General features: G+C 39.0%; 1 protein-coding gene across 9 annotated transcripts; it reads right to left on the bottom strand.

The window, feature by feature from the left end:
* Positions 1-36,232: 36,232 nt before the first annotated feature.
* On the bottom strand, positions 36,233-99,750 carry LOC139327210 (sodium channel protein type 2 subunit alpha). Of its 9 annotated transcripts, none has more exons than XM_070956941.1 (27): positions 99,481-99,750; positions 95,521-95,639; positions 88,318-88,407; positions 87,072-87,200; positions 86,361-86,452; positions 85,142-85,414; positions 82,737-82,800; positions 81,873-82,014; positions 79,384-79,590; positions 77,484-77,777; positions 76,564-76,759; positions 74,800-74,804; positions 73,916-74,048; positions 72,323-72,561; positions 70,515-70,688; positions 69,696-70,052; positions 68,244-68,723; positions 52,043-52,163; positions 51,321-51,475; positions 48,965-49,138; positions 46,106-46,228; positions 43,474-43,755; positions 42,425-42,478; positions 40,127-40,264; positions 38,956-39,060; positions 37,684-37,954; positions 36,233-37,497 (listed from the first exon to the last, which is right to left on the bottom strand). In XM_070956941.1, exons 1-27 carry the CDS (start codon positions 99,748-99,750, stop codon positions 36,302-36,304), a joined length of 5,883 nt encoding a protein of 1,960 aa, XP_070813042.1. In that variant the 3' UTR covers positions 36,233-36,301. The 9 variants fall into 9 exon arrangements, with proteins under 9 accessions (XP_070813042.1, XP_070813046.1, XP_070813043.1 ...); XM_070956945.1 differs by lacking the exon at positions 74,800-74,804 and having other exon boundaries at positions 36,233-36,489; positions 36,532-37,497; positions 76,412-76,759; XM_070956942.1 differs by lacking the exon at positions 86,361-86,452 and adding an exon at positions 86,552-86,643.
* Positions 99,751-144,179: the final 44,429 nt, after the last annotated feature.

Below are 144,179 nucleotides of genomic sequence, written 5' to 3' on the forward strand. Positions count from 1 at the left end.
GATATTATTTCTCTGGAGTTTATAAATTGGGATTAAAAAAAATCATAAAATCATTTGCATATTCCTATGATGTTTAGATGTTTAGATTGTTTCTGAAGAAAACAATAGCCAAGCAACGTACTGACTTATTCCAATAACTTATAACTAAACAGAAACATGGCTACTGCCCACAAAGAAATCTTCATTCCACCAAATAATTCTAGAAATCTCCTTTCTTTTCAAGGAGATCCCTTGCCATTCATCATTCGATTATTCATAGACTATTTTTTTTAACCTTTATTGCTCAGGAAAGGTGAACAAATGTTAAGCCATGCATCGCTGTAGAGATAACCACAGATATATCCTCATACAAAGTCTACTATTGAAGCACAACATCTAGTATTCATATGCTTCCCCACCCCACCCCCGTTTCCCCAGGATACATTAGGATGAGTTTGAATGTCATTTCTCCACATCCCTCTCTCCCTTGTGGAGCTGATTTTCTCAGTGGTGCTGGGGAAGGTAATTTCCAATCCATCTCTTACGTTTTCTGAGGCACCTTTGAAATCTGCTGTGGAAGGTTAGAGGACTTTCTAGGGCAGATGGGAACAGCTGATTGTGGTGGGCTGAAAACTCTGTCTCTCGATTTCTCTAACACGGAGTGAATCACAGCGTGAGATTTCAGCACGTCCTCAGATGCACCTACGAGTGTATGTCATCCAAATAAAATCTTCAGAAACAGAATGTCGTTGATTTGGAACATCATAGAATCATAGGGCTGGAAAGGAACTTGGAGGTCTTCTAGTCCAACCTAGGAGCACAATCCCAGCCAAATGGTTGTCCGGTCTATTTTTGAAAACCTCCAGTGATGGAGAATTCACAATCCCAGAAAGCAAGCTATTCCATTGATAAATTTCTCTCACTGTCAGAAAATGTCTCTATTTTCAAAATTCAAGATTTCAATGAGCGCTCTTCTAAAAATTTCAGTTTTTAAAATCAAAATTTCTATGAACTCTCTTAATAAATGCCTCATACATAATATTATAATACCATAATAAATATGTATAAAAAGTTAAAATTTCAATGGGCAATAGTCCAAAACCTAACCTTAATGTTGGAAGAATGAGCAAGGTTTTTCTATCAAGCACTATCTTAGCTTCTGAATCTCACCAGGTTAAGGATCATTTTTTGTTAAATGGATTGCTAAAACATGGGATGAAGTGGATTTCTGTCGCTTTGAAACTTTTAAGACATTTATTATGTTTTCAGCCTTAAGAAACAGGACTTGAGGGTTCCCCTCCCCCCAACCACGTATGATTATTTTTCCAATGAACATCAACCACTGCTATTGGCATCCACTGCTTTTGTTCATGCGTGGGGTTCAGTCACTCTGAATCAGTGTCTCGGCTTGCTCACCAAACTGGAATACTCAGACGAGAATAACAATTCCAAAACAGGGTTAAAATCCAAACCAGGTATATTCTTTGAGTCCAGTCGGGTATAGTCAAGTTCGAGTGTTTGTAATGAACATGAAGTCGGCATTGGGAGCTGCCACCTCCCAACGCCCTTTAAAGGACCCGCGACACCCTTGTAGGCAATCAGCCTTAGTCCCGGGTTTCTAGATCAGTTCGCTGCAGCGTCATCCGCCTCTTTCCTTGCCATTCCCGCCGAGGCAAAGGGATTCCGACCACGAACACCTATCCCGACTGCAGGGTGACCGACCGCCTAGACTAACACTGCACCCCCACCACCAACGTGTAGCCCTCAAGCCCCCCTTCTCCAGCCAGCAGCGGTTTCCCTGCGACATTTCCATGGCTGTCATCTCCAACGTCCCAGCGATTTCCTGTCCTCACATGTGTCGAATTGACATGAGTCTCGACACATTGGGGGTTCCTCCCAGTTCCGCCAAGCTGGTAGCGGTGACGATATGACATCACCAAACTGGTTCTGCCCCCCACCCCCGCGTTATTCTTACCTTTTATTTGGCCCCACCCCCAATCTATTGCTGCCTCCTGAGTCCCAGCTGATGGCTAGAGGGAAAAAAACTGTTTAAACTCTTGCCGCAAGGCTTCAAAGGGCTGCCCTACAGCTGATCAGTGTTAAAAGAAAACAAATGAGTAGACCGGTGCCTGCAAAAATACATGAGTAGATCAGTGCCTGCAAAAATAAATGGGTACACCAGTGCCTGCAAAAATAAATGGGTAGATCGGTACAGCTCTGCAAGCAGTTAAAAGCCTGGTAGACCAGTACCTCTGCTAAATCCTAAATAATTGTCACATGACCATCAAGCCATGCCCACAAAATAAGCCACACCCACAGAACCGGTAGTAAAAAAATTTAGAACCCACCCCTGCTCTGAATAGTTGAAGTCTCTTAATCGCACACAATCAGCAAAACAATAACATATTTAAATGGTGCTACAAATAACATGATGTGACTGTAAATGCAAGCATTCATGTAAAGCAAGGATTACAACAAAGAGATCTCCAAGTAGCATTTCCCCCAGAAACCGTGACTGTGTTCAGGATAAATGGATGTCGACTTTGGTTTCTTGCTCTTTTTGATATTTATGAATATGTCACATTTGCTTTGTTGAACTTGAGAAGAGTTTTGCCAGACTAAAATTCGTATTATGTTGTACATTGGCCACGCAAGTACCTTCTGAAAAACCCTTGACTAATGAATACAGTGTCACAAATATTGTTTTTTCTAACATAATGCACTTTCTTCCTTATTTTCATGAATGTACATATGGAGCTTTCCATAATATGCACAGTTATGGCCAATGCCAAATCAGTTGGTTGATCTGAAAAAGGTAGGTGGACCTATTGTACTTTTTTTTTTTAAATCTCCAAATTGTATTGCAAAATTTTGGAAAACAATATAATTTAATGAGTTGATACTAAATTTGAATTTAAGTGTTGTTTCAAAATTTTATACTAATTAAGTTTGTATTCAAATGCAAATTACACTAATTTCCTCCACCCCCACCCCCAGTAATATACAGATCAGGGTTGGGTTTTTTTAATTCCATATAATGTAGTTGGCATATTGCCAAATGATTCCATGTATTGTAATTAATGGTGCAGCGAGATAATCTTAGATTCTGGATTCAGAGATTTTATGCTGAAGGAAAAGCTTTTGGGCAGCCACAGATTTTACTTGAAAATAAAAGCACCATTTTGTGGCAGGAAAATCTAATTTTTTTTTCTAAAGTAAAAAGCACATAATGAGTTTCAGTGATGAGAGGAATACTAAGCTAGCGACTGGATATGATTTCAAAACTAAGAACACAAGGATGCAGTGTAAACACTAGTAGTGCTGCTGGGCCTTACAAGCCTATGTCAACTCAAATATTGTTGGCCCAACTGAGGGTTCCATTATCACTTCATGTTCACTTGTGGCTATAGGTCTTCAAATATGTCTTTGACATCCAATCCTAGCAACACTGCGGATTTCAACAATGAATGCAAATCTGGAACACATGCATATCACAAACCTTATAGTACTGTACAAAACTACATGTATTCTGGATAAGAAGTGGATATATGTGCCACATCCTGACATTTGGAGAAATTTTTAGGATCAGGGAGAGAGAAAAAAAATCACAGGGATTTTCCACATTAAAGAACCAGGAAACTCCAAGCTGTGCTGTGACTCACAAATGAAGACAAATATACGTGTCCCAGGATAATGTTACAGGATCCAATGTTGGTCAGTCACCAGTACCAAAGGTTTAGTCTTCTGAACTTTTGGACTCATGCTGGAGCCAGAGGTGGGTTTCAGCGGGTTCTGACCAGTTCTGGAGAACCAGTAATGGAAATTTTGGGTAGTTCAGAGAACTGGTAGTAAAAATTCTGACTGGCCTCACCCCCATCTATTCTCTGCCTCCCAAGTCCCAGCTGATCGGGAGGAATTGGGGATTTTGCAGTAACTTTCCCCTGCCACACCCACCAAGCCATGCCACGCCCACCAAGCCACACCCACAGAACCAGTAGCAAAAATTTTTGAAACCCACCACTGGCTGGAGTCCATCCTCAGGGAACTTCTCACACTGCTAGAGAGAAGTTCCCTGAGGATGGAGTCCAGTACGAATCCGAAAGCTCGGAAGACGAAACCTCAACCAATCCAAATTGGATCCTATACAGTGACTGGTTTTTTTTTTTTTTAGTTTGCTGAAATATGCTGCACCAAATAATCTGTTGGCTTTTCTACTCTGTAATGTACCATTTTATTTATGGATTGAATTCCTAGACAAATGTAACCAGAAAATAATAAAATAAGTTATATATACCAAAATATTTACTTACCTGATAATATAAAAGCAATGAAGTTCCTCAAACTGCTAGACAAGGGAGCATTCAATATCGATAGTAATTGCAATACATTTGGCAATTCTTCTGGAAATATCTAGAGACCTGTCAGCTAAAAGTATGAGAGTTTTCTCTTCTTTGGAGATGGTACGAGAATGAGGTGGGAAAAGTGTCCTTCGATCAATTCACCACATTGTGTGACAGCTGTTTCTATTTCTTCCAATAAGAAAAGGCAGAGTCATTTCTGTGCAGGGCAGGGATATTTTAAAAATCAGTCCTGTAACGATGAGGGCAGCACAATGTGACAACAATGAGGAAAAATACTCTTCCATGAAATAGGTAGAAAACATGTGTTAAATATTTAGGGGGGCAGAAAAGTTTTCTAAGCGGGTTTGTTAATCTATAAATGGTACTCTACTGAGATCCTTCTGGATATCAATATTGAGGATCCTTTCTTTCAATGCAGAGTAGGGACTCTCAGGGCCAAGTGGAGTTCAATGGTGGGCTGGTACTGGTAGCTTATAGTTCTGTAGATCAGGGATCCCCAACCCCCGAGCCATGGACCGGTACTGACCCGTGGCTTGTTAGGAACTGGCCACACAGCTAGAGGTGAATGGTGGGTGAGCGAGCAAAACCAAAATCATCTCCTCCGCGGTCCATGGAAAAATTATGTTCCACGGAATTGGTCCCTGGTGTTAAAAAGGTTGGAGACCACTGGGGTAGATCTATGAAGGTATAAAATTATCCTGCAAGATCAGGGAAGCTACTGCATTACCAGAAATATCCATATAAGTTAATATTTCAGGTAGCAAATCAGATCATGGTTATCAGAGAAATTAAATCAGATTAGGGCCTCCACAAGGAATTGGATACATGGTGAGCCTTCACAGCAGAGCTCTCAGCAACTTAGATTGATCTGTCTCGATTGGAGTTAAGTCTCCATAGTAGCAAATCTGTGTGTAATAAACCAAATGGCTGATTATCTTGGCTCTGAAAATATTTGCAGCAGCAGGGAAGTAGTTGTTGCCATTACAATTGGCAGGACACAAAATTGTTTTTGTGAGTTTCAGGATCCTAGCTGTGACTTCCCATTGCTGATTGCTTCAGGTTGCCAGATCTTTGAAATGAATGCCCTAGTATCTCATGACCTAAATTTGATCAGTGCTAGAACCATTAATTCTCCAGGAGTTGAGCAGAAACGACATTAGTTTTATTATAGCTAATAACTAGATGCTCCTCATTGCAAAATTGGGCAAAAGCATGAAAACCCTGTATCAGGCCACTTGAGAACTGCTGTGTCAGCAACATATAGAGAGATGAAGACAGATCTGTTCCTTAATATAGATGAGGTGGAATGTGAGATTTGTCAGAGCTTGAACCTAGGGATTCAAGTCTATATCATCTAAAGCACTTGTAGCTATGGCAGACTTTCTCCCACATTCCTGGATCCTCTGTTGCTTTGTCTTTGGCATGAATGATGGTACGCTGTTGCTCGGTGGGCCTTCAGGTGTTCTCCATGGGTTTTCAATGTTTTTTAAGTCTCATCTGGAGTTGCTTCTGGTTGAACTGGAGATCTTTTGCAGACAACTAAGCTACAGGTCTTCCCCTAAGATTAGTGGGCATATAAATAAGCTGTCTAAAACCTGGCAGAAAAGATCTCAAGAAGAGCTTGTTGGATCAAGCCAAACTCCATCTTAGTTCAGTGTTTGTTTCTCACAGTGGCTAATTGATTGCATCTCAGATGCTCTCTAGCAAAAGTTGGGGATATATTCCTCTCCCATTATTGTTCCATTGCAGCTAACATTTACATTTGCTGCTGCGACTGAAGACAAGAAACAATGGATGGAAACTAATCAAGGAGAGAAGCAAACTGGAATTAAGGAGAAACTTCCCAACAGTGAGAATAATTAACCAGTGGAACAGCTTGTCTTTAGAAGTTGTGGGTGCTTCATCACTGGAGGTTTTTAACAAAATACTGGACAACTATCTATCTGAAATGGTATAGGGTTTCCTACTTGAGCAGGGGATTGGACTAGCTAGAAGACTTACAAGGTCGCTTCCAGCTCTATTCTGATTGATAGAATCTCCTTCCTATATTTATCCAATTCCCTTTTAAGTTCATCCCAGTTAGGGATCATTACTACACCTTGTGGCAATTAAACAGTGTTGCCAGTTCTGAATATCAACAGTTGCTTTAGTATCGACAACCCAAAAAAAATCATCACAAATTACAGAGCAAGCACACAATTAAGCCTAGTCCATAAAACAATCCCCTCCATATTACTGAAGGACTCAAAACAGGGCACTATTTAAGATGTCACCAATGGCCTACCAAGATGGAGCAAATGTGTTGCCATGCAAACTGTGATGCAAGAGCTTGCATTGTGATGTGATAATGCCCATCCCTTCATTATAACTAAGAACTGGCACCTGTCAATGTCATGCAAATCCTTTGGACTTTAAACAGTTCCTGTTTAAATGCAGGCTCTTTATATTTATTGGTTTGTGAATTGGATTGGGGAAAAAAAAGACTTATTTTTAATTGCCTTCATATTACTTCTGTTGCTATGCAATTTTTATTTTGAAGGAAGGTCTACTCTATTTGCTTATAAATCTTTTTTTTATAAACTAGCATATTGATTTTTACAATGCACCATATTTACTGCAAAGGATGATAGCTATAAAATAATCCTGATTTTAAAAAAAGAGGTGGGAGACATCAAATAATAAAACTTATTTATCTGTCTCTATGACTATGTTCTCATTAAATCCAAAGTGAGTTGCCTATTTCTTAGGATAAATTAGTTGGGAATAATTAGTTTTCTTTTCAAATATATAAAGTATTGTTCTTCTTTGATACAAAGTATTATGGTTGTTTAAAAAAGATACACAGATTATTTCAATTAATCAAAACTATAGTATGAAATCTTCCCTTAAAAATATAGAAGAAATCAAAATGTTGCTTTCATTAAATAAAGTAGCTATTAATAAAGGATCCCTTGCAAATAATCTGTGGCCAATAATTAACTGCAGAGGCAGAATTGAAAATCTCATCAAAATTTTGTACGCAAGACAAAAAACCTAGAATCTCTATAGAAAAATACACGGATGGCAGCGAGATTTTTATTTATATCCTGAATTCTATGCTATCCTCTTTAATCAAGAAAAAAAAAATCAGAGTGTCTTTCACTTACAGGAATAGGAATAGGAAGCAGCAGTATCTTTCCAGAAAGTTCAATGGGGGGGGGGGAAGAGCCCACATAACTGTAATTAATCTCTAGTCTTGCTAATATAAAGACTGTCATTTTTCTCTTCATTTTCTACTCCCTATCCAGAAATGCAGTATGTGTGCTTTGCTCAAGAGGCAGATCTCAAATACAACCATTTTTATGTTCCTGGAATTCAGCCATTACTTCTTTCTCCAAAAAGATAGCTCTAATTTCTCTCTCTCTCTCTCTCTCTCTCTCTCTCTCTCTCTCTCTCTCTCTCTCTCTCTCTCTCTCTCTCTCTCTCTCTCTCTCTCTCTCCATCTATCTGCCTATCCATCTGTCTGTCTATCATCTAATTTTTCTTTCTCTATTTCTTTCTCTTTCCTTCTTTCTATCTCTTCTCCTCCTCCTCCTCCTCCTCCTCCTCCTCCTCCTCCTCCTCCTTCCCCTTCCCCTTCTTCATCACCACCATCAAATTTTAGTCACTGATCAACAAATTTTCATTCAAGACTAAAGTTAAAGCCATCCTATTGTGCCAATAATTTTTTTAAAAAATAATTTTTATTATTTTTGCTCTTTAAAAAGAAGAACAGAAACAAACACAAAACATAAATTTCCATTTTACAACAGTTTCATATCAGTCTTCTTTTAAAATTCACATTTTTCCCCTCCCCGTCTTTACATATTTGTGGTTCCCTTGTTCCTTATTTATGTACATATTTCTTTATCTGTTATACATATTATTGTATCTATATATATATATATTACTTTACATATATTGTCTGTTTAATTTACCGGTATAATCCAATATGCACAGAACCTACCACCAGTTCAATCGAAGTTACTTATGTCACAGTCACAGCATGACACCTAATTTTGAGGTTTTAACCTTCTTTCTCCATTCCAAATTATAACTGCTAATGAAGGGTTCTGGTCTTGGAGAAGATGACAGTTTGCAATGCAGTTATGGATTTCGGATAATTATTTGAAGTTGCTAATCAAAAACATCTCCATAAAACCAAACTATTGTCTTTGTTGGAGACACCATCCCTGTCTTCCAAACTGTTTCTTCCATGATGCTGATTAGAACAGGGCTGCCAAACTCCCGGCCCACAGGCTGGATGCGTCACATGCTGGCCACGCCCATGCCCAGTTTAGCAAAGAGGAAAAAAGTCCCGATACATCACACGATGCCACTGTAACGACGTGAGTTTGACACCCCTGGATTAGAAGAAGGATCCCTTGGTGTCCTCTGTTCTGCTAATTTATTTATTTATTTATTAGTTCAATTTATATGCCACCCTCCTCGAAGACTCAGGGCGGCTTACAATGCACTTATAGCAATAGCCTTCATTCTTTTGTATATGCCTGCTTATTATGGCTTTTGGCCCCCCATAAGCGGTGTTTCTACAAAGGCAGCTTATTGCCCCCACAATCCGGGTCCTCAATTTACCTACCTCAGAAGGATGGAAGGCTGAGTCAACCTTGAGCCTGGTGAGATTTGAACTCTCACTAATTGCAGGCAGCCGGCAGCTAAGTGCTACATAACAGCACTTAGTCTGCTGCACCACCAAGGCTCTTAATTATGTATATAAGGATTAAAACTGGAACAACCAAAGGCTACTCCTTGTGGGGCTGTCCTTGCTAATTGTATTGTTTATGGTAGAGTATTGTACCATAACAATACTGTACCATAAACAATAGTATTGTTTATTGGAAAATATTGTGTGAGTTTGATTTATAGATAGTATAAATTCTTACCTATTCATTTGTCTCTTTCTCTCTACTATATATAATTTTGATCTGAGTGGCATGCATGCTCATAGGGATTGACTGAGAGTGTGCTTGGAGCAAATTAAATTGGAAATCGGCCACAATAGTTTCCAAACATTTTCATTAAAGTCTTTATTAAAAAAAAATAAATTGAGTGATATACAGAAATGTAAACATCTGCCCAATAGCAAATCAAACTGATATAAAAATTAGAAAACTTGTGCATATTGATCACTAACATACAGTCCATCATGCCAAAGAAATTAATTCCCTCTATGCAAAAACACCTACGATTTTTTTAAAAAAAGATCTTCCACCTAGTATGCATTTGAAAGTTATATCAGTCATTCTGAAATTAGCATCAATTGTTATCTATCTGAATCGGTACTGCGTTTTCAGTCTTCAATCTTTTGGGGTGGTGGTTCAAGATTCAATAGATTTTTCACAAGGGAAGACCATTGCTAGATCTTCTTTAATGGTGGAAGACTCAGTCAAACCAAGGGGGCTTCCAGAGTTTCCACTATTATTTCTACTCATTGATCCTTCAAATGTAGATTGAAGCAATAATCCTCTCTGTCCCTGACCTGAAAACATGCAATGCTTCTTCCAGCAAAGAAGATGTGATCTATTCACCAACTAACATTTTGCTTCATCTTGCATGCATTTGTTGGGCGATCTGCAAAAGGACCAGAATAGTTGCTCAGAGGGAGAACTGCACAGCTGTCAAGGCTTGTTTGTCTGCGTCATTTAAAAGACCTACAAGATGATCTTATGAAAACTGGATTTCTACAAAAAGGAAGAAAGGCTGCTTTTTGAACCGAGTAAGCCAGGAGTTCCTGCCAATGCACAAATATCTTGCTCACAAGCTCAATAGATCTTCAGTGTTTCAAACAGGAAGATCATCTTGGTGTGATTTCAAGCACACGGCTGCCAAACAAATGAGTTCAGCTGCCAAACACAGCTGACAACACAAAAATCACACAGGTCTAGAGGTAATCCCAAACCAGAACAAAGACTCCACTCAAGTATAAATTTCTTAAAACAGCAAACCCAAACCACTACTAGATAAGATGAAATATTTGCTAAGAAAGCTTTCCAACTGAGAATAAGCAGAGCCCTATGTAGCAAATTGCAGCCAAAGATGACTTCCTACCTCTGCATTGGACTAGCTGAATTCTGAATGGAAAGGGAAGCTGCCAGATATGCTGAAGTTAAAGAAATATTTTCTTGACCGCTCCCTTGCTTTCTATTGCTGTATAGTTGTAAAGCTGTAGTACTCTAATTCAGGATTGGAGCTTTAGGGCCAGGGCAATCCAGATCCAGACTGAATATGGCTCTTCCATCGTCAAAGTTCCCCAAAGAACTGTCCGAATACCCTTCTTCATTCCCTGATCCCAGAATCATCCATACATAATGCTCTCCCCAAGGACTGACCTGTTCATTTTTCTTTTTCGTTCTTCCTAGCCGTATTAGAACAATCCAAGTAGCAGCTGGCAACCTGAAACCATTAAAACACAGCACAATGTTCCTTCCTCCTGTACTGCTGCTTGAGATTTTGGTCATGAAAACTTGATTTAAACCTCATTAGTGTATCTTTTCTCTCTCTCCCTCTCCTCGTCTCCAGCAAGCTTTCTGTAGCTGCTATTTTGTACCTTTTGAGCTATTAGAGCTGGGTTGCAAAACCTGGATGCCTATTAGGTGACATCAAGGGTTGGGTTTCTGGCATCTCTTCAGTAGTGCACTAATGCAAAGTTTTGATCATCTGGATGAAGCACGGTGAGATGCTTTTCATTTCCCTTAATTTTCAAGGACATTCAACAGGCTTCTGTGAGAAGTGAGTCCTTGACTTCTTAAAATACTTCTAAACTGAGAATACATTGTTTTTATAGCTCTTGTGGAATCGGACAGCTTTGAAAGGTGCTTATGTGAGAGATTTTGAATTCCCTGCACTGCTTTGAACTTGCCCCTAATCCCTGTCCTTGTGCCTCCATCTATATCTCTTGGCCCTCTGAACATGGCTTGTATTAGCCGTGGTGGCACAGTGGTTAGACTGCCATACTGCAGGCTACTTCTGTTGGTTGCCAACAATTTGGCAGTTCGATTCTCACCGGCTCAAGATTGACTCAGCTTTCCATCCTTTCATTCCTTCCATCCAAGGTGGATGAGGACAAATAAGGATACAGATTGTTGGAGGCAATAGGCTGACTCTGTAAACTGCTTAAAGAGCACTGTAAAGCACTGTGAAACGGTATGTAAGTCTAAGTGTTATTGCTATTGTTATTGTGGCACTCTATACTAGAAATAGGCATTAACCTGCTTCAAGTCTCTGTATGTGTCCAATATACATACAAGCAACCAAGCATCCTTTATTATAAAAAACAGTCCTTTATTCAGATAGCTGCCCTTTAGATTTATTAAAAAATTTTTTTTTTGCTTTTGCTCTTGAATTTTCCTTTGTAAAGCGAAGTTCTAAACCTAACAAAATATTTTTAAAAATTGTTACCAACTTCTTTCAGATTTTTCCGGCTCACCCCCCTCCCCCGCAAGAAAATAAAGTCACTGTTAAACATGTTGATGCACGGTAGGGAGTTTGTACAAAATGGTGCTTTTCCTGTCAGGTTCAATTGGATCAGCCAATTTCCTGTGGGATTGCCTCTTTCCAAAAGGTTCTTCCCCTCAGTCCTCAAAGGCAACCAGATCCCCCATTGGTCCTCAGCCACTTTTCTTTCTCCTCTAATGAATGAGTGAAGAACCACACAATTGATCTCCCCAGAGGCAGAGATGCCTTGTTGAACGGAAAATGCTCAACTATTTATCTACTTGATATAGTCAGAGGGACTGTGGAGAAAAGAAACCTGACCTACAGCTTGGTGATTGGCAGCCTTGCATGCCCTGGCTTTTGTCAAGGTCTGCCAATCACAGACCTTGGGCTCAGGCAGATCAATTCAGGCTGTACCATTAGGACACATTTGGGGGGGTCACTTGATTTCAGGCCTCGTGGTTTCCTGCTGGCACTAATCTGGGATGAAAGCACGGCTATGTGAATGTATAGCTATAGTGTGTATCTGTACTGAAAATGCAAGAGCTGCTTTCAGAGCACCCACCTAAGGCCAGAATTTTGTTCATGCGGCAAGGAAGAGCCCACTTTATTTTGGGGGGGGAGGGGTAAGAGGGGGAAACCATTGCATTCTACAAAATGCTGCAATGTATTTTTTTGTTTCTCCCATCACCATCAGCTCTTGGAGCTATTAGTACCTTTTTATCTCTTGTCTTCTCACATAAATAGTTAATACATAAATACATAAAGACTGATGAAAGCTCTCCAAAAGCACTGAAAGTTAATGGTGGATAAGAAACTCCAGGTCTGCTATTCACACAGGCGACCTTTGTTCCTATAGTAGGAGGGAGGGAGGGAGAGGGAGAGGGAGGGGGGGCAAGGCTTCTTCCAACTGCCTTCTCCATTTCTCCATTCTTTGTTATTCTAAGAGGGGCCAGTTAGATATTTTTAGCCACAGAGAGGCAAACCCATCTGCAGCACGGGGTTTCCAAGGAAACAGAATAATTGAAATATGTGTTGAACTAAGATCTGTTCCTACCAATTTCTCTTGATTAGTGGAGCTGCCAGGCACAGTCTACCTTGGACTGCACCCACACTGCGCTTATTAATTGCGACTGGGCTTGCCGGGGAACTGAGTTTGATAGTTGATTGGAGACGAGGAGAGAGGCAGACGAAATGTTCATCCTGCAGTAGCTAGATGCTAGAGAGGCTGTGTATCTCTAAAGCCATTCTAGCGGTAAGGAACCAGTCTCAGCATGCGAGATAGAGGAGAGAATAGTGCTAAAACCCTCTCCTGAATCACGAGAGCCTGCTGGGCGAGCTAAGATCGATACCAAGTAGCGACAATGTTGTTGCTATATATACACAGTCATCTGTAGGGGGGGGCAAAATCTGCCAGGTGTATCCCTCTGGCATACAATAGAAGCCCTGCCCTTTGGGTACATGGGAGTAATATAGAGGTGGGTTTCAGCAGGTTCTGACCAGTTCTGGAGAACCGGTAGTGGACATTTTGAGTAGTTTGGAGAACCGGTAGTAAAAATTCTGACTGGCCCCGCCCCCATCTATTCTCTGCCTCCCAAGTCCCAGCTGATTGGGAGGAAATGGGGATTTTGCAGTATCCTTTCCCTGGAGTGGGGAGGGAATGGAGATTTTACAGTATCCTTCCCTTGCCATTTTTTTTTTTTAATTTGATTTATATGCCGCCCTTCTCCGGAGACTCAGGGCGGCTTACAGTGCGTTAAGCAATAGCCTTCATCCTTTTGTATATTTATACAAAGTCAGCTTATTGCCCCCACAAACTGGGTCCTCATTTCACCTACCTTAGAAAGGATGGAAGGCTGAGTCAACCTTGAGCCTGGTGGGATTCGATCTTACTTTAATTGCAGACAGCTGGTGTTAAATTACAGAGCTCTGTCTGTTGAGCCATGCCCAAGCCATGCCCACCAAGCCACACCCACAGAACCGGTCGTAAAAATTTTTGAAACCCACCACTGGTACAGTGTCAATGCACATATTGAGATACATCAGAACAGGATTAAGGAAAATAATGGCAAAGCCGGAGATAACAAGGAGATGGACTCCCCTGTGATTTTATTTCAAAGTTGTTTTTCTAAAGTTACTGATAACACTGATGTGCCCTGCTTTCCCCTGAAAAGTTTTGCCAATGTGATATTTATACAGGAGAATATTTGTAGCTCAGGGTTGAAATGAAGGGTTGGTCCTTGGTGCTCTCTGAGCTTGATTGTTTTCTTGGAGATGTTTCATTACCCAAAATAATGATGATTTCACCTAGTTTGGGTAATGAAATGAAACGTCTTCCAGACAATTTCTTCAAGAAACGACCAAGTTCAGAGAGCACCAAGGACCGCCTCCCCCCAAACGTCTTATCTGCTGCCTGCCTTTCTGTGGAGCTATGTAAGTATGACTTGGGTTGGGGGGGGACGGGAAATCCAGATTTGGCACAGATGTATCCTATTGATAGCTTATTTATTCAGGCTTGGAAATCTGTGCTTGTTCCAAAAGCTTAGAAAAGGTGTTTGCCTGAATGAAAATTAGGATTACTGAATTTGAGACCTGTTATCATTCAGAATGCATTCACTAATCCATATACACTGAGATATTTGCAGCCTAAAGAGTACAGTACTATAAGGCAATATATTTAATTTATTTTTATTATAAGCTACATCAGATGCACAGCAATTTAAAATACAGTAGCAACATTCCTGAGAAATAGGAAAAGCTGGTGCCACTAAATGGAAACTTTACAAAATTCTTGCCTGGTGCCAGCAACCCAGATGTGTTGTGACTACAATGACCTGAATCCCCAGCCAGAAGGGGACTTTTATGTTCAATATATCAGGCAGTTGGAAAGAAGTTGGTTTTCTCTTTTGTTAAATGAAAGCATGGAAAAACAATCTGAGAACATACAGATGTGGTTACTAGAGGAAAGACACACAGCAGACTGTTGAATGTTATCCATCTTTTGCAGCCCAGAATTGGTCACTCTGATTCTGTTCTCCTTATAATAAATATTCATGACAAACAATCAAAAATGGTAAAATGAAGACCATATCATTTTGTATTGGCCTTTCTCAAATTCCTGTCTTTCCTGGGCTTTTTTTTTTTTTTTTTGCTGTAAATTTTATTTGGAGTTCCTTAGACTTATTTAAGAGTCACAAAATTTAGAATGCTCTTCAGTTGTTGGGACAGTGGGGTGTGTGTGTCATCTTATCGAAAATGAACCTTCATATCTTGTGAAGCTATGTGTAATATTTTACACTGTGAGAGGTGGGAAGGCTGTGGACCAGAAAGCAGAACTTTTCTATGACTGCTCCAACATTTAAAATAGATAGATAGATACACAACAGATAGATAGATAGATAGATAGATAGATAGATAGATAGATAGATGATAGATAGATAGATAGATAGATGATGGATGGATGGATGGATTTTTGGATTCTGGAAGGCACTGAAGATCTTTTAAAGAGGGCTTTTGAGCCTTGATTATGATAATGACTAGTGGTCATCTTTGATTCTGTGCCCATGTTCTTTTTATGTTAGATGTGATGATGGGTTGGCTTTATAAGAAGGGCTTTTGATCTTTAAGAGATAGATGTTTTATAGCTTCATGTTCATTAGACTGTACACACCCAGACTTGTTCGGAGAAGATAGTATGAAATGTTTGTAAAATAAATACTTACTGTATTTTTTGGAGTATAAGACACACCTTTCCCCCTCCTAAAAGAGGCTGAAAATTTGGGTGCGTTTTATACTCCGAATGTAGCTTTTTTGAAGCTTTTTTTCAGCCCTAACGAGGCGCTAATGAGGTGCTAGCGAGTGAAGCGATCTTTCCAGCTTTGCCTGCTCCCTCAATTCTCCACTGTGCTTTAATGAGGCGCTAGCGAGTGAAGTGATCTACATGCTTTGCTCCGACTCTCAGCTGTTCTTTAGAAGCTTTTTTTCAGCCCTAACTAGGCGCTAGCCGAGTGAAGCGATCTCCCTCCCCCCCCCGTGCTTTGCCTGCTTTTCTCATTGCTGCTTCCTCTCAGCTGTGCCTTAGAAGCTGTTTTTTACCCCCAAGCAGGGGATAAAAAAACAGCAAACTAATGTGCTGAACCTGACCAGACTAAGGACGCTAGCCAGATGAATACCTGGTAGGCAGATTTTTTTCCCTATTTTCCTCCCCAAAAACTAAGCTGCGTCTTATTCTCCGGTGCGTCTTATACTCCGAAAAATATGGTAAAATAAAATTGGCTGACACAAAATGCTAGGATAAGATTGCTCTTAGGCTGAGCCTATTTGGATAAGTGTAGCTTGTTCCAAAGAAGGGATTTGCTCATCTCCCTAAACCAACTTTCCCTTCCCCACAGCCACATTATACTTAGGTGTTATTGTGGGAATCAGCCAGTGGTGGGTTGCCCCCGTTTCGCACCGGTTCTAAAACCGGCGGGAGGCTTCGCCCACCAACCCTGACATCATCAGAATGCTTCTGCACATGCACAGAAGCTTCTGCGCATGCGTGTGGCCCCGTTGCGAACCAGTAGTAAAGTTAAGTAGAATCATCCATCGATCTTATCTGTAGTAGAGAAAAACCACACTGACCATTATCAAAAATATTTAAACTTAATCCAAGATGACATTTCAGATCTTGTAGCTGAATGTTACCTCACATAAACAACCAACAGGGTTAATCATTTTGAAAAATATTGAAAAAACTAATGAAATTAGTTTTTATTGAGGACAAAGGAATTGTAACAGTATGTGAGAATAACCTTGAGAGGCAAGAGGAAGACTCACAGACTGTACAACTGGCATCTCAGTCCACAGGAGAAGAGGTGTGAGAAGTGTTTCAAAAGGGACCCTATCTATCTATCTATCTATCTATCTATCTATCTATCTATCTATCTATCTATCTATTTATTGGTTCGATTTATATGTCGCCCTTTTCCGGAGACTCAGGGCGGCTTACAATGCATTAAGCAATAGCCTTCATACTTTTGTATATACCTGCTTAGTAGGGCTTTCGGACCCCCCTAAGTGGTGTTCTTTTTTATACAAAGTCAGTTTATTGCCCCCACAATCCGGGTCCTCATTTTACCTACCTCGGAAGGATGGAAGGCTGAGTCAACCTTGAGCCTGGTGAGATTTGAACTTGCAGTAATTGCAGGCAGCTGGTGTTATTTAACAGTGCTTTAGTCTGCTGTGCCACCAAGGCTCTTTAACTGTAAATCATTATTTGCATTTCCTGAGTGAAATGTCTCGATTCAATCTCATCCTACTATTTTCACCCATTTGTGTACCTGAACAAGGTCAATTTGAATTTTATTTCTGTTTTCTAGAGTATGACACTGCTCTAGTGAATCTTAATTCATCTGCAAATTTGTTAATCCTTCTCCCTACCTCATTATGATGTTGAAGAACAGAGGTCCTGAGATTGATCCTCTTGGCACACCACTTGATACCTCTGTCCAGTTTAATGAACGATTGATTAATAAGTAAGTAAAGCAATTTATTGTAACTGAAAATCATAACATATAGTATACCCTAAACAGGGGTGGGATTCTACCGGTTCAGACTGGTTCGGGAGAACCAGTAACTTCAACGATCAGCTGGGAGCGAACCTGTTCACTCCGACAATTTAGGTCGGCCTGCCCACCCACCCCTGTGCTTTACTTACCTTTATCTTCTCAGCTGATTGGCATGGTAGAGCGGATTGCCGCGCCACAGCTGTGTTACTCCCAAGTGGTAACACAGAAGTTTAGTATTTGTAAAACTGCACACATGCGCACAGCAGTGATGGGTTTCAAATTTTTTTTACTATCAGTTCTGTGGGTGTGGCTTGGTGGGTGTGGCATGGCTTGGTGGGCGTGGCTTGGTGGGTGTGGCAGGGGAAGGATACTGTAAAATTGCCATTCCCTCCCCACTCCAGGGGAAGGTTACTATAAAATCTCCATTCCCTCCCCACTCCAGGGGAAGATTACTGCAAAATCTCCATTTCTTCCTGATCAGTTGGGACTTGGGAGGCAGAGAATAGATGGGGGCGGGGCCAGTCAGAATTTTTACTACTGGTTCTGCGAACTACTCAAAATTTCCACTACCGGTTCTCAAGAACTGGTCAGAACCTGCTGAAACTCACCTCTGGCGCACAGCTTTACAAAGCGCGCAATCACCGAACCGGTTGTTAAACCAGAAGTATCCCACCACTGACCCTAAAATACCATAAATATTAATAAATAACAGAAGAATCATTAGATTATAAAATGAAATAATAGACATAAGAATATTAGATATAAGAAAGTCAAAACAAGATAAAGCCAGAGCTACAACTAACAACTCCGCAGCCATTTAAACTTATTTCTTAGACTTAAATAATTTTAAATGACAGCAGAGCAAAAGTAGCAACTTGACTGCTAAGAGTTGGGCAAACATCTGCAAGAAGATAAATTGAGCGGTTTGAAGTCTAAGCTTTCATGTTCACCTCCCATAATTTGGCCCTAATCCAGTGGTAGGTTTCAAAATTTTTTACTACTGTGGGTGTAGCTTGGTGGGCATGGCAGGGGAAGTATACTGTAAAATCTCCATTTCCACCCCACTCCAGGGGAAGGTTACTGCAAAATCCCCATTTCCTCCCGATCAGCTGGGACTTGGGATGCAGAGAATAGATGTGGGCGGGGCCAGTCAGAATTTTTACTACCAGTTCTCCGAACTACTCAAAATGTCTACTACCGGTTCTCCAGAACTACTCAAAATGTCTGCTACCGGTTCTCCAGAACTACTCAAAATGTCTGCCATCGGTTCTCCAGAACTGGTCAGAACCTGCTGAAACCCACTTCCGCCCTAATCTCATTGTAAAAGGGGCAGCAGATGATATAATGAATCATGTCCTCCACTTGACCAACAACACAAGGAGAGAGATATTGTTCATCAGATTGTGAAGGGAATTTTCCTACATTCTTCTATACATAAGCCACAAGTTCCTTTTGTACAGACAGTATTTTATAAACGTAGCATAATAACGTATCAAAATAAAATTCCATATGGATGAGTCATTTGGCATTCTGATTCTCCTAGAAATAATATCAATATCAATTTAAAAAAACATGTAGAATTTTTTTAGATTATTCAAATGAAATAGAGGGCATCTTTTTAGGCAGTCCTGTTGGGCTGTAATTTGAAACATGCTAAGACTGCTTCCCTCTCTTATGTGGTACCTTCTACATGTACCGGACTAAACTGCCATTATACCAAATCAGCAGAAACCCTGATTATCCTGGTTGGATATGATGGGAAATAACCACCGTTTTGCGGTGGTTCTCCTCCTACCTCTCCGACCGGTCGCAATCTGTGTTGACAGGGGGGCAGCGGTCGACCCCGAGGCACCTTGCTTGTGGGGTGCCACAAGGGTCGGTACTCTCGCCCCTTCTGTTCAACATTTATGTAAAGCCGCTGGGTGAGATCATCCGTGGCTTCGGGGTGGAGTTCCATCAATACGCTGATGACACCCAGCTGTATATCTCCACCCCAGGCCACCCCAATGATGCCCTTGAAGTGTTGTCCCAGTGCCTGGAGGCCGTGCGGGCCTGGATGGGGAGAAACAGGCTCCAACTCAACCCCTCCAAGACCGAGTGGCTGTGGCTTCCGGCGTCCCGATATAGCCAGCTGACGCCATCGCTGACTATTGGGAGTGAATCACTCGCCCCCACGGAGAGGGCTCGCAACTTGGGCGTCCTCCTGGACGCACGGCTGTCCTTGGAAGATCATTTGACGGCCGTGGCCAGGGGGGCTTTTTATCAGGTTCGCCTGATACGCCAGTTGCGTCCCTTTCTAGATCGGGACTCCCTACGCACAGTCACTCAGGCCCTCGTCACCTCCCGCCTGGACTACTGCAACGCTCTCTACATGGGGCTCCCCCTGGGGTGCACCCGGAGGCTCCAGCTGGTCCAGAACGCGGCCGCGCGGGGGATCATGGGGGCGACGAGGCGCTCCCACGTGACACCTCTCCTGCGCGAGCTGCACTGGCTCCCGGTGGTCTTCCGGGTGCGCTTCAAGGTGTTGGTGACCACCTTTAAAGCGCTCCATGGCTTAGGGCCGGGGTACTTACGAGACCGCCTTCTGCCACCAATAGCCTCCCACCGGCCAGTACGCTCACACAGAGTGGGCCTCCTCAGGGTGCCGTCCGCCAGGCAATGTCGGCTGGCGACCCCCAGGGGGAGAGCCTTCTCTGTGGTGGCGCCTACCCTCTGGAACACCCTCCCCCCAGAATTACGCATAATAACAGACCTCCGGATTTTTCGTCGGGCCCTAAAAACCTATTTATTCCAACAAGCTGGGCTGGCTTGACCAAATTTTTTAATTTTTAAATTGATTTTAAATTGGAAATGGTTTTAATTCGGCCAAAACATTTAATTATTTTAAATAGTTTTTTAGATTCACCATGTTTGTATATATGTCTTGTTTTTACCTTGGCTGTGCACCGCCCTGAGTCCTATTTTGGAGAAGGGCGGTATAAAAATTTAATTAAATAAATAAATAAATGTTTAATTATTCTGTAGAAGGCAAGACTAAGGAGCAAGAACCACTGAATAGAGAGAGAGACTTCCTTTTGAGTAAATGAATGTGATTGCATTCCATTTTGCCACAAATACAAATGTCCATGTCCAAAATGGTTGCTAAGGTTTAACCGATGTTTAGCACTCTCATATGATATATGATATTTGCATATATCAAACTAAAGGTTTCCTCCATATAAGTGCAATAGTAGACATGTGTAATAATTCTTCACAGACCACTGTGGAATAATGCGTACCTTTATGCACAGATTTAAATGCAGGATGTCACATGGAAAGCCACTTGAACTCCAAATTAAAGGAACTACAAAGGCCACTATATTTAACAAAGTGTTGGCATGCATAAGAGAAACAGGAGACACAAAAACTCTTATAAATAGCCAATAGTGTGAGATGCAATTAAATGTCATCCAATTCCGCATTCTACAGAAAGGAAAACAAGGAGCTAGATCAAATATGTCTTCAGAAAGAAGCATTTTTTGTTCAGGATTTATTTTATTTTATATTTAATTTCACTGGCAAGTTTATGACTGTGATTTACTTGATTTGCATGAATGATTTATCACAGTCAAATAAAGAGGATACATTTGAGCTGATAGATCTGACTTGTTAAGAGTATCTGTTACTGACAATACTCATTTTCACGCAGATGTTTTTAAAATGGATGTTTTTTTCAATCTTGGCTGGAAAACGATCACTACTTGCTGACATCTAGTGGTTACCCTGGTTTTTGTAACCCAGATTGGAAGCCCTAATTATCCCACTGAAAAAGTCAATTCTTTTTCAATCAAGTCAACAAAAAGTCTTGACTAAACTAAATATTTCTCTGCATCTCATTTTTCCTTGTGAATCTCCTATCAGTCAGAGGTGAAATTCAGCCGGTTCGCACTGGTTTGGGTGAACTGGTTGTTAACTTTTTGCGCAGTTCAGAGAACTGGCTGATTGCACCACTGGCTGGCCCTGCCTTCCCCTCCCAACCACTCCTTATATCGCCCCGCTTGCCTAGAGTCAAGCCCGTGGCCCAGCTGCTCTCTGGCTGCTCTCTGGTTCCTTGCCCCCTCTCGGTCCTCACCCACTTGCCTGCCGTTGCTGCTTGCCCAGACCACGTGGTCCAGGCCCAGCTTTTCCCACTCCTTGCCTACTTGCCTGCCATCACCGCTTGCTCAGACCCAGCTGCTTCCAGTCCTCACCTGCTTACCTGTCATCGCCCACCTAATTTTTGGTAAGTTGCTCTGAGTACAGGGATTGTGTGACCCCGCCTTGCTTGCCTGCTGTTGCCGCTTGCCCAAACCACGAATCCCAGGCCCAGTGGCTCCCACAGTGAGAGCGCCATGCTGGGGCTGAGTCCTCTGTGGTGCAGCAAGGTGTGAGCATGCAGCCCCGGGACATCTGTCTGCCTGCAAGCCAGTGAGTGAGTGAGTGAGAGAGAGAGAGATCTGATCCAATCTGAGAGAGTTATATCAGAGCTGGTGGCAGTGTGTGCTCTCTCTCTCTCTCACACACACACACACACATAGAGGTTGGATCTTTCTTTCTTTCCTCCCGCCCCCCTCCCGCCCCATCTACCGGAGACCCCTGGATTCCCTCCTCAACCCCACCTGGCCCATACAGGCACCACCCATGCAAGTGATGTAGAATTGGCCATGCCCACTCATTCACATGACCCTCCCAACCATGCTCACCCAGCCAGTCATTAGGAAGAACCAGTTGTTAAATTATTTGAATCCCACTACTGCTATCAGAGTACTTTCAAGTTAACTCCTCTACTTTCATTGGTAGATGTAAGCATGTGTCGTAATGTCTCTCAATGAGATTTAATTTTGGCTGTGAAGTTTTTGAATTTCTATATTTTTGTCTTTATTTTTACACCCAATATCAGCACTCAGTACTCAGTTGAAATAAAATCAGAGTCTGCATCAATGCCAAAGAACAACCAAAATGAATGCATAAATTCAATAATGCACTCTCAAATTTTCAAGTTCTCCAGAACTCTTCCTTAGTTTTATTATGATCCAAACATCCAAGATGGAGGAAAAAATATTAAAAGTCCTGAAGTAAATATTGTATTGCACAATATTTTAAATATTGTAGCTATAAATTGTATAATTTAAACTAAGTTTGAAAATAGAAATTACAGGTGGGATAAATTGATACATATTATTGATACATACCATGACTATCAGATTTTAAGTATCTTTGTAATCTAACCACCTGGGAATATGAAATTGTCTTTATTATTTGTTTTATAGGTTTATAATCCACATTTCCTCTAGAAGCTCAAGACAGTTTACATGAAGTCTCCTTTAATATTATGCCCATAGCAATAACCCTGTGAGATAGATTGAATTGTAATAGAGTTTATATATTAGCCCAACTCATCTAGTGTGTTTCCTTGATTATACAGTAGTGGCCAAAATTGTGGCTACTACTATATTTGGGAAAAATGTATTTTCTAAAACTAGCTAATAACACCGCTTTTTTTTGGAGTAGTACCATAAATTATATGTCAATGGAAAGATAATTTAATCAAGAATGTAATCCAATAATTTTTATGAAGGATTGGCTATTAGAATAGCAGTTACAGTATAAAGAAGAAAAGTGAAACATGTAGAAAAAACAAGATATACAAAAATTATCACCATGTCAGTTAATACTTAATTGGGTAACCTTTAGTATGAATTACGGCCTTATTACATCTTCCCATGGAGTGAACCAAGTCTTTTAGTTCTTCAGCTGTTATAATGTGAAACCAAGATTGAATGATTACTTCTATTAACTGGGTTTTATTGCTGGGTCACTTCTGACCAACAAGTTTCTTTAGTTGGCTTCATAGATTTTCAATTGGGTTAAGGGCTGGGTTATTCCCAGGCCATTCCAGCAGTGGAATATGATTAGCTTGAAACTCCAAAAAAAAAAAAAAAGTGGTGTTATTAGCCATCAAACCTCAAAAAAGGTTTCCACAATTTTGGCCACTATTGTAACTGGACTTGTATCTGTGTCTCATCAGTCCAGCGCTGTCCAAAGACGTCTCCGTGGTCATGTGGCCGGCATGACTAAATGCCAAAGATACACAGAACGCTGTTACCTTCCCACCAAAGGTGGTCCCTATTTTTCTACTCACATGTTTTACATGCTTTTGAACTGCTAGGTTGGCAGAAGCTGGGACAAGCCCCCGTTATGTGGCACTAGGGATTCGAACCTCTGAACTGCCGACCTTTCAATCGACAAGCTCAGCTTCTTAGCCACTGAACCACCACATCCCTCAAACATACATACATACATACATAGTATTTCCAGTGTTGGGCAAATTATATGGATGAACACCATCATCTGTAAAATGCTCCATACGCCTAGAAGATCAACATGAAAAATAATTACACTGGTTAAAATATTTCCTGCGTTGAAACATCAAGTTTCAACTATTGCCGCCTTTACAATTGTTCTGTTAGGCTATTTGTCAGAGTACTTCCTGAACAAATCTTTGATTGAAATTTTGTAAAACAAATAAATGAGTAAGTACAGTAGATAAATAAAAGATCCAGGTGTAGAAAATATGTTTTTAAAATCTTCAAATTGCAGGCTTATACATATATGTATCATCTGACACGGTGGCAGAAGGACATCTAGTGGTCAGTTTAAGCAGGATTAAATAGAATAGTTGTAAATCGCTGGAAAACAATACAGGTAACCCTCAACTTACGATCACAATTAAGCCCAAATTTTTTGTTGCTAACTGAAACATTTATTAAGTGAACTTTGCCCCATTTTATGACCTTTCTTGCCCCCGTTTTTAAGTGGATCACTGCAGTTGTTAAATTAGTAACATGGTTGTTAAGCGAATCCAGCTTCCCCTTTGACTTTATTTATTTATTTATTAGTCCAATTTATATGCCGCCCTTCTCCATAGACTCAGGGCGGCTTACAATGCATTATAGCAATAGCATGCATACTTTTTTGTATATACCTGCTTATTAGGGCTTTCGCCCCCCCCAAGCGGTGTTGTTCTATACAAAGCTGGCTTATTGCCCCCACAATCTGGGTCCTCAATTTACCTACCTCGAAAGGATGGAAGGCTGAGTCAACCTTGAGCCTGGTGAGATTCGAACTTGCATTAATTGCAGGCAGCTGGCAGCTAAGTGCTAGCACTTAACAGCACTTTACTCCGCTGCACCACCGAGGCTTTACTTGTAGGAAAGTCACAAAAGGTGATCACATGACCCTGGGACATTGCAACAGTCATAAATATGAGTCAGTTGCCAAGCATCCAAATTTTGATCATGTGACTGTGGGGATACTGCAACGGTCGTGAAGTGTGAAAAATAGTCATAATAGTCATAAGTCACTTTTTTCAGTGCTGTTGTAACTTTGAACAGTAACTAAATGAACTGTTGTAAGTTGAGGAGTACCTATAGTTTGAAAAACAGTAGAAAACCAAAGTGAGGAATCTGCTAAATGTCTAGAAATTGACACAAGCTGTCTGACTTTATTGGAATTGTCCTGAATTCAAAAGGTCCCATTTCAATCTGAGAACTTCTGGGATGGAAACAGAACATCAGGATACTGTTGAAACGGAAATGGCATACTTCAGATTCAAGACAGTCACTAATAAAGAAGAATATTTGTAGCTCAAGGTTGAAATGAGGAGTCCTTGGTGCTTTCTGAGCTTGGTTTTCTTCTTGCAAACATTTCATTACCCAAACTAGGTAACATCATCAGTGCTAGTCTGAGTATGTTACCCAGTTTGGGTAATGAAACATCTGCAGAAAAACAACCAAGCTCAGAGAGGACCAAGGACCCCTCAAGGCAGTCAATCTCAGCTGAATGATTTTTGCATACCTCCAGAGAAACTATTTAGCGTGTTCTATTTTTTTCCCCTCCACAAGTTAAAATATATCAAAAACAAAACAAATCAATGAAAATCTGAGTTGGTTACAGGGACTAAAGGTTTTTGTCTTCTGAGCTTTCGGATTCATGCTGGAGCCCATCTTCAGGGAACTTCTCTCTAGATAGCTAGAAGAGAGAAGGCTAGAGAGAAGTTCCCTGAAGATGGGCTCCAGCAAAAGCTCGGAAGACTAAATCTCTGGTCCTGGTGACCGACCCAGATTGGATCCTGTAACATTATCCTGGGACCCGTATTTTCGCCTTCATTTGAAAAAGTTTTTGATTCCTAAAGAGGAAGTTTGGAGTATGATTCATATTTTAATACAAAAAACCTTGGAAATGGAGATAAAAACAAAACCAGAACTTTTCCTTTTGGGTTTAATGGAAAAAGAACTAGAGAAAAAATTTGGAACTTTGTTATTATATATGTTGACAGAAGCAAGACTATTGTATGCACAAAAATGGAAGGACGCTTCGATTCCTACTACGGACAAATGGTTGCAGAAGTTGATGGAGTTGGCTGAAATGGCAAAACTGACCACTTTGATTAAAGAAAAAAACGTAAATACCTTTGTTTTCACATGGAGACCGCTTCTGAACTTCGTGCTTGATGTGGAGAAGAATGAAACTCTGACTTTGGGTTTTACCGATTAGACTGATAGATCTTTATAAAAATGGCTTGTTCATATTATTATGAAAAAACAAAAAGCTGTGATTTGATGTTAATGCCTTATTTTACTGTAAGCGAGAGTCGGAAATCAATGCTTCTTTTTCTTACCTTTCCTCACCTCCCCTTCCCCCCTTTTCCACCCCACTGCTTTCCTATTTACTTTGTATTTTGTATCTTACATTACTTTATTATTCAGTAAAAATGTTAGTGGAAAAGGTTTTTGATTCCATCTGTGGTGTGAATATCAAAATTCATCTCTATGTACAGTGTGTGTGTGTGTGTGTGTGTGTGTGTGTGTGTGTGTGTGTGTGTGTTTGGGGTAGGATTTACCTTTGCAAAGAAGGACAGTTTTGTTCTGTTGCCGATTTGCTCTAAGGGTAAAGCGATAGCCAGGGGTGGGGGGGGTGAGTCACAAACCTGATGGTGTTCCCTAAAAGGGAATGATAACGTGGCAACTCCCGGGATCGCTTTTGATTATGAATGCCACAGCCCAGAGTTGCTATGTGAGAGAGATGGCTGGTTTCTAAAATTGATATGTAAATAAAGTGGGTCGCTGGGTGGAAACCAAAGCTTCAATTTACAGAAGCAAAGGTTTTTTTTTTTTCCCCCCCTCTCCAATCTGAAAGGCAGAGTTGCGGAGAGTGGTGATGGGGTGGGGAGAGAGAACATTTTGTGCACGCATATTAAAAGCGATGCCTTTCCCCTCTCCCACGCATGAAGAGGGTTTGTATTTTATATCCCCCCCCCGAGAGTCCATGATTTGCATACGTTGCGAGAGGAAGAATAATGCCACAAAACATCTGGCTGCAGATGTAGGTCCAACGGGATTTTTCAGAATTTAGACGGAAAAAGAATTGCTTTTCAAAACAATGTAATGTTCCGTCTCCTGCCTGCCTGCCTGCTTACCTGCATATAGTTTTGAATGTATGCTATGTGTGTGTTTACCTCCTGACCCTTTATTGAATTTATGATAGGTTAACCACGTGAAGAGGGCTGGATCCAAAACTGTTCTAAGGAGGTAAATTCCTTTCATTAACATTGTTACCTGTCCTGCATCTCCTCCAAACATGGCAAGATCTTCTTTGGTGCTCGCCCATGTTCCCTGCCCCATGAAAACATCCTGCAAAGCCAAGAGCCAGTTTGTTGTTCTATCTTAAAAGGTAGTTCTCAACTTACAATAGTTTACATTTAGTTCGACGTTGTTGTGGTCCACCAGCAGCCTGCAGAGCTAGCAGTGGAGTCGGACAGTGAGGAGGCTGGGGAGGAACATGGGCCAGTCCTGGAGTCTGGGGAAGGCCCAGACAAGGACTCTGCGTTGGAGGCAGAGATGGGACCAGGGCCATCTGGAAGTGATGTGCGGACTTGGGAGCCTCCAGAGTTGGACAGCAGAGAAGCAGAGGAACAGGAGGAGCCTGTTCCTAGTGCACATACGTGCAGAGCTGCCAGAATCTCTCCAAGGCTCAAGGTTGACTCAGCCTTCCATCCTTTCTAAGGTAGGTGAAATGAGGACCCAGTTTGTGGGGGCAATAAGCTGACTTTGTATAAAATATACAAAAGAATGAAGGCTATTGCTTAAAGCATTGTAAGCCGCCCTGAGTCTCCGGAGAAGGGCGGCATATAAATCAAATTAAAAAAAAAAAAAAAGGCAAGAGCAGCTAAAGCAAAAAGGACGACTTGGGAGTAAGGCCAGGAGATGATTGGCCCCTCCCATAAGGTTTAAAAGAGCAGCAATGGCTCTTGGGCTCTTTGTAGGAAAGTAATGTTGCTAAACCTGTTTCCCAGTCTGAGTCTCTTGTTTCTGGATTTTGTGGGGCTCTGCCAAGAAATGCATTTGGTAGGATGCCAAAGAAGATAAAGGTTTGTGATAAGCCCGGCTTTTTGAGGGCTTTAAAGGTTATTAAAGGCTACTAGCCATGGTAGTTATATCTTGCGTATCTGACAAGCTTCCCCACAGTAAATGCGAAGTGTTATTTTAGTTTTTTTTTTTAAATTTGATTTATATGCCGCCCTTCTCCGGAGACTCAGGGCGGCTTACAATGCGTTAAGCAATAGCCTTCATACTTTTGTATATTTATACAAAGTCAGCTTATTGCCCCCACAAACTGAGTCCTCAATTTACCTACCTTAGAAAGGATGGAAGGCTGAGTCAACCTTGAGCCTGGCAAGATTCAAACTTACTAATTGCAGACAGCTGGAGTTAAATTACAATGCATTAGTCTGCTGAGCTATCCAGGCTCCTTGCAGTAGATGGTGAGCTACCTTGAAACATTTGAATGCCTGTATGAGAAGAGAAGTCATGATGGAATGGAGTTTTAGCCTAATCCAATAAAGCTCTTCCAGTAGTCTTCTGTCTTGGAAATTTTCTGGAAATTGTTGTTTGAGACTGAAATTAAGATCCTTAAAAATAAGTTAGACCAAGATTGATTTCATAGTCAGGCTCTTGTCCAAATGTATTTTAGGCTTGTCTGTAAATGTTTATTTATACCTTAGCGTATTATTGTAATGTGGGTGCTAAAATAATTAATGGCTCAAATGGATATAAAAGTAAATTGCTGTGTGCCAACATTTATTAGAGTGGCTGACAATAGGCAATCCTATTAGTAAAATACTTTTATTTAATTTTTTTTAAAAAAAGAGAAAGAAAATTAACACAGTTTTAAGTAATATCAATATCAATGTTGTTGTTGTTAGTTGTGAAGTCGTGTCTGACCCATTGTGACCCCATGGATAATGTACATCTAGGCCTTCCTGTCCTCTACTATCCCCCAGAGTCCATTTAAGCTCACGCCGACTGCTTCAGTGACTCCATCCAGCCACCTCATTCTCTATTGTCCCCTTTTTCTTTTACCCTCAATCTTTCCCAGCATTAGGCTCTTCTCCAGTGAGTCCTTCCTTCTCATTAGATGACCAAAGTATTTCAGTTTCAAGTAATATCAATGCAGCAGTACAAATAAAACTGATAAAACCTATGTTTCCTAAAGACTAATCTCTGTCTAAAATGGAAGCTCTCTGCCAAAACATGAAATGTTGTCTTGAAGCAAAGAAGCCACAATTTAGATTTGATCACCAAGAAGACCTCTCTCTTATTTTCATCAACTGGGCCATCACAACTGGGTCATAGGGAAAAGCTCTTCAATAGCTCATAGAATTTGTACAGGATTTTTGTGGGACAAGGACGTTCCTCATATCTGCTATCATCATTATCACCACTCTGACCCAGGAAACAAACTGAAAGGGAGGGAGCAGCATAAGTGCCAGTTATGGCCTGTATAAGCATGACTGGCTGGAGATGGAGTAGTCCAAAGCTTTGATGTCATTGGACATTACACAACCGAAGAATTGATCTGAGTCATAAACCATAATAGAGCAATAAAAGCCAGCAAGCAGAGCTGATCAGGGAAGATCTGAAAGTAATTGGTCAATGATCACTTGAAAAGTAACACAGACAGGCATGATAATGTAATAGACACAGTCATATCCGATGCGTCACTTGCTAGTCTTTCAAGTGATGACTTGAGCCAAAACTGATATTAAAGATGACTTCATCAGACCTTCACTCATCTTCATAGTGCCACAATACTCTTATTTCATTTTAGCTTCAACACAAATGAGTACATCAGTGGTGGGTTCCTCCCGGTTCGGCCCGTTTCCACCGAGCCGGTAGTGGTGATGATATGACATTACCGAATTGGTTCTGCCCTCCCTCCCCCCGCCTCCCTGCATTATTCTTACCTTTTATTTGGCCCCACCCCCAATCTATTACTGCCTCCTGAGTCCCAGCTGATCAGCTAGAGGGAAAAAAACTGTTTAAACTCTTGCCACAGGCTTCAAAGGGCCACCCTACAGCTGATCAGTGTTAAAAGAAAACAAATGAGTAAAAATAAATGGGTAGATCAGTGCCTGCAAAAATAAATGGGTAGACCAGTGCCTCCAAAGACAAATGAGTAGACCGGTACCTCTGCTAAATCCTAAAGAATTGTCACATGACCATCAAGCCACACCCACAAAATAAGCCACGCCCACAGAACCGGTAGTAAAAAAAATTGGAACCCACCCCTGGAGTACATGTATCCTTTTAGTAGTATTTGACCTGAATTTTTGAATTGCACTAAAAATACAGAGGAAAAATTTGGGAATAGTTAAGCTTCAGCTGTATTGAAGTTGAATTTGAATTTGGATATATCATCATCACATTATTTCTGAACTGTTTGAAGGTTTGAGTAACGAACTGAAACCCTTATTTGAAATATTCTGTGGTACTCGTGTACCTGTTTGGAAAAAGAAACATAGCTCAATATTTAAATTGCTGTAATTAATAATAAAAAGAAAATTGCAGTCTCTTTCCTAATTTTCCTATCAACCAACACTTTTTTTGCTCGTTGCAAAGAAAAGAATATTACATGTGACCTTATTCGTGGTTGATCAGAAATTATGGTTACCATAGGAACTGCAAAAAGTCAGTAATCATATCCCAATGTTACAATGCAATGGGTTTGCTATTAATGTTGCCTATATTTCTCAGAACAGAAATGCTTGGCTAATTTTTGTAAAGCAGTTTCTCAGGGAGGAAACTCAGTAGAGAATGCGTTTAGGTTAATTTCTACATGAGAAATGCAACATTTCTCTCAGGGTTTTATTAGTGGTGGAAAAAACCAACATGTAACTTCTAATGGTATGGCTGAAAAATCAAATTCTATCACTGATAAAAGCCTGAAAAAAAAGTCTTTATTGCTCATTGCTTTAACAACACGTACAGATAGGAAGCAGTTAATGCATTCCAGCTAAATATGGAATAAACCATATACATTTTTAAAAGAGTCAGAGGTGGCCTGTCAAAAAACCCTATCATTTGGAAGCTAACTCAGAAAAATGATAGACTAACATTTGAGTATGCTATTTTTACACCACCGGTCAGATATTTTAGTCCTCACATTGTGGGTAATGTAGCCAGATGATGGTTTACTTCAAACAGCAGCACCTGACCAACCATGTTTGGGAAGCTAAGCAAGGTGATTAGTACTTGACTGGGATTTTAAGCTATTGATTAGAACTGTGAATTTGAGGGGAAAATCCCAGAATATATTGTAGCAGGGAAAACTATATGGACTTATCCATGAAGTAATGAGAAGTTTACCTTAAGGGAACTGTTAACATTTTTATGAATCTCTATGGAGATTCTCAGTCATCCAGTTGATGGTTTTCCCTAAGGTGTTTTTTTCAAAAGGCAACTGGACTTTGTTTTTCCTTGAAGGTGTTTCGTTTCTCATCCAAGAAGCTTCTTCAGTTCTCTTCTTCTGAGAAGCAAAACATCTTGAAGGAAAAACAAAGAAAGTCCGGTTGCCTTTTGAAAAAGCACCTTTGGGTTTTTATGGGTGTTTAGATAATATAGGAAACCTTGCTACCTGACAGTATGGTTAAGGGGATGTGCAATGTCAAGTGTTTTTATTTAAATTATGGTATTTGAAACCTATACATATTAAATATAAGTTGCAAACTTGATGCCATTTTGCATTAAGCGTTCTTCTACAATGCACATTTATTTTAGTTTACTAAATAAAACCCTTTGGAATAGTCTTCATTACATTTCATTACTATTTTTCTAACCTTTCAAGATGTTTGTTTCTGTTCATCCCATCCACTTTTGCACCAATTGCAGACTTGCTAAACATTCCCTCTATTTCTTTATCCAAATAATTAATGATGCCCACAGCCGGGAGTTCGGTCCTGACCGGCTCAAAGTTGACTCAATCTTCTATCCTTCCAAGGTTGGTAAAATGAGGACCCGGATTGTTGGGGGCAATATGCTGACATTTGTAAACCGCTCAGTGAGTGCTGTAAAGCAGGGGTCACCAACCTTTCGTACCCCAGGGACCACTAAATATATAATTTTAAATCCAGCGGACCACTAATATGATCTGCCTAATGAATGGCTGGGTGGCAGTGGCAAGGTGGTCATGTGACTGGGTGGGCGTGGCCAACTCGATGTCACTCACATTGAGGGGCGCCTTGCCAGCCTCTACTCACTACTCCTCGCCTGCCCACCTGAGCTCCTTAGGGCCCCAATAGGAAGCAGTTGCTGGAGCATGAGAAAGAGTTGGCAAAACAGTTGGCTCAGTTCAAGTTGGATCTGATTGAGAAGGAGGCTCAGCAGAAGCACCTCACTGAGGACTATGAGCATAGGCTTTCCAAGCAGAGGAAAGACCTACAGGAGTGAAAGGCCAGATGCCAGCGCCTGGAGGCTCAGTGGGCTGGGATGGTCAGCCAGTTCCAGACTATGATGCAGTCCCACTGGAACAAGGCCCTCCGTCTCTTTGCCACCAGCGGCACTTCCCTCCAGCCTTTGCCAAAGTTCCACACCAGGATGAAGCAGACTCCAAGTCGGAATTTCTGCCCCACTCTGACCCACACAAAAAGACCCAGAAGGGGGAGACTCTCTGCAGAACACAAACATTCATTGCACGTATACGGCCCAGGGCCCGTAGTTTTGAGGACCCAATTTAGTGCAATATAAAAAATGCAAATAATTTTTCTGCGGACCACCAAAATTTTCTCGCGGACCACCAGTGGTCTATGGACCACCAGTTGATGACCGCTGCTGTAAAGCACTAAGGAGTGGTATCTGTGCTATTGCTATTAATGATGGGTAGAGGACCCACGACTGATATTTGTTGGACCATGTCTTGAAATCCTTTTCATCTTGAATGCTGATGACCATCCAAGTACGACTTTCAAGGAATTAACCTCTTAATTGTCATGTCATCCCACCTATATTAACTAGATTGCTAATCAGTATGCTCTGAGGTAGCTGTGAAATGCTTTGCTGAAGTCAGAATAGATCATATCTATTATGATCTATAGCAATTTCAGAATCTACTAAGGAAGATACCCAATCAAAAAATCAATCTTGCAAAACTTGTTTTAACTAATTAATGTTAAATTAATCAAGATACTAGCTGGAATAAGAAAATATGAATATGGTCTCTATACATAAAAAATAATTACTGTCATGTGAAAGATTTTTTGCCCACTATTATTTCACATAGAATAATAGTAAAAGTATTTAAGAGTATAAATGCTTGTGCGCATACACATAACACATATTTTTGCATTTCTGGATTCCTTTTCATATGCATGTTATCAGTTTGTCATTGCAAGTTGAAGTTCTTTTTTTTTCCCCCAGTTTGACCGTCATGCCTCAAACATTTCCCAGCCAAATTTACAGTTGTCAGCAGGGCTATTCTATTGGTTGTATTGTAGAGGAAGACCACCAAAACAATTTTGATCGTCTTTCTGAAATATTTTTCACTTATTGCTGATCCTTATGAATATTGTAATTTTTAAGAATTGCAGTGTGATATATGTTGTTCTTCCTTCCTGACCTTTTTTCCCCCGCTTTAGTTGACTGCTGGCAGGAATTTTGTTCTTCTTTATTCAGTTTATGGTTTGGTCAAGCTGAAGTGATCAATAATGTTATAACATACAGATAAATCAACAAATTATGTGGCTAGGACTTTCATACTACTGCAGACACAGTCCATCCCAATGAAATCAATTCATGAATCGCTGCCAAAGTCATCAAGCCAAGTGATGAAACATTAGAATGTGGATCTATGTGTATGATCCAACTTGGAGAGAAACATGAGGATCTGATCTTTCAAAAGTGAAACTAACCTATTCTCAAAGGTACTACTTCTTTGGAGTTGATGGCAATATAGTTATTCTATGCTTTAGGATTGAGAAATGGATTCATGTTTAGGATCAATCCAGTGACAAATATGCTACAAGCCCCCGGAAATGTATTTACGATGGAAACATCAATTTGTTTTTATTTTTATTAAGTTTATGAGCACATATTTAAGGCCAGAAAGCACATAAAAAATGACAGAATCATGAAATAAAATAAAATAAAAAAAGAAGTCTTTATTCTTTTGGCTCAACTGTAGTGCGGCTTACCGTTCTTTATGCTAATAGCATTTTCCCTGCATGCAGTTCACCAAGACACAAAGTCAACAGTTTCAGTAAAAGGAGGAATTAACATTTAATTTTTCTTTGTGGATGGAATACAAAAAAATGTCCTGATGGGATCAAATATACAAGTTAGCTACTTAATTTTGTGTGTGTTGGGGGGGGGGAATAATAATTGTTGAAATCGCGTATAATATTTAAAAGACTTCTAGTGCAGCATGAATCAATAAGAAGAAGAATAGTCTATGTAAACAAACACTGGAAAAGATTAAGGATGTTGAATAATAAGACTAACTGCTGATGCAGGCAGTGCTAGAATTTCAAACAAATCTTTCCCACCACATTTCAATTACTAGTTATAGCTATTTGGAAGCAAGTGCATTTTGGACTCAGTCTGGAAAAAATCACATTAAGATGTGTGCAAAAATACAGTACTAATTAAAAAAAAAAAAGCAACCCAGAAACCTAACGTTCTCCCCATACCCTTCTTTCGATATTTTTCCACTTTGTGAAATTCTTCAATTAAAAAGTGCTATGAATAAAAGGACCTTCTGTGACATCGACCTGAAAATCAGTTTTGTCGTTTATGTACAAAATGCCAAAAAATAAAACTGAATGAAATTTGTACACTATTTATATTTTTTCCTTAGAAAATGTTTAACCAGTTATTCTGAACAGATTATGCTGTTTGCAATATGAAGTGTACAGCTGGCTACGCACTGTATAACACTCACATAAAATTCCAGAGAAGAATAAAAGAAGTCAGGGCAGAGCAAGAAGCTTCCCTCCCTCCCTCCCTCCCTCCCTCCCTCCCTCCCAACCCCCACCCCCACTAGCTGCAAACTATTGCTTGATGAAATGAGGAATGATGTCTGATTGAACAATTTTGTTTCACTTTTACCATCAACATATGGCTTCCCATATTAGATTTCTGAACAAATCCAAGAAAAATACAGTAGCGAAGGCAAGATAAACAACATGCATCAGTGAGAGCCTCCAAACTACTTATAATGGTACAGAATACATCATATTTTCCTGTTCAAGGTTTGCGAACTACACTTATTGTGGTACATATTTGATGCAATAAATATTGTGCACAGGTCATTATTCCTTTGCTCAAACATGCACCACAGGGTTAAAGTAACTATTTACATAGACAGCTTTATCTCATTGACACATACAATGTCAACCTTGCTGAGAGCAGAAGATGGCTAAACAATACTGCAGGAAAAAGTAAAAACTAACTTACAAATGTCCGACTTCCCCCGTCCCCTTTTTGGATAGTACAGTGCTCCAGGGATGCTCCAGGATTCTTAAGAAGATACTTCCCATATCTCCACTCAATTTTACAATTAAGAGTACAATTTATATATGCTCTTCCTCTAAAGTATGGCCCCTTAACTCAGTGGGAATGATGATCAAGTATCTATGTATGGATGTACACGATAGTCAATGTTCACGTCACCTTCATAATGGAATCATTTGGAGGAGGAGGTGAGGGGAAGGAGTGGGGAGGAAAAACATCTGAGCTGAACAACTGTTGATTTTATGAGACCTACAGGCACATAAGAATTATCAGGATGAGACATAAAAATCTATATTATTTTTAAGCACCTTGGAATCTGGAGCCATCCTGAAACACAGAAGTCTTTGAAACTCTTGTGCAAAGAAGTCCTATTTGTTTCCATGCATGGTCTACAAGTGCAGCATGCCTTCATGCAAATCACTTCTGCCTATACATTACAACAGAATCAGACAGGACAGCTGGGTCCTCCTATCCCCCCCTTGACCTTGGAATCCCCCTCCCCACCCCCCACAACATAAAACCCATTTACAAAAATAGTCACATATAATAGTAAACAACCTGTGGATTAAAAAAACGACAACTTCACCAACATGGGTTTTTGTAAAAATATGGCAAATGTGTGGCAGTTGGAATGCAAACAGCGGATACAATTATTGTTTCTGAGTGTTTTATGATCAACACAGGTCAATTCTAGGTTTGCACCTCTTTTACTGATCCCTACAGTCTGGATAGCCATTTTTCTTTCCTCTTCAGCAGTGTCAGCTGGGAATGCCAACAGGAGACGCCTGTCAAAAGTGCCATCCTGTTTTACAGAGCAGCATTTGAATTGACAAGGGGTCACTATCTTGTTAATAGGCACTGACCTTAAGTATATAGCTAACATTTGTATGTATATATATATACATATATATACATACATACATATATATATTTATAGATATTTTTATGTGTGTGTATGTCTGTTTAAGTGTGCAAAAACAGTCAGTTTGGCATAAACCTCCTACAGGAGTCCTTTTGAAATAATACTTTACTTTCTCAAGCTGTAAACAATTTATCATACAGGAATAATTCATTTTGCTCATTTTTTATAGTCCCTGACATCTTTACCTCTATCTTCTTTTTCTGATTTGTCTTTCTCGTATTTATCTTTGTCGGGCTTTGTAACGCTATCGTAGGAAGGTGGAGAGGTGGTGGAGGGGGTCATATCGTTTTTTTCAGGGGTAGAATTCTCATTTAGCTTATCAATGATCATATCTTCTTTGATAACTGTGTCATTGCCTTCTTTAATTCTATCTTTATTAAACATGCAGGAAACTTTCTTAACTTTTAGCCTTAAGAGGAAGCGCCTAACGGCTCGCTGAATAATAACAGCGGATACTTCCTCTTGTTTTCGTTTCAATGTGGTGGTGATTGGTTCATAAGAGGCTTTTGAAGGGTTGGCAGCCATAAACCGGTCTTCCATTTGAATACGGAGGGCGTCCATTTCATCACTTTCACCCAAGACACGTTTGGTGAAAGCAAATAAGATGTCAAGGCAGTGAATTCTATCACCACTCACCATGGGCAGGTCCATCGCAATAAGCTGAACTTTGTTTGGTTTTGGTATTAGAAGAGGAGGATCCAAAGAGGCTGCAAAAGCAGAGAGTTTGGCAAACTCTATGAATTGGGTTGCATCTGGATCAAACTTTTCCCAGACTTCATAGAACATCTCAAAATCATCCTCACTCAGAGGTTCAGCACTTTCTTCGGTAGCGACGCTGAAGTTCTCCAAAATGACAGCAATGTACATGTTTACTACAACTAAAAATGAGATGATTATGTAGCTGACAAAGAAGAAAATCCCAACCGAAGGGTTGCCACAGTCTCCCTTGACTGAGCTACCTGGATGGTCTATCTCAGGGTCACAATCTGGAGGCCCGCTGTTCAGGATGGGGGCTAGCAAGCCATCCCAGCCAGCAGAGGTGGTAATTTGGAAAAGGCAGATCATGCTGTTGCCAAAAGTTTCAAAGTTGAACATGTCATCAATGCCAACTTCTCTCTTCACGTAGGCAAAATTGGACATTCCAAATATGGCGTAGATGAACATGACCAGGAAAAGCAGGAGACCGATGTTGAACAAGGCAGGGAGAGACATCATCAAGGCAAAAAGCAGAGTGCGGATCCCCTTTGCTCCCTTGATTAGACGCAGGATTCGACCTATCCGGGCAAGTCGGATTACTCGGAACAAGGTGGGGGACACAAAATATTTCTCAATAATCTCTGCCAGGAACATACCTATGAACAAACATTAAATGCCTATTAATATGGAATGCAGATTTAAAACTTTAATCAGAATGTAATTACAATTTTGTATGAAAACGTAAAGAATCAAACCTATTTTAAATATTAAAATCATCTGTTAATTTCTCAGTTTTCATTTATAATATGTTGCATCTTTTACTACAATGAAAATTTTCTTACCTACAATAGATAAGATGACAACCACAAAATCAAAAATATTCCAGCCAATTGTAAAATAATAATAGCGGAGTGAAATCAGTTTCAAGACACATTCTCCAGTGAAAAGGACGATGAAGATAAAATTAATTCGATACAAAATAGTTTCCATTGCATCAGTTTGGTCATCAGTTTCTACCATCATGGTAACCATGTTAAGGCAGATAAGAATCATGATGCTGATGTCGAAGGCTTGTTTTGTTACAAAATCAAAGACCATGCCTTGAAATTTGTTCTGTAGTTAAAAAAAATAAGGATTATTCATGTATCTCAGGATCAGTTATAGACGATTATAATCTATATAATTATCATTTATGATCTGAAACTTCTATAAACTCATTCTACAGTATACTTGTCAAACTGCATAGACAGAAGGTGCAACGAGAAAAGAATGCCACTATGTTCCCGGAAAGTTAGTTAACACTCCATAAGTGTGAAGTTATGAAATATGAAGCATTATGAAGCATATCCATTAATAGCTTTCCTGTGGAATTTCACAGTCTCATTGAATACCTGAATTAGATAGGAATACCATAACAATTACTGCTGTAACCCTGTTTAGATTTGTTAATGCTAGATTGGTTTGGTCAGCCCCAAACTCATTTAAATATCCTTCAGAGCTTTCAGAGCCCCTGAATACATAGTCGTCAGAATTTTGGTGGCATAATAATTGAAAATCTGTAACATGTTTTTTCCAATGTGTCTAAGCTAGAAACCATTGAAAACTATAGAGTAATCCAGGGGTCTCCAACCCCCAAACCGCAGCCTGCTACTGGGTCATGGCCTGTTGGGACCAGGGCCGCACAAGCATGTGAAGCTTCATTTGTGCATGTGTGGGATTAGGTTGAGCACACAAACCTGTCCCTTCCCCTCTGCTGCTGCCGCCGTGCACCACCATTGCTGGTTCATGCAGCCAAAAAAGTTTGGGGGCCGCTGGCATAATCCCTAAATAGGTTTAACATAGTTTAAGAAAAGAAGAAGCAACTCTCCAAAATGGAAAATAACCATATGATGTCATCCGTTGTCCATCTCAGTTACTTAACTAAAGGCTTTGTTCATAAAAACATTAATTTTTTAAAGATATGCTATTTTTTTCTGAGCCCACCCCTTCCTCAGTTACTAGTTTAAAAAGATTTCGGGGGACTATAAGGTGTAAATTGTTTTCCAACTCTAGCACGCATTTTCAAAAACAGTGAGAATAATGAAAAAAAACAAAACCCCACACATAACACTTACTGCTGGCCTGGGTATAGGTTTCTGTGGTTTCTTGGAGCCCAGTTTTTTCATTGCATTATAGTATTTTTTCTGTTCTTCTGTCATAAAGATGTCTTGACCTCCAAAGTAAAAAGGAGAAACGAAAACTAGTTACAACCAGGTATTTCCATTCTCTTTTTCTTTTTGTTTCTCTATATATTGACTTTGATTTGATGGGCAATCTCTTTCCTTGGGCTGCCTATTAATAAAGCAAAAGCCATGCAAGTGGGGGAGGGGCAAATGGTGGGAGCAACCCCAAATACAAGCTCTGCTCCTTTGTACAAGTGTTGATGTTATATGCATGGATGTACAAGTGTGCAGAGTTTCAATCTGGAAGCACACCACTCTTTTGCCCTTCCCTTCATTAGGGGTGGCTCCCTAATGGCTAGAAAACAGTGTATCCTTCTTCCATAGTTCAGCTAGGGTCAGGAATTTAAACTCAGCAAAGTTACAGCAGATTGAAAAATGATGCCACCATCATTTCTGTCACCGTCATGTATTAAATTTTTGTCTAAATTCCCTGTATCTTACATCAAGATAAAATACCGTAAAATAAAAACATCCATAGTTGGATAAAATCTCAAAGATAGTAAAACATCCAGGTTAAGAAATAAATAAATGAACAATTGAAAAAAAATATTTTTCAGCTCTCATGATACAAGTACCTTCAACAGCTAAAAAATCAAACCAAACCAAAACAAAACCCAAAGCCCATATTGAAAAATGAAAAGCATGATATAAAAGATAATTATGGAAAAGGATCATATCACAAATGACTTCCAGAAGTGTTCATCTTTTGTTAGTTTCCAGAAAGTCATTACCAAGGGTAATTATTTATTATTTAGATTTATGAGATCTTTATTCATATTTATAAGAAGTAGTGCATTATCTTACAATGTAATTGTTTATATCTCCTGTCTTTAAAACTAACTCGTGGTGGAAATCTTTCATTTCATGTATTGTTAAAACCAATACACACCATATGCTCCCTTTTTACAGTGGCAAGTTTAGAATTAATATTTACAACTTATTTTAGGTTGTACACATTGGAATAATAATTGATACTTGAAAGAAAGAAAAATCAGAAGAATTACACAAAGCACAATGTTTTTGTTAAATAAAGCCTTTGAAATCACCATGATAGAATACTTATCTTCTTTTTTTGCTGATTGAAATTATCTATGATGACACCAATAAATAAATTCAAAGTGAAGAAGGATCCAAAGATAATAAAGATGACAAAATAAAGATACATATAAAGGTTATCCTCATAATGTGGCTGTTGTTCCACCTGCAAGGGAAACAAATTTAGAAATAGAAAACTGTGTGGAAAAATATATTCAATTCTATAAAATGTATGGGTATTATTTTTATAAAGTATGAATCCTGGGTCAAGCCTTACCATATTTAGTCTTTATACGATACCGTTATTAAGAACAGCCATAGAGAAGGGTTTGACCAATTTTTATTTTAACTTTACATAGTGTATCTATGTACCATTATTCAACTAAAGCATTTATCTTCTCAGTTATTACTCACTTTTCTCTATTTGCTCTCCTCTCTAAAATCCACTGATGTAGATTTCATGCTAGAGTATATGGCTTTTGCTAATAGACAATTGAGGTGTTTATATTCAAAGAAATAGCTAAAGAGAAAGACACATTCTGAGCTTAGGAGAAAGTGAGAAGAAACCGAATGGAGATCAATGAACAGACTTTCTTGATGACACAGAAGGCTGCTTATTGTTGTTGTTGTTGTTAGTTGCGAAGTCGTGTCTGACCCATCGCAACCTCAGGGACAACATTCCTCCAGGCTTTCCTGTCCTCTATCATCCTCTGGAGTCCATTTAAGCTCACACCGACTGTTTCAGTGACTCCATCCAGCCACCTTGTTCTCTGTCATCCCCTTCTTTTGCCCTCCATCTTTCCCAGCATCAGGCTCTTCTCCAGTGAGTCCTTCCTTCTCATTAGGTGGCCAAAGTACTTGAATTTCATCTTCAAGACCTGGCCTTCTAAAGAGCAGTCAGGGTTGATATAGTCAAGGCTGCCTATACAGTCTGCTAATTATGATGCTCAAAATGTGCTGATGCATTTAAAAATGTTAGCTTTAAGCATGTAGCTTCAGTTTTTCATTGGGACCAATCATTAGGAAAGAGTTTTACTGTTTTCTTGGAAAAGAGTCATTTCAACAAAAGGAGACCTCCTATTAGGTTATGTAATTTGTAGCTATGGAACTGTACCTGCACTTACACATATACACAAAAGTATAATGAAACAAAAAGTATATGTTGATGTGTGTATGTGTCTGTATGTTTTTGACTTCTGATTCCTTTTTTTTTTTTGCTTCTCAGAAATAGGAGAGTAAATTATTATAGAAAATCTTATCAAATAAAGGGTATCTGAAATCGATTCTTTTTACTGACCTTAATAATGCGCAAAGCAAATGTTTTAGATTTTATTTCTTAATTTCTATCGTATCTATATCATGTTGTATTTTAAGTATTCTTGACCTGTATTATTATTACAGATGAATACCATAAATATGCATTCATCTAGATCCTATTCTGGGAATGTTTTGCATCAGTTACTCATTTACTGCAATTAAAAAAATAGAGTCTTCATTCTAATGAAAAAAACTGAGAATTATGTATGGCTAAAATAATCTGATTTTTTAAATAGCAGAGTATGACTGGATTGAGTGATTTCTTTTTTACTTGCACTGGTTGACCATCAAACTGGACTAAAAGATACACTGCTATTTTTATAACTAGCATAGGGCAATATGTTCTCATTACTTCCAGTCATTATCCTTTGATAGGAAAGGATTCCTGTATTTCCTCCAGTGGAATTAGGCACACTGGAGTATTTGAGATCCATTTTTTAAATCTTTGCTTATATTGAAGGAGTGGACCAAGGGTTGGAAGATTTAATAGCAAAAATGGGTGCCTTAAGCCTTTATGGCATCCATTTTACCTCTTAAAAATTTCCACTCCTGTTTTTCCTGTTTCGGGGGAGAGGTTATGACTCCATTCTTACCTTTTAAATTCTCCCCTAAGGTAAAATACACTGGGAAACAAACAACCAAACAGAAGTATCTTACAGCCATAACTTGCTCACTCCTATCTCTCATCCCAGCATCCTACCTGCCTTGCCTCTTTGAAAAAGAAAAGAAAGCAGACAAACACTATGATCAATGGCAAATTTGCTTTAATCCTACTTTACTAGCCTTAATTTGAAAAAAGAATTGGAAACACTTCTAGGGAAACACTTGCTGATCTGATGAGTAGCTATGGATGCAAGTATCCATGTAGTAAACCCACCGCATTTGGGCTACCAGGCAATTACAAGATAGTGCCAAAAAAGCAAATGTTATGTCTCTCTTCTCTGCAGTCTTGTAGTCAATCATATTTTTGCAGTCCAATACTGGTTTCCCTACCCAATAGCATACTTACGTTTCGTGAATCTACAGCTGCATACATGATGTCCATCCAGCCTTTGAAGGTGGCCTGCAAGCAGAAGTCAGGCAATTATATTTTAAGCAAGGGACTAAAAGTGTACAGTAAATAATAATAATAATAATAATAATAATAATAATAATAATAATAATAATAATAATAATAATAATAATAATAATAATAATTTTATTTCTATACCGCCCTTCTCCCGAAGGACTCAGGGCGGTGTACAGCCAATTTAAAAACACAAGACACAACAATGATTAAAAATTAAAATAATTAAATAGATTTGGCCGATTTAAAACCCCAAAAATTTAAAATACCCCAATTTAAAATTATTATGTTGATAGCCCGTAGCACATTTAATTCCTAAATGTTCATGTTGTGTAAATTGTAATGTCTTTTAGAAGACTCCATGCCCCCCTGCCAGTTACATTTAGTGAATTTACAGCTGCATACATGATGTCCATCCAGCTTTTCAACCCACATATATTATATTCGGAAGAATTCTTGAGGAGTTGGTACCAGATTGTATTACAAGAAGTAAAAAAGACAGGTAATTTCCCATCAGGCTGTGTTGAATTTCACCCAGAGTTGCATTCTGTTTAGCCTCCATTGCTAGCCTAGTACAGCTCTCAAAAATGGCCATTCTCTATATCCACTTCTCTTCTCTGGTTATAGATAATTTCCTTTATTAAATAGGGGTGAGAGAGATTGCTTGATGTGTAGTGAAATAAATAAACAACCTATCACAGGTGCATCTGCATTTTACTAATGATCATTTTAGTTCATGTATAAGATATAATTTATATGGCACACAAAAAGTTTACTAACAGGTGTATTTTAGAGAAGAGCTTAGAAGAAAAAGATTAAGGGGTGCCACCTATGATGCAAATCAATCCATTTCAAAACCTGGCAGCTGAATCATTTGTAAAGTGACTGACAGTTCAGATTGATGGAATTTTCTAATAAAAGAAAAACCTGCTAAAGCGAGGAAATGAAATGGTTGTTGTTCAAATTTTAACATAGAAAGAATAACTACTTACTACTTGAAGCAGAGAGAGGTAGCCAAGTCCCACATTATCGAAGTTGACTTTTACATTTTTCCATCTGGCTGTTTCATTTCTTTCAATGAGATTCTCACACTCGGTCTGATTATCAACTTCGTCAGTGCTGAACATTTCCCCAGTTGTGGTGTTAACACAGTGGTAGAACTTGCCAGCAAACAGATTCACTCCCATAATGCTAAAGATTAGCCAGAATATAAGACATACAAGAAGCACGTTCATGATAGATGGAATTGCTCCCAAGAGAGCATTCACTACTACCTGTAATACAAAGAAATAAACACATGAAGCCAAAGAAGTGAAAACATATTTGCTAAAGTGAGACATGAAAAGGGGAATTTCTAATTCACAGTTTTGCTTCTTGGCCATTTTGTGCTACAATTTAATCTCAGCTGAAGGCAGTAATGGTAATAATAGATTATGAAAAAAAAAAAAGATCAGAACTCAGGTATAAATATTGGTTTGAACAAAGAAATTACAAATTTAGGGAAAAATTTAAGGAAGAAAGATTTCCCAAAATTTAGCATCACAAAATTGAAGAGCAAGGAACATAACATGTCGTAGAATATGTACTGAAGCTCCAGTGCAATATCCTATCAGTACTCTAACCCTAAAAATACTCTTTTCTTACACATTTGGAGAACCAAGTTGCAAGTCAGAGGAAAATGAATTCTAAGGAATATTAGCATTTAAATATCAAATAACCCTTAATGTTATCATCATTACACTGCTTAATCATCTCCTCCTTACAGTCTCTGTAGCCAAGTGGGAAGGACAGTCCAGGTGCCATAATGAAGCAACAGAGGCTTATGATAAATAATTTTCCAGCCGGTTGATATGTTACCTTGACAACACATCAAGAAAACAAGTAGCTGCAGTTCAGAGTTAGCCTGGAAACATATGCATATGAGACCCCCAAATATTTCAGTTATTTTCTTTACTAGTAGCAAAAAGGGCTAGATACTGTATTTTTCGGAGTATAAGACGTACTGGAGTATAAGACGCAATTACCTTTTTTGGTGAGGAAAAGAAGAAAAAGAAATCTCCCTTTGCCTCTGCCTCTGAGCAATTTTGCCTCATTGAAGCAAACAGCAAACAGCCTGTTTTACTTCCATTTTCGTTTTCAGCATAGCTTGATTAGCACAAGGAAAAAAAAACTGCTCCAGGAATTTACCTCTTTGCAGCAAGCAGCAGAGTCCTGCACAAAACAGCTGAGAGCAAATCAGCTGAGAGTCGGGAGGCCGATCCAATCAATTTTTGCTAATTAGGCTATGCTGAAGTTGAAAGGAGCTGTTTTTCCTTGCTGTTTGCTTGCAAGGAGGTAACTGTTGCGAGGCAGAGGCCAAAGGGTGGGTGCCAGTGGGTGGGCGGGACTACATTCGATGTATAAGACGCACCTAAATTTTCACCCCCTTTTAGGGGGGGAAAAAGGTGCGTCTTATACTCCGAAAAATATGGTAGATCTCTGGAACTAATCTGGAAATAATTGGGTTGTGGTTATTTCTCGCTAATATATATCCTGGCTGGGTTATGAACATCAAGGATTTGGTGTTTTTTTAATCAGGGCAACCTGGTCTACCCAAATATGGGATGGAGTATACTGCTTCCGCTTTCACCTTTCAGCCCCAATCCAGGAGCCTTTGCAGGCAGTCGCTTTTGCGACAAACTATTTGGTGTTAAATTTAAATTTACCGACAAAGAAATAAAGGGAGACCAGTATAGATCTATTTCAAGCTATTTACCTCTCGTCACCTAGCCATACCCTTCTGGGATTCGAACCCAGGCTACTTACATATTAGGTAGATGTATTAACCTCTAAGCCATGGGCTCTCCTTGCTTATACTAGTCTCCCTTTATTTCTTTGTCGGTAAATATAAATTTAACACAAAAATAGTTTGTCTCAAAAGTGACTGCCTCAAAGGCTCCTGGATTGGGGCTGAAAGGCAAAAGTGGAAGCAGTATGCTCCATCTCATATTTGGGGAGACCAGGTTGCCCTGATTAAAAAACACTTAATCTCTCCCCTGGTGTAGCTGACAGAGTGAGGTGAACCCGTGGCTTAGAGGTTAATACATCTACCTAATATGTAAGTAGCCCGGGTTAGAATCCCAGAAGGGTATGGCTAGCTGACAAGAGGTAAATAGCTTGAAATAGATCTATACTAGTCTCCCTTTATTTCTTTGTCAGTAAATATAAATTTAATCCAAGGATTTGGGTTGGCCATCAATTTTTCGAATCAAGGAGTTTCTTTAAATGATGTATTTTTAAAAAATTTGGGGCAAGGATACAACAGACAGGATTAAATGTAGCACAATTTTAGCTAGCCTTTTTTTGACTGCTTTTTTTTAGTCTGGGATACCCACCATTTCAGAGCTGTGATTTAAATGAAAATAAATAATCTGACAATGGGGTAAATAACTGCCTTTAGACACTGCCTAGATATACTGGAATTATTTCTCTCATGTTGCCTAGAGGCTAAGGGAATAGAACTAGCATGTTGCCCAGGGCCACTCTAAATGAAATTTAAACTACTGGCTTTGAGATACACATTTGTAGGTATATCTTTAAGAAAATAATTTGCTTCAAGCATATGTTATTTCATATTTTTCTTACCCTCATTCCTTCGAACCGTGACAAGGCTCTTAGAGGTCTTAAAGCTCTTAAAGTCCTAAGAGATTTAATTGCACCAAGTTCAGAGTAGCCCAAGGCATTTGCTGTTAAACTAACGATAGAGACCTACACAGGAATAAAAAAAGAAAAGAAAGTAATTTACTGTGTGAATAATAGTCAAGAAATCTGTGGTAACACCACTTCTCGCCAGTCTGTCACAGCTGAAGATTATTTTACAAAATCAAACTAGTTCAGAGGAGTATAATGAGTGATATCAAAGAAAGAGAAGGCAAGAAAACGAACTGAAGAATCTTGCTCCTACTCTGAAGTTTATAATTTTTATTTTTATTTATTTGTAGTCTGCCTTTAATATTTTTACAAATAATATTTTGTCAGATCTGAATCAATTACAGGAAAATACAGCAATAAATATTTTTTACCAGATTTAATAATTTTCTGCTTTCAACCTTGTGCTAGTTTATGTCTTCTATTGTCCTAAATGAGCAATTTGACCAATATCCCAAAATAAAAACAATATTCCTCCTGGTCAAATTACCACAACTGAAGTTCAAATGGATTTGTGCAGGAAACAGTTACAATGGACGGGTAGAAATTATTTTTTTGTTCATCTCGCACTATTCTCTTACGGAACCATAAGACCATCTTATGTTGTTTATTTGTTTATAAAATTTACTGGCCACCCATCTTACTAGTAGTGGATTGCTACTGGTTCACCGCAGATTGGGCAAACCAGGAACGGCAGTGGCGGAAGGCTCCGCCCGGACGTCTCTGCACATGTGCAGAAATGTCATGCGTGCACACGAGCGTGAGCACGCCCACGAGCCAACCGGTAGCAATGGGGTTTGAAACTCACTATTGCATCTTACTCACTACCTTAACCTTACCATAGGTTAAATCTGAGCAGCTTACAGTTACATAAAAGCTAAAACATAAAAAGTTAAAAACAAATATTAAAACCAAAGATACATGGGGAGGGCGGGGGCAGAGTGGGGGGAGGTGGGGTTCTGTTATTACTCAATAAACCACCTCTTATGGAATGATGGAGGAGTCACCAACCCCTAAGTATTTCTGGCTCAATCCTTTCAGTTTTTGACATGTTCCTGACTCCTGCTTGCAAGAACCAGAACTATAATATCCTCCTCACCAGGACATTTGAAATGGCAAGTGCTCAGTCCCTGAGGAGGTTATTTCTCTCTTCCAAATCCTTTGTTTTTTGTACTGCCTGGTCTGCCTATCTGCTTTAGTCCAGCAGCTTTGTCCCTTTGCTTCACCCAAGTGTGTGGGATAGATAGGAATCCCATAGTCCGTATTGGTAAATCACAGAAATGAGAATGATTAAGGTGAGCTAAAATCTATAGTGCTGTCTTCTGTAACTAATATGAGCTTGAGACATGCGCTAGAGGAAAAGCCACCTGGGAGTCGAAACAATAAATCAAATGTTAATTATAAGTTAAACTTACTGGCAATCATAATAATTTATACTGGTAACCGTTTATCCCTCTCAACATTTTGCAAGTCTCTCAAGACCTGGCTATGTTATTAGGCCTGGAGGTCCCAAGGGCTGAAGGAGATTTTGCAATGGCTTTTTTGATAGCTCCTTATGCAGTTAATATTACTCCTTCCTGTTTTATGTGTCTTTTTTGTTATTTTAATTGTGAAGTTTTTATGTGATTGTTTTTATTAATTAAGTGCTGTAGGTGGCCCAGAGTCACTTTCATGTGAGACGGGCAGCTATATAAATATGATAAATATTCTTAAAAATATAAAAAAACCTTTTACTTTCAGATTAATTAGCCTCCTGTGAAATGAGAGGCTGCCGGGGAAAATATTCCTAAAACATGGTTGAAGTCACAGACATGATGTTAAAAATATTCTTCCTAAAAATAGTACAAAAGAAAAATAAGATTGTATGGTCTGCTCTTGCTTGGAAGCATCTTGGGTAATTCAAAGATGCATGAAAAAAAGAGAATTATATAAATCAGAATCTGCACATATGAAACTAGAGACAAAGTTACTTTGACTTTCCTTTAACTCAGGGGTGTCAAACTCGCGGCTCGCAGGTCGGATGCGTCACATGCTGGCCCTGCCTCCACCCAGTTTAGCGAAGGGGAAAAAAAGTCCCGATACGTCACATGATGCCGCCGTGACGACACGAGTTTGACACCCCTGCTTTAGCTGTTCTAGAATGTGCAGTCTTACTTTTTGCGATTCATGATTAAGGTCCACTTCTTTTAGATTTTCCTCCAACACCATCTTGTTCTTGTCATGCCTCTCTCCCTCTTTCTTTCTCTTTCCAAAGATAGAAATTTTGAACCTTTAGATCTCTTGAGCTTTGTGTCTTTTTTCCTTTCCAAAGAGGATGGAGTAAAGTATTCCTTGGTCCTACTTGCACAAGAGTGGACTTTTTTCCCTTGCCTGCCCACCTGTTCCTATCCACTGCTCACGTGCTTAGATGAAAAGGAATCAGATATCACTCCTGAGATGGCTGAAGTGAGCAAAGGTAATGAAGTGGGGAGAAATGTTTGGCCATTCTTTACTTCCTTCCACGAATATCATCAGGGAAATAAGAAAATGTTTAATTTTTGTGGATCTACAGATGTCCTCCTCACATCTCATTTCAAGCTTCCTGCTGATAGGAGCACCATACTGTAGATTTCTGGTTCCAGAAGTTCTGCTTCACCAAGGGAACTCTGCTCAGCGACAATTCTACTGAACACCTTTCACCCAGCTGAAAGCAGAAGTTTTCCTTTTCTGAAAGTAGTGAGTTTATTGTATATCTAATTATTCTTATAAACATTCACGCTACAATGTATTGATTGGTTAGAGAAAAAAAATACCTACATCAACAATGAGGAAATCCAGCCAGCACCAGGCATTTGTAAAATAGACTTGAAAGCCATAAGCCACCCATTTCAGAAGCATTTCTAAAATAAAGATGTAGGTGAAGACCTTGTCTGCGTATTCCAGTACGGTCTTGATAGTCTTGCGCTGCTCAATGTATATGTCTTCGAAAGCCTGGGGACAGAAGTTCCCCCCCACCCCTGGTTTTAGTATGGCTTATTATTTATTGTTTGCTTTCCAGTTCTAGAACTAAAAACCAGACCTCCCCTCTTTCTACTGAAAGGCTCAAATGCTTCACTTTAATCAATATATTTATTAAATCAGAATATGATAAAAATATCAAAAGCATTTGTTTTGATATTTATAGAGTCTACTTTATAGAGTTTACTAGTAGAAGCCATACCTTGGTGGCTGATGACATGTTTTATATGTAGTGCATTGCAGGTTCAATCATTGGCATCTTTAATGAAATTAAGGTATCTCCTTGGGATTCTACTCCCAAATTTCACAAACTAAGCTAAATAAAGCTGTTTAATCATATGTAGCCCCTTATGTTTCTTCTGTTCCATTCCATAGAAAAATAAAGTTACAAACAACTTTTTTTAAAGAGGGGCAAAGCCAAATGTCATGCTAATTCTGACTTTAGACCCCAAAGTCCTAAGCCTAAAAAAATTGAACTGATCATTTCCCTCTCTAATCCCTCACAGAGAAGTAACAGTGGAGTTTAAAACATTGTTCCAGTATGAATCCAATATATAAGTATGAATTGCTATCCCATTTGGAACAATTTAGCAATCTAATATTATTGTGACTATATTGCTTAACTGGGATTAACAGATCTCATTTTTAGAAGAAAAATCTTTACAATAAAAGCATGCATCTGCTCTGTAAAGCTATTTGGGATTAAAACAGCATCAAAACCCTCTTCTGTAGGAATATTATATGGAACAATTTAAATGGAAAATATGTATTGAAAACCACTTTGGTACAGAAAGTCAGGTATTTATATCTCCACCCCAGACCATCCCAACAATGCCTTGGAAGTGATGTCTCAGTGCCTGGAGGCCGTGCGGGTCTGGATGGGGAGAAACAGGCTTCGACTCAACCCTTCCAAGACCGAGTGGCTGTGGCTGCTGGCGTCCCAGTATAGCCAGCTGGCGCCATCGCTGGTTATTGGGGGCGAATCATTGGCCCCCACGGAAAGGGCCCGCAACTTGGGTGTCCTCCTGGACGCATGGCTGTGTTTAGAAGAGCATATGACAGCCGTGGCCAGGAGGGCTTTTTATCAGGTTCGCCTGATATGCCATTTGCTTCCCTTTCTGGATCGGGACTCCCTACACACGGTCACTCAAGCACTCATCACTTCTCGTCTAGACTATTGTAACACTCTCTACATGGGGCTCCCCTTGGGGTGTAGCCGGAGGCTCCAACTGGTGCAGAATGCGGCCGCGCGGGGGATTATGGGAGCGACGGGGCGCTCCCATATGACTCCTCTCCTGCGCGAGCTGCATTGGCTTCCGGTGGACTTCCGGGTGCGCTTCAAGGTGTTGGTGATCACCTTTAAAGCGCTCCATGGCTTAGGACCGGGATACTTACGGGACCGCCTTCTGCCACCAATTGCCTCCCACCGGTCAGTTCGCTCCCACAGAGAGGGCCTCCTCAGGGTGCTGTCGGCCAGACAATGTCGGCTGGCGACCCCCAGGGGGAGAGTCTTCTCTGTGGTGGCACCTACTCTCTGGAACAATCTACCCCCAGAGGTACGAGTGATTCCCGACCTCCGGACTTTTCGCTGGGCCCTAAAAACCTATTTTTTTCAGTTAGCCGGGCTGTCCTGATTTTATGGTTGGTTTTAGAATTTGATATGGATTTTAAATTGAAATGTTTTAAATTATGGGCCAAATTTATTTAATTATTTTAAATCTATTTTAACTTTTGTGTATGTTTTATCTTGGCTGTTCACCGCCCTGAGTCCGAAAGGAGAAGGGCGGTATAGAAATCTGAAAAATAAATAAATAATAAATAAATAAATAAATTTAATTGGCACTGGGAAAACCCAGCTTCAAGTCTACCCTGAACTGCATACGTTCACTGTGACTATGACTAATTGCTCTGTCACTCAAATGTAATTGTAGAGGTGTAATTGTGAAGAAAAAATGGTAAGACAGAATGCTGACTGAAAGGTGGATATAACTCTAACAACTAAGTAATAAAATCATACTACTTTAGGGATAGCTCTGACTCATAGAAAAGATAATCCCTACTAAAAATTCAGAGGTTTTCAGATAATTATGTGTCTGGGTTATTTCCTACGCTAAATCTCTATGATAATGAATGGTTTTCAAGTTCTAAAAATTACCAGAGCACCACTGCTAAGGAGAATCATGAAGACAATAAAAGTCTCAAACCAATTATGTTCTACGATTTTGTAACAAGTCTTCCGAAGATTCCACCACAGTTTTCCTTTCCCATCTTCTACACTGACTTGGCAGCACTTGAATTTCCGGATGCAGCCTGGCAAAATATGCAAAATGATATGGGAAATGAAAACAGAATAATAGTTATAGTACTACATGTCTTGAGCAGAATATACTCTTAAACCAGCAGATGGTTTGGAGCCCTTTCTAATTCTAAAATTAATTGGTCTACATTTGAAATGACGCTTTGGAAATCTACTATATTGTCAAAATCAGTTTTCATAGGACAGTTTCAGTGATGCCCAAAGGAAATTACTTATCACAACTGAGACTTTGTATACATGTATTTCAGTTGATTCAAGATTCTATCCCAGTGGCTGGAGGTTTGGATGGGGAGGAACTGTCTCTGACTTAATCCAATGAAGATGATATGGCTATGGGTATTTGAAATGTCCAGATATGGAAATATTCCATCTTAAATGGAGTTCCACCTCTCCCTTCAAGGGTGGTACACAATATGGGTGTCTTCCTGGATTCACAGCTCTTGCTTGAAGAGTCAGCTGTAACTAGGAAGGCCTTTGCACAACTCCTTTTGTATGCCAGTTGTGTCCTTTGCTAGATCCAGGGCCCTTAAGACAGATTTACAATATTTTATATTATTTACCTTCTGTAAAACAGGCTTCTGGTTCAAGAGATTCTTCAGGTTCAGCTTCAGGTTGTTCTCCAACTTGGGGAACTCCAACATCAACTGTACTACCTTCAGATGAACTAGATGCATTTAGTTTCTGCAAATGAATAAAAAACTGTTAATGACAGTTTTGTTTGTTATGGCCTTGGATGTGCTTAGTACATTCCAGAATGCTCTCTTTTTATTTAAGAACTTTGAAATAAAAATTAAATTAGCCTACGCATATATTAATACCAATTTATTTTCTGAACATGAAGGCGTAAGAAATTATATTCACATGGATTTCTCCATGATGCATTGTTATATTCATACTAGGAATCACAATTTGGAACCAAATTTGTTAACACCATAAGCCAAATACAGAATTAAAAATTCAGAAATGCTTTATTAGCATGAACGATAGCTAGCTGATTATTCAAATAATAAAATAGATAATAAAATTCAAATATTAAAATAGAGAGCAGTATGAATTGTAAAACGTCCCCAAAATTATGACCAAACCAACCAAAAACTGAAAGCAGCATTTTCATGTCTGATGCAGATAGAATATGCATAAGCAGCAAACCATATTTAACCGGTTACTTCCCACTGACATGAAAACACAAATTATCAGTGTGTAAGTACTTCTAAGTTTCTGTAATTCAGAAAGGAAAGCAGCATATTAATTTCAGAGCAAGAGCCATTATTTTGCATTCTCTTTTGGCAATGCACTTGCACAAATGACTGTGCATTTTAAAACTACTTTTTATTCTTGCATGGTACACATATATGTCCTTTGAGTACATAGTGAAACGTACATGTGTATTATTTGGCATAGCATTTAAAATGCAAAGTTGACCTGTTTTGGAAGAAAGGCTTTACCCTCATGATGAGAAATGCTTTTGACTAAGCTTTCAACTGGTTTCCTGATCCTATTCAGAGAAATGAATGTTGTGCCCCATGAAGATAATATGAGTACCATTGTGAATAAAAGTAGTGATCATGTCATTTTTAGCCTTGTACAATGTTATTAACGTGTATAACATTAACAAAATGGCTGCACTGGTAAGTAACTAACTTTATGTGGGAATGATGTAAGCAGATGGTGAATTGTCACATACTTGTATCAGTCTTTTTTTAAAAATAGGGTTAAAGCTATAGGCATTTATTCATAGGCATCAAGCTGGTTTTGTGAATTCTAACCAGCTTAAATATTAGTTTGATGAAGAAAGTACTTTACCATCTTTGTTCTGCTCCATCTTGAGATGTTAATTTTACAAACAGCAGAAAGATTTAGTTACCTTTTAAAACTTACTAAAAGTACTTTGGATGATCCAAGCAGTTTTTGCCAATAAAAGCAGGTGTTTGTAGAGTCTCTTCCCATTTGTACTTAACCACAGCACAAACATCAGGCAATCTCTTTTTTTACACAGTGTCCCCAGGATGATGCTTGCACCTTAACCCCAGCCCACTGAAAGAGAGAGCTTAAGCCTTCCTTTGCTGTACCAGTGGTAAAGCAATATCCCCCCCCCTTTATTCTGACACCATTCAAGGGAGTCTCAAGGTGTGTAAAATCTATTCCTCTGTGGCTCTTGTGTCTTTTTAAGGTGGTCAAATGATTTTAAAGACAAGCAATAGATGCAGGACAGAATCATGATGAGGACGGAACATTTGTCGGTCTAATTTTTTGCCACCTCAAGGATAATGGTTAGCATATCTATTCTGTTATGGAGCAAAATACCTGGCTTATTTCAGCCAATTTGTGATTAAACATCTGTTTCTGAAAAATATTTAGAATTTTATGTTGGTTACTGCAATCTATTTCTAGAAGGCTTCAAACAATTACACCCCGCAATAAACAACAGTTTATTTTTACTCGAATTTTGAAATGTTACAGTAGGGAACAAACCAGAATTAGTCTGAAGGCACTTTTCAAGCTTGATTCTCCTAGTTGTTATGTAAACCAATATTAGGGGATTAATTTTGTATTACAAAGAAAATCAACTTCTAAAATATTTCACTATCAGTAAATAAAGTAGACATTATTGCTTAGAGAACATGCTACTGTATTCATAATATGTATGAATTATAGATAACTTAAAAAAAGAACTTTATTAATGTTATGTATAGAGATGTAATGGAAATACAAACAATGCATATTCATTCATGATTATATATTTTTGAGAGTACAAATAATTATTCTATACTGACCATATTAAAAATAATCAAAATAAAATTTACAATTGTTGATACTTTTGAGTTTTTAGGTATGAAAATCTAGAATTATGCTTTAAATACCAGTAATAGTCTAACTAAAATTAACTAGAATATAATTTCTTGATCACATGATCCAAGCAGGCTTCACACTGGCATATTATCAAAACCAGTCAAAATAATAACATTTAAAAAAATCATATTACTCTGAGAGTCAGTTTCATTATACATTTGTATTTTTGATATTTTATTGTACATCACCATTTGTGAAGTACATGGTTATAACAATTCTGTTTCTTTTCTTTCCAATTACATCCAAGAATAGGTTTTGCATAAGAATCATTTCCACATATTATACTCATGATGGCACATAATCAATTAATGCTAATCATAAATAACATATTCTACCATGTTTAGAAATTGGTCCTGAGTGAAATTTCTATAATATAAAGTTATACTGTATTATATTGAAATCAGTGTCTGGCTTCTATGTAAAGCTGTACAATTAGGCGTATGCATATCTCAAGCAACTCAAAAACATTCCAGTGGACAGTGCACAACTTATGAAATAAGTATATACAGGAATATATAGCATTCACTACCTCATTCATTCTACTAGAAAAGTCCAATCTACTTGCATAGTAAATGCCAGATGCAATCTCTTATATAAAAACTGCAATAAATGGAGATTATTCAGATGCACAAAATTTCTCTATTTAAATGAAAACTCTTATGCCCATGACCATTGTAGGACTGAAGCATAAATTCCAATCTGGTTTTATAATATTAGTTATGTGTATTTTATATTTAAACATCGAATAATTCTGTATTTAAAAATTTAGAACTATGTAGCAGTTTGCTTGCATCATTTCATCCCTGTTTTATAGCACTATTGTTACAGCAATAGGAGCACAAAAGCCAAAATCAAAGTAAACAACAGGCATCTTTTTGCTTTCCAGAAAAAAAAAGATGGTATATTTCACATATTCATTTCAATAATGAGGTAAAATACTTTCTGTGCATTGTTTCATAAGGAATGAGGTAAAAGAAACCACTGATCCAAATTTGACCATCCTTTTCTTTTTTTAATATCCTTCATCTGCAAGTCATTCATTATATTAGTATGTTGGGTATTTCATGTGCAAGCAAAAAGATCAGGGAAAAATTAGAGAAACTGATATCATGCAAGTACTCTTACATCTAGCCTAGGAATTTACAATTAATGAATTGCAAATTTAGGCTTGTAAAAATTATTCTCAGTTGAAAAGATGGTGTTTTTATAATAACCACAACATCTGAATTAGATGCTGCATAGAACCCAAACCATTACGAAAATGAAAGACCCCAAGCATTTGGGCTCTGCTCATGCTACTGACCGATAGAGATGATTAAATTGGAGGTGTGCCTCCATAGCCCTGCTGTAATCTCAGAAAGAGTACAGAGGAGAAGGGTGATCAACTACCCATCTTCAAACACTTCAGCTGGAGCTATGGACCAGGACAGCTATTAAGAAAATAAGATAACCAAGTCATAGCACAGGTGAATACAGTGCCGTATATTCATACATACGTATCACATTTTTCCTTGCAGAATGCAGAAAGGGGTTAAGAAAGAGTAAGCCAAATGAATTAAAAACATGAAGCAAGAAAAAAGAAATATACACTATTCATTCTACCTTTCCATACTTTCTAATATTTGCAAGAGATCTTTGTACATCCATAGACTGATTTAAACATAGACTTTTGCTTGTGAAACTTGTCGTCTCTTTCTTTTTGAAAACCAATCCAACCACAACTTTCTGTTTTCACTTTGGTCTTGACTCATTCTTTCTTTCTTTATATATTGCAATAATTAGAGCCTCATTTGTTCTGTTTATATGACCAAACCACCTCATCATGCTTCTTTCAGACTAATATTCAACTTTCTATTCATTCTACATTCATTCACCACTGGTTCATTCTTGACGCTATCTTTTCTTTTCTTTTTTTACAACACACACTTGTTTGCACTGCATTCAGTTTACCGTGATATTTCTCCTGACTTCTCCTACTCTCATTTAATCCAACACTGACTCTTTTGCTTCTTCTTACCAATATTCATTATTCGCAACAAGCCATAAACAATCCACTATCTGCAGCCAGCATTTGCACATCTTAAAACATCTCCACTCATTTTTCTAACTTTGGTCAATATTTTACCAACAGTACATAAATTTAACAATTTGCTTTAGGTTTTGTTACAATATATAGCTTGCAACCATTCTCTTAAGTTTTTCCCTCTTCAATATGACTACCTTGGTATTTGAGTAATTGACTGGCAGATTCATATTACTTGATGCATTGTATAATCTCTTTCACTGCAAATCATTGGGGTTCTCTGCCAACAACATGCTATCATCTGCATACAAAGGTACATTCGCATTTATGTTGCTAGGCAATACATCCTTGTTTTCACTATAAGCGTTCCTTATAATTCATCCATACATGTATTAAATAACCAAAGAGATATTAGACTTCCTTGCCTTTTCCCTTGTTCAACTTTTGAACAATTCACCAAGCATTTCATTATTTTCTCATACATGTTTACTTTCCTTATTGTCAAATGTCTCTCTAGATCAGTGGTGGGATTCAATTTTTTTAACAACAGGTTCTGTGGGCGTGGCTTAGTTGGGGTGTGTGGCTTGGCAATCATGTGACTGGGTGGGCGTGGCTAGCTGGTCATGTGACTGTGTAGGCGTGGCTAGCTCATCATGTGACCGGGTGGGCGTGGCTATGTGCATAGGGACTACTCAGAGGGCTGAAAAAAGTCATTTCTGACTGGGCCTCGCACTTTTGACCGGTCCTCACACTTATGACCATCCTAACATTTATGCCCGTGCAGCATTCTTAACAACCATGTCACTCATTTCACAACTGCTTCTCTTCACCATGGTGACAAGATAGGGCAAAAACGTAAAATGTGAGGACAGTCGTAAGTTCGAGGACTGGTCAAAAGGGCGAGGACCAGTCAAAAATAACTTTTTCAGCCCTCTGAGTAGTCCATATGCACAAAAGGACTACCCAGAGGGCTGAAAAAAGTCATTTCTGACAGGTCCTCGCACTTTTGACCGGTCTTCGCACTTATGACTGGTCATCTTTTATGCCCATTGTAGCATTCTTAACAACCATGTCACTCATTTCACAACTGCTTCTCTTCACCATGGTGACAAGATAGGGCAAAAACGTAAAATGTGAGGACAGTCGTAAGTTCGAGGACTGGTCAAAAGTGCGAGGACTAGTCAGAAATAACTTTTTCAGCCCTCTGAGTAGTCCATATGCATAAAAGGATACAGCAATAGAGAGGGATGAAGGAAGGGAAGGGAAATTAGAGTAGGAGGGAGGGTAAGAGAGGGAGGAAGAGAGGAGGAGAAGGAGAAAGGAAGAGGAAGTAGGGAGGAGAAGAAGAGGAGGAGGAAGAGAAAGTAAGAAGGAAAGAAAAGAGAGAGGTGGTAGGTTTGAGGAGAAAGATTGCTGTACAATAAAAAAGATGAAAGGGAAGAAAGCCAACCCCAAACAAATATAAAGATATTAAGATAAAGAATGAATTGTTAAACTTTAAAGAATAAAAGAGAACAAATATGAATAAATAACAATAATTAGAAACACACATACAAACATACAATGTATTTTCTTTGAACAGAGTATTTGGCCGGTTCACAAATTTAAACAGTGTTTAGTCATTTCAATTAAATTTACAATTTCTATATTTCCTTTTTGCCATATTTATTCCTCATCTATTTTTGTAAAAAACCAAGATTACCCTTCATCCTCATCTCTAATCTTAATCAAATTCAATTTTTCCCTTCTATTCTATATTATACCCCTTCCCATTGTCATCTATTTTTATATCCATCCTCACATTGGTTAATTATGTAATATTAGTTGTTTAATATAAATTCAACATTTTAATATAAATCAATTAGTTATACAACTACCTTTTTTGTATATTAATCAATATGAACATGAATATTCCAATTATTTCCATGCAATCCAATTTCTTAAAATCAATTAATTATATTTACCAATAATAATAAACCAAATAATTTCTCCCATATATTCCTCCAAACCACAACTTAACCATTTCTGCTTTCAGAAATATACAATTAATAGTATCTCAATTATTACAATTCCCTAGTTAAATAGAGCTTTTTTTCTTTTGTTTTTTAAAATCTTGAACTCTCCTCTTTTTCCCTAAATTTCCCATTGTTTGCACCTACCTTTTTTGGTGAGGAAAAAGAAAAGAATTCTGCCTGCCTAATTTTCCAACGTTGCAGCAACAGCAAAGCAGTTTCAGTTTCGTGTTTCAGCAGAACTAAGGGAAAAAAAATCTGCTCCAGGACTCTCTGCAAGGCAGCAAAGAGCAAAACAGCTGAGCAAAACAGCTGAGACAAATCAGCTGAGAGTCGGGAGGCCAATAGAATCAAGGGGCTAATTAGCCTATGCTGAAGCTCCGTGGGCCAATAAAATTACAAAAAAACATTGGCAATAAATAGTGGTGTGGAGGGGCGGGGCAAGCCAGCAATTTAACAAACGGTTCGGCTTCACCACTGGCTATAGGGCGGCCCTTTGAAGCCCCGCGGCAAGATTTTGAAGTTTTTTTTCCTCTAGCCATTAGCTGGGACTCCGGAGGCAGCAATAGATTGGGAGTGGGCGGGGTAAGCGAACGGCCGGCAATCCAACAGAGCAGAGAGTGAGGGTGAGTGAAGGCGTGGAAGCTGCTTTCTCCATCCTGCTCTCTTGCGTCCAGAGCCAGTGGGGAACCACGTGGCAACCCACGTGGATCCCAGGCAGCGGAACTCAGGCTAGGGAAGGAGTGGGCAATTGTGGCTCTTTTACAACCTGTGGCCTTCAACTCCCAGAATTCCTGAGACAGCCAAGCTGTCTCAGGAATTCTGGAAGTTGAAGTCCACAGGTTGAAAAAGAGCCACAATTGCCTACCCCTGGCTAGGGTAGGCTGGCGCTGCGCGGATGGGAGGCGGGGCGGGGCGAGCGAGCCAGCAATTTAACAAACGGTTCGGTGTGCTGCGGGGCCAATAAATTACAAAAAAACACCGAACCGTTTGTTAAATTGCTGGCTCGCTCGCCCCATTTATTGGAATAAATAGTAGTGCGGAGAGGCGGGGCAAGGGGCGGGGCGAGCCAGCAATTTAACAAAGGGTTCAGCCGAACCCCCTAGAACCGGCAGAATCCCACCACTGCTCTAGATTGGAAACAATCCAAGTAAAAGCAAGTGCTGATTGGTAATACTTATTAGAAGGAAAATTAAAGTTACAAAATAAGAATTTTAATAAATGTTCTACTTTCAAATGAGAACGCTATATAGGCAGACTTAAGAGGCAAAACTCTGGCTAGTTTGCTTGCATGTTTTCAGTGCAAAGTGAAGGAGGTTTCTCTCCTTTGTGATGGTGGGGCAATCTGCATCTTTTGATTGCATTGATTCTTATTGATTCTTGTGAGAAATTGCTCTCACAACTGCATGCATTCAGTCTCCAATTTTCAATTTCACATTCACACAATCATTCTATGATTCAAGCCTATTCATTTTATCATATACTTTCTCCAAATCAACACACATTTTCTCACATTTGTACATTTCGGTAATCTAATGAACAGCAAAAAAAATCTGTTCTAGATACTCCCTTGCCCAGCAAAAGGACACAATAACCCCCAAATTTTACCCATTGTCATCTCCTTACCTTCCCAATCAAAATTCTACCTATACCTTTGTAGACAGACAGAGCAAACTAATCCCCCCTGTAGCTTTTATATTCATCAGTACTTTTTGCTACTATCCCCTTTAAAGAATAAGAATAAAGGCACTCTCTCAATTATCAGGCATGGACATATGTCTATGTCTTACATTACATATGTTGCAAGTCACCCCTTAAGCAAATCAAATAATACTTTAACATTTGTCTACAAATGCCATCTACATTTTAATCTTTTTTCAACATTTTTATGACTTCCTTTTCATCATTTTTTTCTTGAACATTAACATTTGCACTAGTAAGAAAATAAATAGGAGATCCCAGTATAAACTGCCTTCAGTTTATTTCTTTATTAAATTTATATGCTATCTAACTTGAAGTAACTGGAAAAAATTGTTAAAAACAAAACAAAGAAATAATCATTTTCATTCTATTCCCAGCAGCCTCTACTTGCTCTTATCATACATCCAGATTCTATTTATTTTGTTGGGAAAATATTATATTAAGTAATCTGTTTCATAGATAGGCTCTCTTCTTGCAATCCTACTTCCACTGAAGGTAATTTTTTTCCATTTCCATTTATTAAAGATCCAACTTGACACTACCTAATAATGGTTTATCCAACAATGACTCTAGAAAACTATTATACCAAAGTCATCAAAACCATAGTGACATGTGTGCTATTCATGCAAATGCCACACATTATTTAATGTGCCCTGTCTCTGAATGGTCCAATTATGCAATACTACTGTAGATTCACACTTGCCCGTTTTATCATATATTAGGCTGATGTGCCACTTTACACAAAGCCATCAAAGCCTACTGAGGATATACAGTTGACCTAGTTATACAGTTGGCAGTTTAATCTAGAAACTTCTAAAAAACAGATTGCAAAGTCCAGACAGGATTGAAATTGTTGATGTCACCCTTTCAGGTAAACTAGGGATCCAATATTATGTAGAGTTGTAGGACTACTTTTATTGTAATGCTATATAACAAAACCTTGCAAATCTTAATTTGCTTCCCCCCGCTTCCTTATCTTCATGAAAACTAGGTAATGTCTCATACAGTATGAGACATTTACTCAGGTTACATTCCTGCCATAGTTCTTTTTTAGCTCATAGTTGTTTTAGTAGTAGCTCTTCATCCTGTCCTTCAAGACCATTTCTTCTGCTCTCTACTGCTAAGACTGTTTACTTCGGTATCCACATTCATCAGCAAATTTAATTACCCCCAATAGTTAGAATTGCAAAAATAATATACAATAGCTGTAAATAATTTAAAATTATATTTATGTTTTAGTCAAAGACTATGTGTTGGTTCAGGTGTTCGACTATGAATGGGGAGACCCAAATTCTAGTCCTTTCTCATGGAAACTCATGCTCTCTCAGACCAACCCACCTGACAGAATTGATGGGAGGAATTATTTTTCTTTTGTGAGGAACACTCTCATTTATATGAAGACCCCAAAATACCAAGATGAAATAAATTCAGCTTCATTACTTCATACTTCAGTTCATGGGACTTCATTAAGAATAAAAACATAGGATTGCATTTTTAACATTCCAAAGACTGTCCTCCCCACCCTCTAATTTTAAAATAATTGTTAAAATAGAATGTCAATCTCCACCATCCCTTATGAAACATGCCATGACTGACATCTTTCTTACCCAAACAATTTACTATGGAAAATAGGCCACATTAAAGATGTTATTAAAGTTCAGAGGCTATATAAATATTACTGACATCTTTCTTACCCAAACAATTTACTATGGAAAATAGGCCACATTAAAGATGTTATTAAAGTTCAGAGGCTATATAAATATTACCATATTCTTTCGCTCTACATAATAAATGCATCAGATTATACATTGCTAATTGTGTAATGAGTATATTCTGATATATTTTTATTGTTGCTTTAATTTTCAAAAATCTGTCATATACCAATAAAAGATACACAGATACAATTAGGAAATATTCTTGTTCAAATACGCATCAAATTTGTTATCATGCTTTCATTCATTCAGCAATATGACTTTGCAAAAGGAAACCGCTTTTCAGTTTAGAAAAGTGAAGCTAATATCAGAGTTAAGCATGATTGCCAGCGAATACTTTTAGAAAAGCAGCAAACCAACCTAATTAGTTTCAGAAAGCAGCAAACCAGCCTAATTAAAGCGTTCTGAAAGTGCCCTTTTTATATAAAAAAAATAAAATCAACTACTGCTATGATTCCCATAGTTGTATTCATATTCATCACTTTGAAAGATTTTTTTTTAAAAATAAGATTTTATGCAAAATGTTAAAAAGAATTCTTCATGTTATATTCTTTAATTAAAATTAGAAATGAGAGAAAAGGGATTAATGGGAGAAAAGGCTAAATGGCGACTATAACAGAATGATGGGAGTTAGAAGACAGCATGTAGAAACTGATTGTTTATATTTATCATATATCTGGCGCAGAGGTGGGCGGCACATGAATTAACAACTGGTTTGCCCAGCACCAAAAATGTGAGCACTTCGCTAGCTTGTTCACCTTCCACGCATGCACATGGCTTAAAAACGCAGCTAAATAGGACGGCATAGCGCCAGGGCGGGTGGGCAGGCCCACCCGCAGGTTGCAACTACCAGTTCACTTGAACCGGTCTGAACCAGCAGCAGCCCACCACTGATCTGGGGAGAAGAATCTTAACTTAAAGGAAATCATTCTTTCTTAACCTGGCTTGGGGGCAACACGTAGCCAACTTAGAAATCTGAGCAGGATCAACTCTGGATAGGAGTTGAGATAGGAATCTTCTAAGAACACCCAGACTAGGAAGTTGGCAAAACATGAAGGCAATGTCCAGTACTTGTATTTCACACCAAGAAAAGTCAGGACTGTCCATGTTGTGACTAGTTTTTGTTGCAGTCCCAAAAAATAAACATTATGTAAACTAGTGAAGATTTTTTTCCTCAGCATGAAGGGGAAGGAAGGAGAAATCTTCATTTGCTTTGGAGTAATTGATTGTTTATACAGTGTATATCGTGCTTGTTAATATTTGAATTATGAATTGTCAACACGGACAAGCAATATAGTCAATAGTTTTAAAATGGTTCTATTTATAAAATAATTTAATAGCCCCCCTTTTTTTCTTTTTAAATTATAGTGATTATACCTTTGGTGTATATAGGAAGACTTTACTTGCATAAATGCTTGCTTTTTGTGCATGCTTTTTAGTTGCAGTATATGCTTGTTATATTTCCACACATGCAAAAGAGGAATGCATTCCAGTACTAAGGATTATGTCTCTGGAAGAGTATGCGTTACTTCATATGGACTGTGTGGAACTAGATTTTCAGTGAATCTCTCTAAATGTGTTCACAATTGCCCATTAATTTTGTCTAGAACTGACAGTTTTTGGAGTGATTTACAAGTCTCAGGGCCAAATTTTATCTTGTTAAATGTGACTTTTTTGCAGATATGTGCAGAGAAAAAAAGTGAAATGTGGGACACAGGGATGAGTCTTGGGTTCATGTCAAATTTACTATTCCTATGAACAAGGAGGTGAATGTTTTCATTTGTGAATAAGTTTAAAGCTTTAAAAATCTCTCAGAGAACCTGATGAAGGCCATCATGAGACAATATCATTAGTGCTACAGTTAATTAAAATTTCTCTGGCCCAAAAAAACTGCCGTTTTATCACTTCCAAAGTCAGTGAGAGGAACTGTCATGATTGTGGGCTTGGTTGGCAGTGTTACCACCTTGTCAACATACTTTCATTGAAAAAAATTAGCATTACTGAGGTGATTTCTCTTTTTTTTAAATTATGTAACTGAATGTCAGAAAATTGGTAATATGTGGCATTCAACTTTATTAAAATGATGATCCTCATTAAAAAGAAAAAGCATGAAGATAATCCAACAATGTATAATTGTAAGTAGAATAAAGTTCACTCCAGTTTGATTAAATAGGGAATACTTTAGTTTGTCCAGAATTAAGTTAAACCAATGCTTTCAAAGTTGAATACATTACATGCAGCTTGTTCGCATTGCTAAAATTGTATGATAAAGAAACACAGGTGAATTGGAGTCTGAAATCCTACAAATGTTCTAGTTGTCAGTACTGCCTGACCATGCTGTGGTGTGAGTCATGTGACTCGGCGGGGAGTAGCGGTAAGGTTTCTATAATACTGCAATGAATGGGGAAGGGAGATGGCAGAGTAGCATGCAGGCCAGTCAGTATCCATTTAAAAAATATCATACAGAGGTAGAACTTGCTTAAGTAACCTGTGTAATATTGGTGCTGTTCGTTGCTGTCTGACAAGAAAGCACCAGAGTTGCAGCTCTGATCCAGCTTGATTTTAATCCTGTGAGAAGTAAGAATGGTAGGAAATAAATTTGCATACAGTATCTTGGTGTTTAATTCCGGGTAGGTGGTATGATTTGACTTACCAATATGACTATTTTTCTTAAAAATATATATAAAAACTAGAAAATAACTGCTTATTTTTATATGACGAATGGCCAGATTGGCCTTGAAGCATGCGCTGCTCAGTCTTCTTAGAATTCATCATAAGGAACCAAGACGAAATGGAAGTGACATTTTAAGACAGAAACTATATTGACTTGTTGAATAGGAAAGTTTACTTGTAGACTTGCAATTTGTTTGAAAATCATGCACAAAGTAGGAATATTCATATATACTTTAAAGATCTGGCCTTACTTTTAGTATTCAACATAAAACATGAGCTAGAGTTTCACAATCAAACTCAATAAACAAATGTTTTCTATCCATCTTATATCACCCAAAATCTGAACTGGATCCAGATTTAGATGTGTGCACTGGGGTTAATGCAAGTGGACTTCACTCTCTCCTTGCTTGCCAAAATAACTTATCCTGTGAGATGGGGGGGGGAGGGGAGACTTTATAAATCATTTAAATAAACATTTTAAAAAATTAAGATCAAGAAATCAAGACAAGAGTTGACTTACGTAATGACAAATTCATTATGGAAAATTTTGCATAACTGAGCTTTCTAACAGCAGGCCACACATTTTATTGCCAGGGCTACTTGCCAAGGCAATTATTTGTTATTATTAACATGGGCTATGCAAATTAGCCATAGATGAATAGCTTACAAAAGCACAGAGTCAGACATGAGTCTGAAAAGTCAATTTTGATCATTTTTTTTTACTTGCATGAAAAAAAAGCTTCAGAACTAAATCTAATTAATATATGTATGAAGGGAAAGCTACATGTTTTCTCATGTAATATCTCTGTAAAATTTAAGCACAAGCTTAAGGGCTCATTGTATTTTCTGTGGATGAGGAACATGAAAGATCTTATTGTGCTTTCTCAGAGGATATTAAGATCCCACTAGGATTTTCTTTTGATAAGAAGCCTGTCATCACACAGGGTGCAATGCCAGTCAGGAGTAAAAGGAAACACAATCCTTGATGAAACTCTGCAACATCTCAATAAGAGGAGTAATATTGAGTTGAGTGGTAGCTCCTTCTTTCCCAAATCTTTCCTTGTTCATAGAGAATTCCTGTAAAGAAAGTGTGGTCTAAATCTCTCCTTTGGAAATCAAGGACAGATTTACAATTTTCAGAATGGGTAATTAGATTTTGTTTTTGAGAGACTCTGGATGGAGAGACCCAGTGGTAGTAAATAGTAGTAGTAATTAGAAGAGAATTCACAGTTATTCTCATTTTCTCAGTTATAGAGATTCTCTTAAAAAAATAATGGGAGAAATAGTGAGAAAAGATGGGAGGATTAAAATGATGAATGTAAACTTTCTAATTTCTCAAAAAGTATTGATTGAAAGTATTGGTGTGGAAACTTTATTTTCTTTTTTTCTCTGTCTCTTTCAGCCTCCCAAGTACAAAGGAAAAAAAAACTGCTCCAGAAAGTTAAGTGGAAAGAGAGGCTGGGGACTCAGGATAAAATAATCTTGAGTTGTGAGAAGTTGGGTGGTATAAAATTACTGTATTGGAATGGATGAATGAATGAATAAATAAATAAATATTGCCTTTTTTCTCACCTCTGGAGATGGCAGCAATTTCAAAAGTTTATCTAACAAATGTCCAGTATTTAGATGTTCAATATTTAGCAGTATTAAAATTTAATCCTTCAGGAATTGCATTTATGAAATGATGGACAATTTATTTCCAAAGTAACTTAAAACAACATCAAAATTTTAAAGTAATGCAATTATACCATATAACTATATGTTAATAAACATTAATGGAAGATGATTGACGGTGATAAAGAACTCAAGAAATTCAAACTTAAGGAATAGTAAATGGCTTTTTAAATATCATAGTATAGTTAGTGAAATATTTATGGATTCTGTTGAGTCATGCATAAAAATCCCTGAATAAATCAAATAAGCCATGTTTAGAATCAATTAAATCTTTCATTGCATAGATGTATGAAAACAAATCTGATTAAATCTTTAGAAGAGCCTTGGTGGTACAGAGGTTTAAGGCACCCTGTTATTAAGCTTATTAAGACCAGCTGCCTGCAATTACTGCAGGGTTCGAATCTCGCCAAGGCTCAAGGTTGACTCAGCCTTCCATCCTTTCTAAGGTAGGTAAATTGAGGACCCAGTTGTGGGGGCAATAAGCTGACTTTGTATAAATATACAAAAGGATGAAGGCTATTGCTGAGCACATTGTAAGCCGCCCTGAGTCTTCGGAGAAGGGTGGCATATAAATCAAATTAAAAAAAAAAAAAAATTATGGTCAGACCAGCATAAGGAAACTTGATATGGTCCTTAAAAAAGTATAAAGTGTAAAATAAGTATAAACATAATGACTAAAAATAAAAATTTATATCTAAAAGAGAGATTTAAGCAACTATTCAATTCTTCCCTGGAAATAAATGAGATTGGAAATTTAAATTTCTCTGGATTACAAACTAAAATATTAAAAGTTGAAAATATTAGAAGTTGTTTGATAGAAAAAATATCACAATTTTATATTGCCTGAAATATAATATTAGATTAAAGAAAAGGAATATGAGTCTTTTTGGCTTCGAGGACTTAGCTTTTCATCTGTAAGGTTTCTAAAACTGTTCAAACTATTATTTTGTTGATTTTTTTCATCTCAATTATTTTATTTTAATTACAATGTTCCATGGTTTTATACATTGCTCTGGAAAAATCTTTGCCAAGAAAAGTAGAATACAAGTTATATAAAATAGCGAATTAATTATCAAATTCTATGTCATTTGGTATTTCTAAAAACTAGGGTAGCTAATCTGGCCCCTTATAAACCAATCATTAAATTATAAGTGGCTTCTGTGAGTACAAATGGCTCAGTTTTTTCCTAGCCGAAGGAGTATTTTATTTCAGTTACATCCCTCTGGAATGAAAGAGATCTCTATCCATTACCTAAACAATTAAAAAGATTTCATAAATAACCAGATTCTAATAATAACCAGGTTCTAAATCTGGCTTTAATGAAACAGATTGAAATTTCTCCTCAAAGTAATACCGTAAATGCAATTGAAACCACAATGGCAATGGCAGACATACTTCACCAAGAAAAATTGGGAAAAAGGAAAATGGCTTTATAGCTGGTTTGGCATGATTTAAGACTGTGCAATGCTTTGATCCTTCATTAAAAAACTTCAATCTCAAATTATTTACAAAATAATACATAGAAAACAAACCAAGTGAAATAAGTGCACCCACTTTTTGTGTGAATGCTAGTTAGTATGAGTGTGCAGAATACTGCAATTTTCATCAAATTTTCATAATAAGTCCTCATTAGCTCATTTAGAAAGTATAAAATTAACACTGAGAACATGATTGATTTACATTTAATGCTGCAAGTTAGTTTCCATCCCATTTGAGCCAATTTCTAAATGCCAAAGAACAGAATGGCGCTTGAGTCATCTCTGAATGGACAGTTATAATATAAGCTAAAGAGCTGTGGAGCATCTTCTAGTATTTCCTGAAATTCTGCTATGAATAACAAACATTTAATTGCAATCCTGTATTTTTTCTGTAAATTAGAAAAATAAAAACGTTAATGACGTTGATGTTAATCTTCTGAGAAAGGCCAACATATGTAGAATGATCTTAATGGATGATTATAATATGTTGGCATTCAATACGTACTATATTAAGTAAGATATGTGGATTTATTTGAAAAGGTGTGAAAACAGTAACCTGTCAGTTTAACTTTTTAATAAGTGCAAATCATGTTTCGAAAAGAACACCACAATATATGTGTTCTTATTACAGGACTTACCTCTTTGCTTTCTTCCAGATCTGACTCACTGCTAAACTCCTCTGTATTTAAATTTTCAAAATCTGATTCTCCAACAGCAATGGGTACTGTCACAGTTACACTTGGGTTATTTATGAATGACATATAATCACTTTCATCAATGATGTATTTTTCCACGCTGCTTCCTATGCCGCTGGTAGTCCCATTGCCATCTTTGAGATAGTTAAAATCTTTGCCAATATCTACTATCACATGATTAGAAATGCAACTGTCTTTCTTGTTGTTTAGATCTTCAAGGGGCTTGATTTCATCCAAAGCCTTTTGTTTTCTCACAAACGCCTTTTGTACAAATTCATGAGCTTTTCTTTTTATAAAATCTATTCCTTTCTGAATCCTAGCCACTGCAATTTGGAGGTTGTTCATTTCATTATCATCATCTGTAGCAGCAAGATTGTCTGAACTGAAGGAGCTCAGGAGCAAGGCCAGAAAAAGATTCAAAACCTATTAGAAGAAAAACAGGGTCACTCAGTTTATCATGTTATTGGCCACAATGTTTGAATATTTTGATGCAAATGTTGCGTCTTCTTGATTACTCTTATATCAGACTATTTTAATGCCTATGTTCTGCTTCCTAATCTGATATCTTTTTTGAACATAAGGAACCAACACTGAAATAGATCAGCATTCTTATTAACCCACTTCTTTGTTAGGTTATATTATCTAGCAGAAGATGTATTAATTTGATTGTTTAAGATTCTCTAACACTGTTACTGACTAAACATAATAATTCAGATTTCCTAATCATGATTTGCACTTGTATCTAATATTAACATCCTTCAGAGTCAAAAAGATGTTCTCTACATGTAGCATAGACATCATAGAGTTAATTAGATCAGTGATCAGACTTCATATAAAGTAAGGTCCCTGTGTTTCCCTGATAAAAATGGATAATAAGTCCATGACAATTATAACAGAAGTACCCTTAAAAAGTACTCTCCTGCCCACTTAACAGTTTAAAATCATGCAAAGGTGAGTAGATTAATAGGTACCACTTCGGTGGGAATGTAACAGTGTTTCATGTCCCTTTGGCGTATAGTCATGCTGACCACATGACCACAGAAAATGTCTTTGGACAATATTGACATCCTCGGCCATGAAACAGAGATGAGTACCACAACCTCAAGTAGGACATAACTGGACAGAAAATCTTTACCTTTTACTCTTAGAAAAAACAACAACACTCTACTATTTTTGAAGGTTGAAATGGAAAGATTTTTTTACATGTACAGAAAGGCAGGGATATTTTATATGTATTTTGTATTTGCACAACCTTCTGACTAGAATAGAAAAGTTAAAAAAAAATACCAAAACTGTTTTAAATTTTAAATTTATGCCAATTGTTCAATGTCAATATTTAAAGAATCCAGCTGTAATGCTCTACTTGCCTTAAGTGGACATTTGTTTGATACGTACCACTAAATTACCAATCACCATGACCATCATGAAGACAGTAAGGCACATGGGTTGTCCAGCAACCTCCATACAATCCCACATAGTCTCTATCCATTCTCCACAAAGAACTCGAAAGACAATCAAGAAAGAATGAAAAAAATCATTCATGTGCCAGCGTGGGAGTTCACAGTCATTGGAAATCTTGCAGACACATTCCTTGTAGTTTTTGCCAAACAATTGCATTCCAACTACAGCAAAAATGAAGACAATGATAGCCAAAACCAAAGTCAAATTTCCCAAGGCACCGACTGAATTGCCAATAATCTTTATCAACATGTTTAATGTTGGCCAAGATTTTGCCAGTTTGAAAACTCGAAGCTGAAAAAATAAAAGCACACAGGCATCAGTATCAGTGTTAATTACTTTTGATTTTAATTACTTTTAATTCATAATAAAAAAGAGTTATCTGGTGCAGAAATTCTGCTCCTGAAAATGGACACTGGATTTAGAAATCCATGTGAGAGTTCGCCTGAATATGTAAAGTCAATATATACAGTATTGGTAGCTTTAAGTAATTGTGTTTGAGACTCAAGATGCGTACAAACCTATTTTGGAAAATATCTTATTGGTCTTAATAAATTTAATACCTAAGAAAATATTGATCAATATTTTATATTCTGCTGTTATATTCTTCATGCTATTAGCATGACTTAAAATATGACTTATTTTATTTTATTTTTGCATAACAGTCAGGTATCAGAATATGTATATTCACAATTTGATTACTCTGAATACATAATATGATCAAAATGTTACTTGAAACCTCCTATGGATATTTACCAATCTGAAGGATCTTAGAACTGATAATCCTTCCACATTTGCAAGACCCAACTCCATCAAACTCAGGCTGACTATGATGCCATCAAAAATATTCCAGCCTTCTTGGAAATAATAATAAGGATCCTTGGCAATTATTTTGAGAAACATTTCTGCTGTGAAGATGCCAGTAAACACCTACATACAAAAAAATATCATTTGTTGTCAGTCCTAAATAACAGTGAACAGTCTATTCATAAAAATGTTGTTGAGAAAGATAAAGGAAAATGTAAAAAAGTATCTCCAATTGAACAGTTTGCTATTTTGAGAAATGGAAACATGTATTTTGATATGAGCATACCACTATTTTTGTATATCCTTACCACTAGGCATAAGATTGTCTCACCCACTCCCTATTCATAAGGAAGCTATCCCACAAGTTTTTTTCCAGTGTTCTTCATCTAGTAGAAGACAGATCAGGATCTAGAGGTAAATCTCTATAATAAATTAGCTAAGATTTCTGATTGACTTTCCCTTCACTAGCAATAGCAACTAATAGAAAGGTCTATTGAAAAGTGGAAAATAATTGGGAATGAATATTTGTGCAAAGAGAACTTTTCAATTTAGTTCTGATATTCATCACAAATTCCTGGGTTAAATATATATAAAGTACTCAGATTTATTATGTACTTTATTCTTTTAACTATTTGCCTATGCCCCCGGAAATACGTAAGATCTCCGACCTCCGGGTGTTTCGCTGCGCACTGAAGATCCTGTTGTTCCGCCAGGCAGGGCTATCAACATAATAATTTTAAATTGGGGTATTTTAAATTTTTGGGGTTTTAAATTGGCCAAATCTATTTAATTATTTTAATTTTTAATTACTGTTGTGTCCTGTGTTTAAATTGGCTGTACACCGCCCTGAGTCCTTCGGGAGAAGGGCGGTATAGAAATAAAATAATAATAATAATAATAATAATAATAATAATAATAATAATAATAATAATAATAATTTTGCTTCTGAATTCTTTGCTGGAACTTCTAGATTCTGATCTCTGCCCTCCCACCAAAGACACCAATCATAAAGTATGTCCATTTCTTGTCTATTTTATATGGTTGTGCATCTCTAGAATTACTCACTACTTTTTCTTTTAAACGGGTTCCCTGCATTGAATATAGGCATGCAAAGCAAGGTCTTTACAATCAAGCTTCTTATGAAGAGGTGATTGTGAGCATTTATATTTCTAAAGAAGTTACAGTTTTATAACCCCAACTCACCACAATGTATTCAGTAATAAAAGAGTTAAAATCAAATTATGGGTTCACCTCCTTTACATTTTACCAACTGTAAAACTGGCAATAGAAAAACAATGTCTGTTTGTTTCTGTCTGTCTGGATGATTTACAATTAAAAAAATATGTTGCTTCATTAGTAGGGTTTCTTTCAGCATTTTGCCTCAAGACAGGCTTTCTGATAGGCAGCTAAATGCCCATAGGTTCTAGTATCTCTTATTCTGCAGTGTTCATCATTTGTCCTCCTGACTCCCCTGTAGCTGCTGGGAACAGCAGTGAAGAAAACATTTGACACCAATCCCTCTAGAAATTGCCAGATTTTGTAAGCAGCAGATCTCATGCCCTCCTTGCACTTCAGCTTCATATGTAGAATTCAAAATATTTCTAGTATTAAAATCAGTTGGATTTCAGTCATGGCATATTGATTTGAATGGAACCCTGAAGAATGATTTAAGCTAGATCTAAGCAGAGTCCAAAAATTCAGCAATCTCTCCAATAAATACAATTCTTTGCTCTCTTATGGGACTGCGGAAGACTTACCAAGTTTCCAACGGACAGTACATTATTAAACTGTTGAGTCATTGGGTAATGTTCCATTGCCATAAACAAGGTATTTAAAACAATGCAGATGGTAATAGCAAGGTCAACAAATGGATCCATCACAATCAAATTTACAATATGCTTTATTTTCAGCCAAGGAGTCCAGCAATCCCAGATTAAGCACATGTTAGCAAATTTGTACCAGCAGGGAGGGCACTTCTGCCTGGATTCCTCAAGTTCTAGAAAGAGTGAAAAGAAAGCATATAGAAAGAGAACATTCAAAAAGCTACCCAATTTATCCATTCAACACATACGTTAAGAACAGTGGTGAAATCCAAATTTTTTTACTATTGGTTTGGTGGCTGTGGCTTGGTGGCTGTGACAGGAGAAGGATACTGCAGAATCCCCATTCCCACCCCACTCCTGGGGGAAGGATATTGCAAAATCTCCATTCCCACCCCACTCTGGGGCCAGCCAGAGGTGGTATTTGCCAGTTCTCCGAACTGCTCAAAATGTCCGCTACCGGTTTTCCAGAACCTGTCAGAACCTGCTGGATTTCACCCCTGGTTAAGAAACCAGCACAACGGGGATTCTAGGAATAACTTCCCTCTGAAACAAAGGCTCATCTTATTTTGTTACAAATGGACAGAAAAATGCAAACAACTATTCTTTTCTAAACACTGATTGAAAGAAGAGGCATATTGGCAATATTTTTCTTTTGTGTGCAGTGGAGACAAAGGATCTTCCTCTGTCTTCCTCTCTGGTAGCCACATATCAATGACTTGCTTGACTATAATTTAGGGCTGGGCAAGTCTCCATAGAGATGCCCTGTTTTGACAAAATTCTGAGAAGAGAATCCATCCAAAGTTGCTTCATGAAACAGCTCCACATTATTTGTATTAGTGCATCAAAATGGCTGTGTTACTTCTATAAATTCCACAAGACAATTTTTCTACAGTTTCCTCCAGGACTCCTGCAACCTTCTCTGGCACTTTCAGAATATGAAAGAGGATTCTGTACATGGAAGTGTCAGAGAAGCTTCTGCATATCTGTGCTATATATATATCCTGACCCCTCTTCTAGTTTTTGCAAGTGCAGGATGAGGCAAAGAGGAGGAAGAGGTAAAAGATTACACTGAAGTGATGAGGCAACAGAAACCCCTCTTATCAAGGTAAATTGCATGCATCTTTGTTGAGACAAGACACATCATTTCTGGCAAAAGGCCAGAGTTTCAATTGGCATTTAGGAAACAGGACTACACACCGATCTGGAAATTCAGGTTTTTCCCTCTGAATTTTTTTTTTTTTTTTAATTTGATTTATATGCCGCCCTTCTCCAGAGACTCAGGGTGGCTTACAATGCGTTAAGCAATAGCCTTCATCCTTTTGTATATTTATACAAAGTCAGCTTATTGCCCCCACAAACTGGGTCCTCAATTTACCTATCTTAGAAAGGATGGAAGGCTGAGTCAACCTTGAGCCTTGGAGAGATTCGAACCAGCAGTAATTGCAGGCAGCTGTGTTAATAACAGGGTGCTTAGACCACTGTGCTATCAAGGCTCTTTTAGAAGCATTGTTTACATGGGATGCTTACCTTCCATTGTATTGGTAAGTATACTAGCTATACTCATTGCTCTTTGCCTTGCAGTAGGATCAGAGAGAAAATCCATTGACATGTGGTAGGAACTGGAGCGTCTTTTTCTTAGTTCTGTTTCTGTAGTGGTACCCTGAAAGTATAGGATTTATGAATTGGGAGAGTATGGTTATTTTTTGACTTGTAGAAATAGACTACGCATGAACAGAATACTAAAGGTGGCAATATTAAATTCTTTGATATATTTTCCGCATATAAAAAGTGAGTCAGAGAGATAATTTGGTTTGAACAATCATTTCTATTTTCAAGCTTAGTGCATCTTGGCTCAATCCTTGTTTGCAAAAGTTTCCCCAGAAGTAGTTACTGAAAATATTAACTCTCTGTAGCCATCTGTCATCTGGATTTCTGCAGCTCAAATATTCCTAATTAAGGAAGCAATCAATTTAAAGATGCCTTAAGGATTAATCCAAGGACTTTAAGGGTTTAGTTAATTATATTTGCATACAAATAAAGTTACATCAACTTCAATTTATAATGCTCAAATTTATTGTGAGCTAGGCTTATAATTTCCCCGTTTTCATTTCTCCATCCTATATGAAAATGAGGAAAGCCTTTTTAAGAACCGAGAAACAAGAGTCTGGTATGAAGCTCATTGGGCAGCATCATTATCCCTTCTAGCAACTGTCGCTAATGACTAAAGCTACTATGGGGTAGATCTACTTTGTATAAATCTGCACAATCTGGACATGGCAGCAAAGGGTTCCTTTTCTGTATTTTTGCTGCCATTTAGTGGCCATTTGAATTTGTACAGTCTGGATTTTCACTTTTTTTTTAATCAGAAACTGTTGGAATCATATTATATGAGGAAGCAGCATTGCTCTGACACTGCCTTGAGTTAAATACAGTATTGTCAGCCTAATTTTCTGTCTTTAGCAACATTTTTTTAAAAAATGAGAACATTCCCATCAGAACAGTGCATCATCATCAACAGTGTTGTTCTTCTGGACTAAAAAGAAAGATGGCTACTGACTGGTATCCTTTAGGGAGAAATACTGAATCTCTTAATCTCACTTCAAGAGAGTTCTAGTTCTCCATTGCCCTTTAATGTTAATGTTTCTTTGATTTAGTTACATGACAAACTGCTGAAGCACTGCTCATGTTAACACAGTGTTCCAAGTTGTGCTTACAGCCATTGAAAAATTAAACAGGAACACAATGAAACAAAATTCCTTTATTTAAACTACATTTTTTCAATCTCCTAAGTTTATATGCCCAGTCAGATGGCCACATTAAGGAATTAACCACTGGCCTCTGAGTTGCCAGAAAAGTTATGCCTGCATAAAATTTGCTGTCTCAATTGTCAAGCTCTATTTTGCCAAAGTAATATGACTGGGTGATAAATGTTGCTCTTACTGTTCTGATGAAAGGTAGATTTAGGAAAGCAATTGGTCAATTTCCCTAGCTTCATTTCCCATCCTACCAAACACTGCTTTCCAGTACGGAAGCTATCAGCAACCATTCCCCCTAAAGTGGAGCAGGGCAGGATCAAGCAGGGGCCTGGAATAGGACACTGAGCCACCAATCAAATTGCCTAATAGTTTGCACCTGCTCTGCATTTGGCTTTGTCAATTGGGCTATTTCTGAATGTGAATCCAGCAGTCTTCTGAAAGAGCATTAAATCCTGAGTGTAGGATGAACTTGGAAGCAGAGATTGATAACAATTTCCAGGTCAACTAGAGCTGCAAGAAAATAGCAGTAATGACAAGTTAAGTCCTGTCCTAAGAGATGGCAACACCTAGAATGAAAGAGATGGAATGAAATAGGCAAATGGTATTCCTTTCCCCCAAAATAATAGAAACAGTGGAAGTAGTATGTCCAGACAAAACCTCATTGGCAGAAGCAGAAAACCTATAACCACCCAGTGATGACAGGACACAGCTGGAACAACCTGGGATGATATGACTCTTTTTCCAAAAGCTGAAAGGAAATACTCTTAATTCGCCCTATGATCAAGGATATTTCTTATCCCTTAATAAGGATATTTCTTATTATAGGAAAGCTCTGAAATTTAGCTTAACAGGATATGCTCCTGCATTCTTCTGAAAGCCTACTTTGAGGTGCTTTTTTAAAATTTATTCTAATTTACAAGCTACTATAGTAGCCAAGTGCATTTCTAGTTTAAACTGCTATGATGCCAAAGTGCACGTAGATCTGAATTTAAGTTTCAAATCAATGCTGTTTTGTCCATTGCAGAAATCTACCACCAACCCTTTTGGGATTTCTGACCCCTTGTTTTACTGTTTTGTGGGCTTGGGGGAATTTAACAGACCAAATGAATGCTTAAGCATTGTAGGTGCGTAAAGAACCCATTCCATCTCTTAAAATTCCCGAAAGCAATTCCCTGTCAAAATTGGTCTCCCAACTTTCTTCACATGTTAGGCAAAGTTTGGTACAGTCCCTGAGCCAATGATAGTTGCTATTCTGATATCTCATTACCTCAGGAAGAAGCTGCCCAGTGGGTGACATAAGAGGAGGAGGCCCGCCAACTAAGGAAACCACCCCATTGCAGTCCACAGTGCTGTGCATCTTCCCATTTGCTGGAAGGATAGACATCACCCTAGATGATCGGCTGGCCTGACTGATGGTACTGTTGCGACGCTCACTGTGCCGGTGAGGAACAAAGAGGGAATCTCTCCTACTCTCGTTGTCTTCAAAAGTGCTGTGCTCATCATCAGCAAAATCATTCTCTGATCCAAGATCCTTTGCTCGGCCTCTGAAGCTGAAGAGACTCGTTTTGCTGCTACGCCTGGGAGAAAACAGCGATCCGCGGATGCTCAGCAAAGACTGTAACGGAATGCAAGATCAGAAACATCCATAAACAGATTGAAAGGTGATGGGAAAATCAAAGATCCTTCTTAAGTATAAGGAAACAAATGAACACAGACGTTTTTGGATCTCTCAAGAGTACAGGAACAACCTCCATTATTATTATTATTTAAAATATTAAATAAATATTTATTAAATAATTTCTAAATTAGTGCCACTATTGCTTTTGGCTTTACATTCTATATGTAATAAATCATAAAGGGTCCTTCTTTGAGGGAGATGGGCAGTTCAGAAATGTGAAAAATAAATTAGTAAAACATGACTTATCCCTCCTTGCACCATCTTGGCATTTGTTTTATTGTGCAAACCAAAGGTTGGTATTTTGTGGGAACAGCCAAGCCCCCCACCCCCTTTTAAGAGGCCACTGGTCATTCCTGGAGCTCTCTAGCATTCATTGTTCCTTCTCTTTGCAGCTGCTGACTTGCTATTCTCTTCTTCGAACCAAGCAGGAAAGAAGACTAGAGGAACATGAACAACAATGGCAAAAATTGCCAAGAGATTGAGGCCTATTCTTCTCATTTAAGGTGTACCTCAAATAATTGCTTTACAATTTACTCAGTAAGTTTTTCCTTGAGGCTTACACAGAAATTGATATAAAACATAGAAATGAATTCTAATTCTGCACAATTACATACCAAAAAGTAACCAACTAAGACGACTCATGAGAGTTGTTGGTCCATACCTGGTGTGGGGAAGAAAATCTTTTTTCATAGGTTAATCTGTTCCCTTCAATAGAGAATCGAAAGCCTTTTCTGCGGATGCTGTCCTCTGATTCTGATTTGTGAAATTCATCCTCATCTTTTTCATCTCCTTCAGACTGTTCTCTCTGTTTTCTCTTTTTCCGCCTGTTCTTCCTCTCCTTAGCACTCTTGGAACTCAACTTTGATGTTGCTGAAGAACTCTCTGAGAATCCACCTACACCACCAACTTCACTAAATTCTCTTGATTCACCTGCTGCTGCGGCTAAAGCTGCTGCCTGAAAGTTAAGTACATTTAAGATACATCATACCAATATGTTAATTGATAGGGGGCTTTTTATATAAAACAGGTGACTTTGATGCTCATTATAGTAAGCTCACATTTCAAGGAAAAAGGAACTTGCCAAATAACACGGCAAGTTTAAATGAATATGAAGCATACCTTGATCTCATTAAATTTACCTCAGTATGTCAGGCTCAATCTTTTTCCAGCAAGCGCACTGCTCTGAACCTCATGAGATCTATAATTTAGAAAGCCTTATGGCAATCTTGAAATGGCAGTCTTTGCTTTCATCCACTACCTCTCAATTGTGTAAAAAGAGAGGTAGTTATTCAGTTTACTGTATAGCCTTTGCTATAGTGAGAAGTACAGTACTGAGCACAAAGATCAAGCAACAAAAAGGGTTAAAGAATTGGGAAATCACTAAAAATGCAGCCTTCCTGGGCAAAGAGGTCAATAAAAAGCATGGGTAAATAATTTTTGGCTGAGGGGATGCATGCAATTGTCTTGCTCCAAGATTTCTGTGTATTCCAGCTTCCTCCCTAGTTGTAGCTAAATTTCATTAACTATGTTAAATTTAAACAACATGGTTTAAAGACTAGTAAGAGGCAGAGGATAAAGGCCTGTATGTAAGGATGGGGGGAGGGGGGGATAGGATGCAATTACTCTGGGCATGACTATTAATTGTTTGGATTATTGCCACCTCTCTTGCCCCACTAATATGCTATCCTCAATTAAAAAAAATAACTCACGGACAGGACATTTTCCTTTTATTGATGGTCAAAGCAGCCTTATTAAAAACATAAGTTTCAGCCATAAAAGGGAAGGAAAGGAATACTGGGAGGGAGGAAGATGGACATCTCCTTGACTCTTTCATAAGGTAGCATCAAAAAGAAAGTATCTTGTCCACTTCTTTATAGCAAATAGGACTCACTGATTCCTTTTTAGTAGACAGGTCAAAATGAAACAAAATCTTATTAGGTTTTTTAATGGTATATGGAAGATATATATTTAATATCTAAATACCTTAACTATATTTTATTTCTGATGGAGAGATATTTAATTCATTCTGAAACTGTAGGAAGAACAGAATTTTATTTAGCACTATTAGTTGAAATTTTGCCTCAAGACAGAAATGCCTTTTTTTTTTAAAAAAAAATAATGGATTGAACAGTGGCAAAAAATGACAAAAGGAGTAGGCAGCAGTGATATTTAGGATCCAATGCTTCCTTTTTTTGTTTTTTTAGGAGAACAATTTTTGAGGACAAGGAGTTTTAATTTTTTATAGGTACATTTCTATTGGAGACTTAATGCACCAAGTTTTTAGTTTCCTGTCCTCAAATGGTTCAATATTGCGGGACACAAAAGAAGGAAGACATGTGGTAATTTTCTTCCTACTCCAATGGTCATCAGTATGTATGTTTGAATATATATATACTCATGCCCACTAGATGTTGCCAACTTGAAATGTTCTAGTACCCCATGACCCTGGAGTCAACCAGCTGGAAGTCACAAAATTTGATATAGTAAACCCATGACTTTACATATCATCTTTTGTAAACACAGGGCAAAACATAAAAGTTGTGTTCCACTCATTAAGTAACCTGAGCCTCTTCTTGCTGTTTTTTCAGCTGTTCCAGCATCTGCTGGAACTCTGCCTCTTTCTGCTCAGCTTCTTCCATGGTAGCTTGATTCTGCTCTTCATAAGCCATGGCAACAACAGCCAGGATCAAGTTGATCAGGTAGAAAGAACCCAAGAAAATCACCAGGACAAAAAAGATCATGTATGTTTTGCCAGCAGCACGTAGAGTCTATAAAAGAAAATAAAGAATAAATAATTTTAAAACAGTTCTCCAAAATATATTAGCCTCCTTTTTTCTTATAGTCTAGGGATTGAACATAAGACAAACACTGTTCTAATCTTATGACATGGTGTGACTTTACTGAGTACGTGTGTAAGTTTATGTCCAAGGTTGCATGTTAATCTACAAATAAACCTACAGTTGCTGTAACTATCATAGATAAGACACATTTGGGCTACTGAGCTAGTACAGATGGGACTCACCTCCCTTCATCACTGAGACAGTGGTACTTCCGCTATCTTAAACATAAAGAAGAGATTAAGGAAAACTGGGACATTCCACTTCAGGCTTTTCCAATTCTGTCAACACGCACAATAAGACAGCAGGGAAGAATGTATGGCCCTATAGGCATTACTTAATTCCAACTCTTACCATCAGTAGCTAGGGTGACCAATGATGGGAACAATAAAAATTGAAGTTCAGTAATATCTGGAATGGAAGTATAGATTACCAACCTTTGCTTCACTTAGCTGCGTTTCAAGCTAACATCAAAAATTACTGGCTAGGGACCAAATTAGGAAAGGTGTGTTAAGGTTAACTTGCTTAAACTTATAACCAAGTTGCTAAGCCACAATGAAGATTAACACTAACCAAATTTAGCATGTCACTCAAGCAAATGCATTTGCTACCTGATCCTGCCAAGGATGTTGCATATATACAGCCCATCTGTTATTTCTGTACTTGTGCAATATTATGGTTGCTTCTAATGTACCCATTTGGCATTTTACTGACTACACTGAACAGTATGGTGAGTTGGAGCATAGGCAATACACTGAAAAGTACCAGCAAATCTTTGTTTTGTAGAGAGCAATGGGATGCTGGTCAATGTTCTCTATTTCACTTCCTCTTACTCACTTAAGAGCTTTTCTTCCCATTTCATTTAAAAAAGCTATCCATAAGATGCTGTCTGAAGATTATGGAGTTCATCTGGAAGATGTTTAACTGGGCCAAGAATACTATCTTACCCCTTCACTTTTATTTGATTTGTGAAATGAATTCTTTATAGGGCCAATGTAGGAATAGATGACATGGTGTCCTGCAGATAGTCAAGTTACCTTGCTCTTATGAGAGCTATAAGAATTATGAAAACTATTAGAACTTATGAGAACATTTGAAGTTTTCAAGTTGCTGACCCTGAAAGTAATGTTTATCTTTTGTCTATTTACCAACAGTAAATATAACAATGCATTATAACATGATCCACTGAGCATATGCAAAACACTGTGTCTGGGCGTTTTATATCTTCAGGGCTATAGGGAAGGCTCCCACAATCCAGTAATAGCTCCTGGTATCAGGGAAGGGATTGCAACACTCTATGACATTTCCTTGGTATCTCCTGGTAAGGAGAATCCCTATCTCAGCAATCTTTATGGCTATAAGGGTTAATAACATGAAGGAGTCTAATACAGTTCCATGAGCCATGGTGGCGCAGGGTTAGAGTGCAATACTGCAGGCTATTTCTGCTGACTGCCGGTTGCCTGAGTCAACTCTCACCAGGCTCAAGGTTGACTCAGCCTTCCATCCTTCCGAGGTGGGTAAAATGAGAACCCATTGGGGGCAATATACTGACTCTGTAAACCGCTTAGAGAGGGCTGTAAAGCATTGTGAAGCGGTATATAAGTCTAAGTGCTATTGCTATTCCTTTGAGAAAGGAAGTTGGAATGGTTCTCTGTTGCCCAAGAGCTCCAATGTTCATGCCAAAATGGTTACCAAAATTGGATACCAGTGATGCAAAAAGTGCTGGCTGCATGTAGCCTATCATTATTCCTTTTCTGACCAGCAACTCACTCACAGAGGATAGGGTACTTGTTTACATTGTGGAGAATTTGGACATCAAAAGGGAAAAATGCCTCAAGATTACAGACCTCTATTTGTCTCCCATACTCTGCAACCTCTCAAAATGATAACCTATTTTGTCCCACCTAATAGGTAGAGTCCCACCTATTTTGGAACGCAGGCCTCAGTATGCCAAGTATAGCCTAGACTGGCTCTCATGTGATGAAAATTAAGACCTTGTTGTATACATTTAACTTTCAATGAAATAAGGAGACTCTGAAGTTCTTTATTTGAGCATTTGAGTATACAACTGTTATGCTTCAGATACAGTTCATCATGGCATAACAGTTGTAAACTTTTCTTTGCAATTCATTCAGATGCTCATATTAAAATGCTGCTTTACACAGTCAGCCTCGATGCTACTACTGGTACTTCCTGCTTACAAAGACCCTCACCAGTTGGTAAAGATTTTCCCAGTAGTCCTGAGTCATCAGCCGAAAGAGTGACAAGAAGGCCCAGCTGAAGGTATCAAAACTTGTATAGCCATAGTTGGGGTTTCTACCAGCTTTTACACACATATATCCTTCTGGACATTGACTAGAAAAAGGAAAAAATTGCCATTTTTAAAGATTATCCTAATCAATGTATGCTTTACTACAGACTGAGGCTTGATCAAGCAGCCTGTCAATTTTCAATAGAATGAAAATTATACTCACTTGTAAATATATTATGAAATCATCCAAGAATACCAATTACCACACAAAGACTGACCACAATTTGATGCCCCTCCAAAATGATGGCTTTTAATTTGGCAATGTGGGATGAAGGATTAAACCAGTTAAAATGCAAAACATTGGAAGGCACCAAGTTGAGAAAGGCTGGCCTGTTTTTATTATTAACTAGGGAAAATTATTGATTGGATAAGCTACATCCTTAAGGCAGTATCATAAGATGCAGCCCTACCAGATCAATATATCTTTAAATAACAGTTCAAGACCAGAAACAAAGAAAGAGGCTTATTTTGACTTTAGAAATGTTTCCAACTTCAAAATAAATAAAGTTAGACTGATAAAGAGAAGTGGAGAAATGTTCCTAGCTCCTTCCATCTCCAATATTTACGGTTTAAAGTTAGCTGCAAATATTTAAGCAGCAAACATCTGCCCCACCCCCATATTATCAAATTTGAAACATTTCAGATAGTAAAAAAAAAAGTTAAACTGTTTACCCTTAACTATTGCAGCAGCATTTCAGCAGCAATTTCCAAATAAATAATTTATTATATAAATAACAAATATATATATAATAGATTATCCTCTTACCCTGCATCTGAACCATTGCCACACAGCAAAGCATCATTTTGTCCTTCCAAGAAGTAAAAATGACCTATTTGGAAAGAGAATTGGCTATATTTACTTACACTAAAAGTCACTGTTAGCACAAATAAGCTACTGGTAAACAGACTTGTGGAATCCTAAAGACTAACGAATATATTACAACAATGTTATAGGAGAAATACTGTGCAAGTTTATGGTAGTTAAAAAACAGAGTCTGGCAGCACTATTTCAAGCTAACACATTTTATTAAAAGGCACAAGCTTTTCTGAGCTACAACTCTCTTCTTCGTGAGATGTGTAGGGTGATTAAACTGATGTAAGATTGGAATAAGCATGAAGTAAGGAAGAGGAAAAGAGTGGTTATACAGATGCAATATATGAAACAGATTACAGTTAAGAATTGTAATGTGTTAAACACTCATTTGTTTGTAAAGATTTTGTGCAACAGCCTGACATACGGGGAGTTCAGCAGCCTCTCATTTTATGAAGAATCATTTCTTTGCTCCAAAATAGCAACCTTGAGATCGGTAATCAATATCCTGGAAGTTTAAAATGCTCTGATATTACTTTCTCCTTGTTTTGAGTCCTGTTGTCAAACCTGTGTCCATTAATTTTTTGGTGCATAAAGTCTGATCTGTTTGTTCAATGTAGCACCCAGAGGGACATTGCTCTCCCACTAATACGGTAGATGCTACAACTGTTAGCAATGTCTAAAATGGTCACACCGGAGACCTTTTGATTTTTGCATCTGCTGGACTTGGTGTCCATCTACATGTCAGAACAAATCTGTAAATCTTTAGATATTTTTCAATTGCATCTAATTATGGCAATTTTTTTTCCCTGGCAACCTTCCTCCCTTCCCCCGTATATGATGTTGCCTTCAAGACATTACTATCCAATGAGTGCTTGCAATATATCATCTTTAGCTGTATAAATGTTTTCCTGTATTCTGATGTCATCTAAGGATAACCTTAAAATGTACAAAAACCATTAGGCTTTGCCACCATTAATTTCCAGGGAAATGAACAGACTGGAAGTGGCCTCCCACATGCCCTCCTCATCCTCATATCAAAGTGGCCTACTCATTATTTGTTGAGGAGAAAGCAAGCTCAGTGCTAGACTGTCACAGAGGCCAGCTAAAGACAGATCAAATTTGTTTTCATCATTGGAAAAATGGAATAAGCCCTCATCTGAAGAAACATCCTGGGTCCTAAGGGAGGCCGGTGACCTTCAATTGGCTCATTGAAGGATGTCTTCCTCACCCCGCATCTCCAATCTCAACATTTCGCTTTTGGCTGGATGTCAGAGTGAGTAGAATTTTTCTAGCAATTAGGTTTTTCCCCTTGGAGACAGTGGTTTCCCAACTCACATGCTTTCTTCCCATTTTGGGAGGAAGATCCAAGTGACTGGGAGCAGAAGCAAGAGAAGCACAATAGCCATGGTGGCAGGAATATCATGCTGGCATTATTTTTTGCTGATTGAACAATGGCTAGATAGTATTTCAGCAAAATCAGCAAAAAGGAAAAGCCTTTTAAAGGCTCCCAAGTCACACAGTTTTGGTGTACTAAACTGATATGGCAATCTTTCTGGAACGTGTCACTATTTTTTTAAAAAAAATGTCACCCACAATATAAGATGGTACAAAATGCAATTTGTCACAATTTAAGCCACAATTTAACATATTTTCTTAATGTTTATACTAGTACAAGTAGTCCTCAACTTAGAACAGGTCATTTAGTGACTGCTTGAAGTTACAACGGCACTGAAAAAAGTGACTTGTGACCGTTTTCACACGTATGACGGTTGCAGCATCTCCATGGTGACATGATCAAAATTCAGACGCTTGGCAACTGACTCATATTTATGATGGTTGCAGTGTTATAGGGTCATATGATTACCTTTTGCAGCTTTCTGAGAAGCCATGGAGCCAAGCAATGGAGACAAGACAAGCAATGGAGAAGCCAGATTTACTTAACTATTTACTAACTTAACAATTGCAGTGATTCACCTAACAAGTATGCCAAGAAAGGTCATAAAATGGGACAGAATTCATTTAACAAATGTCTCGCTTAGCAACAGAAATTTTGAGCTCAATTGTGGTCATAAGTCAAGGACTACTTGTAGTAGAAAAGAGCAAAACCAATATTCCTTGGGTTGGAAACAGAATGAACTAGCAAACCAACTATAGCATTTGCTTACAATGCACCATTTCTGCTAAAGAAAACTTTTGGAAGAAAGGTTAAAACATAAAGAATATGTAAGTTTGAAGGTTTGGTTTTAACATTCTATGTTTTAACTAAGATGTAACTCTAAGCTGCCCAGCATTACCCTATGGTAAGATGGGCGGCCAATAAATTTTATAAATAAATAAAATAAATCACTAGTTCTTACTGTCATCACTGACATAATCTTCCCAGTTAAAAGTGGTCACTGTCGTATTTACAAAGGTACCATTTTCTCCCATTGTGCTATTGAAATAGGAAGTGATGTTTATTTCAAAAGTAGAATTGTCCGGTGGCCAAATCAGGCATTTATGCCTCAAGTTCCCCATGAAAAGTTGGAGCCCTATTAGTGCAAATACACTCAGACAAAACACGGTCAAGATCATGACATCTGAGAGCTTCTTCACAGATTGAATGAGGGCCCCTACAATTGTCTTCAGGCCTGCAAGCCAAGAAAAAAAAAAAGAAAGCAGTTTTGATATAGTGTTCAAGACTTCTTAATGTATTGATTCAAATAATTTTTCATGCAGTATGGCAATGAAATGAATTGTCTTTGTGACAGTTTCATGAAAAGCCTGATTGCCTATGAACATGAATGAGAAGCTGTTAAATATATGCTGATCTCAAATTTTATATACAAGTAAAATAGATCTATATTTATAGATAAATATACATTGTACATAATCAGAGGAACACTTGGCCTAAGCAAAAAATATGATTTTGCTATCCATGCTATATCTCTGTGGAAAGCACATTATTTTCACTTGCTGTGTCTCTTGCCCAAACCATTATTGTGAGATCACTTTGTAAAGTATTCAACAATGTGCCTCAGTTTATGTTTATTAATAAGTGTATATGATTTAAGCTATTTGAATGATACTGGATTAGATCTTATGGTATAAAACAGGGGATGGTTTGGAAAAGACAGACAACTTCTAGGAAATCCCCATGCATGGCCCATGCTATATTTCGTGTTCTGCATATTTAACACATTGCATTTTTTAAAAAGCATATAAACAACAGATTGCAAATTTGTCTGAAGTGCCTGCAAAAAATGATAAAATTTGCATCAACATGAAAGCCTCACTATATTGGCCTTTAATTTAAAAGTGGAAAGCTTGATGTCATAAGATGCAAATTGTATAGCCACCTACTGCAAATGTCTCATGCAAGAATGTGTTAAACACAAAGGCTGGACCGGAAACAAAACTTAAGCTGTAATATTTAAAAAGCAAAGAATCACATTAGACTGAAAGCAATGTTTTCGATTCTTGCTTTTTATTTTTGCTTCTACTGTGCAGTGAGCAACATGGCTTATGCTTAAAAAGGTGATTTCATCTTCCATGGATTTCTAAAAAGTCAGCCTCTGGGTTTAACCTAGCTCTCACCTGGAATGACTGATATTGTTTTCAATGCCCGGAGAACTCTGAATGTTCTCAACGCTGAGACATTGCCCAGGTCCACAAACTCTGTCACATATCTGTAATAGGGGAGTTCACACACAAACACAATGACAGCACACAAAAAACAGCTGGAAATACCAGGGTCCTGGCACTTCATCAAGCCACTCACTTCTTACCTGGGATTACAGAAATAGTTTTCAAAGCTCTCAATACTCTGAAAGTTCGAAGAGCTGAAACATTGCCTAGGTTTACAAATTCTGTTACATACCTGTAGAATTAAACCACAGTTATTCAGAATTGAGGCAGAGCTTAGGCTACTTGCTGGGGGGGTCTTTAATTAACACCTTGTCTCTCTTTGCTGCAATTGCCTTGTATTTACTAATATGCTTTCCTGACCTTCAAATTAAATAAGTCAATGAACAAATCACATTGTTTTTTATTAGTGAAAATTAATTTGGGAATTTGAGAAGAGTATTAATTTATTGTAAACAAGTGGCCAAACACACTACTTTGCCTCTATAGCCCAGACTATTTCTGACATGCTAAAAAAATAAATAACATGAATAAGCAAGATTAGATTTATTGTTATAGAAACCTTTCAAAATACTTTTCTTTCTTGAATAAACTTTTCTCCTGAGACCATTCCCTATTAAATTCTTCAAAAGATAAATAATCAGAACACAATGAAACACTTACGCGAATGTTATAACTGTGAAATCCAACCAATTCCAGGGATCCCGGAGGAACGTGAAATCTTCTAAACAGAAGCCCCTTGCAAGAATTTTTATTAGTGATTCAAAGGTATAAATTCCAGTGAACGTGTATCTGAGGAAAATTTCATCACAAGAATTAAAGGAAACAATTGTTAATTATAGCAATTATATATACAATACTTTCAAAGGTACCAATAAAAAATTAAAATGGAGAAAATGCCAGAAATTTAAAATAGCAAATGATTCTGTTCCGGGGAATAAAAAAATGACCTGGTGATAATTCAAAAGGACAAAAAGCAGATGGGAGCAACACTTCCATTTTATGTTACATTTCACAGGTGAAGTTTTTGGAGGTACACTGAACCAGAAGGAAGCTGTGAGGAATTAAAATCCAATATGCAAGGATATATATAAAAGCTATAGGCAAGTAAATATAAGCTTGCAGATTATAGAAAATACATATATCTCCACTGGTGAGAATCATGCCAATGGAAGTACTTGAAATGAAGGTAGTGCATTGTAACTCACTGTATAGAACAGGGGTGTCAAATTGGCGGGCCATGGGTCGGATGCATCGCGCATAGGTCACACCCACCCCAGCTCCGTGAAGGGAAAAAACATCACAAAACGTCACATGACGCTACATGACATGGCGAGTTTGACACCCATAGTATAGAACAGGGGTGTCAAACTCAAGGCCCGGGGACCGGATCCGGCCCACAGGGTACTTAGATCTGGCCCATGAGCCACCCTGGAAACAACGAACGACCGGCCTGCAATGCTCTGCCAGTGAAAACGGAGCTCAGGAGGGCCGCATGTGGCCCTCCCCAGCTCTGTTTTCGATGGCAGGAGGCCGTAGCAGCTGAAAATGGAGCTCAGAAGCTCATCAAGTGATGTCGAGCTGGCCACACCTACCCTGGCCACTCCCATTCTAGCCCCCAAGGTCAAACACAACCCTGATGCAGCCCTCAATGAAATCGAGTTTGACACCCCTGGTATAGAACATTGGTTTTGGTTTCAGGCCCAGTTTACATCACATTTTCCATGCACAACCTTAATGGGCACTAAATACTGTAATCCAGGACAGTTTGCATAATTTGTAAAAAACAATGTTATGAAACTCATTATTGAAGTTTGCTTGCCATTAGAATAAGTCACTTGATTACTGCATATAAAAACATCGTTTCTGGCTTTGTTAAAATGTTGCATGGAAATAAAGTTTGACTTACTCTACATTCTTCGTCCATTCTGGAGGATTACTCATGGTCATAAATACACAGTTGGTTAAAATAGTGCACATAATAAGCATGCTGAATAATGTATTAATAGTTAAGGAAAACATAGTGGAAAACACTTCTTGAAAATTATCACATCAACAATGTATTTTGGCTTATTTCCAGAATCAGTAACCTTTTCTATATTTAGATAATACGCAAAGAGAATTTCCAAAGTTTTCTACACTGCTTCAGTTTTTTTTTAAAGTAAACATTTAAATATACTGAAATAAAAAACAATAATAATAGTAATATGGATTTTTACAGAAGTGAAAGATGGAAACAAGTTCTTACCTCTTTATTAAAAGTAAAATCAGGTAGTTGCAGCAAGAAGTTGGTGGCCAGTATAACACCAGAATGCAAATAAGTTGACCAAGCCACAAACAAAAAGGACAGGCAACCAGGGAAGAACATTTTGACATAGAGGAAAAATAGTATTCAGCTCACTGGATTTTTATAGAGCTAACCTATGCTCATTGATTAGTGAGCACTAATAATTCTGAACCACTAATGTTTCAAGGCTCAAATATAGTCTGATATTTTATACTTTCCAAAGCCCCACCCCTTTAAGGTAGTTGTTAAGTCCTCGCACTTACGACACGAGGCTCTGATTGGCTAAGACGCATGGACTTGCCAGCGGGAGAATCCTGTCCTCCTATTGGTCATATAGTTTGACAGCTGCGGTATAAACAGCTGTCAAACCCTTAGTTGTTTGCACCCTAGAGCGGCTTGTCGTTTTAAAAATACCATCTGCCATAGATGCGGAAAGAAGGGGCGCTTAGCACGCGTTTGCCAGGCAAACCTACAACCCACTCAGTCAAACACCTCAGGAAGACCATTCCAAAAGACCATGAAGCTGAGCGGTGATTGTTTCACAATTTTGAGAGGTAACAACCTCCCTGCACTGTCTGCCCGCTGAGCCAAAACCGGCTCCGACAGTAAACTCTACATGACGGTGACTATGACTAAGGGGCCCCCTGCAGAATGGAGGTCGATACGGGATCATCAAAATCCCCGATCTCTTGGGACACTCTGAAGAAGATGGCACCACAAATGACAAAAAGAATGCTTCAGGTGTGCCAGGTGCACCTTAGAGACTACCAGGGAAATGACATCCCCTGGGTGACATCCAGGGAAATGACATCCCCTGGGTCGCACCAAGCTCCTGGTTGAGCACAAAAACTTCACCGGCAATCTACCACTGATAATCGTGAAAGACCCTCTGCCCAGCCTGCTGGGGCTTGACTGGTTTGGCGCCCTGGGCCTTGGCATAACTGGCATACACTCAACCACTCACGACAATTTCGAAGACGTCATGGCTGAATTTGCTGACGTATTCAACGACGAATTGGGTAAATATAAGGGGTCACCCATCTCCTTCAATTTAGATCCTCAGATAGCCCCATTAGGCTGAAACCGAGAAGGGTGCCTTTTGCACTCAGGCCACTAGTTGAAAAAGAACTAGACAAGCTCATAGCGCAGGGCATACTAGAGGCTACTGATCACGCCCCCTGGGAGACCCCCATAGTCATACCCATCAAGCCAGATGGGTCAATCCACATCTGCGCGGATTATAAGTGTACCGTAAATAGGGCGCTCCAGGCCAATCCATACCCAGTGCCTGTGGTGCAACATCTGTTGCACTCTATTGGCAAGGGCTCCATTTTTGCCAAACTGGATATGGCGCAAGTTTACCAGCAGCTCCCGGTAGATGATGCCACCGCGACAGCCCAGACCATCGTGACCCACCGGGGAGCGTTTAAATGTCGCCGCCTCCAGTTTGGCATAAGTGTTGCCCTGGGCATCTTCCAAGGGCTTATGGAACGACTACTGCAAGGACTGCAGGGAGTCGTTCCATATTTTGATGATGTCCTCATATCAGCCTCTAGCCATGCTGATTTAAAAACCAAATTATGGGCAGTCCTGCATCGATTCCAATCGGCTGGACTCAAACTCAAAAAAACTAAGTGCAGAATATGGGTGCCTAGGGTAGAATTCTTGGGCTACTTGATCGATGCCACAGGTATACACCCCACACCGTCCAAGGTTGCAGCCATTAAGAGGGCTCCTCCACCAACCAATAAGACAGACCTACAAACCTTCCTCAGCCTTTTAAGTTTTTACAGCGTTTTTTTGCCCCACAAGAGCCCCTTCACCACCTATTAGACAAAAAGACTCCCTGGCATTGGGCCCCCCGGGAAGCCGCCTCTTTTGCTGCCGTCCAATCCCTTTTGTCTTCTGAGGCTGTCTTGGTTCAATACACTGACAGCCTTCCCTTAGTTTTGGTCGCTGATGTGTCCCCTTTTGGAATAGGAGCCGTCTTAAGCCATGCCCTCCCAGATGGCACCGAGGCCCCCATTGCGTTTTATTAATGAACCCTCTCATCCACAGAACGCAACTATGGCCAGATCGACAAGGAGGCACTGGCTGCTGTGGCAGCCATTAAGCGTTTCCATGATTACTTATATGGCTGCCCCTTCACCTTGATCACAGACCACAAACCCCTTTTAGGTCTCCTGGCTGGCAACATCCAAACGCCCCAGGTTCTCTCCCCCCACATGTCACGCTGGGTCGAATTCTTCACCGCCTACTCTTACACCCTTATCTATCACCCTGGCAAACATCTGGCCCACACTGACGCCCTCAGCCGCTGCCCCCTGCCCATCTCCGTTTTTGACCCCTCTCCGGCATCCCATGTTCTCCTTATCGATGCCCTAAACCTGCCTATTACCGCCATTGATGTGGCTGCCCACTCTGCCAAGGACCCCACCATTCACAGGGTTTTAGACTGGGTGCGAAGGGGTTGGCCTCCGGGGCAAGTAGGGCGTGATTTCAAACCGTACCAGGTCAGACAGCACGAGCTGTCTGTGCAGCGAGGGTGTCTGCTATGGGGAAACAGAGTAGTGGTGCCACCCAAACTTCAGCAGCCGGTGCTAGAGGCCCTCCACGAGGGTCACCCGGGCATCGTCCAAATGAAAACATTAGGGCGAAGTTATGTCTGGTGGCCAAGTTTTGACCGAGTGGCCGCCCAGTGGGTTGCAGGGTGCCAGTCTTGCTAGCAGTCACACCCAGTGGCCCCAGCAGCCCCCGTCAAGGAATCAGAAATGCCTAAGTCCACATGGTCAAGAATCCACGTGGATTTTGCTGGGCCCTTCCATGGGCAGACCTTCTTGGTAGTGGTTGATGCCTACTCAAAGTGGGTAGAGATAGTCGCCATGGCATCCACCACATCTGCTGCCCTCATCAGGGCGCTCCAGAGACTATTCGCCCCACACAGTCTACCTTATGTAGTGGTCTCTGACAATGGCCCACAATTATCCTCTGCTGCCTTCCAAGTCTACCTGGCCAGCCATGGAATCCGCCATGCCAAGGTGGCATCATTTTGCCCTGCTAGCAATGGCCTGGCTGAACGGGCCATGAGGTCAGCTAAAGATCACGATTTAACGGTGGGGACTGGCCATAGAAAGTGGCTCGCTACCTGTTGGCACAGCACGTAACACCCTGCCCTTCTACCTACAGGAGCCCCGCAGAACTGTTAATGGGCCGGCGGCTACACACCGACCTCGACTTTTGCACCCATCCTACTCCCCCGAAAAACCTCCAGACTCCACAGGCCGCTTTAACATGGGCGATCTCGTTTATGCACAAAACTTCAGGGGTGAACCAAAGTGGCTTCCCGGAACTGTTGAACAAATCACCAGGCCCTACTCCTACCAAGTCAGACTGCCCGATGGCTGGCTGTGGCACCACCATATAAACCAGGTCAGAGCCCGTATTACATCCAGGCCTGTAAACACAGCTGACCAGGATGACAATGCAGCAGTTCCAGTCCCTACCTACACACCAGAGGTCCCTACCTCAAGCACGCCGCCAGAGCCCAACTTACTTGGTGAACTGGGCCTGTTTCCCGATGACGGGTCTGACGCCAGAGTCCCAGTGGAGTTGCAGGGAGTTCCGCTGGCACCACAAGCACCACCTACTCCTCCAGCGGCCGCCCCTGAACTGCGAAGGTCCTCGCGGATGCGCAGGCGTCCAACTTACTTAGCCGACTACGCCTGCTCCGTCCAAGGGGGAAGGGGTGTTAAGTCCTCGCACTTACGACGCGAGGCTCTGATTGGCTAAGATGCATGGACTTGCCGGCGGGAGAATCCTGTCCTTCTATTGGTCACATAGTTTGACAGCTGCGGTATAAATAGCTGTCAAACCCTTAGTTGTCGTTCTGTTTCTCTCAAGCCGTTCGTGTTACTGTTAGCTAATAAACCATTCTTGTTTGAACCCAGCCTAGTCTCACCTCAGTTAATGGACCCCGGGTCGCCCTACAGAGCAGTAGTCCTGGTAGAATAATCAGATCACACACATATATATATATTGTTCTTTTAGGGAGAATGCAACAAACATTTGACTGGCTTCAAAACAGCTGTATGCCTATATGCTTATTAATGGAAGGGCTTAAGAAAGTGGTGCTACGGCAATAAAGGCTACCTGCCTGAAAGACTTGCTCAAAGGGAAGGTAAGAAGAACAGCAATTCCAGGAGTGTCTGCAAAGGATCAAAAAAAGTAAAAAAAAAAAAAAAGATGGCCATAGACAGATAATTAAAGCACTACCTTTTTTTTTTTATTGTGCGTTATGACACATGTAAAAAAAAAAGGTTAGGACACTGATGGCGTGGCCGTCATCTTGACTTTTTTTGCTTTCTTTCCTGAGGTAATGGCTGAGTCATGCAAAGAATAATTCAAGGTTTGTGTTAGAATTCTTCCCTGTCACCATCTTACTAGAAATGTTTTCTTGTCTATGAGGCATTAAATGGCCACATGATGGCAGCATAAAATAAAACATGTTGAGAGCTGCTTTATTTGAAGGGTTGGGTATTACATGTGCATTTCACCTTCCTAGTGGGTGCTCAGAACGGTATACAAGAGATTATTGGGGTGAACTGCCGAATTAGCATGCACAATTTCTACTCAGATTTTGGTAAAGATTTTCAGCGTGATGATTTTTAGGATGAAAGGAGGCTTCTGCCAAGTACTGGTTCAAGAACCAGAGGCCTTTCCTGACAATTCATGGGGATGTAAAGAGTGGAACCGGGGCCCTCCTTCTAATAAAAGAGAATCTTAACATTTAGTTTTTTATAGGATGGTTCCCTTTTAAGTCTGCTTCATTCCCCACACAGATACAGCCAAGTTGTTCATTAAGAATTTTCTAGAATGTAGCCATTGAGGACCAGAATGTGGCTGTAAGACTCAAAAGAATATTTGTGAGAAAGAGCTCTCAAAACCATACAAATATGAATTCATCTGGAATTGTATACACATTTTTTATACACTGAGAATACGTAACATGGAATACATGAGACATTTTAAAATAGGTATGCATTTGATTGTGCTGAAACAATGGAATCTACTCACTCTCTGGAGCTGATCCAGTATATTACACTTTCAAATAGTTAAAAAAAATGGCATACATAAATGTATTAAAACAAACCAATACAACTTATTAATTGTCTATATGGATCTGATATGCATAGGATTCCACTAAAAGGTACTGAGGTTAGTATAGAAACTGCAAAAACTGAAGGCCATGCTGCTTGACATGAGCATTTGCTGTTCATTAATATTTTGTGTGCCCTGAAATTGGAGAGAAACTGCCTTGCACAACATCTTGAAAACTTCACAGATGAATAGAGTAGTATAATTTTATTCTCCACATCACATTTGCTCTAATTTATCTAAGAACCAGTATTCAGAATTCTCTCACGATTTTCAAGATCAATCAAAATATAGTTTCAGAGTAATTATACCATTTTTTATTTTTTTTTGCTTTAATTTATATGCCGCCCTTCTCCGGAGACTCAGGGCGGCTTACAATGCGTTAAGCAATAGCCTTCATACTTTTGTATATTTTATAAAAAGTCAGTTTATTGCCCCCACAATCTGGGTTCTCATTTCACCTACCTTTGAAAGGATGGAAGGCTGAGTCAACCTTGAGCCTGGTGAGATTTGAACTTGCAGTAATTGCAAGCAGCAGATGTTAATAAAAGTGTGCTTTAGTCCACTGTACTACAGGCTCATATTAAAATTACATGAAAACATACCAGTGCTTTCTACCTGAAAAAGAATATTGTTAATTTTGTATAAAAAGGAAAACATAAAGACTTACTATTTGGACTCAAGTTTGTACTGAATGCTTGTACAACTTTTGTGCACATATATATAAAGCAAACTTCAACTATATTTTTTTTCATAGAAAAAGTCAAGCTGTACTTGAAAGCCTTGAGTCACAATGCAGTGCTTTAAGGGCTATTAGAATATACAGAACAAAACACAAGGAGCATCTTAGAACATCTATTGAACGTTCGTCATTTATGCAGTGGATAACAAGGAGACATCCTCCTGTATTCTGAATGAATACAGAACGCAGCATCTTACAAGTAATACATGAGTTTCAACAGGCATAACTCCTAGACTGCTCCAAATTTATATTTTTAACTGTCTGAAAATAACTGTGAAATATCTAATAAATCAATTTATATATAGCATGGATCCCAAGAATTTAGCAGAAAATGCAGGGATATTTTTCAAGAGGCACACTCACGTGGAAATTTGATTTGCCTTGATATGCCTAATTAGAGCCCCAGGAATTGGAAATGGCTCTTCCAATATAAGACAAATCTCCCATTTATCTCACTGCAGGGAAAGAACGATTGGCAGATGAATTCATTTTAAGAAAAGGTGCATATCCTTATTCATTTTATTGAGGAGCTCCTGATAACCATCTAAAAATCATAGGGTCAAGAGTCCAAATCACTGGTGTTTGGTCTAATAAAGCAAAATTCAAAAGTAGGATAAGAGAAATAAAGGCTGCAGAGAAGAAACCATGGGGAAAAACAGAAGAAAAAAAGGAAGGCTTTTTAACATCTATTTTTTAAAGCTCTGTACTTCATGAATGGGTAGAGGGCAACATTGGCAGAAATGGGTAAATAAATAAAATAAAAAATAAAGAAATGGGTAAGAGGCAAAAAGAGAAGATGAAAAGGGCAAAGCAGGAAGTAAACAAACAAACAAACAAACAAATAAACCCCATGGTTTAAATAGTCAATTTACTGAAAACAGAAATAGCATTATTTCAATCATTGTGAGCTAAGAACTTGAAAAGGATATGAATGTACCAAAATCTTGATAGCTATTTTTCTAAGAGGGTTGAAAGGAGTTAACAGGTACACAGCAGATGTGGCACTGAATCGGAATATTGCCTTCCCTCTATTCAATACTATAAATGTCTAGAAAAAAAGCAACAGAATTAATGGAGAAAATTGGATTCAGAACCTGTAAAATGGGTTCTGCATTGGTCTATCTATCATATATACAAAAGACTTTATTAAAGTAGCAGTTACAAATATAGAAGGTAATCTCTCTGTCCCCCTATCTAATTTTGTTCAATCATATCTATTTATGATTCAAAGAGGGCTCATCAACTAAACAGATACTTTAACATGGAACCAGACTTATGCAATTAGATAAAAATCTAAATATTGTACACTAAATTCAGGAGCAAAACCTAGATTTTGACAGCCTGAGAAAAGCTCTTTTCTTCTATGGCTTTAATTGTAGACTAGTTTCTCACCAGCTTCAGCATCAGTAACTCAGCGGTTTCCTTCCCCACTCCCAACATCTTAATCTATTGAAATCAATGGATTAGACAAGTCCAGTAATGCTGCAGAGTTTTTCACTGCCAAATAAGGAAAGCTCATTAAAACTTTTTTTTTTAAATCAGGACATGAGTCTCAACAACTAAAAGGTATTATATGTGTTCTTGTGAAGCTGCACTTGGTCACTTTGTATATCTGAAAAAACTTCTTAAAGAATAGATGATATATATGGTGCACCATGCTTATACTTCACTTTCTAAGTGTGGTTATACTTTTAAAAAATTGTTATGCTTCCTAAAAATATCTGTAAAAATGTACCCATGCAATATGTGGAGTGTTCTGCAAATCCAATAAATGCAGATAGGCGCTCTAATTTTACTAGAGTTTGGGAAAAATTGTAGTGAACATATTCTGCTTTCCATTTCAGGTTCCCACCAAATTCCAGCAATTTCAGGACATACTCTGTATTTTGTTAGCATATGATAGGGGAACTGTGCTTGTGTTCCCCATTGAAAGAAGTGAAGAAAAACTGTATATAACCTATGCAGAGATGTTTTATTTCTTGTGTAGAATTGATAAATTGGGGCATATAGCAGATACAGCGTTTTCTTAATCTTCAGGAAGTCTCCAGGTAGCTCTCATCCATGAACTAGAACCCATCGGTATGACTTTAAAGTTACCGTTATTCTACTAAAATGTAGATAGATGGTAAATTCAGTATCATCTGCATATTGATAATATCTCACTCCCAATGAATCAATCACAGTCTCCTGTATATAATGAACAGCAGCAGAGGAAGGCTATCCACAAGTGACTACCTGATGGGCTGATTTCTATTCCCCATCCATCACAGATTGGACCTGCTCCCTCAGAAAATAAAAGGCAGCACATTTAACTCCCAGTCCTCTAGACAGTCTAGCAGGATAACCTGGCTAATAGTATTAAATACCCCTGAGAGATATAAAAATACCAGAATGGATGCATTCCCTCAGTGTTGAAGGTCATCCACCAGAATAAAATGCATTTTCATTCCATAACTGAATCCAAATATGAGCACCCGAGTCACTTCATCAGAGCTCACAGATCAAAAGGAGTCCTAGATAATATTGCTGGTGGTGCTTCAGGCACACACTTCTGATTGAATAATCAAGATTACAGAGAACGTGAGCAATGTTAATAGCAAAATCTTGTACTAATAAGTCACAAGACTTTCTCCAGCTCCTATTTCTCTATTAGGAAGCAGTCAAATTTAAACAAGTTCCTCCCCACACTTAAAGTCACAGGCGGTGGGCTTGACTATACAGGTATTCCTTGACTTACGATCATTCATTTAATAACAATTCAAAGTTATGACAGTACTTAAAAAATGTAAACACTGATTCTTGCATTTATGACTGCCACAGCATCCATCTGGTCATGTGATCAGAATTGGCAACTGACATGCATTTAGAATGGTTACAATGTCTAGAATCATGTGATCACCATTTGTGACCTACCCAAGGGGCTTCCAACAAGTAAAGGTAATGAGGGAAGCAGATTTGTTTGACAACTGTGGTGATTCATTTAACAACCATGGCAAAACGATAATAAAATTGGGCATGACTCACTTAATAACCACATCACTTAGGGACAGAGGTTTTGGGTTCAGTTATGGTGAGAACTACCTTTAGTTCATATTCAAGCTCAGTCGGATTACATTTTAGTTTACTTTCCTTTCACTGACACTTCAACTGTTGCATGTCTTGTTCCATAAGTCCTAGTAAAACAAAGAACACCCCCAACTCAGAGGTGGGTTTCAGCAGGTTCTGACCAGTTCTGGAGAACAGGTAGCAGAAATTTTAAGTAGTTCGGAGAACCAGTAGTAAAAATTCTGACTGCCCCCCCTCCATCTGTTCTCTGCCTCCCTAGTCCCAGCTGATTGGGAGGAAATGGGGATTTTGTAGTAACCTTCCCCTGGATTGGGGAGGGAATAGAGATTTTGCAGTATCCTTCCTCTGCCACTCCCACCAAGCCATGCCAACCAAGCCACACCCACAGAACTGGTAATAAAAAATTTTGAAATCCACCACTGCCTCAACTCCAATCCCAGTATCAACCAATATAGAAAGAGGCTACTTGGGAAGAATCATACCAAACATCCCAATTACCACCTCATGCCAGAAGTCCACCAGGCACTCAGTGGAACAGCTTAACAGATGATATGAAACTTACCAGGAACCTTCCAGAATCAATCAAGATTCATTAGATCTTCAGGAAGACCTTCTTCATGGGCCCATATACCCTGTAGCAGGTATGAGCAGTGAAAATGTCATCTGGACCAGGAAATGATTTGACCATGTTAAAGGACTCAGTCTAATGTCATCCATATCCAGATCAGATACTAATTATTCTAAGTTAAAGATGGGGTCAAAAATATGTCTGCTGGGGTGATTATGTGCCTGGTTACATGCTTAAAAACTCCTTCTACTTGTTCTATTCAGTGGAGTTAAAAAGATTAACTCCAATCTTCTGGAGTTAAAAAAACATCCTACTAACTGAGTTGTATAAACAGGAAGCTTATTTAACTTTTACTTTTTGTTTAGCCATTAGCAAAAGGGCTCTACTCAGAATAAAGAAGCGGAATGAAGTTTTGGAAACTACTCATTGAGCAAGTTTTGATACACATCTTCTGAGGGTATAAAAACATGTACCAGTATCTTGCTGTTCTTATATATTTTCTTATAGAAGAAATTACAAAAAAAAAATAATGTTCTGCTCTTAAGGCTTACAGTGGCCTTTTCCAAATGCTGTGTTAACATACAAAATTCCCAAAAAGCTTGACCTTCTCCTTTCTGGCTATGAATTCTGGAAGATGAGCATGTGAAGGATACAAGCTGGAGATGACCAGGCCAAAGAATTATTTTAATTTTAGTTAAATTGAAAGCAAGATTTTCTGCCTGCAAAAATATATTTTCTTTTCCTTTCTTTTTTACAGCAGAGTCAGAGTCAGGTGGTTCTAAGGCTACAGATCTAACAGCAACCCAGATAGCTGTAGGATAGTACAGAAACCAAGTCAAACATTTACATCCTTACTGCTATGAAAAGAAGAACTAGGCCAGCGGGCAATTGCTAAACAGATTCAATCATTTAAAAACACTGACTCTGTAAAGTTAAGATTTGTTGCAAATGTCATGTAATTTTTGTTAAATATTTTTTTTCCAATCGTTTTCCTCCAGATGTGCGAATACGAAAGATATAATAAAACTGCTTCACAATAATGGGGCGGGGGTGTGAAATAACATATTTACAGTATTGTAATATTTTCCCCAAGTGATGCTTTAGTTGTGAGCATAAATGAACGGAAGTAGTAATCCATATTTAGGAGATAATAATCTGAAGTATAGAAGTTGTCCTCCAATCCACTGATTAAAGAGGACTCTGCAGAATTTCCCTCCTCCCAAATTCTGTGTTAAAATCCCAGCAGAGGACTCACTTTTTTGTTAATGTAATATGGGTCCAGGTCCTCCAATGGCTCAGACACCATCCCCGGAGGTATGTCTCCATATATAAAGGGCAGGGATTTGCCAGCTTCCAAATCGCTATTTGGTTTTGGTCCATTTTCATCATCATCGACATCTTTGCGCTCTTGCTTGGACTTCTTCGCCTTTTCCTCGGCAATGCGTTGTTCAATAGCTGCCAGTGATTCTTTCGTAAAATAGTGGAAGCTGTCAGGTCCTGGTGGTACCAGCACTGACTGTGCCATCTTTTCATCCTGCAGCTCTTAATTACAGTTGTGCCCCATGCATAAAAAAATGCTAAAATACAGAAAAACATATAAAAAAATTAGTGTCATGCTCTCAGGATCAACACAGAAATGCTTGCTTATTATTTTCTTCAGGGATGGCTAGGGTACAAATGGGAGAATAGGGCTTTCTTGTCAATTTATTTATTGATTTTCTTAGCAATCAGTTTTCCTCCTCTTTCTTATATCTTTTAAACAAATCCAATCCATTCTCAGGAAAATCAGCTTTCTTATGAACAGCAATGCATTGACAATGATGTAAGGAACATTCTGCACCGAACACATTATTTTCCTATTTTTTAAAATAATAATATACAGCAGCTTTGTTTGCAATCCGCAGCAGAAGTGAGCAACCATATTTTAGTTTACAATGTTGTGTAAATACAGCCAGAGTACTTTATTAGGACACTTCTAAATGCCAGCATTTCTGTCTGTATGAATTCAATATAAAATACTGATATATTTGATGATTAGAACATGACAAGCACAGGCATATTTATATATCTGTAACTGCCAGAGTACAGCCAGCCAATAACTGATCACAATAATTCTAGGATATTAAATGAGTACCTCACTTTATGTCTTCTAGCCTAAGTCGAAACATATTTTCTGTACCCTTATAATAAATTGCTGGTATTCCTTGGTTTATACAGCCCTCTTCCCATGGCAAACCTCTGTTGTCTTTAATATTTCTAATGCTGACATACCAGCAATTCTGCATATTCCTTTGCTAACAACTATGCTACTATGACCAGATCCTAGACGGTGGGAAATGGGGTGGATAAATATCTCTCCAATTAGAACTCAGATAATTGTTATAGAAGTAAAGCAGTAATACCATGGAATTTTTCAATAGATGTAATTTTTCCATGGTTAGAACTCCATTATCACTGGAGTTGCTCAACAATTTTGGTACCAAATCATAAGATCAATCTTGCATGGGAATTGTGCCCTTATCTAGATCTAAGCTAATGACAGGGCACTATCCTGGAAAACTTACTGCCTAATTTCAGTCAGTGAAAGTTAAGAGTAAAAGGCAATATGTGGTGGAAAAGTGATAAAATATATGATTAATTTGATATATCGGGATACCATAAATAGAAAACATTTAAGTTGGATCTAGTAGATCCACTGATTCCAACTGATCTCCTCTGCAAATGTTTAAGTTAGATTCAATATTCTGTTTATTCCATTTTCTCCTTTGTATAACATATCACTCTATATACATATCTTGTTATGATAAAAATATGATTTATTCAGGTTTAACTAACTGAGTTACAAACTGCTAAAATTCAAATACAGAACTCTACATTCACTCAATGTGCTTAACTGGTTACTAAATGGATTCATATATTGGTCTGAATAGTACACTGAACAATAACCCAACCAAATTAGCTAGATTTGCATAACATAAGCAATGAAAAGACTAAATATATTTATCATGGCAAGCGAATGTAGCTGTTAGCTCTTCTCTAACCTAGTTGTGTGTGTTCTGATATCACAATTACAGTCAGTAATCTTTCTGAATTACTGGGCAGTTGGTGAAAGGAGAACATTTTTTGTGCATAAGCAGATAAACCAATATTCAACTTTTATCCCTCTCACTTTAAAACAAAGTCTCAAAATTTTAAGACAGTAATATTACACCCCAAATACATCAGTTAATATGTCCACAGATCACACCCAATTAAACTTTTCTGTTTGTAGCATGAGCACTGATCTTAGTTGTTACTTAGGGCATCTGGCCAGGTTTTAACTAGTATTAAAAGCTTCCTGACATAAATTGGCAGATGCTGAATGCATAGTGTCAGATCATGAAAAAAATATAACTGACATAGGAAGAATACATCCCAGGAAATTGGGAATACCTAGCTAACATCTTACCAAGCAAATTGGTGTAGTGGACTAGAGGGTGGAGACCATGACTTCTAGCCCTGCTTGAGGCACAAAACCAGCTGGGTGACCTTGGATCAGTCACTCTCTCTTAGCCCTGAGAAGAAGGCAAGGGCAAACTACTTCTGAAATCTTGCTAAGAAAATTACAGGGACTAGACCAGACAGTCTCCAGGAGTCAAAACTGACTTGAAGGCACAAATACACATACCTATTTCACCAGTTGGCTGAATCAATCAATTAATTGTTTTAAAAGAAACATTTACATTTTGGAGTCCAAAACTAAGGGAATTCACCTCAGAGCTACTTTAGCACTGCAACCACAGCCACCGAAGGCATCTGAAAAGTCTCATTAATTTAGTGAGCTGGAGGCTGTTACTGTCACCAACAAACCCAGTTGTGTGCTCTTCCCCAAGGAGCTGCAATAATATATAGTAACTGGAAATCTGGGCTGGATCCTTAAGATTCACTGCTTTAATACACGACATCATTTTTAAAAAATAATCCTTTATGAAATTAGGAGGTTGTCTGGAGGGTGGATAACCAAACCCTTTCTTATGACTAATGCTTTTTTGCTTACAAATGTATACATTTTATTTTTCCAGATTGGAAAAGAGAATTTTTTCATGCTTCTTCATGCCCTTGCTGATTTTTTTTTAATCTAATCCAAATGATGTGTTAATCTTTGCCATGTTGCTTGTTTAGAAATTAGAATAAGCAAAATAATTGTAAGAAATGAAACAGTTGCAAGGACAATGACAAAAATGAAAAGAAAACAAGTTCTAGGACATTAGTTGAAGGGACTAAAAGTTAAGATTGATAAAAGTGAAAAGAAGAATATAAAGTTAGTTTATTTAACCAAGATTAAAATAGATATGTTGCTGTCTCTAGTAACCCTTAACAGATTTTTGCTGACCAGGACTGAACTTTAAGGATTTGTTTTTAGATAAGAGATGGGATAAGGAAAGAAAAGATCATTTGTTATAGTTTAAGAGAAACTTGATTAAGTTACTAAAATTGTTTATATTTGTTATGGGGAAAGAGAAAGACATTTCTTTATAAATTTATTTCTTTTTATTTACTATATTTTATCTTTTCTTCCTTTTCTATTTTTCTTTCTTTTTTTTTCTTTTCTGGATTTTCTATTTTTTCTTTTATTAGCATGTATTAGTTTTTATCCTTTAATTGTAATATTTAATAAAATTAACATAAAAAATAATCTTATCTGAGCATGGTGTGTGGTCACCAGTTCTTGCTAACACACCACCACTGTGTGATGTGAAGTATACTGGGGGGGGGGGAAGCCACCCTCATGAACCAGCCCCTTCTGTTCTGAGGTAACCACATTTATGGATGATCAATGAGTGGAAAATGTGATCTCCTTGATGCCATTCCCACTCCCCACCATTATAAATTGATTTCTCCCATCACACTAGCATTCTGGGGGAACCCAGAGAGGATGGAAGGGAAATCTTCACCCCACACAAGTTTGGCTAATTACAGAAAGGATTTACAGAAAGGAAACCAAATAAAAAAGTCAGGTCATTAGTTCAGCCCAGCTGAGATGGGCAATAGACGGGGCAACTGGCCAATTGAAACAAAAATCAACTTTATGAAATGCACCAAAAGAAACTTCTTCAGCTGAAGAAGCTTCTTGGATGAGAAGCGAAGCATCTTCAAAGAAAAACCAGATAGTCCAGTTGCCTCTTGAAAAAGCACCCTTGGGACAACCATGACCTGGATGACTAAGAATCTCCATAGACACCAAAATAAAGTTTCCACTCATGTAATAGTTTAAATACAAAACAACAACAACAATCCTAACATGCTTCTAATTAAGCTAACTTTCCACTTGGCTGGACATCACCTCTTTCTCACTACATACAAAACTCTTCCTGCACCAAACTTGACAGAACCCCCTTCTTTTCTTCTAGTAGCTCTCTGGGCATACCAGATTGGCTTGTTCTTCAAAGGATCAGCCGTACCCCACCACAGGGAAGAATGAAACTGCTGTGCAGCATCTCTTTAGCATGTCCCTGCAACTACATCTCTGGGGGCTTGATAGTGCAGAGCAGTCAGAGAATGTGGGACAGAACCAATCCTGAAAACTTTCCTTAGCAAAGTCTTCTTGCTACACCAGACAGGATAGTTGTGGGTCTAAATAACACCAACATATATTAACTGTGTAGGAACAGGAGCAGAGGTGGGTTTCAGCAGGTTCTGACCAGTTCTAGAGAACCGGTAGCGGAAATTTTGAGTAGTTCAGAGAACCGTTAGTAAAAATTCTGACTGGCCCTGCCCCCATCTATTCTCTGTCTCCCAAGTCCCAGCTGACTGGGAGGAAATGGGGATTTTGCAGTAACCTTCCCCTAGATTGGGGAGAGAATGGTGATTTTACAGTATCCTTCCCCTGCCACGCCCACTAAGCCACTCCCACCAAGCCACACCCACAGAACCAGTAGTAAAAATTTTTGAAACCCACCACTGAACAGGAGCCAAGATTGCCACACACTCACAGCTACTGAAATAAGCTCCCAGCTTTCAACAGGCCTTATCACTTCTGGCTTAACCTGATGCCCCCCAAATGGCACCTGGAGACAAGAAAGGAACATGGATCAGCCCTAACAATGTTACTGGGAACCATAAGTCTAATACAACAGAAAAGCAGATGAGGATTGACTCTTATCTCCTCATTGCATTTAGAATATTTAGGACATAAAGGAGTCAGCAAAGAAAGCAAAAGGGTGGGTATTAAAATAATAAGTATTTCTATTATTCATCTAACAATGGTTCACTAGTAAATATGGGAGTATGAAAAGCTTCCTGCTTGTTTCATAATATTAAAACCTAGGGTTATCCAATAAAGTTCAAGTAGTCAAATGGTCAAAATTGCGTTCCAAGCTTATCACGATAGTGAACAACTTTGATAGCTTTGTAACTCAAATGAACAGGAGTTAAAACTTAACTAGCTCAATTCAGAGTGATCCCTGTTACCTCCATTTCATGGTGCACTTACAAACAAACTTTCAATCCAAGATCCAGCCCAAGACCTCTCTAAGTGATCACTTGAAGCTAGTTGGTGATGGAGTGCATAGGCCCAATTTTAGCACTTATTAACATTGATAAATTATTTTTAAAAAGAGCCAAAAGATAACTGGTCAGCTGGGAGCATGATGATAGAAGCTCCATTTATTATTTCAGATCAGAAATATATTAACTTTTCTACAATAAAATTGTGTTTTATTGTAGGATCATGTTACAATGCAAGCAACTCAGTTTTACTTCTTATAGCCGTACAGATACTAGGAACACAGAAGTGTGCAAACTTACAACCTTTTTTCTCATTGGAGTTGGAAAACATTTGTTTTTATTTTGCTGTAAAATCAAGATTGTAGACTCAATTGTAAAGGGGGAAGAGATAAATTTTAGTGCTTCCTAATGAAAGCACTTTGCATGGCCCTCTAAAAGATGTCTCCCGAAGATCATTAAGATTATAACATGAATAGTTAGCCATACTATTTTTTCGAAGATCACAGATGATATGCCTCCAAATACCAGAGGATGAGAAACATGAGGATACTTTGGGGGTTTTCTAGAGGAATGAGAATGATGTTTTGGAATAATCCAGCAATGCTGTTATGTTCCTTTGTTTATTTCTTGTTGTATATATGCTATTTTCTTGATATTGGTGTTTTTTTCCCACATCTACATGGGAATTAAGTAGGATTTTGGACCAGTAAGTTATTATGAAGCAGTTCATAATATGGTATGTCTCCAGACTGGAGAAATGTATGTTACCAAACTGGATGCAGCCTGTTTTGTACTTATAAATAGCTTTTTAAAAAAGTAAATGGCAAGTTCAGAAGGATTTACAGACCTTGGGAGAGGAAGACTTAAATACTTTGCATCCTGCTAGATTTCTGATCAAGATTGAAGGCACTACACCCTGCTATTGCAATTGAGGGCAGAGAGCATGTGTATTCTTTTCTGAATACAAATAATAGATCTAGCCAAAAAGACTGATCTGTAATAGATCACAACAAGGGATAAATACCACCATGTCAAGGTGGCAGACTAGATTGGTCCCCTTTGCTTGTAATTTATACATTAAAGAAACACTCACACATTTAGGATTGATACAAATGGCATACTTCCTAGTTCAGGGGTTCCAGAATTTTAAAAAAGTGCAGAAACAAAACATTGATAGCTGAACAAGTAGTTTTGTAGAATGTTCCCCATTCAATCCTTAGCATCTTCACTTGGAGAAAGAATGCTAGATAGATCACCTTAAATTAAATAGATCAGGGACTAGACTCAGTTATAAGGCAAAAATCCTACAGAAGTGCAATACCTGCAAGATTTAAAATCAGCATGGAGCCTGAAGTTCATTTTGAAATCATCACTGTTAGATCCAGGAAGTAGATGTGATGCCACAACATGCCTTTGGAGTATATCAGTGAACAAAACAGCTTATTGATTTTTATCTGCACTTCCTTCAGCTTCTGGTTGGTTAGGGAACAAACTAGCATGCTTGTGTGCCTCTGTATAGCTCTGTTTCCTGTTGCTTTGACAACAAAGCACGGCAAGGGCAGAAGAAGGATAAGGATAAAGTGAGGCGACAAATGATGGCTTCCATAGCAGATCAGAAATGGAATTTTATAGATCACAGTCAAAGGGGATAGGACACCACACCACCCTTGAAAAGAGGCTTCAATATTCTGCCTAAGCCCTTCTCAGAGCTATCCAATTAGCATTCCAGGCTACGGAGCTGTTTTTCTCCATGGTAATCAATTTTCAAGAATTACATAGAACGGCCAAGTAATTATTAATGTATGGACTGATGTTTCTATGGGAGTTGTGGTTGAGTCTTTTCATATATGCTTTTTTCTGCATGGATAATTTTAAAAGTGTTGGACAACAATGTATTTGCACATCAGCATACTCCCTCCTAGCAAGAGAGAAAAATTGCCTGGATTTTTGTATGAGCAAACACATGTCCTGTTTTTTGATCAGTGGTCAAAGAAAGTAGAAGCCCAGCAGTAGTAAAGATGCTTTGGAAAATGAAAAACAATGAGGACTGGAGATGTTGCTGAACTTGCAGGCGGTCTAGTCATTATGGCCACAAATGAGGGTGTTTTCTAATTATCCAGCATTAGCTGGAAAGTCACCGGTTCCCCAATCTGGATAAAGGATGCTAATTTAAATTTATGCTGGTTCCATCATTTGGCTGTAAGTTTTCATGGATCATATTCTGGAACAATAAAATACAGGTTATGGCCTTCAGGATAATAATATTTCAGTTACTTGAAAAATGCTATTATCCTCCCCATCTTCACATAGTCATTTTTAACAGTTTATAAATATCTAGCTCCCTTAATCTTTTATTGCAGGACATTGCTTCCAGTTCCCAGGTCATTTTTCTTGCCCCTCTCTGGACCTATGCGAGTCTGAATATTTTTCAACTGTGATACTCAGAATAAACAACAGTATTCAAAGTAAGTCTAGTCAATGCAAAAAAGAATGAAACTATTCCTATACATCATGGGTGTCAAACTCGCGGCATCACGTTGCCGTCACATGATGTTTCACGACATTTTTCCCATTCACGGGCCTGGAGTGGACATGGTGTGTGTGTGACACATTCAGCCCGTAGGCCACTAGTTTGATACCCCTGCTATACATGATTCAGAAATTGATCAAGTCCAGATATGGTTTGTGTTTGTTTGCTATCGATGTGAATACCTACTTGTTATGGCAAAAGTTTTTCAACCACAACAGTTGACATTTAGGGATGAGCAAGAAATACAGACCTATTATTTGTTAAGAGCACCCAAAGACTCAATGTAGGACAAACCAGCAAGAATATTTACTGCTATGTTGATATTAAAGGATATTTTCATCCTGCCTGATTAGTATTGTCAAAAACCTAAAAACCATGGTCGTGTTTGTAGACCTACGGTAGATGCAGCATACAACACAGTTTGGAAAAACAGTTGTTATACAGACTGTGTATATTAGCCCCTGCAAAAATCTCCGTTGACTAATTAATAACATGCTGAGTGATAGGTCCTGACAGATAATAATGGGGGACAACATAAGTAAGGTAAGAAGATTAAACAACAGCTTCCCACAAGGCTCTGTAACAGCACCTACACCACGGGTATTAAACTTGCTGTGTCACATTGCCGTCATGTGATGTTTTGTGAAATTTTTCCTCTTCGTGGAGCTGGGGTGGGCATCCGACCTGCGGGCTGCCAGTTTGACACCTCTGACCTACACTATTCAACTTATATATATCAGCTATGCTGGCAACAAGGGAATGCAAATTTGGATACACTGATGACTTGGCCACAACAGCACAAGAAAAACACATGGAGGTGGCAGACAGTCTCCTGTCCAAAGATCTTAAATCTTGGGGAAATTCTTCACTGACTGGAGGCTTACTCCTAGCACCAGCAAAACAATATCTATGTGCTTTCACCTTAACAACAAACTAGCATTTGAAATCCCAAAGGTCTACTTAAACAACTTACTTCCCTATAATCTCCATCCAAAGTACCTTGGAGTAACAGTGGACCAAACTCTCTCCTATAAGATACATCCAGAGAATACGGTGGCAAAAATCAATACTAGGAACAACATACTTCAGAAATTATGTGGAACTAAATGGGGAGCCTTAGCTGCCACCCCCAGGGCATCAGCACTAGAGCTGCTCTACTTTGGAACAAAATACTGTGCCCCTGTATGGCTTAACAGCTGCCATACTAGTAAATTAGATGCCAGACCACTCCAACTTGCTGGCTTCCTGTTCTGCACCATATAGCACCATCAGCTTTATGAAGGCAAGAGGCAGTTATGACAGAATACAGAAAAATCACTCCTATCAATGCCCGCCGACCTTCCTCATTTATCAGCCAGAAGACTCAAATCCCATTGGCACTTTCACAACATCTGCCAGCAACTTTAACATCGACTCCCTATGGAAAGCCAAATGGGTCACTGAACATCCAGACCAGAGGTGGGTTTTAGCAGGTTCTGACCAATTCTGGAGAACCGGTAGCGGAAATTTTGAGTAGTTCGGACAACCAGTAGTAAAAATTCTGACTGGTCCTGCCCACATCTATTCTCTGCCTCCCAAGTCCCAGCTGATCGGGAGGAAATGGTGACTTTGCAGTAACCTTCCCCTGGATTGAGGAGGGAATGGTGATTTTACAGTATCCTTCCCCTGGAGTGGGGTGGGAATGGAGATTTTACAGTATCCTTCCCCTGCCATGCCCACCAAGCCACGCCCACCAAGCCATGCCACGCCCACCAAGCCATACCACGCCCACCACACCACACCCACAGAACCGGTAGTAAAAATTTTTGAAACCTACCACTGATCCAGACATAGGGAGACATATAAATGACCCCACAAAAAAGGTGCCAAGCTTAGAGCTATCACACAAGCAATGGACAATCCTGAATAGAAATTGCACCTCACGTGGTCTCTGCCAGGACTCACTCTATAAATGGGGCATAGTTTCCTCCCCTCAGGGTGACTGCAGGGTCCCATATCAAACTATAGATCAGATCATGTAAGCTGAGAGCATCTACCGGTCCAGTATCTGATTTTTTTATATATAAATCAGTGATGGCTAACCTTTTTGCTGTTGCGTGCCAAAAGCAGGGGGAGCGTGGGGGGGGTCACGTGCACGTGTGCCCTCATCCATAATTCAATGTGTCCTTCCCCCTCACACACATGTCTGCACGACCCCACACGCTACCCCCGCTTTTGGCACGCAATGGCACGTTGGGCCCGGTAGGCCCGTTTTTCACCCTCCCCAGGCTCCAGAGGCTTTGTTGGAGCCTTCCCCACCCTCCCTGAGGCCCTCCGGAGGCCAGAAACGGCCAGTTTCCTGACTTCCAGTGGGCTCAGAAGGCCTGAAAATCAGCTGGTCAGCACACACATGCACGCTGGACCTGAGCTAGGCAATGCTCGCGTGCTCACAGATATGGCTCTGTGTGCCACCTATGGCACGCGTGCCATAGGTTCGCCATCACGGATATAAATGATGCTGCGCTTCAGTGGCCTAGACATTGGTATTTGAAAACAGATCTTTTTAACATTTATATTTCATTGTTTTATTAATCTAGGGGAAATATTAATATATATATTGTTAGTCCATGTATGATATGCCATATGCTAAATCAATAAATATTGCCAAAATATATTTGTACTATTTTATTTTATTTTTTTATTACAAAGAATTCCTTAAGACAACCAGTCTCAACTCTTCAAACTCCATTTTAAAACAGAAATTGATCTAAACTTCTTTGACTATTTTCTAATCTATTTCAGATATGGGGGCAGGACTGACTGAACCAAAAGTGGCTTAGCAGAGGAATGGAGCTGAAAATCCTACCCATCTTCTTCCTCTCTATTTATTGCCTTGAAATGGCATTTTCCTACCCAAGGAAACGAGATTTCTTAGAAGTGCTTATAGTGTTCAGCTTGCATAACTCATCATCATATGACTGATCCTGCATGACAACTCAAAACGTAAATTTGTTGTGTGTTGTGTATACCAATGAGAACTTACTTTATTCTCCACAGGTATTTCTCGATTTACAATAGTTTGTGTAGTGACCGTTCAAAGTTATAACGGCACTGAAAAAAGTGAGTTATAACCATTTTTCAGACTTACAACTGCTGCAGCATCCTCACGATCATGTAAGCAAAATTTGGATGCTTGGGCAACTGGTTCATATTTATGATGGTTGCACTGCCCCGGGGTCATGTGATCACCTTTTGTGACATTCTGGCAAGCCAAATCAATGGGAAAACCAGATTCACTTAACAACCATTTCATTAACTTAACAACTGCAGTGATTCACAACATTTCTGTAGCAAGAAAGGTGGTAAAATGAGTCAAAATTCACTTAACAAATGTTTTACTTAGCAACAGAAATTTTGGGCTCAATTGTGGTCGTAAATCAACAACTACCTACCTGTATTCTATTATCATTTGCCAAGAAGCACAAACAACATACTAAGTCCAACAATGCAGACTGTGAATATTAGGAACAAGACCAGTCTTGTATCTCAGATATAGTCCAAAAAAACTATGCAAATTTTTATACTGGGTTTGAATCTGAAAGTTTTGTCCAAACCCTCTCTCCTGATGATGTGGGGAAATGAGGGGCAAGGTGAGAATAGGTACCCGGCTATTTCATTGGATTTCATTGGATTCTGGTACAAAACAAAATGAAGAATCAGTGGTGTGGCAGACAAATGTATCTTGAAAACAATATTTAAAATACTGTTTGACATGGATACTTTATATTAAGTATTATTATTTGAATGTCTCAAATGTTTTTTCCCATTAACCAAAAGTAGTTGAAGTTAAATCTTTGATGGGAAATCAATAAAATCCTGGGTGTGCTTTAAATGTTACACCCAAATCCATTTACAATATTAATACGACAATAATTCATTGGCATGCCTGCACATTTTAAAATATACAGCTATTCACTAATGTGTAAATCTTAAAATGCCTTAAAGTGCCAAAATACATGAAATAAAAAGCACTCAAATGCCATCCCCTATCACGTAATGCAGTTTTTTGCATTACTTCTTGTATCTTAATAAAAGCTGGTGTACAGCACAACTAGCAGTTTTTGCATAGTGATTTACAATATAAAGTATCCATCTTTGCTCAGTAAATATGTCCCATTAAGTACTCTGGAGTTTACACTCAGGTGACTCTATAAAAGAGAATAGTTTTAGTAAGGCCAACCTAAATGACCCAAGAAAATATATATAATAAAAATATGAAAACAAGTAGCTCAGATTTCTGAATCTCCTGACAAGACAGTTTTTGCAATGCTTATGTCAACAAACTGTGAAACAGGAGGAGAATAAAAAAAGGTGGGAAAGACCAGCTGTGCCTAAGGCCTCCAAGTTGCTGTGTTGGCAATCAATTCATATTTATCCACGACTAGTAATTTCCATATAATTTAGCACCAATTTCTGTGAAAAATAAAAACACATGCAAAAACTTCAAATGAATAGCTCACCACTTAAAAGGCATCGGGCAGCAATTGGAACATTTTGTCCTTAAAGGAATGTTGGTGAAATTCTAAACAGGCTTACAGAGGAGATGGGAAAGTTTTATGAGGAATACTGAACTGTTTGGGAGTGTCTCTCTCCAAATAAAGCAGGATGGTTGTGCGACAAAAATTGATTGGTAATATCCAGACTAGCCCTTTGTCTTCCATACAGCAAAGAGATGGCCTTTCTCCTGCTTGAGGGGTGGTTAAGATTTGGGCCAAGGCTGACCACTTTTTTTTTTTTATGGACACAATGACTCTGCACCTCTCCTTATGCAGTTTTCCACAAACATCTGCCTCATTTTCTCAGAAATTTGACATTCTTCCCCACATTCCTCAGCAGCCTCAGCTAATGATTCAGCTCCCAGGGAGGATTTATTTCCAGGGAGAAGGTACTTATTACGGATTCTGAAATACCCAACATTAACTTAGTTCATTTATAATAGCTAAATGAACATTAGTACTAGTTCTAAATGACTTTCAGTTGCCTGGCTCATTGCTTTATTCACCTTCAGTTCTCCATCAAGCTCAGCCAAACATACCTTTCCTGCACCTATTATCTGACTAGTAATATTTCATTACAGAAGAAGCTTTTCCAGTATAATAGCCAGACTGTCTGATTGCTAAGAAACAACATCATCAGGAAATGACTGGCAGGTTTTCTTATAGAGTACTCAGGTATCCTAGAATGATTACTGGTCTTTTCTGGAGCTCATCAGCTGAGTAAAAGAGCACAAGATGGACTCCATCATGTCACCATTTTCCCCAAATCGATATCTGTGTATATGTAATGCCTCTACCATAGGACCTTGCAACAAAAGATTTCCTATTTCTGCTTTGAACTGCAGGAAGACCATAGTGGCTTCCAATGAATTCACTGAAATTCCTGTAATGCTTTTGGCATATTCCAGGTCCAGTCAGCTAGGGATTATTGTGTGATGGGGCCGAGCAAGAGACCCATTTCTGTTGTGTCTTCCATTTTATGGGACAACAACCCTCTGGAGATAGGATTTGCCCTTACCCTGCTGGCTTTCTGTAAAAGCCTTAAAGATGTATTTTACCATCTGGCATGGGAACGCAGGAATGTGGTATAGCCAGCACAATGGCTGTGTTGAGAGATGTGAGAATACCTTGGCTAATAGATTCTGCAATATCCAGCTATATAAATCGAAATAAATAATATCTGCAACGGTACTTAGCAGAATATGAAATGCTGCTTGAGGAATATAATGTATGTCCTGTTTTCTCGCATGTGCCTTTTAGGTATAGGTTGAAGAGGAATATGTTGCTTGTGTTCAAAGTAGATAACAGAAGGAAATACTTTGCGGTGTGTTTGTCTGTGTATTGGGAATGGGACTAATTTTTTTTTTAAAAAATAATTATTTACATACATGTCTTCCCCATCCATGGACTTATACCTATGGTTTCCCCCTCATTTTGTCCCCAGTGCATATGCATGCAACTTTTAATAGACAAGGAATTTTGTCAGCTTATCACTACCTCTTATTTAGCTGATACATTGCAGGTTGGAATTCAGCAGCTGCAATTTCTGATAAAGGATGTATGTTCATTCAGTACAGTACGGTTAAGGTGCGCCTGCTAAATTTCTGCCTGTAGTTCATTTGATAAAAACACAAGAATCTAAGTCATGAAGATATGGTAAGTCAAAACAAGAATGGAAAGAGTGGTCTCTTCACAGAATCACTTTCAATGCTTAGTAATTGCATTTTAGCTGTAGGGGAAATATTCCAAGATTTTTTTCGGCAAGAATAGCACAATACCCTATCATTCTTTTAGGTTAAAAATCAAAAGCAGTATACAGATTGTCCTCAACTCACAACAGCTCATTTTAGTGACCATTCAAAGTTACAACATATGTGAAAAAAGTGACTTATGACCATTTTTCATACTTACAACCACTGCAGCATCCCCATGGTCACGTGATCTAAATTCAGATGCTTGGCAACTGACTCACATTTATGACGGTTGCAGTGTTCTGGGGTCATGTGATCAGCTTTTGCAACCTTCTGACAAGCAAAATCAACGGGGAAGCCAGATTCACTTAACAACTGTGAGAAGAAAGGTCGTAAAATAAGTGTCTCACTTAGCAACATAAATTTTGGGCTCAAATGTATTGAGGACTACCTGTAATTCTAATTGTGCATTTCTACCTGCAAGAATTTGAATTTCACAGCACAGAGACATTAACAGTGCTTAAAAAATAGCATGCCTAGTTTGAATACCCAATAGAAAGCAATGGATGACCAAGCAATATTGAATTGTTGCTCATTGATGCCATAAACTTTATTCTGGAGGTGTCTGATCTGCAGTGGTTGCTGAAAAACATCACAATTTCTTAGAGACAAAACATAAAAGCAGGATATTTGGAAGAAGTGCAAGCTGCTCTGGAAATATACTTTAAATGTGCAAGTTAACAAAAAATATCCTGTGTGGAGTCAGAAGCCAAATGTGAAACAAAGGAGAAGTTTTTTCTGAGCAAAGTAAACCTTGCTAAATTTTGCTGGTTAGCTCTTGTTCTTTGCCCACCTACTTAGATTCTCTTGCAGCCATCTAATTTAGGAGCTGCAGTGCGAAGAAAATCATTGCTGAATCCTGTCTGGTGATCTTTGTGCTGTGCCACCTGAGAATTTTAAACCACAGCTCCAGATGGAATTACTCATCCAACATTGCTAAAAATGCTGAGGAACAAATGTTTAGTACTAATGGTGCTGGAATTCCAAGTGAGGTGTTACAGAGGGCTGGTGAGGCAAGGGAAAGAGCATTGTGTTTTTTCATAGTCTCCAATCCTATCCCTTGTGGCACAATCTAAAGATGCCGCTCAAGATGATGGCTTCCTGTGGTATGATTGAATCCTGGTTAGAATGTACCCAGATGTTACATTACCAGAAAACAGATGAGAACCTTTGGCTTCCTAAAATATCTTCATGATTTTAAATGCGTATTTGTGCCTACTCCCTCATATATGTACCCATTATATGATAGCCAATTTCATCATTACCAACTTTGAAAAATGCCACAACATAAATGAATCTCATACAGGTAGTTCTCGATTCACAACCTCAATTGAGCCCAAAATTTCTGTAGCTAAGTGAGACATTTGTTAAGTGAATTTCGCCCCATTTTATGACCTTTCTTGCCACGGTTGTTAAGTGAATCACTGCAGTTGTTAAGTTAGTAACACACGAGTCTGGCTTTACTTATCAGAAGGTCTCAAAAGGCAATCGCATGATCCTGGGACACTTCAACCGTCATAAATATGAGTCAGTTGCCGAGCATCTGAATTTTGATCACGTGACCATGGGGATGCTGCAATGGTTGTTACTGTGAAGGACAGTCATAAGTCATTTTTTTCAGTGCCGTTATTACTTCAAGCAGTCACTAAATGAACTGTTGTAAGTCGAGGACTACCTGTACTATATTTCCAAAATGATTACTCACCTCCACCCATAACTTAAAATACTTTTTTTCTTCTAAATGGCAAAAGTTATAAATAAAATTTTAATATTGGTTCCTGCAGGTAGAAGTGTCTGTCTGATTTTGTCTGAGCTTGGAAACTGAACAGGCTTGGATCCAATTAGCACTTGGCCAGGAAACCAAAGTAAATGCCAGAGCTGGAGGCAACAGACAAAGCAAAAGTACTAAAGTATCTTGGAAAAGATCAACAGCAAACTTCTTAGATGTCTTTGTCAAGTCAGGTCATCTCAAATCAAGTTTAACTCAAGTTTATGTTTATCATAACAATTATTTGAAGTTAAACAACTTCTCTACCAGTTGTTTCTACCTGTCTGATTTGGTCAGGATCCACATGTTTCCGATCCCATTGGCCAAAGAATGCCTGTTGGTGACACCTAGAAGACATAGCTTTTCGATGAAGCACTTGCCTTATAGAACATTCAGCCTCTGGAGGTCAGGATGGCTCCAATGCTGATGACCTTTTGTATGACCCTAAAGACCTGGTTCTGTGCCCATATCTGGGAACCTGACTGTCCATAGGAACTGGTTTCTCCGTTAATTTAGTAATTATGAAGTGTGATTTATTCTCAGCTGTTGCATATGTTGTATTATTGTAATTGCTTTTATTTTTTAAAATGTTGCTTGGCACTCAGAGTAACTTGATAAGATGGGCAGCTATACAAATGGAATAAACAATAACATAAAACAATATTGATTAAAGGTAAATCTACATGAAATAAACTCATGAAACCTCTCTGCTATGTAATATGGATTGGGTGCCAGTTTGTTTCTGAATTCAATTTGAGGTGTTGGTTATCTCCTTTAAAGCTCTTCATGGCATGTGACTAGACTATCTAATGAATTGTCTTATCCTAAATACATCATCCCTTCCTCCCTAGTCAAGCAGGGAGGGTATGTTGCACAACTCATTAGTTAAAGAATTACAGTTGGTGTGATCCAGGAAGAGAATCTCCTTCACTGTTTCTCCTGCCCTTTGGAAGTGAGACAGAGCCCCCCACTCATCTGGTCTTCTAAAAGAGTATTAAGACCTGGCTCTGTCAATTGGCATGGGCGTCGAAGAGTGATATTCAGCTCTGTGGGTGGCTGGTAAGGTGATGGTGCCCCCTTCACCTTTTTAAAACTTACTTTAACTTTGTTCTTAACTCTCTTTTAACTTTGTTTTATTTATGCTTTTACACCACTTTTTATATTTTGATTGTATTTAGGTGAGATGGCTAGTTTAGAAATGTGATCAATCAATGAAGAAGAGTACAGTTTTGTCCACCAGTTTTTTGACTATAGCCCAGAAAAAGCCACCTATCCTTGGGTTGGATATGGGAACATGGATACAAGTCAGTGAAAAACCAGATGCCATGGTTTAATTCCTAGGATTACTAGCTAGGTATATCAGTATGGACATAATGACCAGAATCCTGTCTCAATAGAGGTAGTCCTCAATTTACAACTACACTTGGGACTATAACTTCCATAACCAAGCAATGCAGTTAAGTGAATTGCACCCAATTTTAAGACTTTTTTTTTTTGCTATAGTTGTTAAGTGAATACTGCAATCATTAAGAGAATCACATAGTTGTTAAGTAAATCCAACTTCCCTCATTGACTTTATTTGTTGGAATCCCCCTGGGAAGATTGGAAATGATGATAATGTAATCCCAGGATGTTGTAACCATTGTAAATATATACCAGTTGCCAAGCACTCAAATTTTGATCATGTAACCATGGGGACCATTGAGATGGTCATAAGAGGCTGTTTGTCACTTTTTTCAGTACCATCATAACTTCAAACGATTATGTAAGATGAGGACTACATAAGTACTACTGTATCAGAAATCCTCTTATCATCTCATCTTTCCAGCCTGTCTTTTGCACCTAAGACTTAAGTATATTGCCACTAAGTAGAAATTTTGGTTGCTGTGGAATATTGCCACACCTTATGACAGTGCATTCTATAAGTTAAATACAAATATCAACCACAAGAGATAAATTATGTAAAATACTAATAAGATTTAACTTTACAAGCTTTTCTTATTCATAGGCCACTGTTGCTCCAGGCATCCCTTATCTTGCCTACTATGGTGGTTTAAATAAATCTACTGCTTACAGAGGGATAGCCTCTATTAATCTACTTGCCAAAGAAGCATCAGTGAGTTTTATGGCACTTTAAAGACATAAATGTGTTAAGGCTTATTTTTGTGCAGACTTCTGCCTGCTCCATCAGCAGTATGAAGTGTTGCCGTGATTTATGAATATATACATACAAAGGGTGGGTGGGGATAGGGCAGAAGAGTGTGGTCAGAGAAAAATTAACTGCAGAAGATGCATGCATTAATAACATTAATAAGAACTGCTATGAATATTATTATTAACCTCTTTTTCATTATGTAACTGCGTGAGTCAAGATCTCTCGGGCTCTGAAAGAGTTTAAATATCTGTTGAGTGCCTTTTCATTGCAGAATTGATTCATAAACAATCTTCACAAAATAGGCTCCTAGCATATTACCATTCTCCAAGCTTGGTTTTGGAGATGCAGATATCTCATTATTCTGCTACATAACACCTTCAGCACAGAAGCTTTGGAGAAGTGAAGTTAATTGGTTGTTAGGGATTGTACTTTCTGCTTTGCCTGCTTGTTGTGCATACTTGGATAGGATGGCATCTAAGTACACACCAAACCAATAATGCAGAAGAATCCTGTCAAGAATCCCCCAGAAATGCTCTACTGATGCCATTATCAATGGGAAGGATCATGAAAATGTGTGTGACTCAAAAATCAAACTTGGAGAATTCCAGTGCTACAAGAAACTGACCCTGAGCTACTGGTGTTTACTATTACATTGCAAGACATTAGAATAAATCTCAAGCCAAAACTAAATCCAAACTGCCAGTTAGCCATAAACCTCACTAGGATTGTGAGATGGATGCTTCCCTCTCAGCTTCTCCTGCCCCACAAAGTTTTTGCCCCTACATAATTGGAGAAAGGGTGGGGGGCATTGATCTAAAAATCTGTCTGGAAATGTCTCATTCGGAAAATTAAGCATATATGTAGATTAAGGAGTACATTTGTTCTTTGCAAATGAAACCGAAATGGATCTTAAAGGAAAAACAATCCTATCAGATATTGCAAGAAGGCAGAACAGATCATAGAGCAGACTCTGCAAATCAATAACCTGAGCAGGAAGAAATGCTTTTCATCACATTTTCTTCCACTGCGCTCGTCTCTCCACCTGGAGAATTTTTTTTTAAAAAAAACTCGTATAAATGGAGGCAACAGACGAGCAAATTAAAGAAAGGCTGTCTGGAATGAAAGGGGCTGGAGAGATAAGACTAAGGTAGCCTACTCCTTCATATAAGTAGGGAACCATGTTTTTCTGCCTGCTCTCTGTAAAAGGGCCCAGTAGCAGTCATGCTGCACAGCAAAGGGAGTGGGGAAGGTTGCCTAGCAACTGGTCCTGGAAGCTGCAGCAGGGAATTGTGACCTGGCAGCTAGATGAACACTGTGGGGAGAAGGAGGAATGCAAGGGAGGGAGGGGGGCTTCCCCCCTCCCCAATAGCTGCTACAGCATATTAAGCAAATTAGCAGTTTTTAAGAAAGTCTTTATCATGCAAAGCATTGTTATTTACCCCTACCTCAAGTATCTGCGTGCTGTAAGTGAAGCTCCCAGCAGTTAAGGGATGGAAAAAGTAGCTGCACCACCGCAGTGAGGGAGGGGGGGGGAAGAGAAATTCAATGTGCAGGCAAGAAAAGGGAGGAGGGATACCCCTGTCGTGTTGTGGGTAGGAAGATTCCCTTTGCTGGTGAAAGAGAAGCAATGCTATTTATATATACGGAGGGATGCAGAACAACGAGGTGTGATCAAATGGAAAGGCAGAAAGAATCCGCATCGTCTGTGCCGAACACGGAAGCGCCAGCGATGGGAACGGGAGCATTTTGAGAAGGGGGATTGCCTCCCTCGTTGGCCTGATTGGCCCTGGCAGCTAGACTCTGAGGATTCTGCAGAATAACTATTACAGGTGGTCAAAAGGAACTGGAAGGGTTGGCTTGATTCTCCAGAGCATCATCTGCCAGGTTTTGACAAGAGTTTCTGTTGGAAGCAAGATACAGCTAGACACCTGTGATGACCAAACAGGGAGGAGGGAAAAAAAGAGAATACTGATAACTGTCAAAGGAAAAAATCTATTTTAGGTTTCCTCCTTTGACACTGTGTATGGAAGATGAATCCTGTGAACCAATCCATTTGGAATTAAAGGTGGTCCTTGAGAATTGCCTTACTGGATGAGACCAACATGTACTAAAAGTATTTGCTTTCCAAAAGTAATCCGTCAGGTGCCTCTAGGAAGCAGGAAATTAAGGAAAAAGAAAATAGAGATATCAGCATTTCTCAACTTCAGCAATTTGAAGATGTGTAGATTCCAACTCCCATGAAGGCTGGGGAATTCTGGAAGTTAAAGGCCACACATCTTGAGTTGCTGAGGTTGAGAAACACTGAAAATTCTATATTCAGGTGTTCTGAATGGAAAAACTTGCAAAGCTTAATGGTATTGTTCCAATGGTCTTCTCTTTTATTTATGAATCTGATATTTGCCACCCCAGGTGATTCTGAAGTTATTCATACCGTTTCAATATGGCTAACATTTTAGCAAGATGATTTTGGATTGTATCTTGAAAATTGTGACTATTATTCTTTAAAGGCTATGTAAAAAAGTATTTCATTTTCTGCCCTAAACCTACCTTTACTCATACTTCATTTAACTTGCTTCAGATACTAAATTATCTGAGAGGGCATGGATCAAAATAAACACAGCCTGCCCGTTCTCAGCTTTTAATAGTGTTTGCAGTTTTAGAAAGATGATTTTTTTTTTTTTGCAGAAAATATGGACAGAGATTTGAGAGGAAAACAGTATCTGTTGGTTTTATAAAATGCATTATAGAATCTTGGATTGTAAGGAATAGTTTTACAATGGATGCTTTCTAGTTATATTGGGACCATAATCCCTAGCCATTGACAACGTTGAATACTGGAGCTTGTAGTTCCAATACATCTGAAGAATAACAGCGTGGGGAAACATGTTGCATAAAACATAGTGTAAGGGCTGCTGAAAAATTAAAATGCAAACCACTGGGGTATTTTAAAAGCATGAGAGTATCTCTGCTGGACAGGACAATGCTCCAGCTAGTCCTTCCCATATATTTATGACAAGCTATAAACAACACGTGGGGTTAACTACACTTTCAACTACCGTAATCCTCAATTTATGATGACAATTGGGACCAGAATTTCCACTACTAAACAAAGCTGTTTTTAAGTGGGTTGCATTTGAGTCTACGACCATTTTTTGCCACAGTTAAGTGAATCATATAGTCATTAAGTGAATTCTGGTCCCCCCATTGACTTTGTTAGTCGTGAGTTGGCTAGGAAGGTGGCAAATGGCGATCACATGTGTCCAGAATGCTGCAACCATTGTATATAAATGCTGGTTGCCAAGCCCAAATTTTGATCATGTGACTGTAGGGATGCTGCAACTATTGTAAGTGTGAGAACCAGTCATAAGTCACTTTTTTCAGTGCTGTCGTAACTTTGAATGGTCACTAAATGAATGGTTGTAAATCAAGGGCAATCTGTAATTGATTTCCAGCAAGATTTTCAACAATATATTGCCTCTGGGGCTTATTAGGAGGCCATTTCTGTACAGCACATCAGTTTACTTTGTGCTGCTAAATGTGAGCCAAGTAGCATATCTACATGTGTGTTATCAGCTTTTTTCATCAGCAGATTTCTTATACTAAAACTACACTATAGATTTAGAAAATTTAAACAGGCCTAAAATGTGGGATTTATGAGGGATAGGACTGGAGATTGCTTAATATGATATCATTCTAAAGAATCACATCACACAACTCAGACAGACTCTCTTGCACTTGACATATCAAATAAAATAATAAATTTGTTTATGAAATCATTTACTCCATCATTTTTTCCTGTATTTCAGACTTTAAAAGGCCACATAAACACACTTGTCATTTTTATATACTACACCGAATGAACTAATGTACAGTTGGGCAACAGCCCCCCTCCCCAGAGATGCTTTGCATGAACAGAAGCATATAAATATTTTAAATACATAAATAACAAAAGTGCACACACACAAAGAAAAGTGCTACAAAATTAAATCAGACTATATCTGTTATTGTAATTAATGACTGTCCTGATGTTACATGTTTAAGTATAATACATTGTAAAATGTAAAATATAAATACTGCAAGCAGGATTTCAAAATATTTGTGCAGCGCAAGTACAACTGGATTTGCTACTGCTGTCTGTTAAAAATATTCAGTGGCAAAGCTCGGTTTGTTGCTTTTTAAATGTATAAATCAACTCTGATAGCACATGGGCTGATTTTGCTCTGTTTGGCCCTTTTAAGAGTGGTTTGCAGTTAGGTACATACGCATAGCATGTGCATATGTACCAGTAGGAAATTAAGTGTCTGCTTTTTTATATCATCCCAATGAGTTATTTCAATGAAGCATAAGGAGAATAAACATTTTTGAAGAGAGACATATGTCACTGCCAGTAAATTACATGAGAGGAAAGGTCTCAGTGTACTTCTGTATCTATGGAATGACTTACAGAGAAAGATGCCAGATCTGCAACTAGCTGCTTGTTCAAATACTTTGTGAAGGCTAGGATTACATGGGAAAGGAAGCAGTGAACAAAAGAGGAATTACTGTATCTTGTATAGTGTATTTTATTTATGTATTTGCTGGATTTTAGTTCATTTCTTAATAGGAATGAGCATGATAGATAAGTACATATTTTAGTGGGCTTAAATATAAAAAAAAATCATTTATTCAATTTGATGTCACCCAATTCCGAGCAACTCTGTCTGTGTGGCTCACAATGCACTAAGCAAGATAAAAACAATATCACAATTTTAAAGCCTTAAAACTAGAAAAGAGAAAAGGAACAAGATGGTGAATCCAGCAGATAAAACATTCCAGTAACATCCAACATCCAGTGAGTAGGGCTCAAACACTCCTAGGGCAAGGCCTTAAGAGCAGGAGTGGGGAACTATGTCCCTTTTATGACATGTAGACTTCAACTCCCAGAATTCCTGAGCCAGCCATGGTGGCTCAGGAATTCTGGGAGTTGAAGTTTACAATTCATAAAGGGGACATAGTTCCCCACCTCTGCCTTACAGAATATGGGTTGATAGGAGAGAAAAATAAACAGACTTTATATGTCACTAGAATATTTTGACTAAAGTTGGAAAGAGAAGAATCTAGGAAGGGTGAAATCTGTACATTTACAAATAGAAGTGTTTGCTGTAAACATATGGAGAGCATACTATTATTCAGGGGCCACTAATATTTTAATGATTATATGAAAACACTCTCTTGGGAACCAGCTGCCTGTGACAGTTCTTTGCAGCTGTGCAGTCCCAGCTGTTGTTGACTGAATTCTGCCTAGGGCAGAATCAGCTGAACTCCTTCACAGGGAAAAACTGAGACCCAGAAGGCCTGCTTCTTCCCTTTCTTCACCTGCTGCAGACATGCTGTGGATTGATTTCATCCATTTATAACCAAGAGAGCTTCAGCAGGTTGTACAGTAAATACTCATGGTTCCAAACCAAAACCTGCAACTCATTTTTTTAGGATTAGATTCCCAGACCATCCTATTCAAGTTTTAAGAACTTGCTATGTTGTTATTGCTACCTTAATTCTAATGTGATTGCTTACAACAATGGTTAACACCACAATGTACAGTATTTCTTTTCTAATCTAGGCATTTTTTAAAAAATAAAATGCTACCCTTAATAATTATTGGGCAGGACATTTTTAGCATCTTTCCAAAGTTTCAGGGGAAATAAAATTCAGACCATGGCTTGTTTTCCTCAGTGCTATAATCAGTGGTGAGAGCTAATATTTATCTGTTTATTATATTTCTGTATCACAGCAATTAAAAAACAAGATTCCTGGCAGGTTACAATATAGCATAAAACCCTTAAAAACAAGTAATAAAATTCCAAAGTATAAAGACCAACAATAAAAACAACAAAAACCTCTCCAACCATCAGTACCATGACAGCTGACTCTAATCTCATTTAACAGAGACCAGTTATATTGATCAACTACTATCCAGTCACCAACCTTCACTTCCTGGGAAAGGCTTCTGAGAAGTTGGTATGTGGAGCTGGCCTGTTGCATATGGTCATCTCCAGTGGGAATTCTGAAGTTTCCTTACATATTTAGAAATGTCTCTTGTAGGACAGCCCGTCCCCCGAGATTTGATTGGCACTTACCCTGATGTTCTTTTTGGAAAACTCTGTGCTGTAAAGAGAACTTTTCCTTAGGTCTTTTGAGGTTTACCTTGTCTCTGTTCTTGAGACTAGGGTTAGGTACTGAAAACTGAGGAGGGTTTTTGTGGTGGTTGTTCATAAAATAGATTTCTTTTTGGTCAAATATGCATGTTATTTACAGACTGACAGATGAACTACTGGTAGTTACTACTGTATGACTTTACTTTTGATGTACATTGCCTTTTATTTGGAGAAATTGGCTATAGTGGTTGAAAGAGGAGTTTATAGAAGATATTAAGTGAGAGGCTGAAGAGATTTGTACAACATTAAATGGGAGATTGTAATTATCTATTGAAAAGAAGGTCTGAAATCATTCATATATTTCTTAACTTTAGGCTTTTTCCCCCCTCTCATTTCCGTTCTTTGCACTTTCCTATTTTTTTTAGAATTGTCTTTTATTCTATTAAAAAAACTTAATAAATCTAAATTAAAAAAGAAGAAAAGCTAATGTTCTAGTAAAACTAGACATCTGCTTTGGAGTACTTAGGCTAATTTGGATTCCTGTGTAAGTCATAAAATGGTTTGCGTCACATTTGCCTTAGATTCATGACTAAAGTTATTAAAATATAATTTTGATTTTATACTGTTTAAAAACAGGGAGCAGGACAGTGAATTTGACCAGTGTCATCAGGCTACTGTGGTTCATGGCTGAATGGAGATTTGAATTGTTGGTGAATAACTTAGTGAATTCTAACTACTATGTCATACTATGTGTATTTCAAAGGGTTGTTGCAGAGTAAAATAAAACTATAAATGTTTTTCCAAGTTTTGTTTGTTTTTGGCAAAACTTAAATCTAAAACAAAACAATAGAATAAATGAAGTAACTGAAGTCTGTATGAGTAAAGTTTTGACCTGGAACTAATAGACTGCAAAATTGGTGAGAGTCAAATATGAATGGCAAAGCTCTTCCAAAGATAGGATATCAAGGAGAATGTTTTTTTCCCTAGATGCCTCATGATGTATCTTCCCTACAAGGAAGATGCTTTGAGAAGAGCTCTACAGATTCTCAAGACATGGGGACAGTCACATAAAGAGAAGCAATCCTAATACTTATCTCAAGGAATTAGTATCAACTTTGTGAATTGGGCTCAGGAGTAAGTTGGTAGGAAGTACAACTCCTCCAGAATCTGTATGATACTCAGTGTTTCCCAGATGTTTTGGCCTATAAGTCCCATAATTCCAGGCCATTATCTGTGTTGGCTGGAACTTATGGAGTCATACTCCAAAATATCTGGAAGATATAACATTGCCTATCTCCAGTGGAATATGATTCTATCAAGCAGCCACACACTCTACAAACTGAAATTTCTGGCTCATCCTCAAAGGCAGTCCCGTGTATTAAGCTTTACCTCACTTAATTCATTAAGGAGGTTACCAGGTTATCCTGAGCATGGACATCTGGGTCAAACAGTTTCTACTGAGAAAAATGATACCTACAAATCAGCTGAAACCAACACAAATGTTCTTTATTGGCAAAGCTGGATCTTGTAGTATCCCCAAAGTCATTCATTGATGGAGTGCTCCAAAATAGACTGCACACCTATTTTGAATACATACCAATGTATTCTTTCCAGGATACAAGCTCTTCGGTCTTGCCAGAATTCAGCTACAATATCTTGTGTCTCATCTCTCTCACTATGGAATGCAGAACTCCCTTGGAATTTGAATTGGGAATCATATTAACACATGTGGGAAATTCATATATTTCAGTGGCATGCAACAATATTGAGAATTTCTAGAACACTTTCTCATAAGAGTTTAGTGGACATGGTGCATCTCTTCTAACTTGAACACCTAAAGCTACATTGCAAAAATTATGTAGAACAGGTTGGAATGAATCTTTAAGATCATCTGGTCTACCCTGCTGCCCGGTACAAAAATCCATGACTTTCAGATAGTCACACCCTGGTTACCTCATTGCTTGAGTACTATTGAATACTATTATGTTCTATATATAGGGCTGCCTTGAACACCACCCAGAAACTTCAACTGGTCCAAAATTCAGTGGCATGGGCAGTGATGTGCCCAACTATCAGATTAAATTATAGTTAGAACACATTATCAAATTATAAGATAGCAGGATTTCTCTGTCATACAACCAATGACTCTACATTGAAGTCCCATTACACTACCTTGTCTCCTACCAATGGAGAACATTTTCTTTTCCCAGTCTTGATTTCCATTTAGAAAACTATCCATCGCGTTAGTTCCATTGATCTGTGCAAAATTATGCCCTGACTCTTGAGGTACATTTAGGGTTATTGTTCCAAACAGAAACCAAGGAGCATAGTCGAAGTAAGGTACAAAAGAGAAGTGAAGGAGCAAGAAAGGAACAAGTGTGACTGGTACTGGCATCCAGCAACATGCTAGGAAGTAGTTCTGCAGAAATGATTCATTAGTACATCACCTGGAAAATTAGTGACTCCTGCTCATAAGAAATTGCATCTGAATTGCTGTAGCTTAATAAAAATAAGTAGGTATTATGCAGAAGCCACTTCTCCATTTTTTCCCTTTTTTTCCTGCAATGTGGCAGGTAAGATACCATATGCAAGCTCGTTTAGCATTGTTATTTGATGTAACTAAAATGGCTGCTTGCTACCCAAAGATTAATCCATGTTCTTCCAGCTCTTTGCAGTCATTCTGGCGCAGCTAGATTAATCAATATTTTAACAACAATAACAAAACCACAGCTGTGAAGTTTGTTCTGCAAATATATATTTCCTAAAACGCCATGTTCCAGTAGGTTCAGAATGAGAATTATCAATTCATATAAAGGAGCACCTAACAAAAGTTTCATCTTGTTCAGAAAATGCGACCGCTTCACTTACGGATACTATGTCACATTAACAACAATCACAATTGCCTTTGTGCTGATCTATATATGGCATGAAGATGAGGATGAAATATATGATGATCCAAGGCAGCCAGAGCATGTGTCTATAGAGTGAAGGATCAGAGACAGTTCATTATACAGTACATCATAGAATCAATTCCAATGTAACCAACTGGTTTCGTATAACAGCCACCTAAAAGTAAGGGTTATGTTGATCCATCAGGAAGCCAGAATAAATAACTCTTATATTTCTTTCAGTCTGATTCTTTATTTATTACATCCCACCTTGTCTTCAGGATTTTGAAGTGGCATACAGTATGTAGGACTAAATCCATCCTCCCCCCCCCCAACATTCCATCTCCTAGGAAAAAAGGAGAAGGAAGGGATATTAAGTATGTTCATCATCCTGAGTTACTTATAAAGTAATAAAGGCAGGATAAAGATCTAATAAATAAAAGGCCCAGAGATGTGGTCCTTCAAAGGACAGATGATATGGGATACCTATTAGAGATAAATAGGATCCCATTCAACAGCAGAACCTGGATTTCCAGGTGACTTTGAATGCCAACAAAATACTTAGTGTCTCTCACCTTTTCCAAACTGAAGGACTTATTTTAGTCTCAGCATAATGTGCTTCCATCAACAATTTTTGGGATTGATATTTCAGAACGTCCTTTCCCAAATGTATTTGTCCTTGTAGTCCAAAAAAAAAATAAAAATGGATCCCATGCCCCTATGCAGCTCAATTGCAATGTCTATAATAGCAAATAATAGCTGGAGGGCTTGTCTATTTTATCCCTTTTCTCATGGTTGCATCACACCCAAATTTCTAAAACCTGTGGATGCATCAGAATCTTTTGCTTTTCCACTGAGACATTTTTTAACTTCAGTTTTTAAACCCTTTTGTGATATATTTATTATCCTAGCTAATGGAAAGCTCAGGCAGTACAAAACAGCATTAGGAAACATTAAGCTGGTCTTTATTGAGTTTGTCATTTTTTATCTGAAGGAAAATTGACTGGCTAATTGGCTTGCAATTCAATAAAAAATACTGCATTTAAAACATTTGAAACTGTTGGCTAGGCTTTATTTTCTTCATGCCATACCCATTGCTTGGAACTTGAATTTCATGAGGCAAATGTATTAATTAGGAATTTATTAGGTGAATTCTTATTTAATTAAAATGAGCTGGGAAAAAGACCAATTTCTTGTACCAGAATTATCATTTGTAGGATGAAATGCTGCCATGCACCTACTCACTGAAACCTTTTAAAACGGAAACACATATTTAGAATCTAAGAAGTAGTAAAATAAGCCAAATAAATTTATCTGAGCTATCCTTAGATTTAAATATATATGAGCAAAGTTGTAATATGGGATCTTCAAACTTTGTGGTACTGTGATAAATGAACCTCCTGGAATAAAATAGATTCCTAAGAGTTAGAATACATATACTTTAACACCTAAATTTAGTAATTAAACTTTATCACAAGAGCTTTCAAAATGTTGGCACTGCAACTTGAAGGCAACTGTTCAACTTGAAATGGGCAAAATAGGGATAAATGCTTGAGGTGAATTTGACAGCAGTCATTTTTACCCGTGGAAACCTGATACATGTTAAAACATTTAGTGATCCTGTAAGTTGCTCACAACCCCCTCAAGGAGATCATGTTAGAGAACCCTCTATTAATATATTTTAAAGCCTATTCCAAAGCAGATTTTTTTCCCTCAGAAATAAACTCCAGGACTGGGCTTTTCAGCAAGATAATATCTTCCTGTGGGATGTATATACATTGCTAAAGGGTTAAAAGGACTAAATCAGTCCTTGGCTATGCTTTAGCTGTCCCTAAACTGGATTTCTTGGCTCATGAAGACTTAAAGCACAACATATATTCTTACTCATCAACCTGAATTCAGCTCACTCATTCCACTCTGGTTGAGCTGCCTCACATTCAAAAACCTTTCCAGTTGCCTTGGTTTCTATAAAACTAGGCAAAGGAAATAATTCAGATATAAAGCAAGTCTTACATAGCTTACTCGGCCACAGTAAAAAGTAATTTTCTAAAACACCAGTTATTCTGACTAAAAGTTAAATTTGTACTTATTAAATATAATTTTAGTGCTATAAACCAACACAACTGTTTCTCACAATGTGTTATTATCTAGATTCTTTTACTGGGTCTAAAGACAAACACAAGAGTGTGTGATCAACAAAATGAACCAGATTTAAATTTAGCTGCAGCTGTGGTAATTCCAAAAGTGTAAATTGCTGTAGGATGTGACTGTAAATATTTTTCAGCATTCTCAAAAAATTCTGTATCCCGGGATTTTTTTTTTTTAAAAAACGTTGATACGTGAAGGACCAGTTATCATGTTTCAGCTTTTAAAAAAGGAGAGGGTCTGGAGAAGGGGTTAAGATATATGTTATACATTATGTATTTACAGTGAAATGTCCAATGGTTCATAAAATCTATTATGGCTCCAATCCCAGACATTTTAAAGTAATTTTTGATTCTGGACTGATGGAACATGACTAGGCCAAAAATGAAGATACATCTTGAGAAATCTGAATGTATGTAAATCTATTGTTATCACTATTTGCTTGTTTGTTTGTTTATTTATTTGGCTTTCCATTAAGGCCAAGATTACAAACAGACACAAGTTTGTGGTAATTTACTTCATCATTAAACACATGGCAGTTTAGAATGAACTATTGCTAAGGAATTTTGGTATACCAAGTGAAAAGATATTTCTTATCCAATCCCCTTGCCATAAGATTAAAGTTTACAATTCACATATCATTGAGCATATCTGCAAATTTATGGATACTAGAATTGACTTATCTGGAAATGTATATTTTGTTGTACATGATTAACATTATTGGCATGACCTAGACTTGTTTACAGAGCCAATGCATTTCCACAGATCATCAGGGACCAGCTAATTCACATAAGGGACACACTTCGCAGATATTCCAAGTCACAAAGTTGTGATGTCCTTGGAGTCCTTTTGTATTAAAACTAGAGGATACTCTTGGGGGAGGAAGAGTTCATTAAGAATCGTAAAATCTTTAAAAGCAAAAACAATTGAAACAGTTTTGATTTTCACTGTGATTTAAATTGATAAATGGGATAATACTACTTTGCTTGTTTATTCTTCCTAAAGAGAGCTTTGGAGAAAATTTGATACAGTCTAAGACCACTATAGCTACCTAATCTGCGCTCTAAAAATCTGGGTAAGCACCAAACCCCTGAACCACAACTCGGTAGCGGGTTGCGGCCTTTTGGAAACTGGGCTGTGCAAGCGGTGTACACATGCACGCGAAACCATCCCCTCTCCCTCCCTGCCGCCACCGGTCTACAGAGTGAGACAGGTTGGGGACTGCTGCTATGTAACCCTTTGTAAATTACCCTTTGTAATTGAGCGGATGTGATTCAACCTCCAAATGCAAGATGGCAATGCAAAGCAGTATTGGATGTGTGTTTAAAACTATTTTTCCTGATTTTTAGAAGCGCGTGTGATACTCAGGGAAGAAAGGGAGGGAGGGAGGGAAGAAGGAAAGAAAAGCCATATGGCACATGTGATGATGACAGAGGATACAAAAGGATATTTGACTGCCACTGCTAATTTTACGAATTGTTTCATTATCTGCATTGCTTTTCCCCCTTGAACAAACTTATTCCTTATATACAGTATTTATTCCTTTGCTCTCCATCCTTTTATTTTATTTTTTTAATCTTCATTTTTAGATATGTTAACTGATAAGATATTGTGGACCTCTGCTGGAAAAATGCAACCTGAATGACTTCTGTGGCCATCTTTGCAAGCATGTACAGACTCCTCATCTGATGTTCTTTGACTGGTAAAGTTTCTTTATGACTAACACTATTTGTTCTTGCTCCCATAACGATGGATTCATCACGACACTGGGGACACTTACTCGTCCTCTTTGAACATATCTTTGTATACCTTATATGGAAAGAAAGTTATTATTTGCTTTTTCTCTACCGCTTACTACTTTGTTCCTTTGCCAGACTTATGGTATCTATCTATTCAGTCCTTCTCCTTTCTCCTCTCCCAAATGTTGCAGCTGAGCTATTATTCTTGATTCAACCCCCTTTTTATCTCTCTCTTTACATACTTCTCCATCTTGGGAAAAAATCTTCGTAAGTTTACTTTGCAAATGATCTTCTAGGATACTAGCTTCAAAAATTCTCCTTTAAAAAAAAAAGAATTCTTGTTTCATCTCTGTTACCCTGAATCTTATGGAAACAACAGGCTACCAAGATGAAAAGATAATTTTAAAGGCTAAAGAAATCTTACATTTCTAAAGTTATACTTGCTGTGTTTTTGTCCATACTGGTAAAACCTGTTAGTTTTTGGACAAAGTCTATTGGGCCAATAATAGGTTGTCCTTGGCTGAACAAAACCGGGAACAGATATGAGGAAATTTGTTCTCTGCTATGGAGCTATTTTTTAAAAAAATTAAATTTATTATAGGTGTCCGACTCCAATGGACTCTGAGCAGCTACAATAAAACTAAATAATCAATTTTTCCCAGTCTTTCATATCAAACATTTTCTGTGGACATTTTGGAGTCGGCCGATATTAGCCTGCTAAATTAAGCTGTTCAAAAAAGAGATATTTTACTTAAGCAGCTTCTTGATTTATTTGCAGAGCTTTTCAGTAGTGCTAAGCCTCCCCTTCAATTGTAGGATCTTAAATCTTTTTACAGTATTGGCCAAAATTGTGGAAACCTTTTGGGAAAAGTGTATTTTCTAAAACTAGCTAATAACACCACTTTTTTTTTGGAGTAGTACTATAAAATTATATATCAGTGGAAAAATAATTTAATCAAGAATGTAATGCAATAACTATTAGAATAACAGTTACAGTATAAAGAAGAAAAGTGAAACAGGAAGAAAAAACTAGATATACAAAAATTATCACCATGTCAGTTAATACTTTGTTGGATAAACTTTAGCATGAATTACGGCCTTACAATGTCTTCCCATGGAGTGAACCAAGTCTTTTAGTTCTGCAGCTGTTATTTATTTTTATTTTATTTTACTTCGAATTTATATACCGCCCTTCTTCCTGGGAACTCAGGGCGGTGTACAGCCAGATAAAAACACATAATATAAACATTAAGAACAAATTAAAAGGAAATATCTCAATTTGGCCAAAAAATTTAAGAAACATACAAATTTAAAATCATTTAAAAGGCATTGTTAGGCCAGCCCGGCTTGTTGGAAAAGGAAAGTTTTAAGGGAACGGCGGAAGGCACGGAGGTCTTGGATTCTCCTTATCTCTGGGGGCAGCTAATTCCAGAGGGTAGGTGCCCCCACAGAGAAGGCCCTCCCCCTGGGGGTCACCAGCCTGCATTGCTTGGCTGATGGCAGCCTGAGGAGGCCCTCTCTGTGGGAGCGCACGGGTCGATGGGAGGTCGTCGGTGGCAGAAGGCGGTCTCGGAGATAACTAGGTCCTATGCCATGGAGCGCTTTAAAGGTGGTAACCAACACCTTGAAGCGCACCCAGAAGACCACTGGGAGCCAGTGCAGCTCGCGCAGGAGCGGTGTTATGCGGGAGTGCCATGCAGCTCCCGTAATTACCCGCGCGGCCGCATTCTGGACCAGTTGGAGCCTCCGGGTGCTCCTCAAGAGGAGCCCCATGTAGAGAGCGTTGCAGTAGTCCAGGCGAGAGGTGACGAGGGCATGAGTGACTGTGCACACGGAATCCCGATCAAGAAAGGGGCGCAACTGGCGAATCAGGCGAACCTGACAAAAGGTCCCCCTGGCAACAGCCGTCAGATGTTCCTCCAAAGACAGCTGCATATCCAGGAGGACTCCCAGATTGCGCGCCCTCTCAACGGGGGCCAAAGACTCGCCCCCGATAGTCAGCAATGGAGTCAACTGACTATATCGGGATGCCGGGAACCACAGCCACTCAGTCTTGGAAGGGTTATAATGTGAAACCAAGATTGAAGGATTGCTTCTATTAACTGGGTTTTATTACTGAGTCGTTTCTGATTAACAAGTTTCTTTACTCCAGCGCGGACTTAGTGGCTTTGAGGAATGCCCCCCGTTCCTGGGAGTGGCCTACCTTAATGACGGGTCTTGGGACCCCAAGAGGTGGTACACAGGCTCTAAGGGTTTTTTTAAGGGGACACTGTATTGTTTTTTAACTAAATTTTTAAGGGGATTGGGGAGGGGGGAGGGGTATTGCCGGTGGGTGACTGGGGGGGGGCTCCGTCGGGTCAGCGGCAGTCCAGGCTTTGGGGGGAGAACGGTGGAGGGGGGTTGGGATAGGGTGCCCTGGGTGCCCTAAGGGAAAGGGTGGGAGCTCATATTCCGGTTTTGATTGGGAATGGAGGCAGGTGGATGAACGGAGGGCCGTACCAAAACTCAGGAGCTCGCCCCCGCTGTCTTCGAGTGGTGGCATGCTCCGACCCTCCTGGTTCTATCCGACTTCCTGGGGGTTTGAGAGATGGGGACACTGGGCTCCGGTTGGTCTATTTTAATGCCAGGTCTGTGGTTCACAAAGCTCCCCTCATTCGGGATTTGACTGAGGAGGAAAACGCAGACCTGGCTTGCATTATGGAAACCTGGTTGGGCTCAGAGAGAGGTGTCCCTCTGACTGAACTTTGCCCACCAGGTTTCCGGGTGCTGCACCAACCGAGGGCCCAGGGAAGGGGAGGTGGAGTGGCGGTTGTTATAAGGGAAGCCTTTAGTCCACGGGACGTCACTGTTCCGCAGATAGACGGATGTGAAACCCTCATGAGATGGGGTCAACAGGATCAGTTGGGCCTGCTGATCACATACTTGTCTCCCAGCTGCATGGCAGCGGCCCTGCCTGGCCTACTCAATGCCCTGTCAGGGTTGGTGGTGGAGTTCCCCAGACTTATGGTGCTGGGTGACTTGAACCTGCCTTCCCTTGGGGGGGGCGGGGGGGGGGGGCTCGGGAGTTCATGGCATCCATGGTGGCCCTGGACCTGACTCAGATTATGCAGGGACCGACTCATGAGGGAGGACACACACCTGATCTTGTTTTTATCTCGGAGCAGTGGCGTGTTATGCTCGGTGGGGGGGTTTCTGTCGTTTCCCCCCTGTCATGGACCGACCATCATTTCCTCTGGGTTGGACTTCCAGGGTGCCACCCCACCTTGTTGGGATGCGGAACTGACCATCTGGTTTCGCCCCAGGCGCCTGATGGACCCGGAGAGGTTCCAGAAGGAGCTTGGGATGATCCCTCTCTCTCTCTCCCACGCCCCAGTCGAGACCCTGGTGGGGGCCTGGGATACGGCGGCCGCTGGGGCTCTCGACTGTGTCATGCCTTTGAGGCCTCTGACCCGGCGCAGACCCCGACTTGCCCCCTGGTACACTGAGGAGCTTCAGGGGATGAAGCGCAGGAGAAGAGGCCTAGAGAGCTGTTGGAGGACTAGTCATTCCGAATCTGACCGAGCCCAGCTAAGATCGTTCACACGGTCTTACCTGGAGGCGATCACGGCAGCGAAGCGTACATACTTCTCCGCCCTCATCGCGTCCGCAGATAATTGCCCAGCTGCCCTGTTTAGGGTATCCTGCTCCCTCCTGTATCAGAGGGCGGGGGAGGACCCTTTGCGGGGGCGCAAAGGAGGAGTTTAGCCATCATCTGTGGGATAAGATTGCTCAGATTCGGGACAGCTTGGACTCTGATTGGGCAGGGTCGGACGGGGAGGAGGAGGCGGGTCTTGTTATCTGGGAAGAATTCAATCCTGTTACCCTGGAGGAAGTGGACAGGATCATGAGGAAGCTGAGTGCGACCACTTGCATACTGGACCCGTGTCCCTCCTGGCTGGTTTATGCAGCTCGGGAGGTGACACGCATTTGGATCCAGGCAGTGATAACGGCATCCTTGGATGGAGGGAGTTTTCCTGCCGCCTTGAAGGAGGCGGTGGTTAGGCCCCTCCTTAAGAAACCTGCCTTGGATCTAACCATTTTGGGCAACTTTCATCCGGTCTCCAACCTTCGTTTTTTGGCGAAGGTTGTTGAGAGCGTGGCGGCATGTCAGTTTCCAGTGGCCCTGGATGAAGCAGATTACCTAGGTCCGTGCCAATCGGGTTACAGGCCTGGTTACAGCACAGAGACGGCATTGGTCGCGCTGGTGGATGCTCCCTGGAGGGCTCAGGACAGGGGTTATTCCTCGGTCCTGGTCCTATTAGATCTCTCAGCGGCTTTTGATACCATCAACCATGATATCTTGCTGCGACGCCTTGAGGGGTTGGGAGTGGGAGGCACCATTTTACAGTGGTTCATCTCCTACCTCTCGGGTCATATGCAAGTGGTGTTGGCAGGGGGGCAGAGGTCGGCCATGAGGCCCCTCACTTGTGGAGCCCCAGGGGTCGGTCTTCTCGCCCCTTCTGTTCAACATTTACATGAAGCCACTGGGAGAGATCATCCGTGGTTTTGGGGTGGGGTATCATCAGTACGCTAATGATACCCAGCTTTTTATATCCACCCCGAACCAGCCCAGTGATGCCCTCGACGTGATGTCCCGGTGCCTGGAAGCGGTATGGATCTGGATGGGGAGTAACAGGCTTCGACTCAACCCAGCCAAGACTGAATGGCTGTGGATACCGGCATTTCGGCCCAAGCAAGAAGTTCCAACGCTGTCTATTGGGGGCGAGGTGTTGCCCTCCCGTAGACAGGGCGCGCAACTTGGGTGCCCTCCTGGACTCACGGCTGAGTTTGGAGGGTCATATCACGGCCGTGACCAGGGGGGCGTTTGCCCAGGTTTGCCTGGTGCGCCAGTTGCGCCCATACTTGGGCCCAGATGCCCTACACACAGTCACTCATGCGCTAGTGACCTCCCGGATCGACTACTGCAATGCTCTCTACCTAGGGCTGCCCTTGAGGACCACCCAGAGGCTTCAGCTGGTACAGAATGCGGCCACGCAGGTTGTTGCAGGAGGGTCCCGATACTTCCATATTACATCTCTCCTGCGCGGCTTGCATTGGTTGCCCTCCAGGTGAGATTCAAGGTGCTGGTGTTAACCTATAAAGCCCTTCATGGCTTAGGCCCAGGCTATTTGTCATTGCCCGGTGTGCTTTCACAGAGAGGGCCTACTCAGGGTGCCGTCAGCTAGACAATGTCGGCTGGCATCCCCCAGGAGTAGAGCTTTCTCTGTGAGCGCCCCCACCCTTTGGAATCAACTTCCCTTGGGGCTCCGGTTGGCCCCTGACCTTCACACCTTCCACCGTGAATTGAAAACCTGGCTATTTATGTCCTCCAGCCAGGACTGATAGGGTAGTATATTTTAATTTTTTTAAAAAAAATGAATTTTTTTTATATTTTTTGTGTATATTTGTTGATTATAATAGTTGTTGGTCGATTGTTGTGTGAGCCGCCCTGAGTCCTTGGAGATAGGGCGGCATACAAATTTTATAAATAAAAAAATAAATAAAAATAGTCAGCTCCATAGATTTTCAATTGAGTTAAGGTCTGGGCTATTCCCAGGCCATTCCAGCAGTGGAATATGAATATCTTGAAACTCAAAAAAAAAAAAAAAAAAAAAAAAAAGTGGTGTTATTAGCCATCAAACCTCAAAAATATACTTTTCCCAAAAGGTTTCCACAATTTTGGCCACAACTATATATAGTCTTAATGCAAGACAACATTGTGCATTTCCCCCTCCTTCTTTTCTTCACTTACTATAAATCACTGAAGTCTTAGTACTTTCAGTGGTCTGCTTGGATGTGGTCATCTCTTTAGCTTGATATTTACCTTTTAATTGTAAAAACGTATCCCCCCCCTTTTTTTTGCTCTACATTACTATTTAATCAATGAATTTTACAATTTCTTGGAAACTATCAGTATTTTTTCCCTATATTTATAGTGTACAGGATAAGTGCCTGTATTACGGTAGATAATGTACAAGCATAACTCTAGTTAATATATATCCTTTCATCTCTGGCATGTTTGCAGATATCGTTACTGAGATAACATGATGAGTTAGCACAATTTCCTTCAATACTTTAGAAACATTGGGATTGCATGAAAGATAAATGCGTTGCTGCTGCCTGAGCATTGCACAGTCAGCATATCTCCTTCTTTTTATTTAAATTTGCCTTGTGCAGCCTTCTGCTGTAAAATATTCCTTGAAAGATAGGGGTCACAGAAGAATGTCCTTCCCCTGAATGCCAACTTACATCCTAGAATGCACTATATCCAGTGGTGGGATTCAATATTTTTAACAACCGGTTCTGTGGGCGTGGCTTAGTTGGGGGGGTGGGGTGTGGCTTGGTGGTCATGTGACCAGGTGGGCGTGGCTAGCTGGTCATGTGACTGGGTGGGCGTGGCTATGTGCATAGGGACTACTCAGAGGGCTGAAAAAAGTCATTTCTGACTGGTCCTCGCACTTATGACCATCCTCACATTTATGCCCATTGCGGCATTCTTAACAACCATGTCACTCATTTCACCACTACTTTTCTTCACCATGGTGACAAGATAGGGCGTAAAACGTAAAATGTGAGGACAGTCGTAAGTTCAAGGACTGGTCAAAAGTGCGAGGACTGGTCAAAAATAACTTTTTCAGCCTTCTGACTAGTCCATATGCACATAGGGACTATTCAGAGGGCTGAAAAAAGTCATTTCTGACTGGTCCTCACATTTTTGACCAGTCCTCGCATTTATGACCTTCCTCACATTTATGCCCATTGCGGCATTCTTAACAACTGTGTCAGTCATTTCACCACTACTTGTCTTCACCACAGTGACAAAATAGGGCGCAAAACATAAAATGTGAGTACAGTCGTAAGTGCGAGGACTGGTCAAAAGTGCGAGGACTGGTCAAAAATAACTTTTTCAGCCCTCTGAGTAATCCATATGCACAAAAGGATACAGCAATAGAGAGGGATGAAGGAAGGAGAAGAGAGATGGAAGAAAGAAGGAGAGACAGGGAAGGAAGAGAAGGGAGGAAGGGAAGGGAAATTAGAGTAAGAGTGAGGGTAAGAGAGGGAGGAAGAGAGGAGGAGAAGAAGAGGGGGGGAAGAGAAAGTAAGAAGGAAAGGAAAGAGAGAGGTGGTAGGTTTGAGGAGAAAGATTGCTGTACAGTAAAAAAGATGAAATGGAAGAAAGGCAACCCCAAACAAATATAAAGATATTAAGATAAAGAATGAATTGTTAAACTTTAAAGAATAAAAGAGAATAAATATGAATAAATAGCAGTAATTAGAAACACACATGTATTTTCTTTGAACAGAGTATTTGGCCAGTTCACAAATTTAAACAGTGTTTAGTCATTTCAATTAAATTTACAGTTTCTATATTTCCTTTTTGCCATATTTATTCCTTATCTATTTTTTTTAAAAAAAAACAATATTACCCTTCATCCTCATCTCTAATCTTAATCAAATTCAATTTTTCCCTTCTATTCTATATTATACCCCTTCTCATTGTCATCTATTTTTATATCCATCCTCACATTGGTTAATTATGTAATATTACAGTTGTTTAATATAAATTCAACATTTTAATATAAATCAATTAGTTATATAACTATGTTTTTTGTATATTAATCAATATGAACATGAATATTCCAATTATTTCCATGCAATCCAATTTCTTACAAATCAATTAATTATATTTACGAATAATAATAAACCAAATAATTTCCCCCATATATTCCTCCAAACCACAATTTAACCATTTCTGCTTTCAACACAATATACAATTAATAGTATCTCAATTATTACAATTCCCTATTTAAATAGAGCTTTTTTTCTTTTGTGTTTTAAAATCTTGAACTCTTCTCTTTTTCCCTAAAGAGGAACTACCTCTTTAGGGAAAACTACCTTTCCACTAAAGGTAGTTTGCACCTACCTTTTTTGGTGAGGAAAAAGAAAAGAAATCTGTCTGCCTAATTTTCCAACGTTGCAGCAACAGTAAAGCAGGCTTTTACTTTCAGTTTTGTTTTTCAGCATAGATAGGGGGAAAAAAATCTGCACCCTTTGCAAGCAAGCAGCAGAGCCCTGAGCAAAACAGCTGAGAGCAAATCAGCTGAGAGTCGGGAGGCCGATAGAATCAAGGGGCTAATTAGCCTATGCTGAAGCTCCGCGGGCCAATAAAATTACAAAAAAACACCGAACCGTTTGTTAAATTGCTGGCTCGCCTGCCCCTCGCCCACCACTATTTATTGGCAATAAATAGTGGTGCGGAGGGGCGGGGCAAGGGGCGGGGTGAGCCAGCAATTTAACAAAGGGTTTGGCCGAACCCCCTAGAACCGGCAGAATCCCACCACTGACTATATCCATGATGGTGAACCTATGGCAAGTGTACCCGAGGTGGCACACAGAGCCATCTTTCCGGGCACGCAAGCTGTCGCCCAACTCACCTGCAGCTGCGCATCCGCACGCACCCCAGCTGGTGTTTGGGCTTCTGGTGCGTAAGCGTGCAATTCAGGGGACCCAGCTAGTTTTCAGAGCTCTCCTGTGCATGCGTATGCGTAAGTGTGTGAGAGTATTTGCACGCAGCGCATGCATGCATAGATGGCGTTCACGTGCATGCATTGCACACGTGAAAACTGTGCGCATGTGCAGATGGTGCGATTGTGCATGCAGCATACGGGGGAGCTGCATGAAAGCTGTACACATGCACAGGTGGTGATTGCACGCACAGTGCACGGGGGGAGTGTGCAAAAGCCACATGCATGTGCAGATGGTGTGGTTGCACGCACAGCACACTGGGAGGACCTGCATGTTAGCGTGGATAGCATGCACACGCGCAAAGCGCATACCTGTTTGGCATTCGGTGAGTAAAAGGTTCACCACTGCACTATATGCAGCTATTTATTTATCTCCACTGAAAGAAAGCCATACTGTGCTTGCTGGAATACTTCTATATCATCCAATCACAACCTAGGAAAAAAAAAACACCCTCTTCACTATGAACAGGGAAGAGCAACTTTGAAAACAGAAGTTTTCAAAGTCCTCGACTTACAACTGTTCATTTAGTGACCGTTCAAAGTTACAACAGCACTAAAAAAAGGGGACTTATGACTGTTTTCACACTTACGACCGTTGCAGCATCCCCATGGTCACGTGATCAAAATCCAGATGCTTGGCAACGGATTCATATTTATGACGGTTGAAGTGTCCCGGGGGTCGTTTGATCCCCTTTTGTGACCTTCCGACAAGCAAAGTCAATGGGGAACCCCGATTCATTTAACAACCGTGTTACTAACTTGACAACTGGAGTGATTCACTTAACAACTGTGGCAAGAAAGGTCGTAAAATGGGGCAAAACTCACTGAACAAATGTCTCACTTAGCAACTGAAATTTTGGGCTCAATTGTGGTCATAAACCGGAGACAACCTGTTATTAGATTTATCTATTAGGCTCATAGTTCTCTGTTCCAATGGCAGGTTGGTATTGTAATACTCAGCTCACTGCACCTTTCTGGCTTAGTGTCAGAGGAGAATAATCCTTATGCCTTTGGATTCCTTTTGTTACACTAACTTAATTCTTTCCTTCTATCCCAGCACAGCGGATGAGATCAGCAGATGAAGCTTTGGAAAAAGGAAAACAATACCTTTCAGCAAAAGCCCTCTGTTTAGGTTATCCATTTCTTTTTGTATGAATGACTAAGCAGGGAAGCATCATGCTAATCAGCAGTTCAGCAGCAAGGAAAGTTCAATCCGGCCAGCCATCCAGATATAAACTTTGCTCTATTCCAGCAGTGTTAAATTTATCTCCCTCATCTCCCATTCTCTTCTGCTTCCTTTCCCTCTAGAGCATGCCTGTTAGTTTGTAAGCCTGAATTGATTCTGCTTCTTGTCGGGGTTCAGTTTTTTTTAAATTTAAACACAGCATTTACAAATGGTATAGCAAATTATGATAACCGAGCATTCCGGTGGGAAGCCATTTTTACCTAAAAAGCATGATAAAATCATGTTTAAAATAAATAAATAAAAGAGTGTTTAGGGGGAAGAGAGATTTAGCATGATCACCTACAATTTCTGTGGGTGGAAACCTTCACTGGCTCACAGGAACATTTGCATATTTTGAAGGGACATTAAAGAATCTGTCATTATAATAAATGCTGAATAAGCTACTTGATTGATCATTATCTATTAAATGGCCTGTCCTTATTAAGGACAAAGTCCAACCAGATTTGTGTGTTTGTGAATACATGCCCATAAATATGCTCTGGGATGTTAACAGATCTACAAATACAAGAAAAAAACATACCCTTAATTAGGGTGACCAGTTCTCCTTCTCATCTTTTCCATTCCTTTCCTATAGGCCCAGATGTAAAGATGCACAGCTGCAGCTCTACATTGCAGAGTCCCCAAACTCTTAAACAGTTAAGAAAAAAATAACAAGTTTGCATTGGAACATAGTGAGTGGGGGGAGACAGCTTGAGTAATAACACAGGAAGAGGAGAATGATAAGGGGAGAGCTGAGCTCCCATTAGGAAAGTGGGCTGAGAACAATCTAAACCTTAATATACATAAATTGTTTATTTATTTATTTATTTATTTATTTATTTATTTATTTATTTATTTATTTTTAAATTTGTATACCGCCCTTCTCCCTGAGGACTCAGGGCGGTGAACAGCCAAGTAAAAGTATAAACTACAAACATTAAAATACAATTAAAAAGATATATATAAATTTGGCCCCATGATTAAAAACAATAACAATAATAAAATAAGTTGTTATTTATATCAAAACTGTGTAGAATGTAATGGTTAATATTACAGTAAAGCACTTTTATCAATCATACAGGTGAAACTCGAAAAATTAGAATATCGTGCAAATGTTCATTTATTTCAGTAATGCAACTTAAAAGGTGAAACTAATATATGAGATAGACTCATTACATGCAAAGCGAGATAGTTCAAGCCTTGATTTGTCATAATTTTGATGATTATGGCTTATAGCTCATGAAAACCCCAAATTCATAATCTCAGAAAATTAGAATATTACATGAAATCAATAAAACAAGGATTGTATATAGTACAATATCGGACCTCTGAAAAATATAAGCATGCATATGTACTCAGTACTTGGTTTGGGCCCCTTTTGCATCAATTACTGCATCAATGCGGCGTGGCATGGATGCTATCAGTCTGTGGCACTGCTGAAGTGTTATGGAAGACCAGGATGCTTCAATAGCGGCCTTCAGCTCTTCTGCATTGTTCGGTCTTATGTCTCTCATCTTTCTCTTGGCAATGCCCCATAGATTCTCTATCAGGTTCAGATCAGGTGAATTTGCTGGCCAATCAAGCACAATAATCCCATGGTCATTGAACCAGGTTTTGGTACTTTTGGCAGTGTGGGCAGGTGCCAAGTCCTGCTGGAAAATGAAGTCAGCATCCCCATAAAGCTCGTCTGCAGAAGGAAGCATGAAGTGCTCCAAAATCTCCTGGTAGACGGCTGCATTGACCCTGGACTTAATGAAGCACAGTGGACCAACACCAGCAGATGACATGGCTCCCCAAATCAACACAGACTGTGGAAACTTCACACTGGATTTCAAGCATCTTGCAGTGTGTGCCTCTCCATTCTTCCTCCAGACTCTGGGTCCTTGGTTTCCAAATGAGATGCAAAAGTTGCTCTCATCAGAAAAGAGGACTTTGAGCAACAGACCAGTTCTTTTTGTCTTTAGCCCAGGTAAACTGACGTTGTTTGTTGTTCAGGAGCGGCTTGACAAGAGGAATACGGCATTTGAAGCCCATGTCCAGGATCCGTCTGTGTGTGGTGGCTCTTGATGCACTGACTCCAGCCTCAGTCCACTCCTTGTGAAAGTCCCCAACACTTTTGAATGGCCTTTTCCTGACAATCCTCTGGCTGTGGTCATCCCTGCTGCTTGTGCACCTTTTTCTTCCACACTTTTCCCTTCCACATAACTTTCTATTAATATGCTTTGATACAGCACTTTGGGAACATCCAACTTCTTTTGCAATTACCTTTTGAGGCTTTCCCTCTTATGGAGGGTGTCAATGATGGTTTTCTGCACAACTGTCAGGACAGCAGTCTTTCCCATGATTGTGATTCCTACTGAACCAGACTGAGAGACCATTTAAAGGCTCAGGAACCCTTTGCAGGTGTTATGGCTTAATTAGCTGATTAGAGTGGGACACTTTGAGTCTAGAATATTGAACCTTTTCACAATATTCTAATTTTCTGAGATTGTGAATTTGGGGTTTTCATGAGCTGTAAGCCATAATCATCAAAATTATGACAAATCAAGGCTTGAACTATCTTGCTTTGAATGTAATGAGTCTATCTCATATATTAGTTTCACCTTTTAAGTTGCATTACTGAAATAAATGAACTTTTGCACGATATTCTAATTTTTCGAGTTTCACCTGTATGTATGTCACTTTTGAGACTGGCTAAATAGGGATGAATTTGTTGATTTCCAAGTGAATATAAATATTGTACCTATATGATCTTTAGTGCCAGCCTTAATTTTGTATAGATGCAACAGCTAGAAGATTCAGGGCACCATCCCCAATCACAATTGTGCAGAGGCTAATTGTGGTAATAGCCCAAAGAGGGTTATGTGCTTTGTGCATAATTAACCCTATTTAGCTATTTATTAGACATCATGACTGAAGTCCCGGTGTTCAGAACAGTTTCTTGGGCTTAGCCTTGCCCAGAGCTGTTCTAAATAAATATTTAATTTATTTTGGAATTAAAAGATGTATTTTGAACACATATTTTTAAAATTACTAGGACGTACTTCCAAGCTATCAAATTTAAGACAATTATGGCTGCAGGGAAATATTTGAGGGACTAAGCTTTTGAAAAAAGTAGGTTTAATATCTAGGGTAAAACATGCATAATGTGTGACAGAACAGTTTGGGAGATAGTCTAAAGTAATAATTAATATTATTGATATTTTAATTCTATCAAACAGCACTGTCAAAGTATACATGAAGCAATCATTCAGAAAGCCAGTAAATAAAGTGTTATGAGTGAGGAAAACAGAACTTGGACGCAGTAAGTGTCATCCATTTGCCACAATGCTGTCAAATGCTTCCGTTTGTTACATGTTTTTTCAGAAAACAACACAGCATGAAGCTGGCCTGGGAACAGCACCATGTTGGGCTAATCTAAAGCTGAGTTTGGATGTATGAAAACAACCTTTGTCTTTTGTAAGCACATCACAATCAAGCTCAGAATTAACTTATTTTACCAATTGGAGTGTTTTCCAATATGAAAGTAGCCAAGAAGCAGCAAAAAAAAAATGTTTTTTTTAAAAAAAGCAAGCGCAACCATAACTGAATCAAGCAAGACTTTTCATGGGTGAGGTTGGGGGGAATTATCAGATCAAAATTTGATTTCGTTCCTGCCTTGCATGAACCATATGGGTAGCTTGCTAGCCCTACCACATTAGACAGCTGTATTACTGTAGTCTGAGTAAGTAGGAGGCACCGTACTACGGTGGTTCTCCTCCTTTCTCTCTGACCGGTCGCAGTCTGTGTTGACAGGGGGGCAGAGGTCGACCCCGAGGCCCCTTATATGTGGGGTGCCACAAGGATCGGTCCTCTCGCCCCTTTTGTTCAACATTTATGTGAAGCCGCTGGGCGAGATCATCCGTGGTTTCGGGGTGGAGTACCATCAGTACGCTGACGACACCCAGCTGTACATCTCCACCCCAGACCACCCCAACGATGCCCTTGAAGTGATGTCCCGGTGCCTGGAGGCCGTACGGATCTGGATGGGGAGA

The sequence above is a fragment of the Pituophis catenifer genome, unplaced genomic scaffold (genome assembly GCF_029215685.1).
Source record: "Pituophis catenifer annectens isolate HBS135680 unplaced genomic scaffold, rPitCat1.0.hap2 SCAF_1, whole genome shotgun sequence".
Lineage (NCBI taxonomy): Eukaryota > Metazoa > Chordata > Lepidosauria > Squamata > Colubridae > Pituophis > Pituophis catenifer.

Excerpts from the sequence above, each read along its gene's own strand:
- LOC139327210 (XM_070956943.1), bottom strand. The coding sequence starts at position 99,750 with ATGGCACAGTCAGTGCTGGTACCACCAGGACCTGACAGCTTCCACTAT. Across the intron at positions 51,476-52,042 it reads AGAAGCCTGTTTTACAGAAG|GCTGCATCCGGAAATTCAAG; the intron begins GTAAATAATATA and ends ATATTTTGCCAG. Across the intron at positions 40,265-42,424 it reads CAGCTGTAGATTCACGAAAC|GTGGAACAACAGCCACATTA; the intron begins GTAAGTATGCTA and ends TTTCCCTTGCAG.